This window comes from Spea bombifrons, chromosome 7 (genome assembly GCF_027358695.1).
Source record: "Spea bombifrons isolate aSpeBom1 chromosome 7, aSpeBom1.2.pri, whole genome shotgun sequence".
NCBI lineage: Eukaryota > Metazoa > Chordata > Amphibia > Anura > Pelobatidae > Spea > Spea bombifrons.
Window position 1 is genome coordinate 36,991,758 of NC_071093.1, and position 144,179 is coordinate 37,135,936.

Here is a 144,179-nt window from a genome sequence, read left to right on the forward strand (position 1 = left end):
TCTCTTCACAAGGTCACTTCACCAGAAGAGGAAGACCTCGTGGTAGCTCACCTTGGGAAGGTCTCCGGTATGCTTGATGATGTCAGCTTGTGAAATGCTTTGAAGGATATTTACTTAATGAGGGTTAATGTCAGTGTCTATATCATTTTTTCATATGCAGGATGAAGTATATATAATCGACTACAATCAACTCTGAGTTACACCTTACCAGCTAGCTTGAACGGAAGCCTTGAATTCAACTAAAATTATACTCCATGAATATATACAGAAAAACATACTGTATTTACCTAGGACCTGCCGATGGCTGCCAGGGTCTAACGTGATGCCATGTATCATACAACCCAAATGAATTTGACAACACAGAGCTAGCGGAGCTACATTCTGCAACGTTCAAGAGATAACCGCTAAGTAGTGAATATTAAGAATATTGAAATACCCATCTTTGATTTCTAAATAGTTAAATGTCAAGTAAAATCGTTCAGCTCTCGGTCCTCAGAGGCTTGTAGGATGTTTTCTTGTGTATTTTTTTTTTCTCTCAGTCGGAGAACAAATACTTATCAACCTGTAGCAATGTCAATGCCATGTGCTGAAATTTCCCAGCATCTGCGTGACTCTAACAAAGCCATTAATTCTTACACGGCTTATGAGATCCTGACAGAATGCAGCTGTTGGCATTTACGACGAGCTCTTACAACTAACAAATGAATTCTAACCTCCGGTATCAGCTACAGTGTGGGGATAACTTGCCAACATTTTATATATGACTCATTATCGGAAAATGTGCTGAAAACCCCCCAAAATGCATTATATTTGCCCTTTTGTAGACAAAATATGACATCAACATATAGTGGTTTTATTTCCTATGAGATCTCATAGTCCCCGTCTCAGAATGCTTTGTAATTTATAATTCATTATTACTATTTATCATGGAAATAAAAAAGGGAATAATAAGAATGAATTATTTAAAAGGTGAGCTAGACCCAAATTAAAAGAAAAGTTGAGGGCATCATAAGTTATAATTTATTTATCATTAAATTTAAGTTGTTCCTGTCTTTTGTAGGTCGCTGTATACAGTACTTTATCTGTAAAGAAACCGCTATGAGCTGGTAGACCAGTAGACCAGTAGGCCATTGCGTTTGTCGGTGCCAAAGCCTAATGTGCCTAGAACACAGGGATCTCTGAGATCCGAGCTTGACTTTCAAAGATGATGCATTATTCACCAACATTATAGCTGGAGTTTTTCACCAGATGAGTTGACTTAACAAACACCCCGGTTAGCCTTCTTCCTACATCTTACATACTTCCAGTACAACTTGTGTACATGTCAACAAACCTTGAGGTCAACTCAGAGCTTAATGATTTCAGCCTAGTATTTGTTTTGGCCGCATACACCACACCGCCACTTGAAACAGAACACTCGGTTGAGACTTGTCTCTTTCAGGAGAACCCCCATGATACAAATAACGGTACTTGCATCTGTGCTGGGTGCCAATACCTGCACCCGCAATAATTACTGTAATCGTAATATTATGGAATAGTAAATGGTTTAGACTTCTTCCTATGTGTAATAAAGTACATAGGAAAACAAGATGGATATCCTTGCAAGCCTGCAAACTGTCCTGCTTTGCCTGGGACAGTCCCGATTTCACCACTTTATCCCGCTGTCCTGCCGAGCTCTACCTCTGTCCCACTTTCCAGAGTTTGGTGGGCAATGAGATTTGGGCAGCTGCCTTTTGTCCAAATTTTCCCAGATACCGGAGAATGCGTTACGGGCATGCACACTAGGACTGCCAGTTTGAGTGACACCCTACCTCCGATCATCCCAGTTTGGGGGGGGGTGAGAAGTTGGGAGATATGTCCTTGGGTTCACTTAAAACCCTCTAAGGGTTAATTGTGGAGAGAGACAGACATACATTAAAAATATTACTACTACTACTATTAATAATTATTAATACTACTGCTACTACTAATAATAATTATTAATAATACTACTACTAATAATATTAATTATTAATACTACTACTACTACTAATAATAATAATTATTAATAATACTACTAATACTACTACTATGAAAAACATGTCATTGCAGGAAAAGCATGCGCGTGTGTTTATTTGATTGTAATAGTCTGGTAACATTTTGTCTTTGATGCCTGGCAACCGGATCGCTATCTCTGTAAACAAGCTGTCAGACAACTGACAGTAACATTCTTCAGCCGTGTCTAAGATCCCAGCAATATTAACTATTTTTAGAAGGACACGTTGTCTTCATTATCAGGCTCCAACGTTGGGGAAAGGTAGCATGGTACAAAGACGACACTTGGTTTAAAGGAATGATGTACGACGGAGTGTCCTCTCCTCACACTCAAACATGTAGGAGCCTTGTAGAGTTACGGCCCTCAGGGACATAAATGCTTTAGATGACCAAGCTCTTTCTGCGATGTGTTTTAATGATCTGGAGATATGAATGTGAACCGAATAGCTGAACTCAGTAGGAAATAAAGAACTGCTTTGTCCGGTGGGTAATGTTGGCATTTGCCCAAGGCTCACAACCAAAATAGCTTCTCTGGCATTCTCATCTCAAGGCATTAGTCACTGACTCTTAAACCGGTCCTAAAACGACCCCAACAGATTTAGCAATTTCACAAGTGAGTTTCAACAGCGATACCCATAAATCCTGAAATGTTAATGGTCTTTGAGGTTTCAGAGCCACTGGACTAGGTGGAGGGGAAGTTAAACGGTCTCATCAGGACCTAAGTGCGGCTGATGGCTGGTTATTCGCGACTGCATGCTACGTTTCTCAGCTCATGCAGTGCGCGGCCGGGCAATTCCAGTAAGAGGTCACGTACTGCAGCACTCCATCTGCCAGTGGAGTTTGTAGCTCTTAGGGCGTTTGGCTAGTGTGCCAGATGGCCAGCATTGTCCTCATAGAAATTGGAGGAGTGAGTTCATATCCTGTCACAGCAAATACTATGATGGAAATAAATAAGAAGAGCCTCCCAATGAGACAAACAAAAGCAAATGAAAAAACTTTTAATATTGATTATCCAGTGCCTGCCCATCGCCCTGCTGCTACTGCGCCATCATTTTCTGTACTCTGAGGGATCAATTCATAAAAACGGCAAATTCAAGTCCATACAATGTAACCACGTGTGTCAGTCTGCCAGTGCCTGCCCGTTGCCCTACTGCTGCTACTCCATTGCTTTACTTACTCTGAGGGATCAATTTAAATAATTGGTGTCATTTTTGTTTCAATTCAGTCCCATAACATGTTGCAGGCTGTACCTCCTCATCAAACCACAGAGGAAGAGGGCAGCAACAGCAGGCAAGCTGCAGCTTCTACCTCAGGTCACTGCCTTTTTAGTGCAGAATGTACAGTATTTTAGAGTACTAACAGAGTACTTGAATATGCATTCTTCTTTAGTGGGGCTGTCAGGGACTCTAAACTGTCCCTTTAAAGTTTTACTTCCACCAGAAATGTGAATGTTTTATCCATTATGCAGCCCTGGTGAATATGATGACAGTTGAGGAGCATTAAACTGTAAGATGCGCAACTAAGAGTTAACTATCAAGGAATCTGGAGTGACTCAAGAGCTTCCAACTATGGCTGTGAACTTCTGCACACGGGAATTCCAAGAATGCGCGATTTTCTATACCACTATTTAGTTGGCAGCTTTATTATAATCCAAAGCACCTAGAGAAATATGCATGGAAGTATGTATACATAGGACCCCAGTATTATTAATGTGAATGGCTTTATAGCATACGCGTAATATTTCTTGTTCAAAAGGTATCGCTTGAGATAAAGCTATTCCAACGTTATTCCTTCATCAGGAACATCAGTGAGATATTTCAAGTGCTTTGATGTACATGATACAACTTTACTAATCCCCCAACATAAATAGTAGGCTTTGATGGAATGACTTATCTGCTGAAAAGCAAGTCCAGGATATAACTTTATAAATGTCTTTAAAATAGAATTTTATTTTTAATTTTATTTGAGCATGGACACAGTGTTATAGTAATTTAGTATAGCACAAAGCAGTTCATTTTATACAGTAGTATACAGTGTGATATGTTGGGTGGCATTTCCCTCTTGAAAAAAAATATTTAGTAGATTGTTAAAGGCAAAGGTAATTAAGTCCCTTTTTATCTAAATCTTTATTATTCGTAATCAGAAAGGGATCTTTGACTATTTATCAGAAGGCAGTTTAATACAGGCTTAGCGTGTTTGCCTAGGATTAAGATAACAGAGACAGGAGACGCATGGAAAACATAGACTGCAGATAAGAACCATTCGGCCCCTCTAGTCTGCCCATTCAGCTATAGCTGATTAGAATTGCCATATAAAGCATTTAAAGCCTGAAAACGATGAATTCTACAAGCTACGGACCATTATGGCAAACGCAGTCCAGCGCTACTTCATATCAGGGAGTTCTTCGGGTTTGACTCAGAGTCTCAGGGTGAAGCCTGGATCCCAGGGTTTCTGGGGCAGTTTTCGTCTTTCATCTGGCAGGGGTGTGGTCTGTAGCCACACCCGCCCCCACTTACTTTTCATTGTGCCTTGCCAAGTGCCCTCCCACTAAACAGTGTCTTACATGAAGCTCCTGTGTCTTACATGAAGACGGAGAGCCAGGTAGCACGGGGGGGGGGTTCACTCAAATCAAGCTCCTAATGTTAAGATAACGTGTCACTTAACCATAAGCAACATATAGCCTACCACCCCATAAACCAGTATATAATGGCCTTTTCTGGTGGGACTTCCTGTTTAATATTTTGGGTTGACTACACATCAGAGCTCTCATACCAAAAGAAACACAGAACAGTTATCATGTGGGAAAATTAAAGTTCGTGTTCCTTACAGATCAGTGAATGGTAAATTCCTTTCCAACGCCAAGAAAATACAAACAATGGATATATGTTTTCATGATGTACTGAGCCAAGTTTATGATGTAAGCTGTGAGGAACATGCTGAAACCTGTATATTGTTTTTAATCTGGAAGACAATAGACCCCAGTGTTTCGCTACAAACAAAACTGGAAAAAGGGAAAACAAATGTTTGGTAAGGATATATTCTTGAATAGCAAATCTGACCCGTCTTATTTATTATTATATTAAACTCAGAGGGGTCTTCTGGCATCCTTGAAGGTACCATCCATTGGAGTGCTCGTAAAACGCGTTGTTCATGTATTTGCCAGCCTCAATGGTTTGTCGAAGCTGAATCTCAAAGACTGACATGCAATCTTTTACCTGTACCTGTATTGCAGTGAGATTCCCAAAATGTAGGGCGACTCTTACAACATTTGCCAAAACGTAAGCTAGAGAGCAAGGTAAGTTGCCAAAGATATGCATTTGGAGGGCCACAAGATCCCTCTCACACTATTCTCAGGCCAATGGAAGGATTTTTACGCAGCATACAAATGTCTATGTATTACACACGTAGAATAGCTTGTAAACACTTAAGTGTTTTAAGTATCTTGCTGCCTTCTTATCCCCAGCAGTACATCTATGTGAAATACTATCTCACCCCTCTACTGTTTTCTTGTCCACATTACTCAATGGCTTGGACAGTTGCGGATCGGGTCGATGTTTAATCAGACCTCTAGGGACGCTTCCCACACCTATGCATACTCAAGAAGGGGCCACCTGTACATGAAGCATTTATTACTAAACAGGCTGCTCATTTAACTATAATACAGAGGTGAGTGGAGAAAAATCAGGGTATTATTGCCCCTTTAAGCTAAGATGGCTGTAATTAGCAAGCGATATTAGTGAATTCGAAGAACAATCAAATCAATACAGACATCTTTACAATTTAACAAGTAGTCCCCATGACCCATATTTGGCTTGATGGAATTACCCACCGTCCCCTCGTTGGTGCAATCAAAGAGCCAACCACATGGATACAGGATTCTTATTTAATATTTTGAAAGCAAGGCACGAAGTACAAGCCAAGACACGACTGTCATTAGAATAACAAAAGTCTGGGATAAAAAGAGTTTGGACGTTCGAAGCAGGTTTCGCTGCCATCTAGTGCACATGTTTAAAACTGAACCGGTGCACAATTCTAATCAAAGCTTTTCTTCTGGACATTTAAAGGCAACCAGCTGGATTCATCTAAAGAGCTTCCATTCATAATAGACGGATTACTGCCGTTTAATACTTTCTCCGTGGAACTATTTGTTACACGCGTTCCGACAAATATACCGCTGCTCGGCATCCTACTTGTATAACATTCTTCAGGAGAGAATAGGCTGGAGCCTGTGGAGAAGACAGCAGCATTATACTCGATATATTCTCTGTATATAATCCCTTTGGATTAGCAGTGTTTAATATGTTCAGTGCCTGTGAATTTTAGGTGTATTTAAATCATTTTGTGATTTTGTGATATTGCTTTCCCAAGAGTTGAACTATATATTAGGTATCTAAATTTTCAAACTATGTGAGTTAAAGTACATGCATGGACTAATGGTGCTATTTGAACCTGTTAAGCAACATGTTGCCTGCCCTACAGGAATCATATTCTCAAAACTCATGAGACAAAATGAATCATCTCTGGGCTTTTCTTTGGACACCTCAGCATTTACACAGAATGAAAGCCTCTTCATTTAGAAGTTATGCTCTTACCATCTCGGCGTCGTGTTCTATTCCTATATCATGATGTTCCATCTCCTCATCACGAAATGTCTTTATAGTCTTTAAAGCAAGGACATTGATTATTGGTATTTATACAGTCTGGTACACAGATGAAAGTATCTCCAACTTTGAAAAGAATTGAACTGTAGAATTTTTCTCTACATGAAGCAAGCAACTTTATTTAAATGTTATATATTGTAATCCTGAACCGTTATACTAAGCCCATGTATTTATACCATATTTTATATTATATTGTTTCAAACAAAAGATTACGTAGAATTTTAACTCAATAAACTATACATTAAAAGAGATTCTGTGAGCAGTCTTCTCCACGCATTCATTATGGTGCTATTCTCTGCATTAAAGATGCGTTATATGTTTAAACTTTTCCTACATACTGTCGCAGCCAGCAGTGCCACCGCAAAACGCTCTCAGGATCTATCGCTCACCTATCAAGCTGTAGTAACGTTTAAAATCATCGGAATGATATATTTTTTAAAACAATCTGTTCTATCATACCTCTTGTAAAAATGTAAATGTGTCATCCATACAAAAATACAAACATACCATAAGCTAGACCATATGAAAAAAAAAAATCAGAACAATCAGGTATGATGTAATTAAAACCACGAGCTGGGATAATCCGTATGGTAGTAATCATGGCGAATCACTAGAAGTTTGTGTGCACCTGAAGTAATTCTCTGTGTTTCTCAGGGTCACTCTCCATGAGGGTCCGGATTTGATTGTTATAATGATTAGATATCGTTTCTTCCACGGCGACCGTGCACGCCATGGCACCTTTCTGTCCCAGAAGTGCAGTAGCAGCGCCTGAAATGATCATTCAATGAAAGCCTGTTCACATTGATACATAATAACAAAAAGCAGATTAGACTTACCCAATGCAAATCCAGCCACGTTCCAAAACGGCAGCAACACCGTAGGTCGAACTCTGTGTGCGACCATCAGATCGTTGAACTTTTTCAAATGATCCTTTTCTTGATTCCACATATGCTGTGACAGACAGGAATAGCAGAGGACGCAAATTAAGTATGTGCTATCATTTGTGGGGTTCTTGTTAAATGAATACAGTAGATATTTAATGCCAGAGAGGAGGATCACCAGCAGTGCTGCAGGAGACCTGGATCCTCCTCTCTGGCAGCGGGTGAACGTCTGCACGATGCACGCAGACAACCTCCGTTGCTACCCAACACTTTGCCTGGGCTTCTGTGATGGAAGCCCCAGCAGAAGTCCAGGGTAGCAGCAGAGGTTCTCTGCACGCATCACGCAGACATCCACCGACTGCCCCTACTTGACACCAGGGAGTCTGGAGCACTGGAGACGAGTCAAGAGATGCATCAGTAAGTCGGGGGAGGATAAGGCATATCAGGGGGGCAGAGTGGTAAATAGGGGGGTATAAGGCATATCAGGGAGGTAGAGAGGCATATAGGGGGTATAAGGCATATCAGGGGGGCAGAGTGGTAAATAGGGGGGTAAAAGGCATATCAGGGAGGCAGAGAGGCATAGATTAATATTTACTAGTAAAACTTTTTTCTTATAGGGTCGTCTTACATTCGGGCTTTTTCTTTATTTCTAAATTAATATTCAAATTTTGGCACCGGTATTTATGATCTTAATACTTTTATACAAAACATTCGTTTTAATGAATAAAGTCATGATAAAACCTGTGCTTAATTTATCTCCCCTTTGAAAGAAAAAAACCACACACTTTGAACACAAACAACACACCTGAATGATGGGTCCCACGCTTGATCTGCCCAGCACAGCCATTTGCCCAGCATAGATACGATTAGCTCCATATTCCCCGGCGTGATCTACCCTTATTATCCGATCCAGCATCGCTCTCTCCTCGTTGTCGGTGTAACTGCCAGAACTGGATTGTCTGACTGATGTGTGGGTCACCTGTAAACGGCATTGCGAGCTGCTGCCTGTTCGACGAAGCACAGAAGGCAATTTAAAGAACTGTCATTGTAACCAATTTTCTGGGTAATCTGCCAAGAAATAGCTTTGAATACAAAGGATACTTCATGTTTGTAAACAAATTTAAGGGAGTAAAATCTCCAGCATTTAACTAGCCATGCAGAAGCAGCCAGAAAGTGGCCCAGAAGCAAGATAAGAAAGCCACAGGGAACTGAGTTTAATAAAATGGGGCATCAGGGGATTACATGTGGACAGAAAGCTGTTTAATGTGAAAGGTGGCAAGAGTACAGACCAATGTAGGAGGCGAGAAAAAAACATTTTTTGTCCATTTTTAACTTACAGTTTTATATTTAAAAGGATTACTCCCAGCGATTTCCCGAGTGGATATATGTTTGACACACATGGCACATGATACAGATACTGCCCGTAAGATCCAGCTCTGGCTCGGCAAACTAGTGACCTTTGTGTGCCGTAGATCAGCTACTTCAATCAGTGGCGAGAATTATTAGACCACAGAAGGGAAAGCTGCTGCAGCTTCTACCTAAGGTAAGCCTATTTTAAACAATTGCCTTGAGTCAGAGGCAACAGAATTCCCCCAATCTTTTGCAGTTATTTGCTTGCTGATGTAAAAAATTACAAAATGAATAATCAGGGTTGGCAAAGGGGCAACCCATCAATTAAGATTATCAATCACCTCTTGTGCGGTAGTAAAGCCATGACTGCAACCTTTCTGTGATCCATCCATAGGCATTCCATGGAGTCTCTTATCAATGTGTAATGTCTTGTCTAAATGGCTTTTGGATAGGGTTGCCATATTAGCCAGTTTTTCCATTAAATAAAAGAAATATATGATTCTGACCACCATGTATTAAGTGACTAAACACACTAGAGGGGATTTCTAATCTTGATACAAAAACACGGCCGATATACTAACTCTAGCTTTGAGCCACTTAGCTAAACTTGTCCCCGTGGCTTTGTGTTGCCAGTTTTCCTCTTATGTTTGCATTCAAACCCAACATTATTTCTTGTTGGGATTATGCCAGAAATAAAATAGCAGAAACCTTAGTTTTTTATACCTATATCACCAACATGATCATATCTGGGAACCTTCGCAATGAGCGGGCCCGGATACTCTAGAATATATATTAGCCCTTCTATAACCTATCATGAAGATTCTCTGTAGTGACTTATTATTTAAAGATACACTTGAGTCACCTGCATTCAAGCAGGGATATTAGCCATAACATATTGGTAGTAAGATAACCATTTGTGAGTGCTAGATATGATCACAGCAGTATAGAATAGGAAGGAGTCAGTTTCCAGACTGCGTGATCCTGATAATATGCCCCGAGACTCAGGCGGTCCAGGCATGAACATGAGCTCCAGGTCAATGCAGCTAAAATTAACGACTGTTATTTTTACTATTATTAACAAATTAGCAATTGTTAATAAAATATAATGGATAAAACGAAATCGCTGCGCAATACTGTAATAAAGCAAACTAATATGTGTGGGGGTTTTACATAACCTCCAGCTCCAGGTAGGACACAATGTTGTATAACACGTAGAAGGAGCCGCTACTACATAATACACAATCATTTAGTGCTAATAGTTTGAGAATAGGGTAGAAAGGCTACACCGCCATTTACCTTGGGCCCTAGGGAGCCCCCTGGAGCAGAGCCGCCCGAGCAGGACTCCTGCGGCTCTCTCCATCACAATTACTGAGAACGACCTTCCAGCAGAGCAGACGGGGCCGTCACGCACACCACTCGGCGCATTCCTCTGACATCATTCCTCACCGACATGTTGCTAGGATACCCCTGCCGCGCAGAGCAAACTTCCTGATGGGTGGAACGCATACGTCACCCACTGTTTCTATGGAAATAAACAACATCCCACCAGCAGGGATCTGTCAGCTGCAGGAATGGGCTGCAATATACCCCCGAGTCACGTTATCCCCGCAATAGCTGCCAGGCTGTGAGTACCGCTTTGTAAATAGCCACGGCTGCATTTCGGAAGATGTGGTATTTTATATGCCATAAGCGCGAATTCGCGAGTTGATTGTAAGCGTGCAGTTGCATTTTTTTTTTCAAAGTTCATTGAATTAGCAAATGCAGATTGTTAATATACATTAAATATTGTCAATACCACTACATGGCTTTAACTCAATCAACTTTACACCATAGATTAATTTTACCCCAAAGAATAATATGAGGGGTTTATGTAAGTAATATACTATTTTATTGTCACTGTTTTTGTGAACAGATTTCCCAAATACTACAAGAGAAAACCTGACAATCCATCTAATTGAAAGAATCACTAAATAGCTGAGGCTCTGTCTCTCTCTCATATAACATTCAAAGTTCATTTGTTCCTTTCTATTGCAGGAAATATTACGTTGAAGTGCAGAGAAAAGAAGCCGGCTTTGATCTGTCTGTGAACCAGAGAGATACAATTGAAAATTATAAACTCTATCAAGTAAGTTGGAATCCGAGCAGTTTGAGGTTTGGTTGGTAAACGCAATGGCCGGCGGGAATCTAGGGTAACTACATCAAGCTCTATGGATAAACCTAAAAAGGTGACGTACGCACACAAGATCCAATATTATTTAAAGGTGAATCAGGTTTTTCCCAAGCCCAGCCCCGAATACAAAATATTGAAGGAAAAATATAAATTAATTTAAAAAAAAAACCATGTTAGCCATATATTGGCTAAGTGACATATAATGGATTGCAAGCTTTCGGGACTATATATGTCTCTTCTTCAGGCATAGACCTAGGTAGTGTGGAGAGCTTGCAATCCGTTATACGTCAGTTAGCCAATAAAAGTATCATCATTACCATATTTGCTTTCTGTTATTTGCACACGTAACTTCTAATAAAGCGCTTGCACATTTTAGAGTCCGTATCCTTTTATGTTTCATAGCTAGTTAGTATTTTTGCTTCTGGAATACAGCTTCCAAAGGGCCATGGATTTCATCAAACTCAGAGGATCCGAAAGAACGTTCTCGATAATCAGATGGAGGCAGCATTACGATTATATTCTGAAAAATCAAACGGAGAATGGAACCCAAACATTCAAGTAAACCAGGAGAGGAAACAAGATGTGCAGAGGAAAATCAAAAAGAAAATGACATCATTGACCATTCTGGTATGATTGAGGAATAGTGATTATGATCTAAAAGCCAATGGGTAGTACAGAAAACCACATTCACTAATCATTTCATGATATTTATATTGATCAAAAGCAACTTAAGCTGTTGGTTAGTATAGTAGAAGAATTGAGGACACACACTCCCCAACATCTGCTGTTGCAGTATAGGAAGTCCTATTTTACTAAATCATGTATTATTCATATATGTTTGTACAGCAAAAATGGCCATTATATTGTTTTCATTATTTCTCAACAGGATAGTATCACCAGTAACATTGTTTATCCACGGCGAGCACGCTATAGCCACAGGTATTTCCTCCCTCAACTTGATTTTGTTATTGTTGATTATTCATTTTGAGACTAGTGTGGGACAGATGCGAAGTTCATGGGCATTCCACAAACCTGTCAATATGTTCACTTGGAACATTTGGACCATCATACCTGTTTAGGGGTGAGCCTGTGGCTAGTGGTGCATGTGTGCAGTATTTCTTTTAGCACCTCTGCCTTCTGTACACTAACACATAAACTCGCTCTAACACATAGAAGTACACGCCATCTCCTTCCCACCACAAAGAATGGACTCACCTGTGACACCAAACGCACTCTAACAACACACACTCATACCATAGGTTATGCCCACACATATGCTGTCACATACACATGCTAGCACTATACACTCACTGTAACACCATAAACATACATACCTACACACTCAAATCCATGCACTTGCACATCCATACATACACACAACCTTTCTCCTGCTAACTATTCAGCTTATCTCTTCCCCTTGCCCTTCTCACTGCTCTTACCTCACACTTAACCCTATCCTTACTGCAGCTCACACTCTCCGTGCAAGCTTCTGCACTGCTGCAGCCCTACTGCAGGGTTGCGCAATGTACTTTACGTAACCCTACTGGGCATCTGGGTACTCTGCCCCCACAGCACTACCCTAACATTGTTATAATGTGTGTATAATGGTTTATGTAAAATAATTGTATTTTTGTATAATCTGGTGATCTGTCTAGCGCACCTAGTGACTGGGAAGGAAAATCTTCATATCTCAGTGAAATCTCCCCACCTGACATGCCCCATGAAGAATTCACAAGACTTATCTCATCTGCTGCAAAACTTATAGTGGCCACCGTAAGTAGCTCAACTAAGAACAACCTAGCATTTAGTCCGGCTTTATTAAAGTTACTGAAAGATCTTCTAGAGTTCACTTTTCCACCTCCAGAGACTTATTCAGTGTAGGAAATAATTTCCTAATTGCCATTTCTTTTTTGCAACTTGAGACTTAAAATAGAGGCGTAGTTCTGCCCAAATACGTTGTTTCGGGGACCTGTCCATAGGCTGCCCTGGCTATGCAAAAAGGAACAATACACAAAGTAACATACCTATGCTCCTGATTGAAATGATTAACTCCAAATAAATAGATTTGGAGAAGTGTGGCCTCTAAGTTCTTCATCAGAATGGAAAGCCATTAGCCATAATTTTATCCAGCATGTGTTTAAAAGAAACAGATCCTAAAATCGAAAATGCTTGTTTATAAAGTGTTTCTGTGGTATATAATGGTGTCTTTTATAGACTCCGGGGAAACATGAAAGAAGGACTATTGATTCAAATAGAAAACTGTCTTCTTTAAGGCGGAAAAATGATCAATATATTTTACCCCATCGTCAAAAATTTAGAAGTAAGTACGATCATAGATAATTATAGTTTAATGTTTATTTTTCGTACATATCTGTGCTGGGGCATCTCTGTTAATCAGGCGCTAAATTAGTCCAACAAGGATTATTAAACTATTCCCATTTTTTTTTCTAATGAAAAGGATTTGCTTTATAATTATGATGATAACTCTAAATACCAATGACCATCACCTAATTACAAAATAGTTATTTTAAGGAAAAGGTAAACATGATGGTAGTTATCATAGGATCTCCCCAAAAGGCACATGATCCATACAACCAGCAAAAGATAGGATAGCTATCTGCAATAAGAGCCCAAAAATCGTGACTGTCATGCTAAAACTTGGATTGTTGGGAGGTATGAGATTGAGTCTGGCCAGATTTTCCTGGCTGTCTTTTAAGCCTCAAACATTATTTGGTCCCTTGGCCTTGCCTATTCCACTAATCCACTACCCTCTCCATGTCATAGTGCTTTGTACTAATGCTTTTACATCAGATTTTACGAGTAATGTTTTAGTCAACAGCAGTTTGAAGGCAAAAGAGGATTCGTCTCGTCATTGTGTGTGGTTGAAGATCCCATCCACATTACAAGAGTCTGATTCCAACACAAATTCACCTAATGGAGAACCTGCTTTTACCAGCTGTGAGGGAGATGCAGATGTTGGTGTTAAAAGGAATCAAACGGTACGTTGGGGTTTGTTTTGTATTTTTTAGCTCAATACAACGTAACGCTTAAATTAATGTTTTATGTTGCAGTCATGCCTTCCCATATATATATATATACAGCTGCCTTCGGTAATTGTTAATGGGGAGAAAAGATTAAAGGAGTGTTTAACACAAATGAGAAAAGCTCATTGCAATATATCACCCTAAAATTAAATTATGCAAAACAGGTATAAATATAAACATGAATAACTTGGGTCTTTCAGTGTACGTTTGCCATTCTCTAATGCTAACTTGGGTAAAACCAACTCCATATTAGAGGAGATCTGTGCTGGTAGTAGTCCGCATCTCGTAATCCTTCACATCAGACCAGAGGTAGGCAATCTTCGGCTCTCCTGATGTTGTGGACTACATCTCCCACAATGCTCTTACAGTCATAATGCTGGCAAAGCATCAAGGGAAATGTAGTTCACAACATCTGGAGAGCCGAAGATTGCCTACCCCTGCATTAGACCATCTAAGCAGAATGGAAGATGCCAGAGCAGATTATTATTATTATTTATTGTTTGATATAGTGCCTGCATATTACTCATCATTGTACAATGGGATGAGGTTATTCTTGTATTTTAGCACGCTGCTGTTTAAATGCAGAACCATGGGTACTTTTAATAATCAATCTACTTACTCCTGTCTGTAATTTACAGAGCACAGAAGCCGATGAGACAAAAGTGAAAGATGTAGATTATGAAATTACAGTTCGCACTGGGTCCAGCCCGCCATTGAACACAGAACCAGAACTGATGATCATACTAGTTGGTAAAAATGGTAGAACTAAGAAGCTGCGCCTTCAGAGCTCATCAACTAATTCTGTTCCGTTCCGCACAGGACAGGTAAATATTCATTACCCTAGTGACATTGAATGGTGTCACCGGAAACACGCTAATCTATCTTTTTTGTGTTTAAGGTATTTATTTTTAAAGTGAAAGCCAAAGACACAGGAACACCAACGCATATAATAATAGAAGGAAAAGGCACAGGTGAGCACATTGGTGTTGGTATTTAAAACTATCACAATAAAATGGGCTTGTTAATGACAATTGCATTATCAGAAAATAAAATCAATATAAAATTGTATAAAAACAACACATTTAATTGCAAAATATGGTACAGGCCAGGTAAATGGCGCACGTTTTAACCTATTTATCACCAGCAGTGGTGTAACATTTCTACTTGACTAGATAGCTAAACTCAACTAAATGTGAAGGAAGGATGGGTGTCTAAGTGAAACATAATTCATTCTGGTGTCATTTTTGTTAGACTGCAGGTTCTATTGCAGGGATATAATTGTGAAAAAAAATGAAACGGCAGATGAGGTCCATGTATTTCCATGCAATGGGTGGCTTTCTTCAGCTCAAACTACACTGCATGGACATCCTAAAACACATATGGCTGCAGGCAGCGCAACAAAGGCACCACCACAAGGTAAACAATCTTAAGATTCCAGTGTCAATTATTTGTTTGTCAACAAGCCATTGTACATTTTATTCTATGCCAGATTTCACTATTTTGTACCAAGGTACAGGGCACGTCATTAAGTCTTAAGTAAAGAAGGCTGTACGTCGGAATAACAAGTATTCATTCAATAATTCATTAACAGGCAAAATGTCAGCACCCCAAGAGTTAATACAGAATCCAAAAAGCAAGCGGTAACTCATAGTCCACATACAGCCCAAACCGCTGACAATTAGTGATCACTTCATATTTAATGATGCGATTATGAATCTGTTAAGAAGTATTTTGATAATATTGAAAATAATCTTACTCAGGAATCAACTGTAATATTTCTTGTTTATTCCAGGGCTTCAAAGAAAGGGAGCAATAAAGAAAACTTTAAAATCATCTGCTGATGATAAATCTCAGATGATAATGAGAAAGGCTGAAATGTTATCACACAGAAGAACAGAAACTACAAAGAAAGATGGTATAACGTTAGTGCCCCCTTTAAAGTTTAAATCAAACTTTATTAAGCCAAGTTTCTCACCAGAATTTGTTACACAACCAGAACCTCAAACCATGGAGGTAGACAGATCACACGATACTGGGTCTCGGAAAATACCCTCTTCCACAGAAGAAAATAATATACTTTCAAATGTGAAACGTGGATCAAATGAAACATCATCTAATCAGATCTCCACGGGCATAAACCTACAATATAGTGATCTGACCCGGGGCAAGTATTCATTGGATGAGAACAGCAATCAGGAAAGATCAGAGAAACGCATAGAACAAGATGTTTATTCACAGATCCAAAATAACATAAAAGACAACGTGTTGGAGTACGGAGCAATAAGAAGCCCAGTTGGTTATGTGTATTTCTCCCACGAAAAAAAACAAAACCTTTTCCAATGAAAAAATACCTGAAAACATTTACATGGAAATGAAACCAAAAAACAATGAATTATTGGAGAACCTTACCTTGGTTACACATCCAGTAGGTGACAAGAGCAATGTGGATGGAATAGAGAAACACACAGGACAATATGTGGATCTTCAGATCACGAAGGCCATCAATGAGTTTGGAAAAGCAGACGGGTACGACAAGGTGGTAACGCCGGACATCGATGTTCAAGAAACATCCACCACCAGTATACCAGATGATCATCGGGGTGACAAAGCCTCACAACTTTTATTACTACAACAAATTCTTGTAGACCCATTAAGCTATTCACATAAACCAGATTTGCAGCTTACCGACAACTTTGAAGTTATGGAAAGGGCCGATCGTCAGGTCAATAACTATGATGGATCCCTTGGAGACAATGATATCCAAAGTACTTCTACACGAAATACACACAACATTGAGGAAGATGGATCAAGTTGCCATCAGTCTAGTCGTGCTGCTCACATTTCTGGCATGTATGATGGAGATGAAAGCAGCTACATGTCTGACACAAGTGATGGGGAATTTCTGTTCTCTGATACTTCTCTGGCTATAAGTTTATCAGAAAATGAATCAGATTTTATTGTTTCTCTTTCGAGGTCTGGCAGTGTGAGAAGCCAGTCAGAAGATACAGCTGAAGAAGATGACTTGAGGGTAAGATCCATCTCCGGTTCAGTTATCTCTATTACTTTAGCGCGTCATTGAGAAAGCAGCCATTCCACATTTCGGTTTAATGTTTTACAAGCGATAGTGATGTCTACAAAAACAAGCAAAAATCTATTTATTTTCTTGTTTCTAGAGAAGAATCAGGAATCCCATTCAAAAGAGAAGGAAATCCAGACAAGACGGTTCACGCGTATTTCAGAGAGCTTTAGATATGATAAAAAACCAAGATATGACCAGACTCAGGGATATGTGCCAACACAATTTCTTTCATCTTAGGTGATGTATTTTTAATCATATTCATAACTTTGACAATAATTACGGCAGTCATAGGCATCAGTATAGATGTCATTCTTATTAATGGTCACTCAGGGAATTATCTTATGCCTGTTGTGTCACCTTGCGAGAACCCCCTCCAACTCAAAATCGGTTGTAGATTCTTTATTTAAATCTCCAAGGTGTACATTATTAGATATTATATCAAAAACATACATAATCTATATTTCAAATCTAATTTTCCATTGGCTGAAATTCTTCTATTTCTGTGAAAACTGTAGCTGTACGGATAAAGAAGGGAAGACTCTCTTACACCATGCAGCCACTCACGGGAGTGAACACACCTGCCAGGTATTTTTTTTACTCTCGTCCACTCGTTACATTCCAGTAGCATGACAGTAATTGTCACAAGTTATAATGCTTAAGAAAATGTGTCATTTTCCAGAGCGTTACATAAAAGGCAAGTACTAATATAGTAATTTCTATCATTCCTGCCATCCTATTCACCTATCACAAGTGAATCTTACTCATACCCCTGTGTCCATTTATAACACAATCTGGTGCAAAAGGTAGGAAAGTGGTCGCCATGGCTACCTATTCAATATTCAAAAAACTTGGTACCAGATTCACTTTCTATGCATAACCGCCCATAACACACATCTTTATGGGGTTTAAAGCTCCAAACCATGGTGAGGGGAGAGAGCAATCTGTAGGAATTTCTCCAATCCATATAGTCCAATGACCATGTATGTTTATTTTAATATGTGAATTTTATGTATAACAGTACATAATCTGATTGACTATATAAAAATATATTATATCACTGCAAGGCAGTTGCAGCAATCGCTTGGATCCTGTATTCTAATATGTCAATTCTACCAACACAGGTCCTCCTTGATTCGAACGTAGGGTTGATGAATATAAACAAACAAGATATCTTTGGAAAGACAGCTTTGCATTATGCGATGCAAACTGGTAATAATAAGACAATAAAATTACTGCTGATCAAAGGGGCAAAGTCTGCGTACGAAATCCAGAACAGCTCTGGGCCTTGCACTTTGGAAGATACAGGAAGCATGAGAACAGGTTTGAGTTAAAAATAATAAATAAAAGAAATAGTGCAGGGTTCACTATAAAGAGTACAATCTTTTACCTTATTATGAGCTCCTCTTTATACATCTCTTTCAAATTGGCAACAAAAATTGTGTACGATGTGTGTTTTGTGAGAGCATCAATGTTAATCCTGAATGTTTATGCATATTACACCTGTCAAATAAATGGATACAAGTGTGTTAAATGTACTCGGCCTTTGCATTTAAGGTTTTTTTTTCCATTCCAAAGCATATCAAGATCTCTTGTTATGAGAGTTCCAGGAGGTCAAAAGGAATTGTTTTCCTATCAGCGATTGGCAGAAGATAGATAAGAGGTTAAAGAACGCATATTACATTACAGTACTAACAAGGAACTTTAATACGCATTCCATGTAGATAGGAGACTAAACTGTCCCCTTAACTATGCTGCTGATAACCTTTGACAGTAAAGAAAATACAAATGTGGCTACTGTATGGGGTGGGCCACAGGTCCTCAATGTTTTAGCTTTTACGTACCAAGGCATTGTATGTTTTACAATGAACGTCATGTTTGTTCTATATATGAATATAAAGCTGGGATGAGGACATAGCAGCAAACTTTAAATTTGCCTTCCTGCATCCTTCGGAGATAGTGGTCACACTTTTATAATCAATTCAGTCGGCGTTTATAAAGAAGGCTGAATTCCCCATGCATTTCTTTCTCACTGTAGTGATAATTTTACACAAACACACATATGGTATTATGGATTGTAAGCTCAGCGAACTATATACTTACATTTATCATAGTGTTTGGGATAATACAAAAATCTGGATTTTTAAAATAATACAGGACGCTCCCAGTTTGCTTAGCCAAATCAAGAAGAGTTATACGTTTTTCCCTTGGTAAATATTGCCTTCAATCAGCTCTTGATTCTAAAAAATCCTAATAGGAAAGTTACTTTCAGAAAAAGGAGTATGCAATTCAGAGAGAAAACCAAATCCTCTGTTGCATTGCATGTCTCGTTTAACCAGTTCTGGCATCATTTATTCGTGATATCATGAAAATAGAAGTCTGAATACCTTAGAAAGTGAATTATAAAGATAACATAATAACACTGGATTCAGTTCTGGTATTATCCTCCGTGTGACAGTACCCCTAAAATGAAAGCACTGCTTTAAGTAGCCGGTATAATGTAATGTTGTAATATATAAACACGTGTTGTTCACAAAAGAAAATGAATCATGTAGAGCTTAAAAGATTTTATTGATTTTTTATGATCTTATTTGGCATTCTGTATGAAACAATCTACACACAAGACATAAAATAAATGATACACTTGTGCTGAGATGTATATTGAGAAGGATGATCATTTTCACAAACAAAGCCAACAGTTATATTCGGGCAGAAACACCCCCCATTGTGAAAATGACAACATAGTAAATGTAACTTGTTAGAGAAACAGTGAGAGTCCTGTTCATAAGGTCACAATACACATACACAAGTTTATTAACACACATAATAAATAAATAATCGGTTCCAGTGGTTCAACATTTGTCGCAGTTGTGTATTATATTTTTTAAGTGTTCAATTTCCTTATATTCAGTAGTGGTTTTGTAATTCTTATCTACTTAGCACATTCTCTGCTGGTCTTTCAGTGGGATGTAACATGAAAAAGGTCTTAATCCAGTGCTATTCATTTTTTTGCATCACTACATATAACTTATGACCATTTGCCTGTAGATTGAATCACGTTAAAATATACTATAAAACAATTAAAATCACAAAGTTCTGTAACAGGAAAGGGGCCATGTAACGTCAACTGAGAGCGGAAAGCATCAGCAAGCCTGCCTTACAATTACGTCACCTAAACTGCTACTACTGAAACCGTAAATATCCTGCAACAAGTGACGTCTGCAAAACTTTCACGGCCGGCCCCTCATAATGCACAATACAGTCTCTAAAACTGTTGAAAACATCAACGATGTAAACATACAAGCTTAGTTTAAAAAGGTTCAACCTAGTAGATTGTTACAATAAAAAAAAAATTCATCAATACAGAATGGTGGCATACGAAGTGTCACCATTTGTTAATTAATGAAAGCATTAATATAGTAAACAAAAATCAATTTCAATTAGTATGCACACAATGTCCTGTAGGCACCTGTTAACAGACTGCTTTATACACAGCCCTGAGTCACATGAAATATAAAGTGACTGAAGAGAGTGTACAGGTGGGAGACGTGGGAGCTTATTTGTCTTTTTAAATACAGACCCATAAAAAAATACATAAACATGAATTGTAAGCACATTTCTAAAATGTATTTAAGGTTAGAGTGTAGCTGTCAGCATGCAGTCAGCAAGGTGTTTGACAGAAGAAAAAGGTTACCTCTACGTAGAAGTAAAATGTAAACGTAGCTTTTAAATGTGTGTATCCGTGCAAGTCTCATTACTGGATCACTTTAAAGCAAGTAATAATTAGGTGTATGAACTCGACTAATCTACTTGGGTCCTGGTGACTATTGAGGAATTATTTGCATAAATAGAGTTTTAGGTAACATCTTATATCATGTAAAACGGTTCGTTATAAAGCATCGACTTGACCTTTTTTTTTTGCTGTCGAGCGTGCTTCTGTAAACTGAAATGCACACAGCAGAATGTAAAACAATTCTATCCCAACAGATTCAACTAAATAAGTGGATTTTCAGAGATACTTTTTGACTGTAAAAAAAGACTAATTCAAACTCCTACTATGTGTAATTTTAAAAATTTACTGCATCAACAATACCGCTTTGTCTCTAAACATATAAAATTTTCACGTGTATTTGCACCCAAGAATATTATATTTTGCAGCACATTTATGTGCCCTTCAGTAGTCATCTATAAACATTTAGAATTTTAATGTAGTGTATTACAGAAAAACAAGTGAATAAAATATTAAAAATCTGTATTGTCCCTTATATTTTCCAAACATGTTTAGCATAATTATATACACACACACGGGAGGAACACGCAACCTTTAACCTGTGCTGTAGAACAGACTTCAGTCTTTCAGCTCATGGCAGTGTGAGCTGCCTTGTCTCCAAATCTACTTTTCTTGTGCTTTGCTGCGTTTTGGGTCTTTATGCCCTGATGCTGTGTGCTTCGGTCAGTCTTCTGATAAGAAAAAGCTTATCTCGGCTTTCCTAAGAGGAGATGAAAAAATTTAACAAAACGTCTTTGGTAAGATGTTGCAATGTTGATGCCTGTATTTTGGTGGCATAATGGGACACGTCAACAATAACCAAATCTGGGAAATCTCTAGATCTGTTCCAGAGAATCCAAGTTTGAAAGCTACAACTTTTTGTTCTCATATCAAAGGGCATTGTGTTATAACTCTCTCCTTTTTATATAGTTCTGTTGCTGTGTACGGTAAAAATCAATAAATAAATAGTAGATGGAGTCCCTCCACAAATTTTTCATAATATTTCTTTTAGTTTAGAAATAAATAAGAGACATTAAGTAGACACTAGTTTTATTGATCTGCATGTATGCAAAAAACAGTCATTTCAGTAGAATGTCATTTAATTGTTGCATAAAGTCCATCCCTTGAACTGTGTTAAGTACATATAAAAAGGGACACATTTGTACTGATAACTTGAAAAATAATCAATACGCTGTCTGGAAATGTGAAAGGGAGGTGGCTATTTACTCTTATCATGACCATTATATGAGTCGCACAGACATAAGTCCAAATCATAAAGCTGCTTTATTAGAGAGAATACTGCATACACACTTACCATAGTTAACTGTTCTTGGAGTTGCTGCACCACTTTCTTGTGCGCTCCGGCAAGAGCAATGAAGTAGAACATGACAAGACTGTGAGAGAACAGAACTGTTATGTATTGTATGCGTCATGGGATTCACTGCTCTTGCTGTAGAATATATCGTAAGTAGTCACCAAACCCTCCATTATATATAAACCGTAAGTAAATACTGCACGGTCCCCAAATATCAACTGCTTCTCTGTTAAATCAATACATATTTACTAACAGGAACCTGGGTCACAAACTCACCAAGATAGCAGGAAAAATGGAACGGCAAATGATTCTGAGAAAATGACGTAGATAGTCTTCTGCAGGCCCGCTGGGAATGAGTTTATTGTAACTGGGATAATTTCCCAAGAAGTGTTGAAGTTCATGAACGGCCCACATGCTTTAGATGCTGGTATACTGCAGGTTTAATAACACACAGGTACACAAATGACTATACTGCATATTTTTATTTCACTTTAAAGCTATATTGTTATACACCCTTATACATACAATGTAGTCATTCTGTTCTGTTTGTAGCAATACAGGTTTATTGAGCAAAGAGTGGACCTATTGCCCCAAGTTTACATTGATCACATCTTTAGAAAGACATTGCCTAAGGTATACATTTTCTATAAGTGACTGGCTTTAAAAATCATAAATCATCCTACAAGAAGGCATGGCCTGCCCAGCCTTTATCAAAAATATATTCTGGGCTTCTACTAAAATTCATAATGAAATTATCTTCACTTTTGCATTACATCCAGAAAGACACACTTACTATGCGATTCCGAGTCCCACAGGAATGCATGCCAAGATAAGACCTATCAGCAATATCACCTGGAAGAAGAAGTTGGAGCTGGATGCCCGGAAAGGCCTAGTTGAAGGCCTGCAGTTCTCCATAAGACTAATCTAAAGATGGAAAAAAAGGCAAAGAAAAAGCTTTGGTTGTTTATTTATCGCAGTTTCTCAGTGACCCCACCAGTATTAAAGCTTGTACTGCCATATTTAATAACTTAAATGTTGATTTATACTGGTCCAATTACAAGATACCAACCTGTATTACTCGTTCCAGCACTGCTTATTTTCATATTTAGTTTAAAATTTAAGTTTAAAATCCCCTGAATATGACTAAAGTTTTGGAATGTAGCTAAATCAAAAACACATCACACACCAAACATACCTTTTTGATGTAAAAGATAATGAAATACTTTATAGTTGCTATGGCCGGCAGGAGGGGTGAATAAAATGTTCCTATCCAGCAGATTGTCTGCCCATACACTATTTCCAGCACATTCTGAGGAATCTCAAATTCTTGCTGCCCCCACCACTTAATGGGCTTCCACGAACAGTAGGTGACTAGCAACCTATAGAATGGAAACATATTGTACATTGCTGCGTTCATATAAATCAATAAATTATAATAAAGAAGCAACAGATAAATACACTCACCCCCACTATTTCCAAACAAAGTGCTTTGAGAGGAAGAATCACATTTATACTTTATTTACACACATACACACAATATACGTACTTTCTAGGAAATTCCACAAAAATTGTCACTGCAGCAATTATTAAAAAGTCAAAAATCATCAACTTGTACATTTCCTGCCCAACTCTAGACTCCCAACACTGTTAATACAAAAAAAAGTTCAGTTAATTATAAAACGGTATAAGCGAATATAAATGAATAATAGGGAAAAAAAACATTATTTAGTACAGTCTTAAAAGATAAGCGTAAATAAAACAATAGAATACAGGTTTATCCTATTACGTTTCACAGAACCTCAGACATTTGTATTTGAAGACAAAAATATATCCCATATCTTTGGTTCAGACATGTTCTGGAAACTGAGCCAGGAATAAACGCATTTAATATAAATGGGGTCATATACTCATTACTGTAGTATTTAAGTACATGTTTTCCCTTTGCTTATCCAATACACATCAGCAGTGTATGGTTTCATTCACAATAAATAAATAAAATGCTTGACTTTGTGAATGAGTACGCATATGAAAAGATATTAGGAAAGATCAGTCAGTCTTACAGGGTATAACGTATGGTTATATCCACAAGGGCTGCAGTTCTTGCTTTCGCACGAAGTGATGCGAGTCCAGAGCGAGATTAGCAGTACAGCAATGCTGGCCAACCGGACAAACACACACCTAGAAGAGAGATCAGGCTTTAGATAACAGAAGGATGAAGACTCTGGCAACAGAACAATAATTACAGCTCAGGAAGGCAGCAAGTGGTATTAATTGCATTTCAAATTCTTAGGAAACTGAGAATATCTATTTTGTTGACACGTTGAAACGATGTCATTTGAAATTCGATGGGATTTAAGCACCTCAGTAAGCATGCCCGATATATCAGACCAGTTTTTTTGCATTGTTGAGAGGTTCCAAGGCAGAGATACCCCCACCTTTCCTTCTTCTCTATTGAAGCTGAATCTTGTTTAGTGTCACAGTTAAGCCCTGATAAAGGTTTTGTGTAAACAGTCAAAAATACAGCTGGTCTATATCCTAAGATCACAGGACAACAATTACACATCATAGTTTAACGTTGAATTAAAAAGATTTAGATAGATAGGAAACGTGGACCAGTAATGCATACATACACCTATTTTGCTTTCCATGTCCGTAAATGGCCGTGACTGTGGAAACTTATATTTTCTATCGTTGGAAAAAATGCTTTTTAAGGGCTTTATTCATGAAAAAAGTAACAGTACCTTATGAGCGTAAACCTGATTTCAAAGGCAGGCGCATAATCTTCGTAACCTACAATTGTTTGAAAGATTACAGGCGTTATAAAATTTGCTATGGTGATTACTATTGATGGTAGATACTCCACAAGCAGGTTAATGGTGTCAGTTTTCTGTGAGATAGCCTGAAAAAGAAAAAAAAAGATCCATACTTAAACTAACACCCACTAGACCAGGCATGTCCAAAGTCCGGCCCGCGGGCCAATTGCGGCCCGCGTTCCGGACTGATGCGGCCCCCAAGTGAGCCACGGGACTTGGCGTCATCAGCCGGCGCAGGGAGAAGGAAAGCGCGAGATCTGGGCTTTCCTTCTCCCTGCGCCGGCACACACAGCCACACAGCGGTGGGCGCGGCTTCAGCTGTTGCCGCGCGGATCGCAAGGGAGCAGTATCGGAGGTATTTACCGGACATCCGGCTTAAAATCACTCAAGGGAGCCGGATGTCCGGTAAATACCTCCGATACTGCTCCCTTGCGATCCGCGCGGCAACAGCTGTTGTGCGCCGGGGTTTGTTGTCAGATCCCGGCGCACAACACTGAAGCCGCGCCCACCGCTGTCCGTGCCCTCTGAACCCCGTGCCCTCGGAAGAAGACAGAAGAACTGAAGAAGAAGAGGAGCGAAGAGCAGGAAAAGGAGCTGTAAGGAGAAAAGAGGAAAGGTAGGAAAGCATACAGTGAGAGTGGATTGGTGTATGTGTGTGGATTGGTATGTGTGTGGATATGTGTGTGTGGATTGGTGTATATGTGTGGATTAGTGTATATGTGTGGATTGGTATGTGTGTGGATTGGTATGTGTGTGGATTGGTAGATGTGGATTGGTATATATGTGTGGATTGGTATATATGTGTGGATTAGTGTATGTGTGTGGATTGGTATGTGTGTGTGGATTGGTGTATGTGTGTGTATTTGGTGTATGTGTGGATTGGTATGTGTGGATTGGTGTATGTGTGTGGATTGGTGTATGTGTGTGGATTAGTATATGTGTGGATTGGTATGCGTGTGGATTGGTATGCGTGTGGATTGGTATGCGTGTGGATTGGTGTATGTGTGTGGATTGGTGTATGTGTGTGGATTGGTATGTGTGTGGATTGGTATGTGTGTGTGGATTGGTGTATGTGTGTGGATTGGTGTATGTGTGTGGATTGGTGTATGTGTGTGGATTGGTGTATGTGTGTGGATTGGTGTATGTGTGTGGATTGGTATATGTGTGGATTGGTATATGTGTGGATTGGTATGCGTGTGGATTGGTATGTGTGGATTGGTAAATGTGTGAGAGTGATGGGTGTTATGCTGTACCATTTCCAATGTATTTTTCATTATATAATTATGCTCTAAAGTACATCATAACTCCCATCACTCCATACTGTTCCATACAGTGGCAGAGCTGGGAGACAGAGGCCTTGCACCCCTACCGCAGGACTCCTGAAAGGTAAGTGAACTTCAAAGAGGGAGAGGGTAGATAGTTAGGAGGGGTAGATAGGGAGAAGGGAGTGAGAAGGGGTAGATAGGGCAGAAGGGAGCGAGAAGGGGTAGATAAGGCAATCATACTCCTATCATGCCAAGTCTGCGACTGCCTCCTGGAATCTGGGTATGCCTGGGCATGATAGGAATGTGATTGCTGTTAACAATTATATATATATATTGTTATTTAATTGTTTTGTCCTATTTTGGTGTGTTACTTACTTTAAATAAAAGTGTTAGATTTTTTTTTTATGGTGTGTGTGGGGGGGTCATATTCAGTTTCGGCCAGGTAGTTTTAAAGTGTGTGTGGGGGGGGTGCCACATACAGGATCCGCCCCGGGTGCCAAATACTCTAGGTACGCCCCTGCCCTCCCCTACACAATTTCTTCATCAGATGCCCTTGTGGCTGTGTGTGCCGGCGCAGGGAGAAGGAAAGCCCAAATCTTGCGATCTCGGACGTCGCTACATTTGGGCTTTCCTTCTCCCTGCGCCGGCACACAGCCACAAGGGCATCTGATGAAGAAATTGTAGGCAGTGGCGGAACTACCGGGGTCGCGACTGCGACCAGGCCCTGGAGTTCTGCCAGTCAGTGGGGCCCAAGGGGTGCCGAGCGGTTGCTGAAAAAGGAGAGTGAGAAAGGGATAGATGTGGTATGCCGTTTTCAATAAACTTTGCATAAAATAGTTAATTTGCATTTCATTTTAATGGTTCAGAAAATGTCAGGCAAAATGGTCGGCCCTCGCACATGTTCACTTCATCAAATCTGGCACTCTTCGAAAAAAGTTTGGACATGCCTGCACTAGACTATTCACAATTAATAATCCATCGGCTCTGCGAATTGATACTTACATTATTATTACTGTATTCTTGTGAATAGACAGTAGCCAAGTAGATTGCGTAAAAGCAGCCTCCCAAAACAGCAATGACAATTATATTTAAAAATAAGCGCAACAAATAGATCCTAATGGTTTCTCCCCTTGTTCGTTTCTCTTTTCTCTGGCGTATTCTTTCCTCTGCCAAGTCTGTCTAACAACAGTAAAAAAAGATTTGTTAGGAGGATCATACATAAATACATGGGCAACATGAAGCATAGACCATATATTTTCCGAGTATAGTTGTGGGGTTATTGGTACTCTTTGCCGATGTTTGGTAAGCCAAAACCCGGATTGTGCAGCTGTTTTTTGCCCATCAAAATGGTAATGATCTTTACCAAAGGTGCTCATCCAATAATATATCCAGTATGCCTTTTCTTCCATCCTAACACCACCGTTATCTGTGGCCTTCGCTAAGGTCCCATCACCTAAATAATTGCTACTTGTAATATGTGTGCCCCTAGGGTATGTGGATACCTGCTTCATTTCAGAATAAGTAAATACTACTACTAATCATGATGATGTTGTTTTGTAACCAATATACCGTAATAGTTGGTGGTGAAGAAAATGACAGAGCGCACGTCCCCCCCAACCTTGAGGGACTGGATGTCCAAGGTGGAGGAGGTCAGACGGATTGAGAATATATCCGCCACCTCCATAAGGAGTAGGCAGGCATATACAGCCACTTGGTTTCACTGAATTGCAGTCTCGGGTGTATTCGGGATGCTTGTCGGAAGTGTCTGTGGGGGGCCTATGTTTTTTGCTTATTGAAGTCTTGTCAAGAATGCGCATTATTCTGGATTATGCTGACCAGAGAAATGTATTTCCCATTTGATGATGTTTACATGTGCTGTTGTACATGTATCCTTTATCCCTCCCAATCCTCCCTTTTTTTCTGTACCCCCCCAACAAAAAACAATAAGGAAAAATCAAACATTTGATTTAAAAAAAAAAAAAGCCTGAACAAACCTAGTGTGCTACAAACCAAACTTATAAAGATGGCAAAAGGCTAGGTGCGTCATTGTACATCTTTACTATCTGATTAAAAACCTCACTAATATCCTCATCCCATATATTTATTCAAATGCCTTCTGTTCTTTGTTCTAACCACTTCTGCTAAATTATTTCATTGAAAGTTGTTAACTGCTAGTACAGTGGAAGTACAATGTTACCGATTATTTGTTTGACTAGTATGCTCTGTCACCTAAAAGTGTTTGAAATGCATGTTTGTCCTACTTAAAACTACTTTCTATAACACTCACATCCTAATAGTAAACTTACTTTCAGTTCATGCTGTAGACTGCTGTGTTTTAACCGAGCGTAGTTTTCATCTGTGGTGCAGAAATCCCAGCCTGCAAATATTTTGTTGCAGTAACTTTGAAATCGATCAGAATCATGCACCAAGCTTTGCTTAAAACCAGTCACAGCCCTGAAATAGATTCATTTTTTATTAACATAAAAATGTTGTTATGTACATGGAAAGAACATGGCTAAATAGTTTAGTTTAAACCCAGTAAAACCTAGGCCAAGTATGTTCAATTAACAAAATTATCAAAAATATTTACAATGCATGAGAAGTGTGGATCCAAAGCCTGATCTCCGGAGGGGCATTCACACTAAAACACACACCAACATATTCAGACACTTACCCTGTGAACCCTCAGCATGTTATGCTTCTACCACGGGGTAGACTAAATGTGACCCAGCTTAACCCTGCCTCTTCCTTGAAATTTAGGACATAAAGAAGAAAGCCCAGAACATACTTCTTTAGCCTTATACACAGAGTATAACCCCAGACACACACACACACTCGAATCTGCCCATGTTCACAAAAGTTTACCAGTTACGTCTGTACAGATAAGTAAAAGTGACAATTATAAACACGCTGATGGAGCCAACTCAACAGATCTAATAAACAGATTATCTATTGTAAATCAATAAATGTGCAGCAGTACATAAAAACACTCAGAAAATAGGACTTTTTACCTTTTAACTATCCAGAGGATACTCAAGAGCAGGTAGGTAATAGTCACCAGCACATAGGCCAGTGGCAAACTGTACTTAAAGATGTAAACAGTGACGGAATCGATGGTATAATAACCATAGAATAAATATGTCAGTTCAAGGAAACCCTGGGAGAAAAAAGTTCATATCATTAGCAACAAGTTGTGCTTTATATATTTACTATGAATGATTTGCAACTAGTGTATTGAGAAAAAAATACTAAGCATTTATGTTACCCAGTAATCCCATAACATCAAACCATGAGGGCAATTGCAAAAAAGACTGCATCTTAACCCCCAGCTTAGAAGGCCACACAACCCATCTTCTCTCCAAATATACAGCACACTTTTTCCATGTAATTAATGCAGCCCTTACTGATGTTCACCAGGAAATTAGGTGTATTACACAGTAAATGGGTTGCATGAATAAGGATCCACAAGTTAGACATATGGCTTGAAAATATTTGCCTTTAGTAGAGTAATATCAGTAAGTAACTAAAACATGCCATGTTGTTGCACGTACCGTCCCCGAGAGTAGATCTATTATATTACTGTAGAAATACAGAAGTCCTTGACCAGTCGGTGTATAATATGTACATGCAGAATCTGTATAAACAAAGTATAGTTTAGAATATTAAAAGGGGAGAAATAAAAAATATGGTTTACTTTTATTGTAAGTCTTACCAACGCCAGTGGGAACAACCAGGCTGCTGTTAAGAACTCCTTGCTTGGAAATGGCAACAGGCAGTGTAGTGAAGCAAAACACCAAAAGAAAGATCACAAGATTCAGTAACACCAGAAACCTAAGGAATGAGAAGTAAGACCCAATGCCAGTGCCAAATTTTCCTAGGAAAAAAAGGAAAATAAAAACTAATCATGTACCATCTGATATTTTTGTATACATAAGACAATAACAAAGAAAAAAAACAAAACATTAGTATAGTCAAAACATATTATAATTAGGGCACATCTTTCTCTAAAAGATGCCATTGGAGTTATTCTTCTTTCATACCTGCTGCATCCCTTTGCTCGCTGTTCACTGTAGAGTAGGGAAATAAACTAACAAGGAATTTATCTTAATCCCTTAAGGAACTGTGCAAACGTTATAGGCAATGTTTGTTTAAGAAAAGAGTTAGATATATGTGGGGGGCATTCATTAATCCATATGTTTGCACTACAAAGTGTAACACCAGCGGGCTTCCTTCACAAGAATGGCTGTGCTGACCCTGCAGACATGGTTTCCTGACCAACTATTATTACAAACATGAATTATTTTTATCCTTCGCATATTTACCCTCTATGCTATTGATATTACTTCGCCACAGCATAAGGTAAGAAAATAACTCTGCAAAATCATCCTTGAACTTTCTCACTTGATTCCGACTGCTCTCTTTCCACTGACTCCATCCTGAAATGTACTGGGAACGTGACAATTGAATATTCCTAGATAAAACAATTTATATTAGTAGAGTATGTGAAGATCCATGATACATTTTCCCCTCCAGACTGGTATACAATTAGATAGAAAGTATTGTGTTTCTGGTGCATCACATGAGCTCACAGGAGATCGAATAGAAGAGGCTCAGAAATGGACAACAAAACCGATTAAGTAAAAAGATGATAATATCTACAGGCAACCTGTGACAAGCTTGGCATTATATAATTTAACATGAAAGCTACAGATGTTTATGAACCAAATGTTTGCTAATAGTTTCTTATTACAAAAGAAATGTAATTGTCTGAGCAGGATAGGTTATGTTTTTTTTTCCCTTCCAGAAACAAAAAGTACTTTATGCATTGGCGAATTTGTTGCTCTGATTTTCATGCAGCTGACAAATAATAAAGCAGTAATTCCCCAAACCTGATTTTCCTTTTTTCTTGTATGCTAAGCGCATAGTCACGGAGAGGCATATTATTATATTCTTCATGGATTGAGCCCACGCGACTTGGCTCACGGGACAGTGACGTAGTCATACGTCGGACACTTCTGCGACTCTCCATGGTTCCATAGTTTGAGGGTCTCCTGCGCAGAAGAGACTGGTAACTTGGCAGTTCATGTAAAAACTGATTGGCAGGCACCACACTTCCTTCAGGGAGAAAGACATCTGGAAAAAAAAAAGAAAGCCAGAAAAATATTTCACATCAACACCCACTTCATGTTGCTAAGCAACTTTATCATACAGATCTGGACATTCACACAAAAGACATGGCCCCATACGGTAGCCGAGGATAAGCAGGGACAAGTAAGTACAACAGGAAATAAGAGAACCTCAAGGTGTGAGATGTTACATTAGGTTTTGTATATTTCAAATATGATTCTCACATTTTCTACCAAAATGGGGTAGTATATGAGTATAGGTCTTCTATTCAGAATCTATGGGCCTGTTAGGGCTACTAGGGTGATGATCAGTAGTGTATTACCTGCTCATATTAAAAACATTTGTGAAACATTAAGGTTTTTTATGCTTTTAAGTGTATGTATACCATTTAATTCAAGGTTTATTTTCCTTCAAGGGTTTCATGAACCTATACTGAAAACCTTCTTCTCATTACACAATATTCACATCCAGATGCCATTTGCACACAGCTACTTCAGCCGGGGGGAAGCTGGATTCCTGACACTTGCAGGGGTATACATTGAGAAAATCCTTTTTTTCTTCAAAACACAAAAAGAACTGTTTATGGACTAATATTTACATCAAACAACCCACATGATGAAATAACCGCCTACTTTCTAGCGACAGCGGTCATTCTGCGGGGAAGCTCCCTCACCTGAAGGATGAATACAGTGTCTTCCTGTGCAAACAAAATGAGCCACCAGAACTAAAGCAAAATAAGGAACTTCTCAGCATAATGGCATCATTTTAGCCCAAAAAAAAAGAGACATACTTTCAGATAAGGGGAAGGCAATAAGTGGCTCAACTGCAACTCCCATAACTCTCTGCAAACACGGAAACACACTGATTGTGAGGATGCACATAGTCTGCAGCCGCTGTTGTCAGTACGGTCTCCACGATATGTACCGCTGAACTATACAAATCACAGAATACACACCGTATAGCCTTCTGGCTACTAATTAAAATAACATGCATGGAAATCTGCCCCGACTCGAGTGCACGGCTTCAGCAATTCCCCTACCTGCGGACACAAAGAACTATCTTATACTTTTCAGATTCCCTTCCCTTTTTATATCATACATTTGTAAAGCAAGACGGAACAGGATGAAAATCACAATAAATCTGGACGCAAATTAAGACAAAACTGTTCTGCTGCCTTAAACTTCTTTGTCGATAAAAGTGTTGAGTTGTCGTGTTACCCACAGAAAGGGAGAAGGGAAACTTGGCAAAGATGATACCTTTATTGGCTAACTGATGTGTGATGGATTGCAAGCTCTTGAGAACATCTAGGTCTCTTCTTCAGGCATATTGTACATTTGACGTAGAAGCATTTTTACTGTCTAAATGTATAAGCAATGTCTGAAGAAGAGATCTAGTCTCAAAAGCTTGCAATCCATTACACGTCAGTTAGCCAATAAAAGGTATTATCTTTACCAAAATGACTTAAAAACTTTCCTAAATGACATCCATAGCAACCGTCGTCACCAACTTAACAAGAGCAGCAGAGCAGCTTATTCCAGCATGAAATTCAACACCCTGACATGAGAGATATCCAATTAGTCTCGGAAGTGACTATTTTGAACTTTTGTATGAGTTTCTAACAAAGTGAAAAACAAGACTAGTATTGTTATCCTCAAACTACAGAAGAAGACGAGGAAGGAGGACTGGTATGTTGTGGGGATTTTTTAGCCTCAACATTCTGAAGCCACAGGCATGTTTAGATTTACGCATCATATTACACATCATGTTCACTTTAAAACATACGATATCTCTTTAAGCTTTCGTGTTTCCATTACGCCCCTTCCGTTAGTCAAACATCTCCCTGCGTGTGATATACTCGCTGCCGGTCGGCTCCAGCACTGGCTTGGCGAACGCTGCGGGGAGAGAATTATTCAGCGCAATAATACTGAGAAGCAAGAGTGCTTTCCTGCCAAGCAGGCAATCGTTGGCAAATGTCGGAAGATACGTTTTGGTGACTTTATGATTTGTAAAATTACGCAGAGCCTCTAAATCTCTTCTGTCGACAGTCTGGCATCTGTAACAATGGCACAAACGGGGTGCCAAGTTAAAAAGGAAGCGTGTGTCAGTGTCTTCCAGCGCTCACGCAAGCAGCACTCACTCCTGTCAAAACACGTTCACTCAGTAGATCATCAGGAAGCCGCTAGCAGGGAAGTGAGCGAGTATGTCTCACGCAGATCCCTTAACCGCACGGGGACTGGGAGGCGAACTCAACGGGAAGGACTTTCTCTTTAACGAACATGTAACAATCTTACAGTAACTGCGTTTTTATTTCTGCAAATTACAGAGAACAATACAAGATCCTATAATATCATTCACCATTTTGGGTTCTTTTTTACGCTTGACAAACTATCGGTACATAATAAAAGAGCGCAACAAGAGTTTACCAAGTTTACCCAGCGCATTCCTTCAAACATCACAATCCAACCACACGACGCGTTAGAATAGATGTCCTGTAAAACGATACACGGAAACGCGGCAGGAGAGATGGCGAAACGAGTTCCCTGGCATCAAGTTTGTTCCGGGCAACTAGAAGCTTTGGACATCTTTTAAAAGGTCAAATAATTTAACCATTACAACATAATGTAATGTACTCTGGCTTTCCAAATGAATAACAAAATCTAGGATAAAAAAAATTATCTATATACATGTAAAATTTATAGGGTAAGAAGCCTCAATTCTATGATTTTTTTAAAAAAATAAATTCATTATAACCGTTCATAAACGCCTAACAGATAAGACAACACTCGATAAATAGAACGGATATATAATATTTCGGACACTGTACTGGTAACGATCACAAATAGTTCTTTACTAGACCAAATATTACTAAAATACAAAGAAATATTGTGAAATTGTTACAGATCTATTAAATAATACAGAAAGCACAGTGGACCTGTCACAACATTTAAATTGATTTTGTTTATTTAATATATTTATTATGGTTCACTTTGCAGCAGCTAAACGGAAGTATTCCCTCTGCTACCGTGTTTCCCCGATAGTAAGACACCCCCGATAGTAAGACGTATCGGGAGTTTCAGAGGGGTCGGCTAATATAAGCCGTACCCCGAAAGTAAGACATATGTCTTACTTTCGGGGAAACACGGGGGATTTGCTGGAGCAGCAATAATGTTTTCCGTGGTCCATCAGGACCAGGGCCGGCCTTTGGGGTGTGCGACCTGTGCGACCGCACAGGGCGCCACACTCCAGGGGGCGCCGCCGCGGGGTCCGCCGCAGCGCGGTCCGACGCCACTGCCGTCGCGGGGTCCGCCGCAGCGCGGTCCGACGCCCCTGCCGCCCCTCCAGAGACGGACAGTAATGTCCGCCGCTGGAGGAGCAGGCTCGCAAGGGAGCAGTATCGGAGGTCTTTAACAGACCTCCGATACCGCTCCCTTGTGATCCCCAAGGCAACAGCTGCTGTGCGCCGGGGTTTGCTGCCAGATCCCGGCGCACAGCACTGAAGCCGCGCCCACCGGTCTCCGTGCCCTCTGACCCGGAAGAAGAGAAGACCTAAGAAGAAGAGCGAAGAGGCGGCAAAGAAACTGAAAGAGGAAAGGTAGGAAAGCATAGAGTGACAGTGAGAGTGGATTGGTGTATATGTGGGGATTAGTATATATGTGTGGTTTGGTATATATGTGTGGTTTGGTATATGTGTGGATTAGTATATATGTGTGGATTGGTATATGTGTGTGGTTTGGTGTATATGTGTGGTTTGGTGTATATGTGTGTGGTTTGGTGTATATGTGTGTGGTTTGGTGTATATGTGTGGATTGGTATGCGTGTGGATTGGTATATATGGACAATTTTTTCCCAATATAAGACATACCCCGAAAGTAAGACATAGTGGGGCTTTTAGGGATAAAAAGAAAGTAAGACACTGTCTTACTTTCGGGGAAACACGGTATATATATTGCAATGTATTTGTAATATATTTCTAACATATCCATCATGAATTGTTAGGGGCAGCACAATGTCCTCTAGGTAGCCGCGCACACACAAAACATAATCGTACATTTTTGGAGGCCAAGCGTCTTACACAGGGGAAAGTAAAAATATATACAAAGATATCATTTTATGTACAAAAAACATAGAATCTGACAGCAGGTAAGAATAATTCAGCCCATCTAATCTGATGTAAAGATCCAGACCTTAATCAGTCCTTGGTCTACCCCACTCATATTTAAGATCCCTCACTGTTAAACTTGGCCACTTATTCCGGGTAGCTGTTCCACTTATCCACCACCTTCTCAGTAAAGGTAAAACTTTACTATATTACATATACAAAAAGAAACAAAAAATACTTTAGATAAGGGTGTAAGTTTATCTCTACAATTGTTAAACACATGGCAACCTACATACATTATCTCGAGTTGCATTCTCTATATTTGAACAAGATTATTATGTCAAGTGGCTAGTAGCCTCCTAGACACGGGAAGCGTATTTCACGAAAATACAATAATAAGCATTAGATTTCAGAGCTTGAAACAATATCCTGAAGTAGCCGAGGGAGTGGGTCACGTGGGTGTGGATGTATATAAAGAGAACTGAGGGAAGGCACCGGGAATTCGGGTGTCAGGGACAGCTTTCCTCAGAAAAGAAATAAAAAATACGAAGAGCAAATAAAGTAACATTTGAGAGTATGAGGATATGTCACGACATGTCTCGACCTGCCACAGAACTAGAGTCAGGGGTATACATGTACGCGTTATAACCATCCACTGTTTGCACAGTAAAAGTTTGTTTTGGGCCCATTGTTGTAGCGGGGGGGGGGCAGACCATCGTATAAACCCTATACGCTTTCTTACCGTTATCGCCGTCACTCTCCGGTTGCCGGTGCACACTGGAAACGTGAGGCTCGGCGTTCATGGCTCATAGGTGACCGGTGTAGCCGCACGGAAACTTTCCTCACCAGGCCCGGAGAAGTCCCTTCAGGCAGCTCACCTTACTAGCCCAGTTGCCATGACAGCACAGGGGTAGAGGGGCCTTACTTCCGGGTATGACGCTAAGTCCGAGGGCGCTGATTGGACAGCTGAAGGATGTAGGCGTGTTCTACTGCCAGGTGTTTCATGCGCGGCTGGGTAGATGTGTAGTGAGCCCCGAGGGCGCGTATACAGATGTGTCATTACCGGCCCACTGCAGCCCTGCGAGTCACAATCGTGTTTATAACCAGCAGCAGCAGAAATGTCACCACATAACTAAAGCACTTTATTCTAGTGTAGAAGGCATTGCCACTGGAAGAAAATGATCTAATAGTCATTTAATAATAAAAGCGATCAATATATCACTATGATGTGTGTTTTGTATTGAATACAGAGTTTACATTTTGCACTATATTATTTCACAGTTAGTGTATCCACACAAATGATATATATATATAAAGCACAATAAGGCTTTCTTTCTAGATTATATTCACAAACGTAAGGTATTATTTTGCATGATTAAAATTTTTAAAAATGGAAAAAAATATGTTTTAAACTATTTAGTTCAGTCTTACATGTACATAAATTACAGCTCAAGCCAATGGGGAAAATACAAAAATATATTCATTAATTTGCCCTTATTTGGAAGCCACTCTATAAGCCCAATTTTTTCCATCCGTTTTGTTCCGTTTATTACGTATTCCAAGCCGCTCACCGCTTCCTCCAGGTTTTTTCGTGGTGGGACTCTAACTTTAATAGTGGTCGCAAATATAAAAAAAACCCTCAAAAATGTAAACTTTTTTTCCCGGTTTTCACTATTCTTTGTAATTCTGCTTTTTATTTCTTGCCTAGAAAATGAGCAAAGAACAAAAATAATGTTCATTAATATTCCATGAGTTAGTTAATTCAAATGTGTGAACCCACGGTATTTCTTTTAATATATGTTTTATATTTATATGTTTTTATGATTTTTTAAGGTAACTGGGAAGCTTTGTGGGGGGGGGTTCTTATTACATAGATACAAGGGGATTTTGTATGTTATATATCTATACATACACTTAAAAAAAAAAAAAGTAAACTTTTTTTAACACTGCTCTCGATCATATTTCAGCCCCAGCTGTCCGAGGGTAGACCTGGCTATCATTTTGCCTGATCTCCTGTTCACTGACATGGATTTTAGCCTTGCCGATGCAAAAATGTTAATTTCTGTAGATACAGCCAATCGATATCTGTTTTTGTCTCACATGACAATTAAGCATTCCCTGAAAAAATTGTGAAAGGCAATAATTTACTATGCCATGCTGCCCCCCGTGCAGCAGTAGTAGAAATTAGACCTTTTATAGAAGTGTTCCCTGTAGGCAGAAGAACACGCGTACCGTATACAGCTGGTTACGTTATATGACATGCAGTAGGAGGGCGGATGGAGGCTTCCCGCAGAGCTGGGCCTCCTCATCCACGTGTGTCTTTACACAACCTGAGCCAGGATATTGTGTATCGTTTATGGTATCCTCTCCAGCTTCTTCGTCTGCATGCCTGGCTGATCTAAAAGGCTAATCGGGGTTTCTCTCCCTCACGTTATCCATGCCCTGGAATCTGCATGATTAAAGAGAAGGTGGGTAACCCAAGCTGATCGTAAACGCCAGCTCTACCCTGGGAGTAGAGAGACAGCTTAGAAAGAATGCAGGAGAGACCCCAGGAACAAGTCCCTTTCAGGGGTGAAACTAGAAACCATAGGGGACCTGGTGCAAAAGTTGCCCCGGGGGCCCCAACTTCAACAGTTGGTCTGTGCCATCATTTCCCCCAAACAACTAATCTGTGCCTTCTTTGCCCCTCCTTCCAACATACAACATATGTACACACACTTACTCATACTCACTAACACACACTCCATCTCACCCCGCTTTTATACACAATAACACATCCATGCTCATACACACACACTCAAGTACACATCCATGCTCACACACAAGTACACAGCTATGCATAAATACAAACACATGTACATACATACATGCATACATACATACCCCCACTTACCTCTCACCGCTCCTGCAGCTTGCTGTCTGGCTGATGTGCGGTTCCACACCCGATATGTTCCTGTCTCCTCGTAGTGGTTCAAAATAGTTTAGAAAGAGCCCTTCCAACCTGGATCTGTTACAGTACTGGTCGGAAGGGCCCTTTTTAAACTATTTTGAACCGGTACAAGGAGACAGGAACACGGGGTAACTCGCTACATGAGCGTAGAAACCTGCATCCTGTCCTATCCGGCCGTCGACGCACTCAGGTAATTAAGCAGCCGCTGGCCTTAAAGTGCCAGGACCACCTTGTCCCCCCTAGTCCGTTTTCGCCTGCTTGCATATTTTTGTTCTTTGAAATGTTGACCAATAAGTTCATTTCTATTAGTGTATATTTTTCTACATATATTTACTACATATAGTAGGTCGTTTTACCGTATTTCTCCCACATTCCCAAAATAATGTCTTTGCAATCAAATTACTAAACATTTAGTCATTTTCAATACTGCGTCAAAGAGCCCAAATTCTTCTGTCCATAATATCCAACCCTGGCTCCATATTCATAGATTACCCCATACCCCGGGGGGCGCACACCTGCTGCCCGCTGCTGCCCCCTATGGGCAGGCCAGTCCAATTCATGGACATGGTACACGGTGGGGTCATCCAACGCGACGTAATGCATGGGTGTGTAAGCGTGTGTTAGCGTGTGTGTGCATTTGTATGTTAGTAACAGTGGAGGACACGTTACATGCCCCCCCGGGCGAGACGGTTAGGCTGACTGCTTTTTATCCACAGTTTCAGAGCCATGCGTTAGAAAAACAAACATTATTTAAAGCATTAGAGACAATTTCCAAATTGTGATCCGTATTTGATGTGATTATAAACCGTACCGAATGATTGGACATTAACAGAAAAAAACTATATGTAGCTATAATGATAAAAAAATGTATACATCTAAAAAAATAAGATGTATTAATATCTATTTACAAGTAATGGAAAAAGGCCAGACTGGGGATAAGAGCCTTAGATTTAACGTAATTGAGAAGGTGGTGTATAAGTGGAACAGCCTCACAACAGAAGTGGTAGAGGAAATACAATGAGGGAATTTAAACATACATCGATCTTATCTGTCAGCAAAACAATGCTGAGAACAGTAAATTCCAATTACCGCAGGTCTGACCGTTGTACACAGATACTTTAAATAACCCCTGTGGGGGGTAATAACCCCCCCCACCTTCCCAATCGGGTCAGGCTAAACCTGTCTGTGAAACTAGTCACAATGCTGTAACGTGTCGCACAGCAGCGCTGCACTCCAAGGGTTAAATGGTGCAATGCATTGATTGGCTGGAAGCGGACAGCTCGGGGGTTCCGTGGCTTTGAAGGAGTCATCGGTTTCCAGGGAACGGAGAGTCCTGCAAGATTTCCGCCCGGGAGACGGTGCAGTAACCCGCAAGGAGATCCGCACCGCGTCTCGGCACACACCGGCAGGCACCTGCCGCGCAACGATCCCCGCGGCCAGACACACACACACTGGGGCCGGACTGTACAGTCCTGGAGGTTGTGAGACCACCGTGTCCCGTCTCGGATAGTCTCGCAGGTACGGATACGCGCAATGCACTAACACCGAACTTTTCACTAAGTTGGGAATCCGAGCGAAGCTGCGCTGAAAGAGACGGCGATTCCGAGATCTGCGGGGAAAACAAGTAAACATTCCGTGACTTCAAACATTTACAAACAGAACATGTATAATGGGTCTCACATATATACACTATATATATATATATATATATATATATATATACACACACACTATATATATATATATTTATATACACACACACTATATATACACGAAAGATACACTATACAAGATGAACAGCTCTGTATATCATGTATGCATTGCCCTGCGATGGCACTTTAATATACTTATATATATATATATATATATATATATATATATATATATATATATATATATATATGGTAATATAACTTTTAAACCCATGTTTGTCCATTGAGATCAATGTATATATACTGTATAGTTATACATATATATATATATATATATATATATATATATATATATGTGTGTATATATGTATATGTGTATATTTATATATATATATATATATATATATATATATATATATATATATATATATATATACATTTAAAGTGTTATCTACATGCATAGGTTCTCTCCAGGGGCAGCTCCAGGGGCTGGCACAGAAAAGGTTAAATGCCTATGTAACTGTCATGTTTAGCTAAAAAGCAAAAAAAAGTAGTATTCTTCCTTGACAATAATCAAATGAGGAGAAATGTTAGAATAAGTGGTCAGAATCTAAAACTAGAGGATCAGAGGTTTAGATATGTCATAAAGATGTTTTACTTTACTGTGAGAGTGGTAGATAAGTGGCACAGCTTCCCAGTAGAAGTGGTAGAGACTAATACAGTAAGGGATTAGACATTTTACATTTCTACACCATAGTGATAGTGTTGAAATAATCACATTTATTCTATAAACCCATTAAGAATTAAGGATTTAAAGGCAGAAAAGGTGTAAGTGTAGAATTATGACACCGTTGTCGCTATCTTGGGGCACAGCGGCACTGCCTGCAGTAATCGGTGGGCTGAGCGCCTGCGTTATGCTGATAGAACGGGAGTTTTATCCACACCTGTGTTGTCTCAGCACACGATCCACAGGGAAGCAGAAATAGAAATGCGTTAAGAGGAGTCGCTTGCGCCTTTTCCCTAAATGCTTGACGGAAAGTAAAGAGAAATCATGGCATAAAATCCTGGTATTTTTGAGGAATCCTCAACCCCTGAATTGGACCGGTGGCTGACATTGTGGCTACAGAAAACATTCTGATGGCTATAGCCATGCTGTGGTGGCACGCGTACATACTTATATAAATACAGGCACCTACATATTGCATACTTACATGAAGACACTCATACATACATGTACATCCACTCTCCCTCAGGCATACATACTATCGCTCATATACACACACATATACATACATACATACCTGTACACCCACTCTCCCGCATGCATACATACTATCGCTCGTATACACACACACATACATACATCCACTATCCCTCACGCATACATACTATCGCTCGTATACACACACACATACCTACATACATATATATCCACTCTCCCTCACGCATACATACTATTGCTCGTATACACACACACACATACATACATCCACTATCCCTCACGCATACATACTATCGCTCGTATACACGCACACGCATACATGTACATCCACTATCCCTCACGCATACATACTATCGCTCGTATACACGCACACGCATACATGTACATCCACTATCCCTCACGCATACATACTATCGCTCGTATACACACACACATACCTACATACATATATATCCACTCTCCCTCACACATACATACTATTGCTCGTATACACACACACACATACATACATCCACTATCCCTCACGCATACATACTATCGCTCGTATACACGCACACGCATACATGTACATCCACTATCCCTCACGCATACATACTATCGCTCGTATACACGCACACGCATACATGTACATCCACTATCCCTCACGCATGCATACTATCGCTCGTATACACGCACACGCATACATGTACATCCACTATCCCTCACGCATACATACTATCGCTCGCATACACACCCACATACACACACGCATACATACACACACACAGACATACACGCACACACACGCACACACACACACACACATACACACACACACACACATGGTCCTGGAAGGAGACTTGCTGGCCTATTGGCTGCGCTTGAGAAACCCTGAATTTAGATTACTGATAAGGGATTTGCTGCTGTGCCGATCCTCCCAGGACCTTTGAACTTTCGGGTCAATAAATAAACTGCATGCAGGTAATAAAATCCTTTACTCAGGTTGCTGACACAATGAATTATGGTCTTAAATCAACCCAAAGTCTCCATTGCCTTTCTTCGCCCCTTTGCTGGAGAAATAATCTGATTAATTTTGTTTCACGTTTTGTAACCTTTTATTGGATTCCTGGGAATTGTATTTCTGCGGGAAGGTTTTTCTAGACAGGTTGTGTTACAGGATCCACCAACTGAAAACATTCAGTGTCTGCGGAACGTATCAAACATAAAACAAATAATGTTTAGTGAAATTCTTCTCATTTTGCCATAAATACGTTTTTTTCAGTTCTTTCTAGAACGTTCCGAATTTAGAATGTCGTCCCTCTACTTCATTGGCTCTTGAGCCGTTTCGCATTGCATTTCCCATGATGCTTTGCCAGTTTGTCTGCCATTTTGAATCCTTGATCCACTTTGTGGATAGAAGGACTGTAGAACTATATATATATATATATATATATATAGTGGGCATGGGCATTATATGGTATTTAAGGAAAAAACATAAAAGACAGAGATACCTATTAATGTTTACTTAGGTCACAATGAGTTACCTTAGAAATGTGTTTATTCCATAAAAATGATAAAACAAATACAATAAATTAGTATAAATAAGTAACAATTATATATTTCCATAAAGGATTTTTTATATTTATTCCTATACTATATCAGTGCATTTTTAAATACCCATAATATAGAATTATTGCATGAAATTAATACAATTATTGCGTTAAGTTGAGAGAATCCATTACCTTTCAATGAAATTCCATACATGATTCTCATCTTGTTCTTTCTCAATATCGATGCAGAGAGAGGAAAATAATCATCTTTATTGTACTACCCATGATATAACTAAATGATATAAGTAAAATCATATATCATACTACACATATCCCATGACTAGGGATGAAAACATACGCAATGTCCCTAGTTACTCAGTCCTTGCGTGTATCGTGATACCTGACGGGGAAAACGTTCTTTCACTTGGTAGGAGTAATCAGTGAAGGGGTTAAAGCGATGACCTACCTAATAACTTTCCCAAAGAGACTGCAATCAATCCCTGGTAATGGTTGTCGTGGACACTGCTCTCCAAGGGCGCGTATCATTTACACATCCTATTCATTTGCAATCGTAGAATACAGTTGGTGAAATAGATACGGCTCATTAAACTTTAATATCCCATAATAAAATGGCATCAGATCAGTTTGCATATTATGCAAAATCATATTGTGTGGTTTTTCAAAGTCAGCTGTATTACCAATCTTTTTGGGGCGACGTATAAGAGATTCTGATGCAAAGCGGTAAACATGGTTTTATCACCATAGCAACCAGTGGAATATTTGTTTCGGACAATGGTCTTTGAAGTGAGACGCCAACCACCATATGCACTTTAAAGGGGTCTACGGAGTCCCCCATATCCCTTTGCCCTTTCCTTCATCCACCATCCCCCCAGTTCCACCAGCTATTTTCCACGAAGGAGCTGTGTTTGGCCGACACACGATTTGCTTACCGCCAGTCAGCTCCAGGACCAGCTCAGCGAACACCATGGAAATCTGTTTGGAGTTGACTGGTGGGGTCAAGGAACCGCCAACCCCAGAGATAGAAGAGTAGAAAGAACACAACAATAATAAGAGGAAATATAGAGACACTCGACTATACAAGGAGGGTCTCCTAGAGGCATATTGTGAGCTCCCTTGGGATACAAAGGAGAGAGAGAGAGGCCACATGAGTGTCGTCCGACCCAACCAAATTCATATCCGTATTTGGACCATGATTCCGATTGGGTGTATATAAAAGTATAATAGTTTCCTTTGTCCCCGAGCAGTTCACCCTATACCACTAGTGATGGTAAGATCTGGGATGTATGGGATCTACGATAGCTCCTAAAATGCTATTGAATTAATAAATACGTTGCAAGTGTCCCCCTTCAAAAAAATATTGGGATCGTTGGGTGAAAAAAGTTTTTGGAATATTTCACCTTTGTTTTATGTGATTTTAAAGGAAACAATAAAAGGTGTATGTGTTAAACTTTACTTATTATATTATTGTATTATATATGAATATACTAGAGTACAAATAATGTGTTGTCTAAGGGTGACAGCACCTTTAATTGCTGGTTTGGGTTGATGTGAGTTATCTCACTAAGTACTTGAGACCCAAAAAATTTAAGCATTGAATAGTGGCATGCGGAGAACACAGAAGGCATTATAGGTTACAAAGAGTTAACTTGCAGGGAACGATAAGAAGAATTTGGAATATAGAAGTAATTTTTATCAAGACTTCAACAATCATTTTAATAATGTATTTTGTTTCCTGTTAGTACCCGGTGCGTTCATATGGCGTATCTGACATTTCTTGGTATGGTATTTTTAGCAAAAGTCATATTATGACATATACATTTTAAAATTCTTTGTCTAGAACGGGTTTCCCATGCTTGTATTCTATACCGTAATTCAGTACCAATGAAGCGAGAGACAGAAGAAATAATGCTTGGCCAAACCAGTTACTGGCAATCTTTAGCCTCTACAACTAACTATATATATATATATATATATATATATATATATATATATATATATACACATATGTTTTTTTTAATGTTTAGTTATTGCAGTTTATTTTTATTTAGAACAATTTTAAGGAAATGCATTTCCCGTTCTACTATTTTATTGGCCTTTACAATATTCAAATTACGTAAACTAATATTAATAGTAGCGTCAGTGTATTCAAATGAAATATTTGCAATTCCGTATAGTGGCACAGAGTTTATGAATACAAGAAAAAACATGTTAATATTGAAATAAGACATTTTTACAAACTTTCATCCAATACTTAGTTTTTAAGTTATTTTCATCTAGGGTTGTTGGTTCCCTTATGCGCAGGAGATTTGCATCACATTTTGGTCCTGGACTGTCCGTGTGGGCACGATCAGACTGATATGTCAATTTTTCTTCTATAATGGCACAGGTGCACTAAAACGTGACATATTCTTAATACTTAATTTTTAAGTTATTTTAGGAAACTTTTCCTAAATTTTCTATGACAGTATCGACCAAAATCATGTTGGAAGTTGTAACACAATCCTTAGGATCTCCTTATGTTATTTGAGCTGGAATTTCCGTCCACGAGACTCTCGCATTAGAGAACGTACATAAACAGGTAGTTCCTCAGTAACGTTTTGGGGAATATAACATACAAAGGTTGTTGCCATGGTACGGCACAGAAGAATCTCAGGGGAAAAACCTTAGTAGACCAGAATAATTCAAGGTCATTTCCTTGTTTAAGGCTTCTGTTGGAGCACCTTCATTTGTACACAAACGACATTGTCCTATTTAAGGTTTGCCTTTCTGGCATCGTTATACATCGGAACTCCAGAAAAAAGCCCACACACATATCCGGTTTCCTTTAATGTTCCTAATTAACTATAGAGGAGTCACATACAAAAAAAGTTTGCGAACAACTCAACTAAAGACACTTAATCGCTTACCCCATGGCACATCCCTGCTCAAGAATGTCTCATGTTTTAGGTCTTCTGTGCCATTATAGAAGAAAAATCCCCATTGACAAATCAATCTGAACCTACCCACCAGAATGGAATGGAACCTTTTAACCAAAAATGGCTTAGCAGGTTGGAGCATGTGTTGCTAAGCTGCAAAATATGTCCGATTTTAGTGTCATAGCGTGTCGAAATGCCAATTTTTGTCACTTTGACAGAAATTCCGGCTTACAACTCCATTACAAATCTCTCCCTGCGTTATTGTTCTAATACTTGGTTTAAGTAAAACCCTTTGTAAATCGAGGCTCTATTCTTAGTTAAGCACACAAAAAACTAAATTACGCCCCAAATTCAAACATAAAATGGTATTCTGAATAACACACGACCAACCAGCTACATTTGTTAACAGTGCATATCTCTGCCAATAATGCCATGGAGTTTGAGCAAATATTGGCATGCATATCTGAGTATGAACTCACTAAATAATCTAGATTGTATGCATAGTATGTGTTCAAATAAAACAGATTTTCCTTCAGACTTCCTGGTCTTAGTAGATATGTGCCCTGGGGTTTATATATAGGGAGTTGCGTAGGATTGTTCTAAAAATAATTAGGCATAAGTCATACCAGACACCTTAGGAACTTATTAACTAAACAAAAAGTGTGCAGTTGGACCTACTAAACAATATTTTATTGAGAGCCAACTTAAGTGACCAACTCCTACCCCCAAATTTTTTTCGTTAAAAAAACATTAATCAGTTTTGATTGAAGATTCCATTTTCCTTCTATCGTGAAAGAGTCTATCTCTAATAAACGTAACAAACTACCGGTAAGTAGAAAAACTATATACAAAACGAAAAATGTATAAAAAAAATAAACAAAGTAGACTAATAATGGATAATAGTAGGTAGGTTAGTTAACCACAATTGTACTTTATCACTAGAAATATTTTTTGGTTTTAATTGTCTTTTTGTTTTCTTTTTGTTACAACCATTAGTGGCCCAGTCGCTTAATTTCAAAGCAGACCAATAAAACATGTTTTCTATTTATTTTTTGTAGGATTACCGTATTTATATTACATTTCAGGCTCATAAAAAAATGAGGTAATCATTTATCTTAAAAAAAATATTTCATAATAACTAATATACTACACTTAGATTTTATATTATTTTTATTTTTCTGAAGGAGACATTTCCCTTGATGAGAGTTACTTTCAATAGATTATATATTATAAGTAAAATGATATTTTCCTTTTGTTATTTCTGTATTTCTAACATATTTTCTAATTGTTAGTAACATTAAATCAGACACCTAAATCCCTTCTCCTCAAAACATGGTGTGTGGTAATCTATTTGGGGAATTCTACACTTAATAAGTGTAGTGAAAGTTTGTACAGCTTTGAGTCCAGACAGGGCCCTACTTGCTCGCTTGTGGCCAAATGAATACCAACAACACTCATGAAGTTTATGTGCGCTGTGACATTTGTCTTAAATCTTGGTTTTCTTGTACCAAAAAAAGTTGGATTGCGATCTGGTTCTGGTCTGCTCCTGTCAGACTAATATGGTTATTGTATGCTAGGTGATCTAATCAGTATTACGCTCTGGTTATGAACTTATTGAAAGCTAAGCAGAACAGACAAGATCTTGCTAGACAATGCATTTCTGCTCAGGTGAGCCCGCATATTAAGTTACTTGAGGGAAAAGTCCCTATTAGCACAAGATAACATTATTCAGCCTTTGTAGGCATCATCAGTGGGGAGTGGTTGATAAACATTGTGGTACACATGGGCAAAGGGGTCCGCATCTGGAGTCATCGCTATACTAAGAGAACCCAAAGAGCTTCTCAAAGGGGGAAATGGAGACAAGAAGACTGCCCTTTGTAATGGCCGTGACAAACAGTAGCCTCCTAACACATGTTCTGTTCACAGTTGAGCTAGCCACATGCATCTTCTCCTTTTGGGAATCTCTTGGGGTTCACCCGAAGTGTAATGGTGAGTTCAGATGTGGACCTCCTTGCTCAGCTGCGGGGAGTTACCAACTGTCCTCTGTTGGTGAGGCTCATAAAGGTTGGAGCATCTTGAGTTTTTGATTCTTTTGTGTAAAGGAAGTTCACCTTGTATTTTGGTTTTGGGGCTATTCTTGTCACTAAGATTAGACGGATATCCTAAGTTTGTCGTCTTGTAATAACACAAGCAAGCTGAAACCTGACATTCTCACTAAAACTCACAGAATGGGGAAACATTTGTAAAGTTTAGGAAGGGCTTCACCAGTCATGCACTAGTTATATGCAAATTGCCTAAGGAATATAATCTGTCATTTGTTTGCATGATTTGTTATAATATCATTATAGCATGAAGAAGGATCTTCTGAAGCAGTGAAGTTCCGAGGACAGTACAGAGAAATAGGCTCTCTCATCATGGCTTCCATTTACAATGACGGTATTAGTAATGCTGCCTACCATGACTCTGAGACGCTGGAACTGGACAGAGGGTATGTCCGTACCATTACCTTAATATATGTCAGTATTAAGTATTCTAGCACAAAAACATGTCACACAACCATTATAACATACGGAAAGTTTAAAATGCAAATTCTGCTTAATAATGCATGAGCTGTATGTCCTGAGGAAGATACGTGGTATGCGTACCTGGGAACTCTCCGGGAGGGAGGAAGTTGGGTCCTGCTTCCTGTAAGAAAAGGTGAAAGGATGGCAGTTGACTGATCAGGGCCCCGGGTGGCCCTCACACTGCCTGAGAGAGATGTAGCATATTACCATTAATGTGCGCCACACCCCTCTACCTCTGAAGGGGTTAAATTTAAAATTTAACAGAACATTAGTGCACTTGAAGCAGGCAAATCTGTGTGCCCCTAAAGTGCCCCACTGTGCAATTTACCCTCGGAGCTTGGCTCCATCACTCATCTGCATAGTGCTGCTTTGAGGCCTCACAAGCTTATTTCCATGTTTTGTACACAACGTAGCAGACCATCTTTCAGAAAACACTCATCATTCCATCATAACCCATATGGTGATCATGAAGATGATGAAGATGAAGATCATGTTGGTTATCCAGGCAGAGCACAGGAAAGGCCACGGGCTCAACGATTCCTGCCAATGAACTCGGTGCAGCCAGAGTTTGATTATAACCAACAATTACCGAGATACTCCAATCCAATAAGTGATGACTACGGTGGACATAGTAAGTAAACTAATACCTTTTCTTATAACATTTGGTATTGTCTCATCATGGACAGGGTAATAGATGGCTAAAAGATTTTTCAATGAACACGGCCATTTCATGTCTTTTATTACATTTAGAGTGCCAGTGTAGACGTAGACCTCTTATGTGTTGCGGATGCTTCAGTCGTGCCCAGGCCAGGTGCCAGTCCCACTTCCATACATTAAGGGTATATTTGGTGGTCATTGCAACTCTCGTCTAGGTTCAAGATTTGACCTGCTGGCAACAGCATTTGTACCATTTCTTGCATAGTAGGAACTCACAAGGTTTAAATTCTGTTGTCTTGCGATGTGGATAACAGTGAATGGGGTGGTGGGGTAGTTATATAAAGTTTACAGTTCTTACATCATCACTATGGTAAATGGCTTATCTTTAGTGACCAGAGCATAGAAAGCCATCTATGGACAGTTGTGGCCTTTGGTTCCTATGAATCCCCAGTATGTACGGGTCAAATGAGGGAGGTTTTATTCAGTGCAAGATGTTTCCATTGCTGAGACTAAATGTTATACCTTTTAAACACTAGTTCAAGTATGAACAGTGCCATTATGTACTTAAAATATCTATTCTCAATCACAATTTTGTTCTAGTTAATCCTGCCTTTCAACATGAATCAGAACCATATTACCCGGACCAAACCTTCCAGGGAAGGTTCCCGTACATGGACACAGCAAGTGATATATCAGAAGCAGGTACATGTTTTTATGAATAATCTAGCAATATTGCATAACACCTCATGTATATTATATGTCTGCTATTATTTTTCAACATAGCCTTAAATTATGAATTGTAGTTACATAGTTACATAGCTTATTTGAAGACAAAGCATATAGTAATGCATTCTAGTTTCCCTTTTGTTCCTAAAGTATTGCTTTATAGATGATTTAAAGGTAAAAATAATGCACAATAATTTATTGTGTTGAGGGGATGTAAGATTGAATTTGATCACAAGACCTATCAAGCATTCAACAAAAAGATTTACAAAAAATATGTATAAATTGAGTTTGTAACCTTTTGTTGTTATAGAAAATAATTACTACTACTAGACATATAGATAATCATATTTGTTTTTCTTAGACACTAATGTACGAAGACGATCCAAGAGGCAATCATCCGTTCCAATGCAAATACTGACACCGTCTCTTATTGCCAGGCCTGAAACTTCCCTTGGAAACCAAACAGCGTCTAACTACATGCAAGGTGAGCTATAACTACAGGGGAACTGAGGCCCGATCTTCCATGTATCAGTGAACATCTATTATAAAAAAAAGCATGTAAATGTATGCCCTGCATATAATCCATTGACGTCAGTACTTTAGTTTTATCTAAAACAACATGTACTAAATAAACCCAGTTTAAAAGGTCTGAATCATTTGGAGTGCACCTAGAACACCAGTAAGTGTGTGTATGAATGAGTGTGCGTGTGAGTGAATGTGTGTTTAAGGAAGAGCAGCTAAAATTCTATGCTACCCACTTCCATTTATGTTGCACTTTGTGATCATACCTTGCTCAGTTTTCTGCATATGCTTTAACCATTTTCCATATATGAGTTACCTCCAAAGAGTTTTATATGGGGAGCTCCAGTGTTAATTTAAAGGAAATATACCAAGTTTGCATTACATTTCAACGGTTTCTCAAAATCCTCAGTCTTATGTCATTTTTGTTGGTAACACTTAATTTGTTTTGATTCTACTCAAACAGAGAATGAAAAGCTAGTTGGAAAACTTTCAGAAATGTCTGAGGCTGATATTTCCAAAGAAATTCAGAAGCTTCCGAAGTCTCTAAATGAAAAAAGAGGCCTCAGGTACAGTTAAGAAAATATATTACATGCTTTGAAATACATTGTGTTAGTGTAGCTGGCCGCATTGCATGTCTATAAATTAATCAGGAACAAATTGATATTATTATTACATTTTATTCATAGAGCCCCATATTCAGTAGAGTGAAGAAGAAAATGTAACAGCATTGAACCTGGCAATATATGAAGCGAACAGTAACATGAAAACACATGACATAAACACCATTTGGAAATGTGACATATAATCGATCATAGTTTATTTATTTCAAGTTGTACTATCAGATACAAAAAGCTGTAGTGTAACCCAAATGACATATGCCTGCTTGGAGTTGGTGTCAAGTTAAAATATATTTCAGACCTTCAGGTACAATGTATTGTGTAAAACATCTAACAAAAGACATTGTTAGTAGGTACTTTGGTATGACTATGTCATAGGCAGATCTTATTTTCATTTATTCACCCTTGGTCTAATACAGGAATAATGTAATCAAGATGAAACAGAAATCTTTTAAATCATCCCAAAACTGCTGTGCTGGATGTACTTATAGTATTAAGAAGGTAAGTATTTTATCATCTTGTGAGGAATTGGTTAAATAATTGAAACAGGGGAGCCCAGAAATAGCAAGGCCACAAAAAATCCTTTTTTCTAATCAGACTATAACAAGAAGGTTAGTGTCTATGGGCAACGTATTCCCAGTGCATGGGGCCACCCAGCAAATGCAGCTGCATCGAAGGCCATGGGAGGGCCACAGAAAGTGGTTGGTAGTGGATAGACCTCCTAGGGTCATACTTAAAACTGAAGCACAAAGAAGAGGAAATGTCAGTGTGATTATCGCCCAAATACTTTCCAGCTAAACAGGTTTTTTGGATCAATAGCTCCCCTGGCCTGTGTTACACCATGTTATTGTTAAGAGTTAATGAATACATACCTGTACATACCTGTACACCTGTACATGCCTTCGTCAATAACTCTCCTAGACAAGCACGAGATCAAGTTCAACTTTTGTAAAGGGTACAGCTGCAACTAGCCTTTAGTCCAAGGTGGTCCAATTTTTTACTCACCATGTGATCCCTGTTCCTAAAGGTCTTGTTTAAATCCGCGCCTTCCTTTTCCTGGTCTTTAGAAGTACTTATGTGTGGAGGCAATGTCCTCCCCAAACCTTTCCTAACATGTTGACTCCTAGGGAGAAGCGATGGAGGGATCTGCTCATGGAGCCTAGGACCCATGTTCAGAGGGTATTTAAATGGATGAAAGGGGGTGTTTTTTATGAGCATCATGTATTTCACAGCAGAAGTAAATGTCTGCAATAACATAAATGTTCAATAATACAAACCTCTTACATTGTTCTAAACGTATTTTCTTTACTTTTTGACTCTAGTCCTTCCGAAGACTGAAGCAGTTTGTGTCAGATGTTAGCACTGCATTCAAACTTTGGCACAGCACCCTTAAAGTCATAGAGGGGAAGTTTGGAACAAGTATCCTCTCCTATTTCATCTTCCTCAGGTGGCTGTTGGCTTTTAACATCTTCTCATTTGTAGTCAACTTCAGTTTCATAACAATTCCTCAATTCTTTGATATGAGTCCGAACAACTTAACCTTTTCCGGGCTGGAGCTGCTTACAGGAGCTGTAAGTAAAACTATATATTTACAAGGTTAACTAATTACCCAAACCCATTTGTCCAGCCTTTCATCATCTGTGGATATTGATAGCTTTTATACCTTTGGTTAGTAATGCTGCCATGGATACAAATGTAATTATAACTTTTTTATAACTTTTATCAAGAGCCAGTTAGAAATATCAGTAAAAAAAAAAAAAAACTCGGTACATTTCATGAACGCAATTTGTATCTGCAATAAAGACTACTATAGGAAAACATTTTCCCGCCCATCATGGTACCCTAGTATATCCTTGATTAAAAACAAAATACATTGTTAGTTTGGATGGTTAGAGAAAAGTCCTTAATTACTATGAATAAATATAATTTACACATCCTCATAAATCTATTACTGTTATATTTGATAATATACTGTATATTATTAAGATACAAGATATATGGGCCTATAATATACAGTGCAGGTACTGAATATGCTGAGTTAGATAAAGTGCACACGTTTTATTTAGCATAAAATTAGATTTGTTTTACAAACGTACCTCTAAATAATTTCCATTTTGGCCATTTGATCATCATACAACAAATAATGTAAATGTGATTGTGTAGATTATAATCTGTATGTATGGATTCAGTATACAAGGGCAAGACAGATAATGAAATGCATCATTTTCCTTTCCAGGGCTATTTTGAAGATACAGTTTTGTACTATGGATATTATACAAACCAGACCATCAGAAAACATGAAAACCTTGCTCCATATAATATGCAACTGGCATATATATTTACCATTGGATTATATCTGGCAACCTGCTTTTTTATCTTGCTTTACAGGTAATGTAGCTTTGGAAGAGGAAAATGCATGCTATGTCTCCAAAGTCTTACTATTGGTGAATAACTGCTCTTATGAATTCCAAGATATTTAAAGCTCTGAAATCTCTAAAAGTATTTTTGAAATGTGCATTAAGCATTGATAAACAAGCATTTTATTATTATTATTATAATTATTATTATTATTACAAATGCCAGGCCACACACTGTTTAATTTGAAGCACATAGAAGGCTTGCAATGGGTATACATTAATAGGTATGTTAAAATTAACCAATATAAAATATGTAATTTATTACATTTATTTATTTATTGAAGGTGTTTATGACATCATTTGTTATATTCTCCTTTTTTTAGTATGGCAAAGTCGTTTCGAGATAACTTTATTAATCCCGCTTCCTTCTCTGGAAACGCAGCCAAACTTCTTTGTAGTTGGGATTTCAGCATTACAAATGAAAAGGCAGTGAAGCTTAAGAGAAGGCACCTTAGCACACAAATAAAGGTAAAGTAAATATAAAGTGAACTTCCTGGTACATGTTGACTTTGTGAAACCTTTAATATTATCATACTTGAATCTAGCGCCGTACTGTATTTATATATATACTGGCCTTATACAACACAAATATGACAATGGTTTCAACACCTTATCTACTCCAGTAAGAAAGACGTGATATATGATAAGTGCCTCGAACAATTTAGAAACCAGTCTTTCTGCCTGACAGTCTTTCAGCATTTAACTTCAGTGGAGGCTTCTAGGTAACAGCCTGTTACTAAGACTTTCTAAACTTACACATGTTTACTTCATCTCCAGATTAACAGAAACCCCTTTGTTTTCTTTCCTGGAGCATGGTTCATATTATATGACCTTATACATAACACGGAGTGTACCGAAATAATATTCATAGCTATTGTGGTTAACCAGTGGCGGTTACTGGAGTTCCAGTAAAGTAGATTTGGAAAACAATTCTTGTGTACGTGAATGATTTTATATGGAGGGTCTGGCCACGACATGAGGATGTGCAATGGGGATCTGGTTGGTGCTCTAATGAAATACCCCAATACATTTGACATTTAAGGGGGTTGCTTAGGGGTGTTGTTTTGGGGCAAGGCTTTATCAAGACTATTTTACATACGCATGCAGATGGCGTGCCACTGGGCAACATCACTCCATACTCCCATTCACAGATTATGTGCCCCAGTGTGTGTCCACTGCATGAGCATAAAATAGCATTGTGCAGCCCCTCATATCCAGCCGTTAGCCGCACTTACGTCATTGGCAGCCTCTTGCCATCCAGTATCAGGGTGGCTTTGTTGATGGCCGTTTATAGGGTATTTCAGTACTTCCATTAAATAATGTTTGTTTTGGGTGCTAGTGGTAAAGCGAAAGCTACTCCATGGTGACTTTATGACCTGATGATAGATTATTACAGTAATATAAGGATTAGGTATGAAGGCCAAACTATTCATAAAAACATATTTCCTGCAGTTCAAGAACACAGTGTTGGTAATTACATCACTGCGGAGCTCTGTGATCTACTGATACACACCTTCCAAACAAGCGCACTTTGTGACCTGCACCAAGATATAGAAAAATAATAGAGATCTCATTCTGTAGTAATTGTATTATTTCCACTGTTCCTTTTTGCCCAACATTGTCCTTCTAGTTTTGTCATATAATTATAAAAATTCCATGAAATTGATGGCTTATTGATCATTAGCAACGGTATTTATTGGATGTGTACGGTACTTTAAGCCACATGAATGGAATGTGTGAGTTAAGACTTGCGTATAATACCTCATTAGCAGATAAGGATTTTCCCCACTGCAGGAAGCTGAGTAATCATTAACCACTAAAAAGTAAAACATTTCAAAATCTATCTCCCAGTTGTCTTTCTGTAAGAGGGAATGTTGACACCTTTTGGCCTAAGGGACAAGCAAAGCCAAGTGCCCCTCCAGTGTTCATTGCCCACACACGCACTCACACTTGCTCCTAGCGCTCACATAATGCTGTTGCTGAGGGGCCGCATAAGGCCACATAGCCCTCACTTTGAAATTAAGTGAAAAAAAAGTGATTTTGGGTTTCCTAAGTAAGAGTTTGCTTAGGCATTTGTTTGTGATTACAGGAAACAGTATCAGAAAAATTAATGGGTAAACTTGAGCTTACTCTGAAAGAGAAGATGCGTCGCATTGGTATCCACGTGGCGGCTTGGTTCCTGTCCACCGGAATTACGGCTGGCTGCTGCGCAGGTGTATATTACCTCTGCATCAAACTGGATTCCTTGCAGGTATTCTCCCAGTAATACTGCATTTCACCCAGTGAAGGTATTCTCTGTGTATACTTATTATTTTCCCAAGGGTGAAGTTCTTCTTATAAAATAGTAGGCCGGAGGTAACCCTAACATACGGAAACATAAGCAGCACTATAGCTAGATCGCACATTCCCACCTGTTTAGAATACATCATTTAATTAGAGCTGTTATTGGCCTATGTAATATATTTGCTTATCCTCTGTGAATTTGAGCTAAATTTAAATTTGTTGCCCAAGCTTAGATTTGCTGCATGGACTGTTTTCTGCCAGATGTATTTCAGTTTTACATGTTGCTGAATGGTTTGCATAAAAAGTGCCGTCTGGCAGCAAGTAGCATCCATGTCTTTAAGAAATGTCTGATGTCATCACATGAGCATTTTACAAATATGGTGTATATCCCTTTAAACAGCCATTATAGGGCTTTGGGTGCCAGTTTTCCCAACATGAGAAACAAACACATCTGAAAGATGATACGGAACCACATTGAAAATAGCCAGCAGTTGAGAGATTTCTCTCCGCAGGCTTAAGTTTCAGTCGTCTTAGAATGATTGTTTAGAGCTGTTCAACTGGTATTCCTTGTCAACCAATACTCGGCGAATAAAGAGGTCAGGGGAAATGTGATGATTTATAGTCTTAAAAAGGAGGTTGGATCATGGGATAGCGACTTATTTATGCGAAGGTCAAGCTCTACGAGGACTTCATCTGAACAGTTCAGGATTTGAGATTATTGGGTTAACGCTTCAAGTGCTCTAGGAACGCAATTATGTAGCAGTGGTCTTATCACCATAACAGACCCATTGTAGTTTTTAAGCTTCACACATTATTGGTCAACATAATCATTTACCCCACACTTTAATCCGCTCTACCGTGGAAAGCGGTGCAATTTGTTCTATCATCACTGGATTTTTTGGTATCTGTCAGATAAATCTAATGTTTCTTTTAGTTTTTATGTTCTATTGCAATTTCTTCTACAGTCTAAGAATGTGGGGGATTTGACGAAGCAAGCAGCAACGTTACTGGTTCCGGTGATAGTGGCCCTTATCAACGTCGTAGTGCCTCTCATATATGCAGTGTTTGACCTGGTAGAAAAATTTAAATACCCCCGGCATCACATCTACACGGTGATCATAAGGTAATATAACTCACCCAAACCCTACCTTAATTTAATGATGTTCTGTTGACAGACCTTGCCACTGGTGTCCTTGTACTTTGCCTATCCGTGTTTCGAGCTGAAATGCGCTTGGTAGTGAAAATCAGTCCTCATGAGACCTTTGTAGTCCATCTTTCCATCCATATTCTCCATCTTCCCATCTTTCTTCTAAATGGCTGGTTATTGTTTTACCGTACATTTTACTGTTATACATATATATATATTCACCAACAAGTCACTGGAAATGAACAGACACCATATTTGTTTTCTAGGAATGTATTCCTCAAAATTTCAATTATTGGGATTCTGTGCTATTACTGGCTCGAGTCTGTTGCAATGTCAAATAGAAAGGTAAGCTTTCCATAAGCAAGGTTTAACCATACCCACCAACATTTCCTTAATGCATCCCGGGACAAAGGGTAGGGGGCACACACTCTTTGTGACCCTGCAGCATTGAGCGCTAGGATTCCCAGTACAGATACTGGGTGGTTTGGAACGTTTTAGACGTAAAACGCAATGCTGCCTGTGCATGGTGTAATGCACATAGGCAGTATTTTTATGCTCATAAATTTGAGACTGTTGGCAGGTATGGGTATAATACACCCCATTGACATTGGCTTTAATAGCTAATGGTTAAAGTGCCCGATCGTTTTACTTCTACAAGGGAGCTCATAAGATGAAACAAGTACCATACCAGTTACATACAATCTGGGTTCTGCATGACTATCATATCTTGAGATTGGAGTCCACCTATTTCTGGTTGTCGAAACGCAAACGTCTAGATCCAATCCCGCTCTGCAAGTTTGGTGATAGACAAAAAACCCATCTGACTGCAAGTGCCACAAGATTGTCACGCTACGGCCTTTTGTTTTTCGGGGACTTTGTGACATACTATAAGGACACGGCAAGCTGCACTTCCTTTATGGCCTTTCCTTGCGTGTCCCTGTATTATTCAAAACAAAGCATGCATGCCCTCTGAGAAAAAGTCAGGGTGTCCTTTTTGTCTATGCATGCCGAAACATCTGAAAGAACATTTCTTTTGAAATTACAGCTGGGTTTTTAACTCCTAGAATGACGCCTTTTAACGCGACCAAGGAATCCCTTTCTCAATATCCTCATTGTCAGGCACAAAAAAGAGGAAATAACACAGTTGTTTGCAAGATCTTTATTGTAGACAGGGGTCATCAAAGTGTAGCTGAGGCTGTATTCTCAAAAAGGAACATGTCTTTATGCTCCTTGACTTCACTATGAATTAGGAAGAGCCAACACACGTTGAATTATACATTATGTAGGTCCCTTCAGCCCTTCACACTGGAGAAATTGGTTAGCCATGTCCATTGATAATGAATAGTGAAGGGAAAGTGTTCTTCAAAGTGTCACTTTGGTGAGCAAACCCCTATGCCAGGAGTGTCCAACCTGCGGCCCTCCAGCTGCTGCAGGACAGCTGCTGCAGGACTACATCTCCCATACTCTTCTGCCAGGCCCTGAGCTGAAAGAGCATTGTGGGGGCAGCAGCTGGAGGGCCGCAGGTTGGATACCCGTACCCTATGCCTTGGGAGGCACAAACAAGACTTTAGGATATCTTAAGTAGCTATGTATAAATGGTTTAAATGAAAATAACATGCGTGTTTAAACTACGTTATACTACAGTCCTGATTTCTTTGTGTCCTTCCACGCCCAGACTTTGTCAATTCTTGTTTAGATAACAAGCAAGATTATTTTTGTTCCCTGTTAATGTCTTGAAATCTGTTGTATGTTCTTAGATGTGATTCTGAGTTCTGAACAATGATCTAGTTTAGAATTCATTTCTGATCTTCTGATAGAAGCATAGCGATTATAGGATCCCCCGGACCCACACGTAGCTTGGTAAACCTGCAGTGGATCAGCAACAACACGGATCACAATATAGGCATAAATATACATTAGTAATGTTATTTTTTCCCTTATACTTTAAATCCTAGTGCTGGGAATCATACGTGGGACAAGATATTTATCGTCTGGTGGTGATCGATTTCATATTTGCTTTGATAGGCTCATTCTTTGGAGAATTTGTGAGAAGGTAAGCATCGTCGGTGTAATTGCTAAGGACTAATACAGAAGAAGCCAGAATTATTGGGATGTGGATAAAACTATCCAGAAGGCAAAGAATTAAAATAAGTTTGGGGTTTCAGTGTGGCGTGAATATGTGTTTTTATTTTATTAGGTACCTTTTTAGGCACCTCTTATGTAATGCCCTTAAATGTTTACTCACAATTTTTTTTACTTGCATTTGTTTTTCGTTGTTCAGAATAATTGGAACTCGGTGTTGCAAAAAACTGGGGACACCAGAATTTGATATAGCGAGGAATGTCTTGGATTTGATATACGCTCAGACACTTGCATGGTGAGTAAAGGGAGGTGAACCCAATGCCGTTGATTTGAATAAATAGTGCCTTAAGTGCCCCTGTTTAGAAAAAACAACCACATTTTCCTTTCCCTCTTTCCTCTCCTATTGTTGCCCTTTGCTAAGAGCTCAGAATAGTTGCTAGATACAAGTGGATCCCATATCTAGCCACAATAATATGTGTAGAAGCATTCTGCTTTGAAACATCCTACATAATTTCAGCAATATCTATCAATGGATCACAAGGACCCATAGCCACAATCCTGTCTTTTTGGTCATTTGAAATCTTGGGTGGTATGTATTATAATTTAGGGCGTATTTATTATGATTTAGGGTTGGAGAGAATTAGTTGCACTTTGCCTTATAAATCATTTAATTGGATCAGTACAAGATATTATCTCTGTTATTTATTCTAAAAAAGTACCCAAAAAATTAACAACTGTTTTGGATGATCAAATAGTGTGACCACATAAGCTGTTTTCTTCTGGCCAATGTTCACACGTTTGTCCATTTGTTGATGTTGATACAACTTCTGCAGCATTTTGCTTCTAGGATTCAGAACAATCCTAGAGGAGGTGGTTAGGAGAGCTAATGTTGACCTTTTATGAGGAACACAGTTGGAAAATGTATGTTGCAAGAACTAATATTAGTTGAAAGTAGCACTTCACTTATATTTTGGACCACCAGTATACATTTGGATTATTGCCATCACAAGCATTGTATCAAATGTGACCACTTGTCGGAGTGGAATATGCATTTCGGGCTGGCCTATACAAATTAAAGGTGTTAGTGTTCCAAACAGTTGAGACCTTCTGCCCTTATAAATCTATTTGGCAGATAGAGGTATGTTGAGGTGTTACGGGGTATCATCTAGACATCATCACAAACTAGTTAACTCATACAATTCAGTTTAATTTTTTTACCTCTATAAAAGACCATCCTGAGATGTTCCTGTGTACTTTAATGTTTTGTAAGGAATAGAAATAGCAACCATAAAAATACATTTAGACAGACGGTCAGGTAGTTCTTTGGCTTATCTTGTAATACACCATCCTTGATATACACAGTAGAGGGCAGTAAAGTTCAGCATTTGCATTTGGTTGTAGCCTTCAATTCCAATATTTGGAGGAAGTTTAATCCATAAAAATGAAACAAATAAATGTTTTCTCTGTTTTTTTTGTTTTGTTTTTTAAATATAGGATTGGAATTTTCTTCTCTCCGTTACTTCCGATAATCCAGATTTTAAAGCTATTCATAATATTTTACGTGAAAAGGGTAAGAATGTTTTATTTAATGAAGAAGCATAACGATCATCCTCCGGTTGGCAGTTACCCCCTTTTTTCTGTCACAATAGTACAAACAATACATGAAATTAGGTGTCTCTCCATTGTTAGATTGGTGCATTCATTCATTGAAATTTGCCAATTCATTTGTACGAATCCCCACTGCTCCCCTTTATGCCTTGCCTCTTCTTGTTCTTCTCTCTTCTCTTTCTGCTTTGTTAACCTGGCCTCCTGGTAAACTTCTGCAGCAGAATGGAGCCTTGGCGCACACTACAGGGACAACCTCATCCCCACATTGAGAGAGAGTGTGAGAGACTGAGTAGGAATGGGAGTGAGATAGTGAATGAGAGTCAATGAAAACAAATTTTGTTTCTAAATGAGAAAAGCCAATTTTATCTGAACTGATAGGACTGGAATTGAAATTTGGTTTTGGTCCATTTGTTTTTGGACAACAAAACATTTTTTCCGAATTGTTTTCGGTCCATGTGCACAAGTCTACTGTTTGTATACATTAGCCAGTGGCGAGGTCGTGCCTGTTGTCTGGTAGTAATGATCTGTGTTGTACAACACCCGTACATTCCTTCATGCTACGCTGTCACTATGGCCCACATCTCGCTAAGCTGGGGTGCATGCCATGGGGCCTGTTCCCCTTAAAGCCATAGACATGACAAGCAAGAAAAAGTGATGACAGTGCTAAACTGCCGGAGAGGTTGTCATGAGTCAGGGAGTCTTCCTACCTGCATAACTAAAATATTGTTCTTGGTCTGTAGGTGAGCTTAATGATGAACTGCATCCCACCTCGCAGAGCCTGGAGAGCTTCTCAGATGACCACCGTGTTTATTTTTCTCCTTTTCTTCCCGTCTTTTGCCGGAGCTCTGTGTGTTATTGGCGTCACTGTCTGGAGGTATAGAAATGGTCACAAGCAGAGTTCAAGCCAGTTTGGCTAACTCTATGCATACATTATTCTGAGTGCATACTGTTTTTTTTAGATTTTAAAGAAAAATGTGCAATCATGTCAAACCACATGTTTTTCTCCGAAACCCCCCCCCAAAAAACTAAAATGCTCAGGTAGGCTAAGAAACAATACCTCTATTTTAAGTTGGTCCACGATACCCAAAGACTACTAATCTATTAGATTCAAATTACTTGAAATCAATATATATTTTATATAATGCTAATCAAAATGAACATTTACTGTATGTAAAGATTGAAATGTTGTGTATCTTTTTTATTTTGTAGACGCCAGCCTTCAAAAACCTGTGGACCTTTCCAAACATTGGACGAGCCTTATAACGCTATCTCTAATTGGGTGGCTGACATAACAGTCTTTGAAAATTCAAAATGGGTGGTGTGGATTTATCACAACCTAGTTGAAAGTGTTCTGTTTTTCTACATTCTTACTCTAATTGTTTTGTAAGTATACAGATTTTATACCGGTGCATGTATGTTTAAAGAATATCCAAGGAAAGCCATGCTAAATAATTAGTTGAATGAGGATACCATTATAAAATATGTAGTGTTAGTGATTTCATGAGTTTGAAGGTTGACCAAACCTTGGTTGAGGGAACAGCCATCTTGGCTTTCTACCAAACTTTGGGTAAATATAATTTTCTATACATAGAATTACATTTTGTAAGCGTTTTCTCAAACAAAAATAAACGCAGTTGACTCTAAAATGTAACACAGAAGCCACTACAACATTTGTGCTGATCTGTATTTACAAATCACATGCAATATGCAGTAGAGGTAGAACTTTGTGGCCCCCACCACAAAGCACAGTTATCTACATATTCTAGAAGGAAGGGGAAGGAAAGAATTTATAATTTGTACAGTACAGTAGGATGACTCCTCTGTACTGGGAGGCATCACACAACATTATTATAAGATTTCACATAAACTATGTATATCAAAATTTCTGTATTTAATAACAACCTGCTGCTTTATTTCAGGATTATCTCCTATCTCTACTGGCAGATCGTTCGAGGTCGGAAGACAATGGTGAAACTCTTGCTAGAACAGATTGGTAATGTGAGTCCCTTATGGCAGTCAACATACTATCTTAATCAGTGTTACTATCCCTTGGGTACCATATTCAATTTGTGCCAAATAACCTATAAACAATACTGTGGACGACTCACATCTAGCTGTACACATTATGATGACAAACATATGGAGCACAGTATAGATTGGAAAGCGGTGTCAGTCAGTTAATACAAAGTGCTGGTGTGTATATGTTGTAAGAATTATTTTATCCTCAAATATTTATCACATCATTACTTTTTTTCCAGGAAGGGAAAGATAAAACATTTTTACTGCAAGAGCTACGTAGAACACATAATTCTTATGAAGCACCTGTCATTGTTCCATACCAGAGATCTCCAAAACAGGTAGGTGGGCATCTTGCTCAAGAACGAATCGTGTTCCTTAAGCTACTGCCTCAAACCATTACAATTCTTTACTTAAATTTGTATGTTTTAGTATTGTACCTACGGGGGTGACACCATAGAATACCCATTTCCCATAGTTTCTCAACCCAGTTTAAAAGAGAGTATTACGTTCTCAAATTTGGAATACAGATTTCCATCTCTTCTCATACGCTATAAAGAACAGGTGTTAATTAAGCATACAGAATTTTACATTTGCCCTTGTCGGTATAGGATAAGTTAACAAACAACATGGTTAACCCTAAACCTGCATGATGACATTTGGGTAGGGAATTAACTGATGGTGTGCCAACGGTTAGCTTAGTTAGTTGAGAGCTTCTGGCCACTGACTTCTTCGCATCACCCTAGCAGTCCTTCTGCTAAATAAAAGATAATAATAATAACAATTGTAATAGCGATACAGAATGTATTGCTCTATAAATAAATGTAATGTTAGGTAATGTTAAAACTTTAATTGGTCAACAAATCTGTTGATCCAACTACAGCACTCGTACAATCTTCAACTTGCCCTGAAGCTTCAACTCTATCGTTAATTATTTGATACACAGAAAATTATCCCTCTCGTGGAAGATGTTTTCATGAACATACCAAGAAGTGACAGCTATACACGAAATACATCAATCAATTTGGTTCACTTTAACAAGCTATTTATTACATTAGAGAACTCCAAGAATAAAATAGATTCTATTCATCCGGTGTGAAACTTAAAACATCTCCATGGTGCTCCTATTACACTCTATTACACTCTTAGCGGAGCTGGACCAAATGTAGCAACTTCCATTTATTGATCAGACTCTTTTCTTTGGCTGTGAGAAGGTGGAATGATTTCTGAATGTGAGAAACTGGAACTATATTGTAAATAGCCTTATTATTTTGACACAGTGCTTCAGATTGTAGTAAAATGTAAATTGTTCTGCTGTGTGTGACGTATACATTTGAAGAATTTATTTTTATTTATTAAACCTTTTTTTATGTATTCCAGCTCTCACCTTCTCTAGTAAATCAGGAGAGTCACAGTGTCCATGGTGAGTTTGGATAATATATCTGAAAATATATTGTGATATTTTGATTTATTATTAAGTGTGTACAAATAATATCTGGCCTAGCATTAATACAATTATCAGTTTTTTGTATGAATTGTGTTTAGCAGGCTAAGATTTTGAGTGTCCTGAACAGAACATACGCTGAATAACTTTTATATGGGGTAGATGCAGGTATTCCTGAAAGGCAATCAAGCCCCAAAACTCAAGGTTTGGTACAGGGCCAGGCAGAGGATCAGAATATCTTAAACTTAGAGAAAGGCTTGACATATAAGTACTTGAAGAAGCAGAAGTCCGTCTTTCGTCTAATGCTAATTCTCTGCTATCTTTCAGGATCCAAAGCACCATTTTCCAGAAGTGAAAGCATTGGTGGGACAAATGCACTGGAACTTACTATGATGGCAAAACATCAGGCCGATCTGGAAGAAACCTCTTTAGAAAATAGGACAGCTGGGGAGGGCTATCATCAGGGTTCAGATGCAATAGCCTTGATTATGAGGGCAAGACAACAAGCTGAACTGTTGAGAGATCAGTCGATGGACCGTACACCTCCCTCAGATGCAATGGCTATGATTATGAGGGCAAGACAACAAGCTGAATTAGAGAGAGAACAATCCAGAAGTCAAATTGACACTTCAGAAGCTTTGGCAATGGCTATGAGAGCAAGACAACAAGCTGAAATGGACAGGTAGCCACATGGCTTATGTACTACTGACAGCCTCAATGAGTTAAACTTCCAATCAGAGATATGAACTCAAAAACATGATGTCCATAATATGTCAAAAGCCAACGTACTCCAGTAGCAAAGTAATTGTTTTAAGTTCCGTAAAAGGGAATAAAAAAAAAACCCAGTTTTGATCCAATATAGTTTACAGGTAAACAATGTTAAGTTCAAATGTTAAAAGTTTAGATTAATATATATATATTTATTAAAGCATATTCCTTGATCCCTTTCATTTAATGCCTTTATTGGTAAAATCATCTGTGTATGTTATATTTTAAATTCAACACAACACATTACTATAGCCGAGTTGTAAACTTGTATTACATCAGTCACCTATAGGTAATAGCAACATAACTTCAACCCTATCAGTGCCATATGTGAAAGATAAATAACGGGGTAACAAAAATGTGAATAATAGTAAAGACCAGTCCAGCTCACAGAACCACATGCAAACTCGTATAGCCCCAGGACAACCAGAAAACCCATGAATGTTGGTGAAGCCTAAAAGACCTCTAGTGCATTGCCCTTAGTGTACAATTAACTGCATTTGTAAAATAAAATGGGTCTTAGGGTTGAAGCACAAAAAGAGCTTAGAGTTTCAATATTATTAATAGTTTTTTACTGTTACTTGTTATTTACTTGATCAGCAGCATTAAACATCTTTTAATTACATTCTAGTATTAATTACAATAGTCTGGTGTTTTCTTGTGGTTTTTATGGTAATGGAACTGTTAGACAGTATTACAGAATTGCTGTATTTGTGGATTTTAGAACGTTATTGGCAGTTGGTGGAAACTATTAAAATATCCACCAACTTCCAATTTCAGCATCTTACCAACTGTAACCTTCCTCCAACTACAGAGGGATTTCATTTCGTTTCATGAATGGATGGATAGAAAAAGAAATACTTTGCTATTATAGGTTAGGTGTAGTTGTTGTAGTTACAGTACTGAATACACTCAAAGTTGCATTTGAGGAAAGGGTCCATCCAAAAAAGCGACATAGAAACAGATAATTAAAATATAATTGCTAATACTGAATGGCTTTTTGTAGTGTGCAATGAATAAACAGTTTATATTTTGTTCAGATAGTAAGACTCTTCTCCATGGAGCAAGGTAATGTTGCAGGCCAAAGCAGTTGTAGTTAAAAGTGACTTGCCAACAAGAAGAACGCAAGCATTAGACGCAGATTCTCTAGTCTAGTCCCATGTCATCTCAGGGCAAAAATTCCTTAATGTGAATAATAATAATATGAATAATATCTAGAACGCAAAGGATGTTGCAAGGACACAAGGTAAGAAGACACATAAAAACTGACATATGAACATTCATGTATTCTGATTCTTATAGGTGTCAACACATAGGTCAGCAAGTACCATACAGCTGGAATTGAAATCATGGCCACTGGCCAGAAACAGACTGCAATAAAACAGCAGCAGCCTTATCAGCTCATCAGACATTTTTCATAATATTGTACGTTTACATTAGTGGTTGGTACCCATGTTCTACATGAACATAATTTCAAGACAGTTAAAAACATTTGCAGCCTAAACAGAGAAAGCAAAACAATACTAGTAAAAAGGAAACCCACTTTCAAGCTAAGGAAAAAAACTGGCTAGATGGATGTAACTGTATTAGCTCAATAGAGTCCTTTGTCTTTGGTTGAGCCAATCTTGAAAAAGATGGAAAATCAAATAGGCCTTCCTCCTTTACAACATTTTCTATGATGAGCCAAGTACCACCAGCAGACATGGGACAGCAATAGTAATGGTGGGTACTGGAAGAATGTTGGAAGGCTCCACTTACTTCTTCTGAGAAGTAGACAAGTGTAGGCGAGCTGCCCCATCCAAGGGACCGCCTTATAATTACAGTACAAATTCCCAATTGTGTGGTTTGTGAAAAGCTAGAGAGACGGAGTAAAATTCAGTACTGGAAATATCAATACACTAGTAAGTGTCAGCCTTTGACACACATCTCAACTAACATCAGCAAAACTATTATGTAATCGGATAAACAAAAACAACAAGCTGTAGCTCGTTTTTACCCCTTAAGGACAATGGGCGGTCCCTAAACCCATTGAAAACAATGGATTTTGAGCCCGTACATGTACGGGCTTTGTCATTAAGGGGTTAATAAATAAAGCGTGTTGCATGGGTGACAGTTCCTCTTTAAGACTTGATCAAATTCAGCAAGATCTGTGGAGTAAGGATGTGGAACACCTGAAGATTACAAAGTAGTTTTCTGCACCTTTATAAAAAAAAAAAAAAGCCTGTATCTTAGCTGCCTCAATAGTAAATTGGTGCTCCAGATCACACATTTTATTTAAATACACAATGTAAAGAAACGAATAACTATATGTAATGTTTCTCTACAAGCTCTGTTAAGTGGTGGCATATCCACAGCCAACAGAGTTCCAGATCGTTAATTATTGATACAATTTGTGCTTGTAGGAGCCAACTCCACATCTATTTGGTCTGCGAGCAATACGTTTCAGAGGTCAGTAAATTATAATGTGGATTCTTAAAAAATCAACATTAGGAGAGTGAAATATATTAGCTCTTATTAAAACCAGAAATAAACTTAAGTACTTAGAAGGTATACAAAAAATATTAATTTAAGGTCCCAAGGTGTTCCTTGAGATCTAGAGGCAGACACAGGATTATTTCCCGATGCATATAATTTATTTCCCTTTATTCACCTAAAACTAGTAACAAGTTAGCACCTGTTCTGACAAGAATGTCGATAATCTATAGAACAATGTATAATCGAACCCCGATTTGATGTTTTGCTCCCTTGTTCAAAACAACAGAATAGTCCATAGTTATTTTTACGGACGATGAAAACAACTGAGATGGTCATTCGACCTGAGTATCTCTCTAAACAAGGAACAGTAAGGCAATCAGGGCCATTATTATCCGTTTTGTAATGGAGAGTGCTTCAAGTTTTGCAGGTCAGTAGTGGGGGTCGCAGTCTTCCACCAAGCTGTCAGTGATGTAATTGCTATTCAAGACAGTTTGATAAAAAGATTTTTCGGAAGCGCTGTTAACTGTCCACGCTACAACTTCGATACCTCTGAGGTTCCAATGGTCCACATACGCTCTGTAACGTAAGACAGAATAAAGTAATATAAAGTACTATTTACTTCTTTGAGTAGAGGGCACCAAACATTATATACCCCTAGGCCACTGGTAGGTTTGTCTTGTATACACACACATCATATTGTGTATTTTTAAGCAGTAGGGCATGAGAGACACAAGAAATCCAAGTACTCTGGTTGGAAGAAAAAAAGATTGCTTGAAGATGCATTTTGATTTGATATTCTCAATAATATCCTTTCATCTGTCCTAGGATCGGACATGCTTTACATTTCACATAGAAGATCGTAAAGGAATTCAGGAACGCTTGGGATGTGCACAAAGCTATCCTAAAGAATTAAGTAAAAACATGACTGAACAGTCTATGCCAAGAAATATTTGCAGAGAGCTGCAATATACGTGTATAGAGGAGCGCCTTTACTATTGCTTCCATACTGTAAAGTAAAAGTATTTCGTAGCACACAAGCTTGGTTTATTCAGTTTGACCTTCTTAAAAAAATAAAACCATTGAAGACTTACTTAGCTTTTAACCAAAGGCTTTGCTTGTTTGAACATCATCTTAATAAGAATTGTAAGTTACTCACTGTGAGATGTAATTCTTCTGCATAAGGAAAGCCGATACTCCACAGAGATCCCATAGTATGTTGTGTAGCCCCCAGTCCAGCAAAACATCCAGAAACATGTACCAGTGATGTTTTAATAAAGAATCAAATTTCTTTTTACCATCTCCGAAGTGACTAAGGCTCCACGGTCTGTGTGTGAGAGCGGTGACAACGTGTTGGTCTGCTTGTCTCATCTGAAAGCCAAGGAAATAGTAATAGCTTGTGCACGGTGCTCTCCCAACACACAAGAAGGTAGTCCAAAAACCCCAACTCGATGAAAATATCATGATTGAATTCCCAGATCCTTAGCTCACTGGCAGTATCATTCTAGACCCGAATGGTATAATTAATCCTCCCCAGTTTTTTCCACCCATCAAGAAAAGGGAGCAGCAGCTGGTAGGTAGAATCCCAATATGTTTATGGCCCCGCACTGCCTTATAGGAAATTCAGTCTTGTACATTGAACTCTAAATGAGTTGCCATAAAACAAACTCTGTGTTGCACACGTAAATATATTAAAGCTGCATACAGTCCTGGTATTGCTTGGGAATGTTTTACAGAACAGATTTCCAGGAGACCGCTGATTAAAGGCCCGGGAAACTTCTACTGAGGCTCCTTAGAATTCAGCTTGGAATGTGTGGCCATGTACTAGGTCGATCATGACTACGGATTCAATCTGTCTACTGAAAGACACAGATCTGTTGGGAGAAGTAAAACTCTAAATAAAAAATCTCACTTACTTTATAAATAACACTTGGTTCGAATGAACACACAATGCTGTTGTTATACAGATGAGGGTAATCCTTATACAATTTCCCGAGAGTTTTAGCAGCCTAATTAAAAAAAAAAAAGAGAGAGAATTTACGGTTTATAATTGTTAGCTCCTACTGGGAGCAGTTAGAAAAATAAGTAAAAACAGACAAATCATCTTCACCACTTATTTGAAAGCACAAAGCATGGCTGTACTAATCCCATAGTGGAGGGACCTACAGCACCTACTTTGTTGAGGCTAACTTTTCAATTCCAATTTTATACTCTTCACCATTGATGTCCAGTCTTTTGTATACTTAAAGATAACAAAATAGCACCAGAATGTGGCACATGAAAAAAAATAAAGGCGTGAGAAGGCTGAGATGTAGGTATCTGAGACAAAGAGGTGATCATTTTCGAAGGTCTTTGATGTACTTGAGTAAGCATAAAAAAAAATGATGTGCAAAATTTTAAATATAGATGCTTACCTACCTAATACTCTCCAAATCATATAACACATGGCCTCCTCTGATTGGCTAGTAGCTGATGTATTTTATAAAAAAAAAAAAGTCTTTAGTTTGAAGGGCAAAAAAATGCTACTTTCAAGAGGATCAACCTCACTTTAGTTGATAGAGGGAGGATAATACCCTTGACAACTCTTACAACGTTCTTTTCCCCTTTATAATGCTGGGCGAACATGGCTATCCTAAACAAGACAGAAGGTGTAATTTATAACACACATTTTAACTGGAGATTTAGTAAGACACATGCCGTGCGTATCATGGGATTTAAATATTCCCTGCGTGTGGACTATGCATCATAGCAGCCAGGGACGGTTATTTAATGTGACCATCTGGTAAATAGCGAGCACAGTGCACAAGCAAGAATGAAGGCAGACTCCAAGTAGGGAAGATACACAGGTGTATGAGTGTATTGAGTGAGACTGGTGTGGGGGCACTTGGCATTAATTGCCTCTGGCATGAAGATGGCAGCACTCCCTGTAAGCAGCAGAGGCACTTGAATAAACAGGAAAGAAATGTTAACCAAACAGTCTGCATTTCATTTACAAATACTTCAGATAAAGAATAACATTTTATCTCCGTTGTGGTTGAGGAATTGCTAGCACATGAACAGATGAAGTTTAAGTTCCACACTATGGTGCCATCGTTGCCATCGTTACTGCCCTCAACCGCCAACTTAATTGCACCTTCTAGTATAATAATAATAATAATAATAATAATAATAATATTATATATATATATATATATATATATATATATATATATATATATATCAAACAGTAATAGATTGGTTTACTTTACAAAGTGCATTCATATTTATTGTTTGATGAAAAGTACACTCTAAATCTGTGGTCACAGGTCTTTGATGCATAGTAAATGCACTTTAAAAAGCCAAGAAAAATCCACACTGAGAAGAGATATTTTTCAGAAATACATACGGGGTGGGTGAATTCAGCCACAGATCTAGAAAGGTAAAAGTGCCAGCAGGAGGTATACCTGATCAGCATGGCCTTTGACATCAAAGTAAATAATCAGATTGTAATGTATGCACTCTCTAACTGCCTCTTCCAATGTAGGAACCCTTTCTCCATGGAACTTGTCCCTGTGAAGAACAAAAAAAATAATAATTGAGATTTCCAGCATCTTTTGCTGGATAACCATTGAAGTAAATTATATAAACCATTAAAGCATGTGACATTATGGAGAAGCAGAGGCCACAGCCCACCCGCTACACAAACAGATTCCATTTCAGTAACTAAAAAATATTTATGCCATACCTATTGAAAAACAAAACTGGTAAGGGTCACAAACCATAAGAAGGATACAAAGAGGTCAAAGAAGCATGAGTAGATATAAATGACTATAAATGTAGAGAATGGGAGTAACGAGCGGCTGCTCCTTTACACAGTAGTATTTTACGCTCATTTTCAGTTCGCACTCACTGCAAGTGATGCTTAGCTGCGGCATTAAGCGTTTTGATGTGAGCGTAAGTGAGGTCATTCAACTTGCCAAATCCATCTGTTGTTCTTTCAACCGTGTCATCGTGCATGAGAATGGGAACTCCATCACTCGTAAACCCAAGATCCAATTCCACGCCAGTAGCGCCGTTCTTTGCAGCCTGCAACAAAATTGGGATAATTTTTACATAAACGGCCAAAATATTCGGCAGAACTGCACAAACCCACAATTGTGTCCAGGGTGGCCTACGAAAATCCCTCTCGTAGGCTTCGCAAGAAGAGGACATCATATCATTCAAATCATAATTAGCTGTTGAGTTTTGCATATCAATAGTGAAGGCTACGGCAAGAAATAAAATTCACTCCCATCTTCTCTGTCCATTACACTATGTTAAGCACTCCGTATGGATATCAAGATATGCGTTTCACATCATACACCGCTATAAAGGGCCAACCCCAATGAACGTCTGCTGCAGGAAGCATCAGGGTCTCCCTGTATAACGTATAGTTCAATCACACAGTTCTTCGCACATAGAATTATGCATCATACAGGGTTAACTCCGTTTTTCTTGCTGGAGAAAGAAGTCAGTGTTAATCCTTCATAATGAACAGTTGCGCAATAGAGTTAAATCCACAATCCTTCCCCCGAACCCCCCCTTTAGTGTATAAACACCGCACTCTACTGTTCTTGGGGTAGACCGGCTGCATGCTACGTGAACACAAAAACTGGCATCTCCAGCTGGTGTCCACAGTTACGTTAGTAGGCGGCCACTGGCCATAAAGTGCTAGAGCCACTTTGTCAACCCGGGTCAGGCCCTGATTAGAGCAGAAGACTTTTGCATTGCAGGTTGTCGTTAGGCAGCACTGGACGACTAATGGGATAATGAGTGCATTTCAGAGCTGTATTAGTTAAAGACCATTCCAGTGCCAGAAACCTGCTCTGGTGTATTAAAAGGGTTAATGCACAAGCGTATTAAACTAGTGGAAAGGTTAATGTGGTTTCTACAGGCTAACGAAAGGGTTAACGCCTGTGTACTCACCGTCCTGATCGCAGCCAGGGTGTTTTCAGGGGCATCGTGCCCCCCGCCTCGGTGAGCTATAGAAGAAACCTCACCCCGGGGCTTCAGCACCTGCAAGGCCCTGGTCCTCGGGATAGGCTGGAACCTGACGCAGAGCAGCAGGGAGAAAAGGCCGCAGATAAGGCATGAGGAGAGCAGCGGGCTGCGGGTGAGGAGCAGCAAGAACAGGAAGAGGGCGGTGTAACAGGCCAGCAGACTCTCGCCCCACAGCATGGTCAGTGGCTTGTAAGGCCCGATATAATGGCCCTGCGCAGCCCGAACCGGCTTCTCCTGCCTATTCGGCAGGCAGCACCAGAGCATCTGCAGCGGCGAGGCGGAACTGGCCGACGAGCGCTGATGTCACTATGCTATAGGCGGGTGACTCAGTACCAGCCAAGTACCGTCTTTAGGACCCAGGGATACCTGCCTGCCTGCCCGCCCTTTCCAGTAAACTACACTTTGTGGTCTATATGAGTGCATAGCAATACAATACAAAGTCATTACACTGCATCTGTACGGACAACGATGACGTCACATCTGTGCTACCCCCCTAAGTGCACTCACATTGGGGGTCCTCAGGCTCCCCTACACACACAAACATACTAACACAAGAGTAACACACCTATAACTACACATACTAACACAAACACATACTAATACACACTATTACATACTAACACACCTATAAATACACACACTAACATACTAAGACATACACTAATATACTAACACGTACACTCACATACTAATACTTACAGAGTAACACACCAATAAATACACATACTAACAGACTAACACTCAAACATACATACCAATACAACACAAACGTACTAACATTAACACACACATACTAAAAGGTAAAGGACAGCTGATTAACCCTAATTGCAATTATTAAACCAAAACAGAAGTTAAAGAAGATATCCTGGGAATCATAATTATGACATTTAACCCTGTGATATGTAATCACTTCTTGGTGACAAAATATGGGGGGGGGAGCAGTTTTTTGGGGGGTTAGCATGGTTGCATTTGTATGCTTATGTTACGTGATATATTATAAATATTATATACACACTCATTTCCATTCGTTGGGATAAGACCTGCATACCTAGTCTTTTTATGTCTTTTTTTGTGTACATCAAATATATAGGTTTTCAGCAGCCGGATCAGCTTTTAGCTTTTCGTTTTTCGTTTGTGCCTTTGTTTTTGCGTTAGCCAGATAACCCCGCCCACTCGATCGTGAATGGCTGATTCCATGCATATCTTAACTCCCGTTTGACTTGACTGTGAAACTGAGCAAATACTTTACAAGAATAGCTAAGATAAACATCATAATAATGCAAAGTAATCATGTTATTTTATAAATTACCCATAGAACATTGTAATACATTAATTAACAAAAAAAAGTTTAATTACTCGCCATAACCTAAAATCGGCAGTGTTTCATGGGACATAAATACCAGTGCGGTGTAGAGTATATCTGTTGGCTAAAATTTAAACAGTGCGCGATGGATTGTTCCCCTTGATAAAAGGACGGAGGTGTCTCCTTAGCAAAGTGATTGATATCCTCCTGTGAACTCCGTCTGCCAGCACGGGTCCGAGCCAACGGTGTCATGTCGCATCTCTGAGGGCCCTCTTTTGTATTAACCTAAATTATGTTATGAAATCATATATTATTTACATTATATTACAAAAAGCTCAGATTACGCTCATACTAAGGACCAGAGAAAACTCATGCCGATGTGTGTTTGACCCTGTGCTTACAGAATAGTGCAGCTCACGTTTGGTTTGGAGGCAGGAACTTCAATGTAGACGATCACAATGCTTGCATGAACACTTCTTTCACCCATATAACTCCTCATAGAGTCATAGGATACATGGAAAATGCTTGTTAAATTGATGACAGTGGGGCTGGGGGGATGTATATATAGACACACATTCTCAATGTGGGACACGCTTCTTAAACTAACCCTTGGGTTAAATGGTTAAAGAAAGAATCAGAAAGAATGGTGAAGTGCACAGGACGGAGGGAAAGGTTAAGGAGATAAGGGATGGACCCACATTTATATAAAACACAATAATGATAGGATGGTGAGTCACATTTTCATGGTTTTTATATTTTATCGAATATAAGATGAGGGTTTTTTTTTTAATATCCTTCGTCTTATAATTCAACCTCAAATAGAGGTCCGATTAATAACACTAAGATACAGATCCCCTGCAGTGCTGCAGGGGAACTGGACCCTCCTCCTCTCTGACAGCCAGCAGGCGTTTGTGCGATGCGCACAGACATCCAGGGCCGGCCCTACTATGGAGCAGAGTGGGGCAATCGCCCCAGGTGGCATTTTTGAAGAGGCGGCACTTTGCCTCCCCAAGAAATGCTTTAGGACCACCAGCAAGCTATTATTAGTTTGTCTGCGGTCTGCGGACCTAATGCACACTGCGCAGAGCGTCTTCTCCTCCGTGATTGGAGGTCAAATCTCGCGTGGCAGCATTAGTTTCCCGGAGAGCGCGGGATGACGTCAGGCATCACATCAGGGCTCACGGTGGTGGTGGGGGGTGTCATGTCATTTCACACTTCGTCCCACGAAAGCACAATGTCTTGGGCCGAATGCTGCAGACATCCTAAGCTTATCTGGAGTATAAGGCATATCAGAGGGCAGAGGGCGTCTAGGTGGTATAAGGCATATCTGGGGGGGCAGAGGGGTATATATAGGGGTATAAGGCATATCTGGGTAGGGAAGAGTGGCATATCTGGGGTATAAGGCATATCTGGGAGCCAGTGTGGCAAGCCTGGGCTCAGATGTGCATAACTGAAATGCATTTTTCTCAAAGTTTTTTTTATTCAGCTGTTTGTTTTAACAAACAGTTGTTTAAAATAAACGAAAAATGTACATTCATTTTTTTTAAGCCGATTAATCGAAAAAAAGAATCGGCCAACTAATCGACACATACTAATACAAACTAGCATATTAATTCTCATACACACATACTAATACACACACTAACATACTAACACTCACAGAGTAACACACCTATACACACACACACACTAACATTAACACACATACTAACATACTAACACACACACATAGTAAAACACACTAACATACTAACAGTTACACACATGCTAATACACACACTAACATGCTAACACACACACACACATACTAATACACCCACTCTAACAATACTAACACTTGAACACACACATACTAATACAGCCACTAACACACTATCACTTATATACAGACACACAAACTAACACACACATACTAATACCTACAGACTAACACACCTACTAACACACAATAACATACTAACATACACATACTAATTGGCACATGGTTATACACATACTAATACATACATACTAACACACATACCAATACCCACAGACTCACACACACATCCTAACACACATACTTATACACACACTAATAAACTTATACACACAAACACACATGTGCTAATACACACCGAAACATGCTTACACACATATATGCTGACACATACTAATATACACACTGTAACATACAAAGACACACACTCACTTGCACACAATTACATATTCACACACAATTTTATCTCACAGACTCCTCACACTCTGCTTGCATCGGAGTCCCAAGAAATGACATCATATCCCATGTGCTCACCCCTGTTATCTCTATTTTGTACCAGCTCTGGATGTTTCCTGGGTATGAGGGTATCACAGGGTTATACAGCCCCAATAATGTGTGTGGAAAAACTGCCCAAAATAATTACTGTCCCTGACACCCCACCAAAGTAGAATGTACAATACCCATTCTTCAAAATGAATAAATAGAGAAATAAAGCGGCCCTCTTTCTCCATGGCCTGATGATTCTTTTCCATGGCCACTAAGTTAAGCAGCCAATCAGAGGCAAGAAAGCGATTACATTTAAATAAATTGGAGCATATTGAACGCAAAGACACAGGGGTCTAAACTGCCGTGACAGAGGCCCCTGCATTGCTGGCAGTACAATGTCTAGAGGGGGCCCCCAGCAACTCTCACCCTGCCCCCTACCCAGGTGGGCCGAGACTGGCCTACCTCCTTCTGAGCTGACAAAGGTAAGGAGGTAGGTGTATATGTGTGTGTGTAAAAATCAATATGTTTATATCCAAAAGTATGTTACTGTGTGTGTATTTAAGTAAGGATGTTTCTATGTGTGTGTGGGTAAGTATGGTAGATTGTGTAAGCGTGTTTGTGTGTGTATCTGTGTTAATGGCTTTAATATGGATTCTGGGTAAAATTACAGTTGTCGTTGTCGCTGTCTTTGTGGTCAAAAAATGCAAACGTTGACGGAATAAAGATTATCAACTCAAGGTTTATTTTTGTAATTTGCCAGTGATTTGTAGATGAAATATTTAATACCTGTAATGTTTTAACCGCAGAATGTGTTTGTTCATTAGTTGTATAAAATAACCCATGTTGCCCAAAAAATAAAATAACTGCATCTCTATCTTTGGTTCCTGTGTTTCTCCATGGCCATTTCAAAGGTTTGATGGTGCGTAGATGCTCTATGTACATTCTTTCTCCCACCTTTCTCTTGTTTAAAATACACTGTGTAAATAAAACATATTTCCATCTATTCACTAAAGTGTCTGTGCTTATGAGTTGAGAACAAAAAAAAAAATTCACTGCAAAAAATACTTGAATGCGTTAGACTTCATTTCAACTTTTACATTTGCTAATTCATAATTAGAACTTCAAAGAAATTACTCGCAGGGAGAACTGCAAGAATGTGAGTTAAGAAAAATGCAGTAAATACACCCCGCTGTGTGATAATATTGGAAGAAGAGCGACAGACACCTACTAGTCTCCTTCAGATCTAGTTCAAAATGGAAACCTTTCTGCACTCAGAGAAGGAACAGAAAGTGAAAAACACACATTCAGGTAATTTGGAAATCAGTTTCTTATATATTTGTCTCTCTTCTCAACAACGTATTCAGGTTGACTCAGTAAAAAGCAAGTGCATGTGAGCTGTGAGAATATGTCAGCGCAACTTACTAGGTCACTATTGTCTACTTGCATTTACACTCACATAAAATAACATCTCACTCATCACTCCAGTGCGACAGAGTCAAGTTGTTTTTCAAATCAATTCATCAACCCAAGAGTTGCTTGAACGTTCCGATCTCAACATAACAAAGTGACGCAGCGCAGATACATGTACTCTGTGGGGTGCAGAAAGCCAAAAGAAATGAATGGTCTATCTGTGTAACATTGTAAAGGAGACACTTTATTCCTGAGTAAAGATACAGTTCCAGGTCACACCAGCTGTCATCCATCCCGTATGATTGAGGTCTTTCAGATCACAGTTTGTCTTTTGTCATCATTGCTGTATTTCTACTTAAAAAAAAATCAATACATACTTACAATTCCAATAATATAAAAGGAAAAATATGTAATAAATTCAGTTATGAATTATAAAAAGAGGAAGAAGATTTAAAATGAAGACACCGTTAGATCAGATGTCATTGAATTTATATGTTACATGAATCATTATGTCGCCTTCATGGGTCATCGTGAAACATCCTCAGGGACAAACATATGGAACATAATATGACATTGGGAAAATATAAAGCTTAGTCGATCTATAATGATTCATCCCTTTGCCAGGGATCACTGACCAACTGGTTGCATGAAAAGTGTCTAAATGCTCCTAGTGAAATACCCTCGGTGGTCTCCTCTCCAAAAATATGTACTTTTGTTTGGGTATTTTCAGCTGGTGGACCACTAAAGCAGGCGTAGGCGTCACAAAATATAGTTAAAAAAGTTCAAGTTTGGAAAAGGTAATGGCCATGTTGTGCCTCGTAACTTCCCAAACCTATAAAAATGTGTGCATGTGGGATATTTCTGTCATCTAGAGATGCAGCTGAATACATTTTGGTGAATTTATCTGCAGTTACATGAAAGATTGGTCACCAAATAATTGGATGATAACTGTCCAAATGCTCCACGTGAAATACCCTGGGCGGTGTTCTCCCTTAAATTAATTTCTTTTGGTGGGGGGGGGGGTTGAGTCGGTGGGCTGCTAATCAGTGCAAAACGAGACATAGGCCTCAGAAAATAACATTTTACATTAAAAAACCTTTATATGTTTATTTCAAATTCAGATCACTTACATTAATATATTTTGTGATATTTTGGTCAACTGGATTAGTTTGGGGCCATTTTCATAATAAAATATTGGGAAATTGTTTTTATTATTTCAATGTATTATTTATACTAAATATTGGACTATACAACTAAAGATGGTATTAAAAGCAAATTCTATCTATCCTTAAGAAAAAATATATAATTTCTGTGGATGCACAAAAAAAATAAAAAAAAGTTGAAATCAATACTATATCAAGTATATTCTTCACAGATTGATGGAAGTAATGCTCCTTTGAAGTCATTTATAAAATCTAAAGAAATCTAAAACCATAGAGCAATATGAAGCATTGTTTGCATTCAAAAATGTAAGCCAGACCAGGTTTAACATTTTCCTCCTCTTGGCAGATGATAGAATTCGCTTGCATCATAATGCTGTATGATGTCACAATGCTCTATTGAAGACATAAAAGAGGAAAACCACCTGAAGGAGGTCACTTGTTACAAATAGCCTGAAAGGTGAACAGTAACATAAGCTGTGGATTGTGTTTTATACACCTTGCGCTTCTGATTATTATTTGTGTGAGTATACCACTGTTTGCCAGCCAAGAGTTAAGAGTCCATTTTATTTAAGCCGTTTGAAATTAGTTTTCAAATAGTTTTTTTTGGGGGGGAGGGGTCTGGACAGCTACATCATGTGTTCATCTTGCTTTAACACCTAGAATTTGTCACCTATCATAAACACATATATATTGGTAAAAGAAAAGGTCAATATAGGTGAATCTACATAGACTCCCAAAAAATGTCATTTAATTTATTTGAAAAAAATGTATGAGTAATATGGTTGAAAAATGAACATAATTGTATTAATAAGATTTGTACATGTTGCCTTCACACAATACAAGCATCCCCATGAAACTGTTCATGCTGAGTTGTATCCTGTTGTATGTAGGATTTTTTTTTCTAAATCTAATTCTCTAAGTGGAGAAACATACTTTATTTAATGCATCATTTACCACAAATGAACAAGAGACCTTTTCCATATGATGTAAAAATTTGTATTTGTCTTCAAGATAGTAAATGTCTGCACTATTTTTTTTTTAGATTCCAAAGAAATATGGGACAAATTGTCTGTTTGGGAGAGTGTTTGGGATGCATCTATGAGGCTTTGGAAACCTCTTTCAAGCTGAAATTTACACCGGTTAGTTCATGAGCTATTTTCCAGTTTTCCATAGATCTGTGTGATTTGCTCTCCAAAGAGTCTGCACCATGCGGAACACCAGAATGGAATGTTCTGGCATTCTACATTACGCAGTCACTAAAGGAAGCAAATTGTAGAATTCTTTATCACAAAGATGGAAACCTAACAATTTTCTGTATTTTCAGAGTCAAGTATCTGTGACCACATGGGCACCATCTAAAGAAGCCATCTTTGTTAAGAAGGAAGAGAATGAGGATATTGGCCTGGAGCTCATTCAGAATGGCAATTTTGTGCAGATACTGAGTGTAAAGAAAAATGGTGTTGCAGACAGGAGTGGAAAGTTCTGCCCAGGTAAGAGAGACTAAAACCTTGTTCGATCCATTGAAAGGAGATCTGCTTCTTAATTGTATAGACAAATATTTTATGCTGCAACAATAGATGTATATTGAAAAATATTCAGGTTTTCATATTGGTGTTATATTTTGTTTTTCCATAGGTGACATTCTGGCAAGGTTCAGCAAAACTCTTGTTATGGATGAAACTGTAGAAAAGGTGCATGAGCTGTGGGGAAAGTGGCCAGTTGGGAAAAAAGTACCTGTGCTGGTCTTTACAGACTTTCTTCCGTTGCCGGAAATACACCCTGAAGGCAATGAAGCATTTCCGAAAGCAGAGTGAGTATATTTAAAGGTTTACACATTTTGCTTATCATATCAAAAATGTTGAAACAGCCCTGATCATGACAGGTACAAGAATAATAAAAAAAACAGCCCATCCTTAAGGTTTAATGGGATATATACCTTCTCTGTGCCAACGCTAAAAATCAGGATGATGTTAATGTATTTGATAGATAAACACTGTATGCCAGTATTTAAAGTTTTTTCTTTTCTTTTCTCCTAGTGAAACCTCCCAGGATGATACATTAAAACATCTTGTTGTCCTCAGTGTTGGAAACAGAATGTGCTGTGACGTCGTGATACATCCAGTACGTGAGGAAGACTTTCCATCTTTCACAGAAGAAGAGGAACAATATCTGGGAGATGCTCTTACTTCTTCGGACGGTACAGAGCGTTTTGACCCGAATCATCTTGTCCTGAGCGTTGGCACGAGTGTTTATTGCTCTGTGACATTACACCCTGTACCTGAAGCGGAAGAAGCACAAGTACAATACGGACCCCAGCCCAAACAATTATCTCCCCAGCAGAACACACCAACACCAGCTTGTTCTGAGGAGACTAAAGATAATCGGTCAAAACTTTTCAGACTTATTAAAAGATGTCGCAATTTTTTTCCCTGTAAAAAAAAATGAAGATACATCTACTTCACTGAAATATGCGGACGTCTGTAAAGTTAAAGGAATTGTCAGCCCTGGTGCTTGTAGGCATACCTGGCAACCTCTCGGCTACGGCTACCAGGAGCCTTCCCTTGCGGGACGCGGCCAGGACTGCACGCTGACATCGGCGGGCGGTCCCGCTGACGGCAGCAGGTAACACCCCCATTTCAAGGAAAAAAATGGGCGGGGAGCGGGGCGTGTCAAGACTTGTGCATTAAGACTTAAGCATTTAAATTACTGCAAAAGTTAATGTCAACAACTTTTGCTCAATTTGTGAGGGACCCCAATAAAAACGAATGAAAACCCTCCAAATTTTTGATAGCTTCTTTCGTCTGCTATAGCTGAGTATTCATTCTCCCTCCTGTTTGGATTTACTGGGAGTTGCCAGCGTTCAATTAGCAGCTGTAACATTTCAAAGCTTCACAGAACGAAATCCCACTTTGGGCAAAGTTCCCAGAAAATCTGGGCAAACGTTCAAGTTGTTCTGCCTGTTCAGCTTCTACGACTGAAAAGGATCTAACAGCTGCCAGTGGGGAGGGGGCACCAGAGGTTATACACAGGGTACCAAAAAAGGCTGTAGCTAACAACTGCAATACCAGAGATACTTATACTAAAAAAAATTATATTATTTTATTTATTATAACAAATTATATGTATTTCTTTTTCTTTCATGCATATCCAACTCTTTAAAGGCTGACTGCATTAGCAATATAATATTTAAAGGTCATTATTTTTCAAAGGAAAAAAAGGTGATTTGTGTGCTTAATGTAATTCTCCTAAAAAAAAGCATAATGACCTTAGATGTATATAAATGACACAACCAAGTTCAGAAATATAGATAAATATGAAAACGTATTGATAAACAGTCCCAAAGTTATATATATATATATATTTTTTTTTTTTAATTCGGGAAGGGTTATGGGGATGTTCCATTGTTTGCTCTGTAACTTCCAAAGCTCAGAAAAACAACCTATGCATGTGGGGTATTTCTGGAAACTATATTTCTATATATTTTGATGAGTATTTAGTTCTGCAGTTGCATCTAATTTGTGTCAAACAATCCAAAACGATATGGAATGGTTGGTGAAAAAAACAAAAAAACAACCATTTTTTTTTATTTTTAAATGTATTATTCAACATAAATGTTCGACTATACACCTGGAAATGGAATCATGAGAAGGCTCTGTCTATCCTTGAAAAAAAATATATCATTTTTGCGTGTGCACAAAAAATCCGAATCAGGGTTAAAGCAATATATGAAAAAGTGTCTGTTTTTTCGGCACAAAACACCCACAGTAACTTTGTTAAGGTATTTATGTTACTGTTTGTATGTGTGTTAGTGTGTGCAAATATGTTGCTGTATGTGTGTTAATGTTTGTATGTTACTGTGTGTGTTAAACTCAAGGTTTTGTTTTTTTATGTGCCAGGAATTTGTAGATATAATATTTTACTGCAGAATGTGTTTTTTTCATTACTTTGATTACATAAGCTATTTTGTCCTAAATAATTGAATAGCTGTGTCTTTGGTTCCCACAAATGTGTTTGTTCTGTGAGTATGAATGTATCGTTGTGTCCTAAAGCCCAAAAAATCTCAATTACCGTATTTGCTCGATTATAAGAAGACCCCCCCCAAATCTGAATATTAATTTAGGAAAAAAAGAAAAAGCCAGAATATAAGAAGACCGGTAAATGTTAATTTATGTAAACAATTTAAACTATTTTTTTAATAAAAGCTATGATTGAGAAAAATGTTTTGGTTTTTTTCCCTTTTATTTTCCAACCTGCCATCCCCAGTTATGCACATCTGCCCCCAGGCTTGCCCCCAGAAATGCCTTATACACCATATATGCTACTGTGCCCCATGATATGCCTTTTAACCCTCTAAATGCCACTGTGCCCCATGATATGCCTTTTAACCCTCTATATGCCACTGTGCCCCATGATATGCCTTTTGACCCCCTATGTGCCACTCTGCCTCCAGAAATGCCTTATACCCCTTATATGACACTCTGGCATTTAGGGGGTTAAAAGGCATATTATGGGGCAGAGTGGCATATAGGGAGGTATAAAGCATTTCAGGAGGCAGATGGCTTATAGAGGGTTAAAAGGCATTTCTGGAGGCAGAGTGGCATTAAGGGGGTTAAAAGGCATTTCATAGAGCACTCTGCCTACAGAAATGCCTTATGTCCCCCATTTAACACCCTCCCCCCCAAAAAAAACAACCTTACCGGTGCTTCTGACTCCCAGTGTGTTGTCCGGGCAGCAGGTAGACGTCTACGCGATTCGCGTAGGCAACTTCTGCTGCAGCCTATTCTGCAGGCAGCACCAGAGCATCTGCAGCGGCGAGGCGGAACTGGCCGACGAGCGCTGATGTCACTATGTTATAGGCGGGTGACTCAGTACCAGCCAAGTACCGTCTTTAGGACCCAGGGATACCTGCCTGCCCTTTCCAGTGAACTACCCTTTGTGGTCTATATGAGTGCATAGCAATACAATACAGAGTAATTACACTGCATCTGTACGGACAACGATGACGTCACATCTGTGCTACCCCCCCCCAAGTGCACTCACATTGGGGGTCCTCAGGCTCCCCCTACACACACAAACATACTAACACAAGAGTAACACACCTATAACTACACATACTAACACACCCACACATACTAATACACACTATAACATACTAACACACCTATAAATACACACACTAACATACTAAGACATACACTAATATACTAACACGTACACTCACATACTAATACTTACAGAGTAACACACCAATAAATACACATACTAACAGACTAACACTCAAACATACATACCAATACAACACAAACGTACTAACATTAACACACACATACTAAAAGGTAAAGGACAGCTGATTAACCCTAATTGCAATTATTAAACCAAAACAGAAGTTAAAGAAGATATCCTGGGAATCATAATTATGACATTTAACCCTGTGATATGTAATCACTTCTTGGTGACAAAATATGGGGGGGGGGGCAGTTTTTTGGGGGGTTAGCATGGTTGCATTTGTATGCTTATGTTACGTGATATATTATAAATATTATATACACACTCATTTCCATTCGTTGGGATAAGACCTGCATACCTAGTCTTTTTATGTCTTTTTTTGTGTACATCAAATATATAGGTTTTCAGCAGCCGGATCAGCTTTTAGCTTTTCGTTTGTGCCTTTGTTTTTGCGTTAGCCAGATAACCCCGCCCACTCGATCGTGAATGGCTGATTCCATGCATATCTTAACTCCCGTTTGACTTGACTGTGAAGCTGAGCAAATACTTTACAAGAATAGCTAAGCTAAACATCATAATAATGCAAAGTAATCATGTTATTTTATAAATTACCCATAGAACATTGTAATACATTAATTAACAAAAAAAAGTTTAATTACTCGCCATAACCTAAAATCGGCAGTGTTTCATGGGACATAAATACCAGTGCGGTGTATAGTATACCTGTTGGCTAAAATTTAAAAAGTGCGCGATGGATTGTTCCCCTTGATAAAAGGACGGAGGTGTCTCCTTGGCAAAGTGATTGATATCCTCCTGTGAACTCCGTCTGCCAGCACGGGTCCGAGCCAACGGTGTCATGTCGCATCTCTGAGGGCCCTCTTTTGTATTAACCTAAGTTATGTTATGAAATCATATATTATTTACATTATATTACAAAAAGCTCAGATTACGCTCATACTAAGGACCAGAGAAAACTCATGCACGTGTGTTTGACCCTGTGCTTACAGAATAGTGCAGCTCACGTTTGGTTTGGAGGCAGGAACTTCAATGTAGACGATCACAATGCTTGCATGAACACTTCTTTCACCCATATAACTCCTCATAGAGTCATAGGATACATGGAAATGCTTGTTAAATTGATGACAGTGGGGCTGGGGGGATGTATATATATATAGACACACATTCTCAATGTGGGACACACTTCTTAAACTAACCCTTGGGTTAAATGGTTAAAGAAAGAATCAGAAAGAATGGTGAAGTGCACAGGACGGAGGGAAAGGTTAAGGAGATAAGGGATGGACCCACATTTATATAAAACACAATAATGATAGGATGGTGAGTCACATTTTTATGGTTTTTATATTTTATCGAATATAAGATGAGGGTTTTTTTTAATATCCTTCGTCTTATAATTCAACCTCAAATAGAGGTCCGATTAATAACACTAAGATACAGATCCCCTGCAGTGCTGCAGGGGAACTGGACCCTCCTCCTCTCTGACAGCCAGCAGGCGTTTGTGCGATGCGCACAGACATCCAGGGCCGGCCCTACTATGGAGCAGAGTGGGGCAATCGCCCCAGGTGGCACTTTTGAAGAGGCGGCACTTTGCCTCCCCAAGAAATGCTTTAGGACCACCAGCAAGCTATTATTAGTTTGTCTGCGGTCTGCGGACCTAATGCACACTGCGCAGAGCGTCTTCTCCTCCGTGATTGGAGGTCAGATCTCGCGTGGCAGCATTAGTTTCCCGGAGAGCGCGGGATGACGTCAGGCATCACGTCAGGGCTCACGGTGGTGGTGGGGGGTGTCATGTCATTTCACACTTCGCCCCACGCAGCACAATGTCTTGGGCCGAATGCTGCAGACATCCTACGCTTATCTGGGGTATAAGGCATATCAGAGGGCAGAGGGCGTCTAGGTGGTATAAGGCATATCTGGGGGGGCAGAGGGGGATATATAGGGGTATAAGGCATATCTGGGTAGGGAAAAGTGGCATATCTGGGGTATAAGGCATATCTGGGAGGCAGTGTGGCAAGCCTGGGCTCAGATGTGCATAACTGAAATGCATTTTTCTCAAAGTTTTTTTCATTCTGCTGTTTGTTTTAACAAACAGTTGTTTAAAATAAACGAAAAATGTACATTCATTTTTTTAATCCGATTAATCGAAAAAAGAATCGGCCAACTAATCGACACATACTAATACAAACTAGCATATTAATTCTCATACACACATACTAATACACACACTAACATACTAACACTCACAGAGTAACACACCTATACACACATACACACACACACTAACATTAACACACATACTAACATACTAACACACACACATAGTAATACACACTAACATACTAACAGTTACACACATGCTAATACACACACTAACATGCTAACACACACACACACATACTAATACACCCACTCTAACAATACTAACACTTGAACACACACATACTAATACAGCCACTAACACACTATCACTTATATACAGACACACAAACTAACACACACATCCTAATACCTACAGACTAACACACCTACTAACACACAATAACATACTAACATACACATACTATTTGGCACATGGTTATACACATACTAATACATACATACTAACACACATACCAATACCCACAGACTCACACACACATCCTAACACACATACTTATACACACACTAATAAACTTATACACACAAACACACATGTGCTAATACACACCGAAACATGCTTACACACATATATGCTGACACATACTAATATACACACTGTAACATAGAAAGACACACACTCACTTGCACACAATTACATATTCACACACAATTTTATCTCACAGACTCCTCACACTCTGCTTGCATCGGAGTCCCAAGAAATGACATCATATCCCATGTGCTCACCCCTGTTATCTCTATTTTGTACCAGCTCTGGATGTTTCCTGGGTATGAGGGTATCACAGGGTTATACAGCCCCAATAATGTGTGTGGAAAAAATGCCCAAAATAATTACTGTCCCTGACACCCCACCAAAGTAGAATGTACAATACCCATTCTTTAAAATGAATAAATAGAGAAATAAAGCGGCCCTCTTTCTCCATGGCCTGATGATTCTTGCCACTAAGTTAAGCAGCCAATCAGAGGCAAGAAAGCGATTACATTTAAATAAATTGGAGCATATTGAACGCAAAGACACAGGGGTCTAAACTGCCGTGACAGAGGCCCCTGCATTGCTGGCAGTACAATGTCTAGAGGGGGCCCCCAGCACCTCTCAGCCTGCCCCCTACCCAGGTGGGCCGAGACTGGCCTACCTCCTTCTGAGCTTACAAAGGTAAGGAGGTAGGTGTATATGTGTGTGTGTAACAATATATATGTTTATATCCAAAAGTATGTTACTGTGTGTGTATTTAAGTAAGGATGTTTCTATGTGTGTGTGGGTAAGTATGGTAGATTGTGTAAGCGTGTTTGTGTGTGTATCTGTGTTAATGGCTTTAATATGGATTCTGGGTAAAATTACAGTTGTCGTTGTCTCTGTCTTTGTGGTCAAAAAATGCAAACGTTGACGGAATAAAGATTATCAACTCAAGGTTTATTTTTTTAATTTGCCAGTGATTTGTAGATAAAATATTTAATACCTGTAATGTTTTAACTGCAGAATGTGTTTGTTCATTAGTTGTATAAAATAACCCATGTTGGCCAAAAAATAAAATAACTGCATCTCTATCTTTGGTTCCTGTGTTTCTCCATGGCCATTTCAAAGGTTTGATGGTGCGTAGATGCTCTATGTACATTCTTTCTCCCACCTTTCTCTTGTTTAAAATACACTGTGTAAATAAAACATATTTCCATCTATTCACTAAAGTGTCTGTGCTTATGAGTTGGGAAAAAAAAAAAAATCACTGCAAAAAAAACTTGAATGCGTTAGACTTCATTTCAACTTTTACATTTGCTAATTCATAATTAGAACTTCAAAGAAATTACTCGCAGGGAGAACTGCAAGAATGTGAGTTAAGAAAAATGCAGTAAATACACCCCGCTGTGTGATAATATTGGAAGAAGAGTAACAGACACCTACTAGTCTCCTTCAGATCTAGTTCAAAATGGAAACCTTTCTGCACTCAGAGAAGGAACAGAAAGTGAAAAACACACATTCAAGTAATTTGGAAATCAGTTTCTTATATATTTGTCTCTCTTCTCAACAACGTATTCAGGTTGACTCAGTAAAAAGCAAGTGCATGTGAGCTGTGAGAATATGTCAGCGCAACTTACTAGGTCACTATTGTCTACTTGCATTTACACTCACATAAAATAACATCTCACTCATCACTCCAGTGCGACAGAGTCAAGTTGTTTTTCAAATCAATTCATCAACCCAAAAGTTGCTTGAACGTTCCGATCTCAACATAACAAAGTGACGCAGCGCAGATACATGTACTCTGTGGGGTGCAGAAAGCCAAAAGAAATGAATGGTCTATCTGTGTTACATTGTAAAGGAGACACTTTATTCCTGAGTAAAGATACAGTTCCAGGTCACACCAGCTGTCATCCATCCCGTATGATTGAGGTCTTTCTGCCTCAACGAATATTTCTGTTCAGTTTTTACAGATGAGAATGATGGAATGGGACCTCAGTTGGGAAAAAAGACTGAATCATTTGAAATATGTGAGTTTATCGAGGCGGAGGTTTTACTTCAGTTGTCTAAGGTAAAGACAAATAAGTCGATGGGGCCTGATGGGATACACCCCAAGTTATTAAAAGAGCTTGGGGGTGTACTAGCAAAACCGTTAACTGATATATTTAACGAATCATTGGTAACGGGAGTTGTCCCTGGGGATTGGAAAGTAGCGAATGTTGTGCCCATTCACAAAAAAGGCAGTAGGGAGGAGTCGGGCAACTACAGGCCAGTTAGTCTTACATCTGTAGTGGGAAAATTAATGGAAAAAATGTTAAAGGAAAGGATTGTTGAACATCTGAAGTCACATGGCTTTCAAGATCAAAAACAACATGGGTTTTCCTCAGGAAGATCTTGCCAAACAAATCTTATTGATTTTTTTGATTGGGTGACTAAAGTCATTGATCAGGGTGGTGCAGTAGACATTGCGTATCTGGATTTCAGTAAGGCCTTTGACACTGTCCCACATAGAAGACTTATAAATAAACTGCAATCTCTGGGTTTAGATCCCAATGTTGTTGAATGGATTAAGGAGTGGCTGAGTGACAGAAAACAGAGGGTTGTAGTCAATGGCGTATATTCAGAACAAGGTCTTGTTACCAGTGGGATACCTCAGGGATCTGTACTTGGACCCATTCTCTTTAATATTTTCATTAGTGATATTGCAGATGGTGTTGATGGAAAGGTATGTTTATTTGCCGACGACACAAAAATTTGCAACAGGGTTGATGTTCCTGGAGGAAGAAGCCAAATGGCAAACGATCTAGGTAAGCTGGAAAAATGGTCAGAGCTGTGGCAATTGGCATTTAACGTGGATAAATGCAAAGTAATGCACCTGGGGCATAAAAACCCAAGGGCAGAGTATAGACTATTTGGTACTGTCCTAACCTCAACGTGTGAGGAAAGGGATTTAGGGGTAATTATTTCTGAGGATTTAAAGGTAGGTAGACAATGCAGTAGAGCAGCAGGTAATGCTAGCAGAATGCTTGGTTGTATAGCGAGAGGTATTAGCAGTAGGAAGAGGGAAGAGCTCATGCCGCTGTACAGATCACTGGTGAGACCTCACTTGGAGTATTGTGTACAGTACTGGAGACCATATCTCCAGAAGGATATAGATATGTTGGAGAAAGTGCAGAGAAGGGCTACTAAAATGGTTTATGGATTACAAAATAAACCTTACCAGGACAGGTTAAAGGATCTTAACCTATATAGCCTGGAAGAAAGACGTGACAGGGGGGATATGATAGAAACATTTAAATACTTAAAGGGAATCAACAAAGTAAAGGAAGAAAGTTTATTTAAAAGAAGAAATAAAACCACAACAAGAGGACACAAGCATAAACTAGAGGGGCAAAGGTTTAATGGTAACATCAGAAAATATTACTTTACGGAAAGGGTAGTGGACGCATGGAATAGCCTCCCAGTGGAAGTGGTAGATGTTAATACAGTAAAGTCATTTAAGCAAGCATGGGATAGGCATAATGCCAAGCTAGATATAGGATAAGGGCAAGTACTAAAGGAGAGTACTCAGAGGTTGGGCAGACTGGATGGGCCTTCTGGCTCTTATCTGCCGTCACTTTCTATGTTTCTATGTTTCAGATCACAGTTTGTCTTTTGTCATCATTGCTGTATTTCTACTTTAAAAAAAATCAATACATACGTACAATTCCAATAATATAAAAGGAAAAATATGTAATAAATTCAGTTATGAATTATAAAAAGAGGAAGAAGATTTAAAATGAAGACACCGTTAGATCAGATGTCATTGAATTTATATGTTACATGAATCATTATGTCGCCTTCATGGGTCATCGTGAAACATCCTCAGGGACAAACATATGGAACATAATATGACATTGGGAAAATATAAAGCTTAGTCGATCTATAATGATTCATCCCTTTGCCAGGGATCACTGACCAACTGGTTGCATGAAAAGTGTCTAAATGCTCCTAGTGAAATACCCTCGGTGGTCTCCTCTCCAAAAATATGTACTTTTGTTTGGGTATTTTCAGCTGGTGGACCACTAAAGCAGGCGTAGGCGTCACAAAATATAGTTAAAAAAGTTCATGTTTGGAAAAGGTAATGGCCATGTTGTGCCTCGTAACTTCCCAAACCTATAAAAATGTGTGCATGTGGGATATTTCTGTCATCTAGAGATGCAGCTGAATACATTTTGGTGAATTTATCTGCAGTTACATGAAAGATTGGTCACCAAATAATTGGATGATAACTGCCCAAATGCTCCACGTGAAATACCCTGGGCGGTGTTCTCCCTTAAATTAATTTCTTTTGGTGGGGGGGGGTTTGAGTCGGTGGGCTGCTAATCAGTGCAAAACGAGACATAGGCCTCAGAAAATAACATTTTACATTAAAAAACCTTTATATGTTTATTTCAAATTCAGATCACTTACATTAATATATTTTGTGATATTTTGGTCAACTGGATTAGTTTGGGGCCATTTTCATAATAAAATATTGGGAAATTGTTTTTATTATTTCAATGTATTATTTATACTAAATATTGGACTATACAACTAAAGATGGTATTAAGAGCAAATTCTATCTATCCTTAAGAAAAAATATATAATTTCTGTGGATGCACAAAAAAACTAATCAATACTATATCAAGTATATTCTTCACAGATTGATGGAAGTAATGCTCCTTTGAAGTCATTTATAAAATCTAAAGAAATCTAAAACCATAGAGCAATATGAAGCATTGTTTGCATTCAAAAATGTAAGCCAGACCAGGTTTCACATTTTCCTGCTCTTGGCAGATGATAGAATTCGCTTGCATCATAATGCTGTATGATGTCACAATGCTCTATTGAAGACATAAAAGAGGAAAACCACCTGAAGGAGGTCACTTGTTACAAATAGCCTGAAAGGTGAACAGTAACATAAGCTGTGGATTGTGTTTTATACACCTTGCGCTTCTGATTATTATTTGTGTGAGTATACCACTGTTTGCCAGCCAAGAGTTAAGAGTCCATTTTATTTAAGCCGTTTGAAATTAGTTTTCAAATAGTTTTTTTTGGGGGGGAGGGGTCTGGACAGCTACATCATGTGTTCATCTTGCTTTAACACCTAGAATTTGTCACCTATCATAAACACATATATATTGGTAAAAGAAAAGGTCAATATAGGTGAATCTACATAGACTCCCAAAAAATGTCATTTAATTTATTTGAAAAAAATGTATGAGTAATATGGTTGAAAAATGAACATAATTGTATTAATAAGATTTGTACATGTTGCCTTCACACAATACAAGCATCCCCATGAAACTGTTCATGCTGAGTTGTATCCTGTTGTATGTAGGATTTTTTTTTCTAAATCTAATTCTCTAAGTGGAAAACCATACTTTATTTAATGCATCATTTACCACGAATGAACAAGAGACCTTTTCCATATGATGTAAAAATTTGTATTTGTCTTCAAGATAGTAAATGTCTGCACTATTTTTTTTTTTAGATTCCAAAGAAATATGGGACAAATTGTCTGTTTGGGAGAGTGTTTGGGATGCATCTATGAGGCTTTGGAAACCTCTTTCAAGCTGAAATTTACACCGGTTAGTTCATGAGCTATTTTCCAGTTTTCCATAGATCTGTGTGATTTGCTCTCCAAAGAGTCTGCACCATGCGGAACACCAGAATGGAATGTTCTGGCATTCTACATTACGCAGTCACTAAAGGAAGCAAATTGTAGAATTCTTTATCACAAAGATGGAAACCTAACAATTTTCTGTATTTTCAGAGTCAAGTATCTGTGACCACATGGGCACCATCTAAAGAAGCCATCTTTGTTAAGAAGGAAGAGAATGAGGATATTGGCCTGGAGCTCATTCAGAATGGCAATTTTGTGCAGATACTGAGTGTAAAGAAAAATGGTGTTGCAGACAGGAGTGGAAAGTTCTGCCCAGGTAAGAGAGACTAAAACCTTGTTCGATCCATTGAAAGGAGATCTGCTTCTTAATTGTATAGACAAATATTTTATGCTGCAACAATAGATGTATAAAGAAAAATATTCAGGTTTTCATATTGATGTTATATTTTGTTTTTCCATAGGTGACATTCTGGCAAGGTTCAGCAAAACTCTTGTTATGGATGAAACTGTAGAAAAGGTGCATGAGCTGTGGGGAAAGTGGCCAGTTGGGAAAAAAGTACCTGTGCTGGTCTTTACAGACTTTCTTCCCTTGCCGGAAATACACCCTGAAGGCAATGAAGCATTTCCGAAAGCAGAGTGAGTATATTTAAAGGTTTACACATTTTGCTTATCATATCAAAAATGTTGAAACAGCCCTGATCATGACAGGTACAAGAATAATAAAAAAACAGCCCATCCTTAAGGTTTAATGGGATATATACCTTCTCTGTGCCAACGCTAAAAATCAGGATGATGTTAATGTATTTGATAGATAAACACTGTATGCAAGTATATAAAGTTTTTTCTTTTCTTTTCTCCTAGTGAAACCTCCCAGGATGATACATTAAAACATCTTGTTGTCCTCAGTGTTGGAAACAGAATGTGCTGTGACGTCGAAATACATCCAGTACGTGAGGAAGACTTTCCATCTTTCACAGAAGAGGAACAATATCTGGGAGATGCTCTTACTTCTTCGGACGGTACAGAGCGTTTTGACCCAAATCAACTTGTCCTGAGCGTTGGCACGAGTGTTTATTGCTCTGTGACATTACACCCTGTACCTGAAGCGGAAGAAGCACAAGCTCAATACGGACCCCAGCCACACTGCCCAGGTGACAATAAAATCCCCAAACAATTATCTCCCCAGCTGAACACACCAACACCAGCTTGTTCTGAGGAGACTAAAGATAATCGGTCAAAACTTTTCAGACTTATTAAAAGATGTCGCAATTTTTTTCCCTGTAAAAAAAAATGAAGATACATCTACTTCACTGAAATATGTGGACGTCTGTAAAGTTAAAGGAATTGTCATCCCTGGTGCTTGTAGGCATACCTGGGAACTTCTCTGCTACGGCTACACCTTGCGCTTCTGATTATTATTTGTGTGAGTATACCACTGTTTGCAAGCCAAGAGTTAAGAGTCCATTTTATTTAAGCCGTTTGAAATTAGTTTTCAAATAGTTTTTTTTTGGGGGGGAGGGGTCTGGACAGCTACATCATGTGTTCATCTTGCTTTAACACCTAGAATTTGTCACCTATCATAAACACATATATATTGGTAAAAGAAAAGGTCAATATAGGTGAATCTACATAGACTCCCAAAAAATGTCATTTAATTTATTTGAAAAAAATGTATGAGTAATATGGTTGAAAAATGAACATAATTGTATTAATATGATTTGTACATGTTGCCTTCACACAATACAAGCATCCCCATGAAACTGTTCATGCTGAGTTGTATCCTGTTGTATGTAGGATTTTTTTTTCTAAATCTAATTCTCTAAGTGGAGAAACATACTTTATTTAATGCATCATTTACCACGAATGAACAAGAGACCTTTTCCATATGATGTAAAAATTTGTATTTGTCTTCAAGATAGTAAATGTCTGCACTTCTTTTTTTTTTAGATTCCAAAGAAATATGGGACAAATTGTCTGTTTGGGAGAGTGTTTGGGATGCATCTATGAGGCTTTGGAAACCTCTTTCAAGCTGAAATTTACACCGGTTAGTTCATGAGCTATTTTCCAGTTTTCCATAGATCTGTGTGATTTGCTCTCCAAAGAGTCTGCACCATGCGGAACACCAGAATGGAATGTTCTGGCATTCTACATTACGCAGTCACTAAAGGAAGCAAATTGTAGAATTCTTTATCACAAAGATGGAAACCTAACAATTTTCTGTATTTTCAGAGTCAAGTATCTGTGACCACATGGGCACCATCTAAAGAAGCCATCTTTGTTAAGAAGGAAGAGAATGAGGATATTGGCCTGGAGCTCATTCAGAATGGCAATTTTGTGCAGATACTGAGTGTAAAGAAAAATGGTGTTGCAGACAGGAGTGGAAAGTTCTGCCCAGGTAAGAGAGACTAAAACCTTGTTCGATCCATTGAAAGGAGATCTGCTTCTTAATTGTATAGACAAATATTTTATGCTGCAACAATAGATGTATAAAGAAAAATATTCAGGTTTTCATATTGGTGTTATATTTTGTTTTTCCATAGGTGACATTCTGGCAAGGTTCAGCAAAACTCTTGTTATGGATGAAACTGTAGAAAAGGTGCATGAGCTGTGGGGAAAGTGGCCAGTTGGGAAAAAAGTACCTGTGCTGGTCTTTACAGACTTTCTTCCCTTGCCGGAAATACACCCTGAAGGCAATGAAGCATTTCCAAAAGGAGAGTGAGTATATTTAAAGGTTTACACATTTTGCTTATCATATCAAAAATGTTGAAACAGCCCTGATCATGACAGGTACAAGAATAATAAAAAAACAGCCCATCCTTAAGGTTTAATGGGATATATACCTTCTCTGTGCCAACGCTAAAAATCAGGATGATGTTAATGTATTTGATAGATAAACACTGTATGCAAGTATTTAAAGTTTTTTCTTTTCTTTTCTCCTAGTGAAACCTCCCAGGATGATACATTAAAACATCTTGTTGTCCTCAGTGTTGGAAACAGAATGTGCTGTGACGTCGTGATACATCCAGTACGTGAGGAAGACTTTCCATCTTTCACAGAAGAAGAGGAACAATATCTGGGAGATGCTCTTACTTCTTCGGACGGTACAGAGCGTTTTGACCCGAATCATCTTGTCCTGAGCGTTGGCACGAGTGTTTATTGCTCTGTGACATTACACCCTGTACCTGAAGCGGAAGAAGCACAAGTACAATACGGACCCCAGCCCAACACACCAACACCAGATTGTTCTGAGGAGACTGAAGATAATCGTTCAAAACTTTTCAGACTTATTAAAAGATGCCGCAATTTTTTTCCCTGTAAAAAAAAATGAAGATACATCTACTTCACTGAAATATGCGGACGTCTGTAAAGTTAAAGGAATTGTCAGCCCCTGGTGGTTGTAGGCATACCTGGGAACTTCTCTGCTACGGCTACCCGGAGCTTTCCCTTGCGGGACGCGGCCAGGACCGCCCGCCGACGGCAGCAGGTAACACCCCCATTTCAAGGAAAAAAATAGGCGGGGAGCGGGGCGTGTCAAGACTTGTGCATTAAGACTTAAGCATTTAAATTACTGCAAAAGTTAATGTCAACAACTTTTGCTCAATGTGTGAGGGACCCCAATAAAAACGAATGAAAACCCTCCAAATTTTTGATAGCTTCTTTCTTCTGCTATAGCTCAGTATTCATTCTCCCTCCTGTTTGGATTTACTGGGAGTTGTCAGCGTTCAATTAGCAGCTGTAACATTTCAAAGCTTCACAGAACGTAATCCCCCTTTGGGCAAAGTTCCCAGAAAATCTGGGCAAACGTTCAAGTTGTTCTGCCTGTTCAGCTTCTATGACTGAAAAGGATCTAACAGCTGCCAGTGGGGAGGGGGCACCAGAGGTTATACACAACTGCAATACCAGAGATACTTATACTAAACAAAAAATTATATTATTTTATTTATTATAACAAATTATATGTATTTCTTCTTCTTTCATGCATATCCAACTCTTTAAAGGCTGACTGCATTAGTAATATAATATTTAAAGATCATTATTTTTCAAAGGAAAATAAAGTGATTTGTGTGCTTAATGTAATTCTCCTCAAAAAAGCATAATGACCTTAGATGTATTTAAATGACACAACCAAGTTCAGAAATATAGATAAATATGAAAACGTATTGATAAACAGTCCCAAATAAGTTATATATATATATATTTTTTTTTTTCATTTTTATTTTAAATTTGGGAAGGGTTATGGGGATGTTCCATTGTTTGCCCTGTAACTTCCAAAGCTCAGAAAAACAACCTATGCATGTGGGATATTTCTGAAAACTATATTTCTATATATTTTGGCGAGTATTTATTTCTGCAGTTGCATGTAATTTGTGTCAAACAATCCAAAATGATATGGAATGGTTGGTGAAAAAAAGAACAATTTTTTTTATTTTTAAATGTATTATTCAACATAAATGTTCGACTATACACCTGGAAATGGAATCATAAGAAGGCTCTGTCTATCCTTGAAAAAAAAAAATATAATTTTTGCGTGTGCACAAAAAATCAGAATCAGGGTTAAAGCAATATATGAAAAAGTGTCTGTTTTTTCGGCACAAAACACCCACAGTAACTTTAAGGTATTTATGTTACTGTTTGTATGTGTGTTAGTGTGTGCAAATATGTTGCTGTATGTGTGTTAATGTTTGTATGTTACTGTGTTTGTTAAACTCAAGGATTTGTTTTTTATGTGCCAGGAATTGGTAGATATAATATATATATAATTTTGTCCTAAATAATTGAATAGCTGTGTCTTTGTTCCCACAAATGTGTTCAGTGAGTATGAATGTATCATTGTGTCCTAAAGCTCAAAAAATCTCAATTACCGTATTTGCTCGATTATAAGATGACCCCCCCAAATCTGAATATTAATTTAGGTAAAAAAAGAAAAAGCCTGAATATAATACGACTAGTAAATGTTAATTTATGTAAACAATTGAAACTATTTTTTTAATAAAAGCTATGATTGAGTAAAATGTTTTGGTTTTTTTTTTCCCTTTTATTTTCCAACCTGCCATCCCCAGTTATGCACATCTGCCCCCAGAAATTCCTTATACACCATATATGCCACTGTGCCCCATGATATGCCTTTTAACCCTCTAAATGCCACTGTGCCCCATGATATGCCTTTTAACCCTCTATATGCCACTGTGCCCCATGATATGCCTTTTGACCCCCTATGTGCCACTCTGCCTCCAGAAATGCCTTATATCCCTTATATGCCACTCTGGCATTTAGGGGGTTAAAAGGCATATTATGGGGCAGAGTGGCATATAGGGAGGTATAAAGCATTTCAGGAGGCAGATGGCGTATAGAGGGTTAAAAGGCATTTCTGGAGGCAGAGTGGCATTAATGGGGTTAAAAGGCATTTCATAGAGCACTCTGCCTACAGAAATGCCTTATGTCCCCCATTTAACACCCCCCCCCCAAAAAAAAAACAACCTTACCGGTGCTTCTGACTCCCAGTGTGTTGTCCGGGCAGCAGGTAGACGTCTACGCGATTCGCGTAGGCAACTTCCGCTGCAGCCAGGAGGAGGTGCGGTTAGCAGCGGGGGTTGTCTGCGTCCATCGCGCATACACACCCGACCCCCGACTGTCAGAGAGATTTTCATCGTCAAGTATATATGACCATATGGGCACCATCTGAAAAAACTCTTCCTTGTTAAGATGATAATGATGATATTAGCCTGGAACAGATATTTATTGCTGACAGAGGTGGAAAGTTCCATCCGGTTATAAGAAAGTAACACTTTGTTCAATCCATTGAACAGTGATCTGCTTCTTAGTTGTAGAGACAAGTATTTTATCTTGCCACAATAGATGTGTTGCATGAGGAAACCCATACAAAGCTGCCTCTGCCAAAGGGTCATGGAAGATGTTTAAAAAGCACAGTTGATAACAAATGTTCCCCTTTTCTGGTTTAAAAACATTAAAAGATCGATACATTTTGACCAATCTGAATACTGAACTTGAGTCCACAAAGAGTTCACACGGGGAGTGAGATCCACCTGTTCAGGTGGTGTCCATCTAAACGAAAGTATTGCAGATTTGCGTTCTTTCCCTGTATCCATTGCACACACATCATAGTCGAATGTTTCTATGTGAAAAATATATATTGTTTGATTAGTTTTACTTTTGACCTTTGTTAACAAATCGGCTGTTGGGAACTTATGATGTGCAAAAGTACACAATGCTGCTTGTCTCATGGGCCTTATGATTCTTTGAAATGAATTGGTGGACTTGCAGCAGCATGGCCAGAAAAAATTCTAGGTGATAAATATTGGGAATTTCCAGCTCACTAAAAGTAATATTTGTCTCTCAACTTATCCAGCTAAGGGTTTACGTTTTCCACATCCATACATAACAGATTTTACTAGACACCTTGTTGTTGACCATTGCAGAATATACAGTGGGGGGAAGATGGATGTATTTTACCTACACTTAAAAGACCTCAGCGTCCTCATAACGTGATTGTGAACGGGTATTAGCGGATTGGGAAAAAAAACAAAAAAAACAATGGGAGATGTCTGAGCCAGCGTAAATAGTGATGACTGGAGAAGGGTAGAAATACATTGCAGTCAACTGTCTTAATACATGTTTCTAAATCTAAAAAGTCCAAATTAGTGTTCGAACTTTTATGTGTAAAACTTAGGTTATAAGGATTAAAATTCAATTACTGTATAAACCGACATAAATCAGCAAGGGTACCATGCAGTTTTGGAGATGCTCTGACCCAGTCATCTAGCCATCACAATTTGGCCCTAGTCGAAGCTGCCCAGATTCTTACGCATTTTTCTTGCTTCTAACACATCAAATTTGGGGACCAAAGGTCCCCCATGAATTTGCAAAGGGGCAATTCACAAAAAATTAAAGGGAGCTCTCACATGTATTAAAGTGCATATGATGGCTTTTATCATAAAAAGATCTTGCAACAAAAGGAACATTTTCATCAAATAGGAATAGATTTCTTGTCTGTAAAACGCAACGTTTAGTCATTTTATGCGTGTTTACAATTTTGGTGAGACGCTGAAAATAGCTTGTACATAGTCCATACAAAACATGGATTCTCTTTATTTCATTTTTTTTTTTGCAACTTCAGTGTTGGCATATATGAAATAGAAATAATTTATCCAGATGCTTCTTTTATACCCATCAGACCGAAGCCTGGAAGTAATCCATCAGCACTACAAGACAAGAAAAACAATTAAATGTTAGAGCTCAGTAGGAAATAGAGTAGGTTCAAAAACATCAGCGCAATTCTTTTTCTTAAAGCAGTTAAGAAGCTACTGCTGTTTTATATTAGGCACTAACACATATTATGCATAATCATTTTAGAATGTTATAGTCTTGTTACGTAGTTAATTGTAAAAAGAGGGAGGTAGATCTGCCACTTTAGGTGTGATCTGAATGGAAATCTGTAAAGTAATGTGCACAGATCTGGAGATCCCATCACCAGTAGGGTCTTGATGTGCTAAGGGGGAGTTCAGATGAGAGCTGCTAAAGAAAGACAAAGGAATCTCTATCTGCATCGCTTGGAGCAGAGAGAAAGGAAAGGCTAGATGTATTGGAAACATTTAAATACATAAAAAGATAGAATAGGAGTAGGAGGGAAAATTATTTCAAAGGACAAAAAATGTTAGAAGAAGAGGTTGTAATCTAAAACTAGAAGGTCAGATGCTTAGATGTAGGGGAGTTTCCTCTTATCCATAAATGCTACACAGTTGACAATCGCATTGTCCGCACTGCAAAATAATCCGAAGGTATACAGTAGAGCGTAAGGAACTTGGGAAGTGAGAAACGGATGAGTACCAGAAGTATGTGTATCCTTTATAACCTGCACTCTGAGTCAGTAGAGGGTGTGCTGGGGTAAAATATCTTGGCACAGTTTCAAAAAAGCCTTTTGCTTAAGATTAATGTACATAGATAAAGACTGCCATTACGTTCAGTATCTTACAGTAACAGGGGTCAATGGCAAGAGGATATGACTTTGTTAAGTAACTAGTTGTAATTAAGTTGATTACCTGTTTTTACCAGGGAAAAGAATGGAGGCACATTGTATTTCTTTCAAGGCATTCATAAAGTTGATTCATTTTCCTGTCCACCCCTCTAATGGCAGCCGTCAGATCTCTGAGATCATGTTCCTGTAAAATACAATAAGGTGTTTTTCCCCCCAGTGGTTATTGGTCACCAAGAGAAGTACATACTAAATATTGAATGTTGAGCTGGTGGGTTCCCTTCATATGTCTTTTTTTCTGTCTCCACTTCTGGATTTGTTCTAGCTCTTTCCTTATACAAATCGGTAATTCTGGTATACAGAGCTAAAAATAGAGCAACCACCATATAAATAAAATGACTGTTCCTACTGATCATTCTACTTCTTCCAGTAAATTTCAAAAGGCAGGTAAAAAAGAAAAAAGTACTGCACTGCCATCAAAATCAAAATAAATTGCACTTAATCTAACACAACCCATTACCTAAAGTTAGAGTATGAGAAACAATCTGTGTTAATGCTTTTACTGAACAATCCCTCCTGATCACCCACATGAAACCTGGTCCACACTGGATCACAATGAGGTTTCTCCAACCAGTATAGCACACTATTAACTGGATGTTTCAACCAGTCACAAGCTAAATGATGTAGGGCTGCAACTAACGATTATTTTCATAATCGATTAGTTGGCCGATTATTTTTTCGATTAATCGATTAATCGATTAATCGGGTAAAAAAAAACAATATGCAAATTCTTCGTTTATTTAAAATAAAAACTCATAATTTACAATGGCATTTCACGATTCGCCTTCTTATTTTACTGACATAATAATTAAAGCTATATTTTAACAAGAACCCCAAAAATACCAAAAAAAGCTGTACTAGTAAATATTCATGTAAACTATTTTTGCCCAGTTATGCACATCTCACCCCCAGCTTGCCTCTCTGTCCCAGAAATGCCTTATACCCCTATATGCTACTCTGCCCCTATATATATGCCTTATACTCTCCTATAAGTCAGAAATGCCACTGTGGCATATAGGGGGCTATAATGCATATCAGGATGGGTATAAGGCATATCAGGGGACAGAGTGGCATACAGGAGGTATAAGGGGATACCTCCTATATGCCACTCTGTCTCCTGATATGCCTTATACCCCTCCTGATATGCCTTATAGCCCCCAATATGCCACTGATATGCCACTCTGTCCCCTAATATGCCACTGTGTCCGCTGATATGCCTTATAGCCCCATATATGCCACAGTGCCCTCCTGATATGCCTTATAGCCCCCTATTTGCCTTTTACCCTTGATATGCCACCATGCCCCGATATGCCTTTTACCCCTATATGCCACTGAGATGCCACTGTGCCCCCTGATATGCCCTATAGCGCCTTCATGCCACTGTGCCCCCTGCTATGCCTTATAGCACCTTTATGCCACTGTCCCCCCTGATACACCTTATAGCCCCTTTATGCCACTGTCCCCCCTGATACACCTTATAGCCCCTTTATGCCACTGTGCCCCCTGATATGTCTTATAGCCCCTTTATGCCACTGTGCCCCCTGATATGTCTTATACCCCCCCGATATAAAAAAAACTGACATCACTAAAATTGATTTTTTATATTTATTAAATATAGACAAACAAAATACACAATACAATATAAATATATATAAATATATGGACAATAAATCAAATATTATAGACATAAAAAAACAACAAAAAAACCACAAATACACATAATTAATAGATCCCGCAAAAATTCTACCTTCCCCACCAGGGGTTAATATATCAACAGAAGAAACACAGGGCAAAGTAGCATAAAAATAAAGATAATACTTACCCAGTGGTGCTTACTTGCTCCGTTTTTCTTCTGCTGCTATATTAACCCCTGGTGGGGAAGGTAGAAGTGAAGGGAAGTAGGGAGGTTGCGCACATCGCGCACTAAAATCCAAATCCCCTGCAGCGCTGCACGGGACCTGGATCCTCTCCGGCAGCCGGTAGGGGTCTGTGTGATGCGCGAAGACAGCCGCTTCTCCCCTCCGCTTCCGTTGGGGCTTCCATGATGGAAGCCGCACCGGAAGGTCACGTGACGCCGGGTTCAGTAATAGAAGCCCCGGCGGAAGTGGAGGGGAGAAGAAGAAGGGGAGAAGCGGAGGATGTCTGCGCTTTTTGCACAGACCCTCACCGGGTGGCAGAGAGGATCCAGGTCTCCTGCAGCTTTGCGGGGGGTCTGGATTCTACAGTTATAATCCGATCTCTATTTGAGATCGGATTATAGAAGGACGGGAGTTTTTCAGAGCGTTTGCTCTGAAAAACATAATTTTATAAATCGATAAAAATCGATTCAACTAATCGATTATGAAAATCGATGACAACGATTTTCATAATCGATTATTATCGATTTTATCGATTCGTTGTTGCAGCCCTAAAATGATGTCAGGTTTTCAATGCTTTGTATGTAATACGGTTTGTGGGAAGGCTAAACAGTATATTTAAAACTTGTCTAATAACTGGTTTTAGGCTAAATGAGTACTACATCAGGACATGGAAATGCATTATTGGGGATTAAAATTCAAAGCTTGAAAAGTAAATATATGCAGCTTCAGGGAATTGTTCCACTTTGAGACATCAATAAGTAGCTCTGCAACATGTGAAATTCCACCTTACTTCTAGCTACTATGATCTCTATATTGTAAGGTTGACCCAAGTCATGTGGATAGGGTCACCTCCTCACTAGTAATAAAGAACCCTAGGTCAGTTAATTTACATAAAAGTAAAATAAGGGTTACCTACTTAAATAACAGTATCGAGCATGTTTCCGGTTGCTGCGATTTCTTGGTAGTAAAATAGATTTTATGTCTTTAAGATGACTGAACTTCTGCTGAAGGAACCCTTCACTCAAGGTTTTTTGAATCCAGACACATAGATGACATCTTTATTTTCCAGATCATCTTCCATTGCCTTTAACAAGTCCTCACAAGAGTCTTCCGTGTGACCGGTCTCTGGACCTATTTAACGCAGCAATTTAGGTTAACTCTTTATAAATTGCATTTCACCAATTCAACCAACTACACTCACCCAAATCTTTTTTAGTGTCAAACAAATGACAAGCTGTCCCTTTATAGGGGTCAAACTTTCTTTGTGCTGCCCAGTTTGTTAGCTGTGTTTGGTTAAATGTTGTTAGACTGAAATATTTCTGGTGCTGATGGCAGAAACTAAGTTATTTTGAGGCCACAGAATGGTATGAACATCAGAAAAATAAAGTTACAGATAAGTGTAACAAACAGAGAGAAGATATTGACATATTGATGGCACAATCGATTTACTATATGAAAGTAAATATTTACACATATATAGTATATGTGGTGGACCTTGTCAGCCACACATTTATGATTTGATTTAAGTAAAAAAGAACCCCTGTTAGATTTGGCAAGCAGATTTGTTTCCCACAGGCATAGCACTGGATGGAGCAACAACTCCTGTTTCCCAGGCTGCTAAAGCTCAGTAATTATATCCAGGCCTTTAAATGATTTCCAATGAATGACCTACCTTGATAAAGCAGCCATCAACATAAGTTTCATTGAAACCTTCCAGCGCCAACCGGGCTGCCTCCAGGACAGAGAACTTTATGCAGACAAAGGGCTGTACAGAACAACATACATCGAAATAAATACGTACACTACTAGTAATAAATATATATATTATGTTACTTGAGGCAATGCTGTCTTGATGCATTACCTTTACTAATTTACAATATAGTGCATCTCTGCACACTAAGCAAATACAAATGATTAATAAGAAGGTAGTGATGTCATAGAATCATTTACAATTGTGTCCACTACATGTAAATATGACCTGCATAATACACCCGTTTGTTTCCAAAGTCACTAAAACATATATGCAAAAAACTATAGTTATCTGAAGTCTGTGGCTGCCTGTCAGACATTAAAAAAATACTGCATGTGCTTTTTATAGCCATTATGTACCTCTATTCCATCCAGCATTCTAGGACAATAGAGATAATTCTGTGCATGCAGCCTTCCAGCGATACATTTTAAATGTAAAATCTATTTATACCATTGTACATATGCATATTGAAGTCTTATGCTCTGTGTCTTTAGGGAGACCATACCAGCAAGGACATACATACATTTCATATTGCTGACCAGCACATGCAAGATGAATTTATACATCCTTGAAAAATGGTTGTTGTGGTCACTTATTTATGCTTACTACAATAGAAATAAACGGGAAAATAAGAATTCAGAAATTCTAAAAGGTCAATTTGCTAGCGGACAGCGAGGTTCTTGAGAACTTTTGAACATGTATTTTTTTTAGTCCCAGGAAGATACTCACCTGATAAGTCTCTGATAAAATCCTAAGGGAAAGGATGGGCCCACAGGTCTGGAATGCCCTCTTTACAGATTTTAAGAAACCGTCTTTCTTAAATAGGCCAGCAAACACAGTCATCATCTCCTCAAACTTACATTTTACCTTGAAACATAGAAACAAAAAAAGGTTTTCGGCAAAACATGCACATATTGTTTGATCAGATATCACATACCGTATTTGCTCGATTATAAGACGAGGTTTTTTTCAGAGCAAATGTGAAATGCCTTTTAACCCCCTTAACGCCACTCTGCCTCCTGAAATGCCTTATACCTCCCTATATGCCACTCCGCCCCATAACATGCCTTTTAACCCCCTAAATCCCAGAGTGGCACATAGGGGGTTAAAAGGCATATCATGGGGCACAGTGGCATATAGAGGGTTAAAAGGCATATCATGGGCCACAGTGCCATATTGGAGTGGCAAGCCTGGGGGCAGATGTGCGTAACTGGGGGGCAGGTTGGAAAATACAAGGAAATAAAAACAAAAAAATATTTCTCTCAATCATAGCTTTTATTAAAAAATGTAATAGTTTACATGAATTAACATTTACTGGTAAAACTTTTTTCCTATAGGGTCATCTTATATTCAGGCTTTTTCTTTTTTTCCTAACTTAATATTCACATTTTGGGGGGGTCGTCTTATAATCAGGGTCATCTTATAATCGAGCAAATACGGTATATGCTGCTTCAAAACTACATATACTTTACGGACAAAAGTATTGGGACACCTGACCATTATACCGACAGGGACTTTTATGACATTGCATTCTAAATACATAGACATTAATATGTAGTTGGTCCCCCCTTTGCTGCTGGTGGCCGGATATGTGTGACCTACCCTTGGCGTGCCGCTGCTTGTATCCAGCTAGAAGCAATTGCCAGATTTCCCAAATGACCAGTCTGGGTGTCCTACAGAGTGAAGCATCCAGAAGTGCCCCATGGGCTACCAGAAGTGCCCCGTGGGCTACCAGAAGTGCCCTGTGGGCTACCAGAAGTTCACAGCTTTCATAGTGCTGCTCGTCTAGTAAATAGAACACAGTCTTCTGCAACAGGCTTATTAGCATGACTGCCGACACTACAAATCTCAGTTACCTTTGCGATCATATCATTTGCTGTACAGTTGCTGTATATGTCCTTGGGACAGAACTCTATTACACTGATTGGAGACACAGGGGCCAATTTACAAGCTTTCTTAAGTACCTGGAATGCACAAAAGCAGTAAAGTATTCACAGCTTAAAACAACACTAAAAACTCATAACATCTGTTAATACACATTGGTGTGTATATCTACTAATAACACTAAATTCATGTCTGGTCCCGACTCCCAAAATGCTTCCCACATTACTCTTGGAAATGAACTTTCCAGCACTTTGCTACATTTAATAAATGTGTGGTTTCTTCAAGTTATCCATTTTACATTTGCACTGGGTGGTTCTCCAGATTTTTTTCCATAATGCTCTGAAAAACAATCAGGATCAGACAAGGCTTCACCGGAACAATCTACAGTTGAGAACTAGCAATGAGTGTCTATGATTAAGCTCTAGGTGTAGCGAACCATGCGAGGTGATACACTCAGCTCCCTCCAGCTACAGAGCTGTCTAACCAACAGTAGGTTCCTCCTGAATTATTTCCTGAGTTTCAATGGAGAAAACCATAGTCCATCTCACCTCTTTATCTGAAGTACATGTAATATACTCCAATTGTTTTGAATGGTCACGTTTCTCCAGGTTATTCATTCTGGTGACATAGGTGATCATCGGGCCAGTCACACGTGACGATGGTACTAATCTTAAAAAAAATAAACGATTATTCTTAGCATTATGGTTGTACAATGGAACATGAAATATTTGAATGTATGAAAAATGTCCATGGGAAGAAAAAAAACATGACTACCGTCTAGAAGAGAAAGGAGCTTCAACACAAAAAGTTACAAATTTACATATGTCTTACTACAATTTGGGTTGTAGTAGTAGGTGATAAACACGTGTGCTGCCTCGCCATTCCCATGTATTATGTTACCAGCTGTTCTCTGCTAAATGTTCTGTTTGTTTTATGTCCGTGTTCAGTGGATAGGTGACCCCCATTTTGGTACAAAACAGGTTTATTCACTTGTGCTTTAAAAGGAGCCATTGGCATTATTCACATTTCAAAAAATGTCATCTAGACTAAGTTGGTCAACCTAGAATGTCACAAAAACACTATAAGAAAGGGGGAGAGGTGGCCCTATATGTGAAAAATAACATAAAATCTAACTTAATACAAGTTGGTGAGGAGAACATAGAGTCAGCCTGGGTTACAGTATAATTTGGCAAAAGTAAAGTAACTCGCGTAGGTGTGATTTATAAACCCCCAGGACAAGTAGAAGAACTAGATAATCTACTAGTGGAGGAAATAGCTAAAAAATAGGCTGGTCTGTAAGAGTAAAAAATTAAAGAAACCGCTGTGGTACTCTGCAGAAGTGGCCAAAATCGGAAGAGACAAGAAGTTAGCCTTTAGTAGATACAAAAATACCCAAAGTGAGGAAGATAGACAGATCTATAAAATTAGGCAGAAAGAAGCAAAGGAAGTTATAAGATCTGCCAAATCACATGCAGAAGAGCGAATTGCCCTCTCAGTAAAAAATTGAGATAAAACATGTTTTAGATATATAAATGAGAAAAGGAAAGTAAAACAAGGATTAGTTAGAGTAAAAACAAAAGGGATGTATGTAGAAGAGGATTTAGCTGACTGCTATATTTGACTGAGTATTTCTGTACAGTTTTTACAAATGAAAATGAGGGAATGGGACCTCAGTTGGGAAAAAAGACTGAATCATTTGAAATATGTGAGTTTATCGAGGCGGAGGTTCTACTTCGGTTGTCTAAGGCAGGGCTTGACAAATTTGTTGTGACTCTAGGCGCCAGGTAAAAAAGTTAGGAGCCAGGATTTTTTTAAACTAACAGTTGGTCAGGAGTGATCTGATCATCATCAGCCCACTTACTAAACTCACAGCGTTTGACCTGGAAGCACCCTGGACTTTCAGGTCAGTGCTGTTTTTTTGTTTGTTTTTTTTTATTAATTTTTTAATATTTTTTTAACTCTTTCGATGCTGATGTTCCATTGGAGCACAGTATTGACAGATATTTAGTCCCCACAAGCTTGTGGGGACAAATATTAACCCCTGCAAAGCCACGAATGTGTCATACACAATTGTGGCATTGAAGGGGTTAACGCTGCACTGTCGCTCCCATGGAGCGATCAGGCAGCTGGAGAGTGTTGGGTCAGGTCCCCACACTTGTGTGGGGACCCAATCAACACACAACCCCCTTCCCTGAAGCTGCCTGTGGCAGCTGAAAACACGATTGCTGCTTTTCCAGCAACCGCGTTTTCAGCCTACAGGATCACTGCGTGGGAGTGATCTCAGGCTTGGGGGCGGGTTCTGAGTGGCTGTGCTGTCTGCCCAGACTCCTGGGCAGACAGCAGCGCCCCCGTGTGGTGACTCAGCCTCTTACATCCACAATTTTTTCTGGATGTAAGAAGCTGACAAAACCTAGGCGCCAAAATTCTCTGTCGCCATGGCCGCCTGGCGCCTGGGATTTGTCGAGCCCTGCTCTAAGGTAAAGACAAATAAGTCGATGGGGCCTGACTCTTTTAGCTCTTTTAATAACTTGGGGGTGTACTAGCAAAACCGTTAACTGATACATTTAACAAATCATTGGTAACGGCGTATCTGGATTTCAGTAAGGCCTTTGACACTGTGCCACATAGAAGACTCTGAGTTTAGATCCCGATGTTGTTGAATGGATTAAGGAGCGGATGAATGACAGACAACAGAGTTGTAGTCAATGCCGTATATTCAGAACAAGGTCTTGTTACCAGTGGGATACCTCAGGGATCTGTACTTGGACCCATTCTCTTTAATATTTTTATTAGTGATATTGCAGATGGTCTTGATGGAAAGGTATGTCTATTTGCTGATGACACAAAAATTAACAACAGGGTTTATGTTCCTGGAGGAAGAAGCCAAATGGCAAGTGATTCCGGCAAACTGGAAAAATGGTCAGAGCTGTGGCAACTAGCATTTAATGCGGATAAATGCAAAGTAATGCACCTGGGGCATAAAAACCCAAGGGCAGAGTATAGAATATTTGATACTGTCATAACCTCAATGTGTGAGGAAAGGGATTTAGGGGTAATTATTTCTGAGGATTTAAAGGTAGGCAGACAATGCAGTAGAGCAGCAGGTAATGCTAGCAGAATGCTTGGTTGTATAGAAGGAGGTATTAGCAGTAGATAGAGGGAAGTGCTCATGCCGTTGTACAGATCACAGACCGTATCTCCAGAAGGATATAGAAATGTTGGAGAAAGTTCAGAGAAGGGCTACTAAAATGGTTTATGAATTACAGGATAAACCTTACCAGGACAGGTTAAAGGATCTTAACCTATATAGCCTGGAAGAAAGACGTGACAGGGGGGATATGATAGAAACATTTAAACACTTAAAGGGAATCAACAAGATAAAGGAAGAGAGTTTATTTAAAAGGAGAAATACTACCTCAACAAGAGGACATAGTCATAAGCTAGAGGGGCACAGGTTTAATGGTAATATTACTTTACGGAAAGGGTAGCCTTCCAGCAGAAGTGGTAGATGTTAATACAGTAGGGGCATTTAAGCAAGCATGGGATAGGCATAAGACCAAGCTAGATATAGGATAAGGGCAGGTACTAAAGGAAAGTACTCAGAGGTTGGGCAGACTGGATGGGCCTACTGTTCTTATCTGCCGTCACTTTCTATGTTTCTATATAAGAAACCAAACACCCGACCTTCAGGCTCACTACAATAAAAAAGCAACACACTAATTATGTATTTATCAACCATATCATAACCATAACCATTTATCTGTTCAGATTAACAGCATTTTGCGCACACACCGAACATGGACTTGGTCCTCCCAAAAGTTGCAAACCTTTTAACTAGCTTTTAAATGGTGTTTATTTTTATTTCAGTTTTATAGCAATTATTATAATGATAGCAGTTTACGATAACATGGAATTACAACAGTACTAGTGCCCTCATCCACACCTTTTCCCTTCCTACGCAGTGTTATGGAAGCTGTCGGTAGTTAAGAACAGATGATAACACTAACCTTCTTCGGCCCATGCAGAATAAAATATTGAGCCAAATCCAACGCAGCCTTCGTATCTTCACATGGATTGTGACCAATGGCATCTTCACGCTGAATCTCTCTCCTACAACATAAAGATAATGTCAATGATTACATAGGAGGGTCATTTACAGTATCAAGCAAACCATTTCAATCTATGTTTCAATATAAAAGCATTACAAACCCATTTGTATCTAGTGATATATTAATCTACACATACTACATACACATTTATACACTGTCCTCACCACACACCCCTGCACATAATATATATATATATATATATATATATATATATATATATATATAATGTCTGTGTGTAAGGGCAGTGTATGTATGTATATGTCTGTATAACAACCAGCCAATCACCGGTAAGGTACATCGCTTGCCGTGATTGGCTGGTTGTTGTATACTGGGTAGAGGGGTAGTCTTGTACGGCGAGTATAGCCCAAACTCTATATTTTAACTGGGAAAGTTGGAGGTCGTCTTATATGCCGGAATATACGGTATTTCAGTATTTAAATGTTTCTATCAAGTCTCTCCTTTCCTCCAAGCTGTATATGAAGTGTAAAGGATCTCATAATATACACACACACACACACATATACACATGATATAGTTTAAAACTAGAGGTTTAAATGTAAGGAAGTTTGACTGACAGAGAGGGTGGTTGATAAATGGAACAGCGTCCCAGCAGAAGTGGCAGAGGCTAAGCCAGTGGGTTAATTTGGGCATAAAGCAATCATGAATCTAAGACAAGACCAAGGACTGATTACGGTCTTAGTTTTTACATTAGCAAAATGGGCAGACAAGATGGGCCAAATGGTTCTTATCCGCCATCACACTCTATGAGTTCTACTCATGCAAATGCCTAAGCCAAACAATACCGCAGCCATGGGTGGACAATGCTTAGTACTCAAAAGACTGCATTAAATCTACAGAACGTGAATACACATCACATAAAAGACAACTAACCCCAAGATTTTTTCTAATCCATGTCATAGCTGCTGTTATACTGTGAATGATTATGAAAATGTGAGCCATGAAGTCATCAGTCCCTCCACAGCAATCCCTTAAGTTGATCTAAATTATTAGCCAACATATGTATTTCAGAGAGAGGAATGGACAAGTACTGAAAACTTTATGATCCAGGGTTAAGAATTAGAAAAATAAAAATGCTTCTGTGTATTTCAAAAAAGTAAAATGGCTATCAAGGCGCAATTACAGTCCATGCTCTGCCTATACACATTCAGATTCCCTGGTTCCTGCTAGAATAATAATGGCCAGAAAATACACGAAATAAAAACTCAGTGCATACCCAGGGAATACTATGTAAAAACACCTGAGGCATCATATGGGGGTTCCGTCACACTATATGGCCATATGCGGCTTAGCCAGCACTACATCAAAGTGCCAAAGTTAGATAGGACTCGCTAAACTTGCAGTACTTTGACCTAGTGGTGGGCTAAGCCATATAATGCGACAGAATCTCCAATATTTAGGCCTCAGACGGACCCAACAATAGAGTTGAGAGAGAGAAAGAGAGAGAGAGAGAGAGACACTCACCGGCACAGAGAGAGAGAGAGAGAGAGACACACACACACACACACTCACCGGCACAGACAGAGAGAGACACACACACACACACTCACCGGCCCAGCAGAGAGAGACACACACTCACCGGCACAGTCAGAGAGAGACACACACTCTCACCAGTACAGACAGAGAGAGACACACACTCACTGGCACAGACAGAGAGAGAGACACACTCACTGGCACAGAGACAAACTCCCCACCCCCTTTGTACTTACATACTCACTGGCACAGAGAGAGAGAGAGAGAGAGACTCACTGGCAGAGAGAGAGAGACACTCACTGGCCCAGAGAGAAAGAGATAGAGAGAGAGACTCACTGGCACAGACAGAGAGAGACACACACACACTCACCGGCACAGACAGAGAGAGACACACACACACTCACTGGCACAGACAGAGAGAGACACACACACTCACCGGTACAGACAGAGACACACACACTCAATGGCACAGACAGAGAGAGACACACACACTCACTGGCACAGACAGACACACTCACTGGCACAGAGACACACTCACTGGCACAGAGACACACTCACTGGCACAGAGACACACTCACTGGCACAGAGACAGAGAGAGTCACTCACTGGCACAGAGACAGAGATAGTCACTCACTGGCACAAAGAGAGAGAGAGCCACTCACTGGCACAAAGAGAAAGAGATAGAGAGAGAGACTCACTGGCACAGACAGAGAGAGACACACACACACTCACCGGCACAGACAGAGAGAGACACACACACACTCACTGGCACAGACAGAGAGAGACACACACACTCACCGGTACAGACAGAGACACACACACACTCACTGGCACAGACAGAGACACACACACACTCACTGGCACAGACAGACACACTCACTGGCACAGAGACACACTCACTGGCACAGAGACACACTCACTGGCACAGAGACACACTCACTGGCACAGAGACACACTCACTGGCACAGAGACAGAGAGAGTCACTCACTGGCACACAGAGAGAGACACAATCACTGACACAGAAAGGGAGACAGAGAGAGACACTCACTGGCACAGAAAGGGAGACAGAGAGAGACACTCACTGGCACTGAGAGAGACACTCACTGGCACTGAGAGAGACACTCACTGGCACAGAGAGACAGAGACACTCACTGGCACAGAGAGACAGAGAGAGAGACAATCACTGGCACAGAGAGAGAGACACTCACTGGCACAGAGAGACAGACACTCACTGGCACAGAGAGACACTCGCTGGCACAGAGAGACACTCGCTGGCACAGAGAGACACTCGCTGGCACAGAGAGACACTCACTGGCACAGAGAGACACTCACTGGCACAGAGAGACATAGAGAGAGGCACTCACTGGCACAGAGAGACAGAGAGAGAGAGAGCCACTCACTGGCACAGAGAGGGAGACAGAGAGAGACACTCACTGACACAGAGAGAGACACAGAGAGAGACACAATCACTGGCACAGAGAGAGACACTCACTGGCACAGAGAGAGACACTCACTGGCACAGAGAGAGACACTCACTGGCACTGAGAGAGACACTCACTGGCACTGAGAGAGACACTCACTGGCACAGAGAGAGACACTCACTGGCACAGAGAGACAGTTAGAGAAACACTCACTAGCACAGAGAGACAGAAAGAGAGACACTCACTGGCACAGAGAGACAGAGAGAGAGACACTCACTGGCACAGAGAGACAGAGAGAGAGACACTCACTGGCACAGAGAGACAGAGAGAGAGACACTCACTGGCACAGAGAGACAGAGAGAGACACTCACTGGCACAGAGAGGGAGACAGAGAGAGACACTCACTGGCACAGAGGGAGAGACAGAGAGAGATCCATGATATTCTGTATTTTTAGTAGTTCTGTTAAAACTTCATCCTCACATCCCACGTTATTGAAAAAGAAACAGCAACGCAGCACAGCCCGTTTGTAGTCATGTGCACTTCCCCCCGCTGCTGCATCGTCTGTATCGTCTTCTTCTTCTTCTTCTTCTTGTAGCTCTTTGTACTGTTGACATCTCCAGAGTCCTTCTACTTTTTTGTGTGTTTTTTTTTAACTTTATTTAAAAACCTTCATGTTAAATAAAGTTAAAACAAAATTTTAAATAAAGTTAAGAAAAAGCACAAAAAAAAAAACGTTTTGATTTAAGTCCCACGCAGGCGCCCCTGTTGCCATGGTGCTCCGTGTGCACAGGTCGCACACCCATAGGGCCGGCCCTTCTCCTTGAACATTGTTATATAATAAATAAATAATCACCAGCAAATGATTGCAAAATGCAGAGGCTTAACACTTGCCGTATTCATTTTATAGAGCATTTATAGCTATATATTTTTTAAAGAAAACAATATATTTATAAATATTTATGGGGTTTTGTGTGACGTTTTTAACTCATTCGGGAACAAGAAACGTTCATACTCCAATGATGATATTTGCTATAGCGTGATTTCACTTTTATATATTTGATGTACCCATAAAAAAAGACATAAAATAAAAGGACTAGGAATGCAGGTCTTATCCCAACGAATGGAAATGCTAAAACCAGCAATGGAAAGTGTCATGCCAGTAGACAGTTATTTTGAATATAAACGGTATCAGATGCAGATGCCTCCCATTACATTTCAGACAATTTTCTGCTTTTCAATGCACAGCAATGTTATTGTTAAAGTTGCTGTTCCACTTAGACAAAACATTACCGTAATTGTACCCTTCAGTACATTCAGCAAAAACATTTTTCTTTTATTGTAATTACAAGAAAACAACAGACATTTAAGGTACTTTTTTGCAACAACCTATCAGTGCCTGCTTTTGCTCTGATAAGTCATTATCCATGAATAAAGAGTTATTTCTGGCAAAGATTTGGTACTAGTAGCACAAATTACATTTTAATGCTTTATTTAAACAGATCCGTGCATCCTTTCCCAGAGGAAGTACAAAATAAACAATCCTTGTTACCCACACCCCACAAATAGCTTAAAAATATAGCGCGAGACCTCCGAAACATTAAAAAACTACGCATGTGAGATACTGCTGTTTTCGGGGATGTTGAGGAACATAAACTAGGGGTTTATTATTATTATCAGCTGCGTCACCTACCCTGCGATAGAAATCCTATGTGAAATTAAGATATAAGCATGTTAAAAAAAAAATCTTCACCAACCTTTTCATATATGAATGCGTACAAATATTAATATGGTGTCAAATTGAAGCCTTGATTAAATAATTATATATATATATATATATATATATATATATAATATGCATGGATACTCTAAACAAGTGAGATATAAAACAGCCGTTTACAGCTACAATAGTCATTTATAGCATTCACAACTTCCACACTGTGTTTCTGATCCATTTCATGTTATTTTAATAGACGTAATGTGATTTTCTTTAAAAAACAACATTTCTAAGTGACTTTTGAATGGTATTATGAGTGTGTATATAATATATATATATATAATATATATATATAGTGTAACATATTACTAGCTATATTCATTCGAAGTTTAGTTTAAGGCATTTGTGCATCACATAACATAAGGATACAAATGCAACCATGCTAACCCCCCAAAAAACTACTTTTTTCCCCATATTTTGTTACCAAGAAGTGACAACATATCACAGGGTATAGGGAGGGGTTAAATGGCATAATTATGATTCCCAGGATATCTACTTCTGCGGACCAGTGAGGGTGTAAAATGTAGGTTATAACACTAATTAAGACTTTTTAGATTGAGACATTTATATTGATCAGTATATGATCAAAACTGAAACATGAATTAAGACAGTTGACTGCAAAGGATTTCTAGCCTTCTCCAGTCATCACTATTTGCGCTGGCTCAGAAATATCCCATTGGTTTTTTTCCCAATCATATAATACCCGTTCACAATCACATTATGAGGAAGCTGAGGTCTTTTAAGTGTAGGTTAAATACATCCATCTTCCCCACTGTATATTCTGCAATGGTCAACAACAACGTGTCTAGTAAAATCTGTTATGTATGGATGTGGAAAACGTAAACCCTTAGCTGGATAAGTTGAGAGACAAATATTACTTTTAGTGAGCTGGAAATTCCCAATATTTATCACCTATATTTTTTTCTGGCCATGCTGCTGCAAGTCCACCGATTCATTTCAAAGAATCATAAGGCCCATGAGACAAGCAGCATTGTGTACTTTTGCACATCATAAGTTCCCAACAGCCGATTTGTTAACAAAAGGTCAAAAGTAAAACTAATCAAACAATATATATTTTTCCGATAGAAATATTCGACTATGATGTGTGTGCAATGGATACAGGGAAAGAACGCAAATCTGGAATAATTTCATTTAGATGGACACCATCTGAACAGGTTGATCTCACTCCCCGTGTGAACTCTTTGTGGACTCAAGTTCAGTATTCAGATTGGTCAAGATGTGTCGAACTTTTAATGTTTTTAAACCAGAAAAGGGGAACATTTGTTATCAACTGTGCTTTTTAAACGTCTTCCATGACCCTTTGGCAGAGGCAGCTTTGTATGGGTTTCCTCATGCAACACATCTATTGTGGCAAGATAAAATACTTGTCTCTACAACTAAGAAGCAGATCACTGTTCAATGGATTGAACAAAGTGTTACTTTCTTATAACCGGATGGAATTTTCCACCTCTGTCAGCAATAAATATCTGTGTAAGGCTAATATCATCATTATCATCTTTCTTAACAAGGAACATTTTTTTTAGATGGTGCCCATATGGTCATATATACTTGACGATGAAAATACAGAAAATTGATAGGTTTGCCTCTTGTGATCAAGAAAAATTAATTGAATGTTTTTGGGCTTTAGGACACAACGATACATACTCACAGAACTCCGAGCACAAAGAAGGGAAAGGTGGGAGAATGAATGTACAAAAAACATTTTCAATTATTTAGGACAAAATAGCTTATGTAATTAAAGTAAAAAAATTCTGCAGTAAAATACTATATCTACAAATTCCCGGCAAATAAAAAAAACCTTGAGTGTAACACACACAGTAACATACAAACATTTACACACATACAGCAACATATTTGCACACACTAACATATACATACAAACCAAAGTAACATAAATACCTTAACAAAGTCACTGTGGTGTTTTGTGCTGAAAAACAGACACTTTTTCATATACTGCTTTAACTCTGATTCTGATTTTTTGGCCACGCACAAAAATGATATATATTTTTTCAAGGATAGACAGAGCCTTCTTATGATTCCATTTCCAGGTGTATAGTCGAACATTTATGTTGAATAATACATTTAAAAATAAAATAAAATGGTTGCTTTTCTCACCAACCATTCCATATCATTTAGGATTGTTTGACACAAATTACATGCAACTGCAGAAATACTCGCCAAAATATATAGAAATATAGTTTTCAGAAATACCCCACATGCATAGGTTTTTTTCTGAGCTTTGGAAGTTACAGAGCAAACAATGGAACATCCCCATAACCTTTCCCAAATTAAAAAAAAAAATATATGTTTATATAACTTATTTGGGACTGTTTATCAATACGTTTTCATATTTATATATATTTCTGAACTTGGTTGTGTCATTTATATACATCTAAGGTCATTATGCTTTTTTGGGGAGAATTACATTAAGCAAACACATCACTTTTATATTAATAATGCAGACAGAGTTGGATATGCATGAAAGAAGAAGAAATACATATAATTTGTTATAATAAATAAAATAATATAATTTTGTTTTAGTATAAGTATCTCTGGTATTGCAGTTGTTAGCTACAGCCTTGTTTGGTACCCTGTGTATAACCTCTGTGTATAACCCCACTGGCAGCTGTTAGATCCTTTTCAGTCATAGAAGCTGAACAGGCAGAACAACTTGAACGTTTGCCCAGATTTTCTGGGAACTTTGCCCAAAGGGGGATTACGTTCTGTGAAGCTTTGAAATGTTACAGCTGCTAATTGAATGCTGGCAACTCCCAGTAAATGCAAACGGGAGGGAGAATGAATACTGAGCTATAGCAGATGAAAGAAGCTATCAAAAATTTTGGAGGGTTTTAATTCGTTTTTATTGGGGTCCCTCATGTTTTGACAAATTGAGCAAACGTTGTTGACATTAACTTTTTTAGTAATTTAAATGCACAAGTCTTAATGCACAAGTCTTAATGTCTTAATGAACAAGTCTTAAGTTTGACCCGGAGATTGCCGGGTGAGCGCTACTCCTCTGGTTCTCCGGGACAAGACCTGAATCCTCGGGGTCACGGGAGCGGGGTTTTGTCACGCCCCGCTCCCCACCAATTTTTTTCTTGAAATGGGGGTGTTTCCCGCTGACGTCGGTGGGCAGTACTGGCCGCGTCCCGCAAGGGAAGGCTCCGGGTAGCCGTAGCCGAGAGGTTGCCAGGTATGCCTACAAGCACCAGGGCTGACGATTCCTTTAACTTTGCAGACGTCCACATATTTCAGTGAAGTAGATGTATCTTCATTTTTCTTTACTGGGAAAAAAATTGTGGCATCTTTTAACATGTCTGAAAAGTTTTGACCGATTATCTTTAGTCTCCTCAGAAGCTGGTGTTGGTGTGTTTAGCTGGAGAGATAATTGCTCGGGGATTTCATTGTCACCTGGGCAGTGTGGCTGGGGTCCGTATTGTACTTGTGCTTCTTCCTCTTCAGGTACAGGGTGTAATGTCACAGAGCAATAAACACTCGTTCCAACGCTCAGGACAAGATTATTCGTGTCAGAACGCTCTGTACCGTCCGAAGAGGTAAGAACAAGTCTGAAAGGTTTTGACCAATTATCTTCAGTCTCCTCAGAACAAGCTGGTGTTGGTGTGTTCAGCTGGAGAGATAATTGCTCAGGGATTTCGAACAATGTTTTAGTCTCTCTTACCTGGCCAGAACTTTCTACTCCTGTCTGCAACACCATTTTTCTTTACACTTAGTATCTGCACAAAATTGCCATTCTGAATGAGTTCCAGGCCAATATCCTTATTCTCTTCTTTCTTAACAAAGATGGCTTCTTTAGATGGTGCCCATTTGTCACAGATACTTTACTCTGAAAATACAGAAAATTGTTATTCCATTTCATTCCATTCTGGTGTTCCGCATGGTGCAGACTCTTTGGAGAGCAAATCACACAGATCTATTGAAAATTGGAAATAGCCCATGAACTAACCGGTGTAAATTTCAGCTTGTAAGAGGTTTCAAAAGCCTCATAGATGTATCCCACACAGATAATTTGTCCATATATGTCCAATGCAGACATTTACTATCTTGAAGACAAAAAATTTTTTCACATCATATGGAAAAGGTCTCATGTTCATTTGTGGTAAATGATGCATTAAATAAAGTATGTTTGTCCACTTAGAGCATTAGATTTAGAAACAAATTCTACATACAACAGGATACAACTCAGTATGAACATGGTGAACAAGCTGGTGTTGGTGTGTTCAGCTGGAGAGATAATTGCTCGGGGATTTCATTGTAACCTGGGCAGTGTGGCTGGGGTCCGTATTGTACTTGTGCTTCTTCCTCTTTGAGTACAGGGTGTAATGTCACAGAGCAATAAACACTCGTGCCAACGCTCAGGACAAGATGATTCGGGTCAGAACGCTCTGTACCGTCCGAAGAAGTAAGATCATCTCCCAGATATTGTTCCTCTTCTTCTGTGGAAGATGGACAGTCTTCCTCACATACCGGATGTATCGCAACGTCACAGAACGACGTCGGCATTAAGGCTGGTGCCGATATCGCCACTCGCATCTGCCTCCCTCGTCTCCTTCGTTGCCTTCTCCACCTCCCCTGCTCTCGGCTCCCTCCTCCTGATACACCAACACAGACGCAAGATGCTACGTGCTAGGTATCTGCATCATCATGCCCAAAGGGGGATTACGTTCTGTGAAGCTTTGAAATGTTATAGCTACTAATTGAACGCTGGCAACTCTCAGTAAATGCAAAAGGGAGCGAGAATGAATACTCAGCTATGGCAGACGAAAGAAGCTATCAAAATTTGGAGGGTTTTAATTCGTTTTTATTGGGGTCCCTCATGTTTTCAGAAATTGAGCAAAAGTTGTTGACATTAACTTTTGTAGTAATTTAAATGCTTAAGTCTTAATGCACAAGTCTTGACACACCCCACTCCCCGCCCATTTTTTTCCTTGAAATGGGGGTGTTACCTGTTGCCGTCAGCGGGACCGCCCACCGACATCAGTGTGCGGCCCTGGCCGCGTCCCGCAAGGGAAGGCTCCGGGTAGCCATAGCTGGGAAGTTCCCAGGTATGCCTACAAGCACCAGGGCTGACAATTCCTTTAACTTTACAGACTTCCACATATTTCAGTGATGTAGATGTATCTTCATTTTTCTTTACTAGGAAAAAAATTGCAACATCTTTTAATAAGTCTGAAAAGTTTTGACCGATTATCTTTAGTCTCCTCAGAACAAGCTGGTGTTGGTGTGTTCAGCTGGAGAGATAATTGCTCGGGGATTTCATTGTAACCTGGGCAGTGTGGCTGGGGTCCGTATTGTACTTGTGCTTCTTCCTCTTCAGGTACAGGGTATAATGTCACAGAGCAACAAACACTCGTGCCAACGCTCAGGACAAGATTATTCGTGTCAGAACGCTCTGTACCGTCCGAAGAGGTAAGATCATCTCCCAGATATTGTTCCTCTTCTTCTGTGAAAGATGGACAGTCTTCCTCACATACTGGATGTATCGCAACGTCACAGAACGACGTCGGCATTAAGGCTGGTGCCGATATCGCCACTCGCATCTGCCTCCCTCGTCTCCTTCGTTGCCTTCTCCACCTCCCGTGCTCTCGGCTCCCTCCTCCTGATACACCAACACAGACGCAAGACGTTACGTGCTACGTATCTGCATCATCATGCCCAAAGGGGGATTACGTTCTGTGAAGCTTTGAAATGTTACAGCTGCTAATTGAACGCTGGCAACTCTCAGTAAATGCAAAAGGAAGCGAGAATGAATACTCAGCTATGGCAGACGAAAGAAGCTATCAAAAATTTGGAGGGTTTTAATTCGTTTTTATTGGGGTCCCTCATGTTTTCAGAAATTGAGCAAAAGTTGTTGACATTAACTTTTGTAGTAATTTAAATGCTTAAGTCTTAATGCACAAGTCTTGACACGCCCCGCCCCCCGCCTATTTTTTTCCTTGAAATGGGGGTGTTACCTGCTGCCGTCAGCGGGACCGCCCACCGACGTCAGCGTGCAGTCCTGGCCGCGTCCCGCAAGGGAAGGCTCCGGGTAGCCGTAGCAGAGAAGTTCCCAGGTATGCCTACAAGCACCAGGGCTGACAATTCCTTTAACTTTACAGACGTCCACATATTTCAGTGAAGTAGATGTATCTTCATTTTTCTTTACAGGGAAAAAAATTGCGGCATCTTTTAATAAGTCTGAAAAGTTTTGACCGATTATCTTTAGTCTCCTCAGAACAAGCTGGTGTTGGTGTGTTCAGCTGGAGAGATAATTGCTCGGGGATTTCATTGTCACCTGGGCAGTGTGGCTGGGGTTCGTATTGTACTTGTGCTTCTTCCTCTTCGGGTACAGGGTGTAATGTCACAGAGCAATAAACACTCGTGCCAACGCTCAGGACAAGATGATTCGGGTCAGAACGCTCTGTACAGTCCGAAAAAGTAAGATCAGTCTTCCTCACATACTGGATGTATCACGACGTCACAGCACATTCTGTTTCCAACACTGACTTTACTAATAAGTAAAGTCTTTCTCCTTAGGGTTCTGAACTCTCCATATGTAGTATTGTCGTATAAATCATTCTCGGACAGAAATCTTGTAAAGGTAGCGGCAGATAATTTGACTTTAGGATCTAATGTAGCTCCAGTGTCTATGTTTTTCTCCAAATTATGGTCTTGTATGCAATTCATATCACCACCCATAATTAAGTGCCCCTTCTGAATATTCAGAATTTTAGGCCATACTTTCCTTAGGAACTTAATAGGTGTGTTGTTTGGTAGGTAAAAGTTCACTAAAGTATGTACTACATCATTAATTTTGCCTATAACCACAAGGTATCTACCCTCTGAAGCTTCTTCATGATGTAAGTATTCAAACTTTAGCCCCTCATTCATTAAGACTGCAACCCCTCTTTTCTTATTGTTTTCTAACGAAGAAGAGAAGCTCACTGGATATTTCTTATATTTCCAAAATTTAACAAGTCTTTTAACAAGTCTGAAAGGTTTTGACCGATTATCTTCAGTCTCCTCAGAACAAGCTGGTGTTGGTGTGTTCAGCTGGAGAGATAATTGCTCAGGGATTTCGAACAATGTTTTAGTCTCTCTTACCTGGCCAGAACTTTCTACTCCTGTCTGTAACACCATTTTTCTTTACTCTTAGTATCTGCAGAAAATTGCCATTCTGAATGAGTTCCAGGCCAATATCCTTATTCTCTTCTTTCTTAACAAAGATGGCTTCTTTAGATGGTGCCCATTTGGTCACAGATGCTTTACTCTGGAAATACAGAAAATTGTTAGGTTTCCGTCTTTGTGATAAAGAATTCTACAATTTCATTCCATTCTGGTGTTCCGCATGGTGCAGACTCTTTGGAGAGCATATCACACAGATCTATGGAAAACTGGAAATAGCCCATGAACTAACCGGTGTAAATTTCAGCTTGTAATAGGTTTCAAAAGCCTCATAGATATATCCCAAACAGATAATTTGACAAAGCAAGATAAACACATGATGTAGCTGTCAACAACAAACAAAAAACGTATTTGAAAACTAATTTAAAACAGCTTAAATAAAATTGAGTCTTGGCAAACAGTGGTATCTTCACACAAATAATAATGAGAAGCACAATGTGTATGAAACACTTTCCACAGCTTATGTTACCGTTCACCTTTCTGGGTATTTGTAACAAGTGATCTCCTTGAGGTGGTTTTCTTCTTCTATATCTTTAATAGAGCATTGTGACATCATACAGCATTATAATGCAAGCAAATTATATCATCTGCCAAGAGGAGGAAAATGTTAAACCAGGTCTGGCTTACATTTTTGAATGCAAACAATGCTTCCTATTGTTCCATGGTTTTAGATTTCTTTAGATTTTATAAATGACTTCAAAGGAGCATTACTTCCATCAATCTGTGAAGAATATATTTGATATAGTATTGATTTCAACTGTTTTGCACCCACAGAAATTATATATTTTTTCTTAAGAAAGATAAACTGTGATCTGAAAGACCTCAATCATACGGGATGGATGACAGCTGTTATGAGCTGGAACTGTATCTTTACTCAGGAATAAAGTGTCTCCTTTACAATGTTACACAGATAGACCATTCATTTCTTTTGGCTTTCTGCACCCCACAGAGTACATGTATCTGCGCTGCGTCACTTTGTTATGTTGAGATCGGAACGTTCAAGCAACTCTTGGGTTGATGAATTGATTTAAAAAACAACTTGACTCTGTCGCACTGGAGTGATGAGTGAGATGTTATTTTATGTGAGTGTAAATGCAAGTAGACAATAGTGACCTAGTAAGTTGCGCTGACATATTCTCACAGCTCACATGCATTTGCTTTTTACTGAGTCAACCTGAATACGTTGTTGAGAAGAGACAAATATATAAGAAACTGATTTCCAAATTACTTGAGTGTGTGTTTTTTTACTTTCTGTTCCTTCTCAGAGTGCAGAAAGGTTTCCAATATTCCAATATTATCACACAGCGGGGTGTATTTACTGCATTTTTCTTAACTCACATTCTTGCAGTTCTCCCTGCGAGTAATTTCTTTGAAGTTCTAATTATGAATTAGCAACTTTAAAAGTTGAAATGAAGTCCAACTCATTCAAGTTTTTTTTGCTTGGAAATTTTATTTTTTTCCAACTTAAAAGCACAGACACTTTAGTGAATAGATGGAAATATGTTTTATTTACACAGTGTATTTTTTTCAAGTCTCATTTATTCATAATAATACAATGAGGCAGGGTCACGATGGTACAGCAAAATACATTCAGAGGTGGATCAAAGATACTTCCAGAGAAAACATTCCAAGATACATCTGTGGAAAATCTCTGGAGCGTATGTTGTACATTGCCAGATCGTGAATACATAGTGACAATAATTGCAGTGTAAATGAGAATCGCAAAGGGAAATGAACATATATAGGTAACATCAGTACATGGTAACAGAACAGTACCCTATGGCCTTAAAATGGTCGAGGTGAGGTGATGTCTCCCATACAGATGCGTAGATCACTGTGGACCCTACACAGTGTATTTTAAACAAGAGAATGGTGGGAGAAAGAATGTACATAGAGCATCTACGCACCATCAATCCTTTGAAATTGCCATGGAGAAACACAGGAACCAAAGATAGAGATGCAGTTATTTTATTTTTTGGGCAACATGGGTTATTTTAAACAACTAATGAACAAACACATTCTGCAGTTAAAACATTACAGGTATTAAATATTTTATCTACAAATCACTGGCAAATTAAAAAAAAAAACTTGCGTCTCTGCGCAGTCACTTGATTCCGTCAACGTTTGCATGTTTTGACCACGAAGACAGCGACGACAACTGTAATTTTACCCAGAATCCATATTAAAGCCATCAACATAGATACACACACAAACATCATGGATGAGCACCTGGGATACATATAATGGTAGTCACAAGAGATAATACAAGGTTTTTTTCCTCTCTTCAAGGTGTTTTGTTGGTATAAAATTCCAAAAAGATTTTTGCAAAGAAAGTGTATTGATGCATGCAGCCACAATATCTAACATTTTTTGGGACATAGTTTCTGGAGAGCATTGTACCCAGTTTGATATACATTTCTAAGCTGCTTGTTAAGCAAAAAACAGATATATTATCTTAAGTATTTTAAAATATTCTAACAATATGAAATAAATAAATGTATTTGAATTTGTAGTGATCCTGTGCCTGCACAGGTGTGTGTATCCTTCCCTTAAAGCAATTTGATGAATTTTCTGCGCTCAAGCTGACATGTCGGTCTTCAGAGGTCTGTTTTTGAGCGCAATTCCAGCAGCATCTCCCTGATCACATCCATTTAAATTGGGGTGTATACAGCTATGGTTGGTGAGGGTGCAGTGACGATAGAATGCCTCCGCTTAGCCTCCTTCTTGCTGCTTAGTTGCACCAGTGTCAGCTTCCTTATATTTTTTGTTGCTAATTGCTAAGTGTTTTTGTTTCTTATTCAGACCTGTTCGGTGCTATTTGTTTTATTCTTCTTATTTGCACCACATGGTTCTCCGGTATTACAGAGAAGCTCCCAGTGAAAACTAAACTCAAAGATGTCCAGTAGAAGTTGAAAACATAACCCCCCCCCCGATGCTGTTTTAGTGGGTCGTTCATTAAACAATGACCTCAAAGCTCTGCAGGTTAGCCATTTTAATTTAATGAACAAACTGCGTGTTAGAAACAAACAGAATAAAAAAACTTAAGATTTACATTAACATGTGTCATTGTATTTTATCACAATGGCATTTCTCTTATCATCATCTTATTTTACTGACATAATAAAAAAGCTATATTTTAAAGAATGCCGCTGGTCGGTGCATCATGGATGAGCTGGTGAAGCCAGACAATGTAATCAGGAATTACGTGACCAGGTAATTCATGTTCCTTTCCACACTCTGTTTTCAAAGCTCAGTGCACCTGGGATACATATAATGGTAGCCAGAAGAGACTTGTGATAATACAATGGTTTTTTCCTCTCTTCAAGGTGTTCTATTGGTATAAAATTCTAAAAAGATTTTTTCAAAGAAAGTGTAATGATGCATGCAGCCACAATATCTAACATTTATTGGGACGTAATTTCTGGAGAGCATTGTGCCCAGTTGGATATATATTTCTAAGCTGCTTGTTAAGAAAAAAACAGAGTAGGTATATTAGCTTAAGTCTTTCAAAATATTCTAACAATATAAAATAAATACATGTATTTGAATCTGTAGTGTTCCTGAGCCTGCACACTTAGGTGACATGGTTGCAAACACAATTGGGGGGTGTTAAAATTTGACCTAACCCTCTACAACGACTGTTCCAGTGGTGCTCGATTCAAGGCAGGGAATTGTATGTATCCTTCCCTTAAAGCAATTTGATGAATTTTCTGCACTCAAGCTGACATATCGGTCTTCAGAGGTCTGTTTTTGATCGCAATTCCAGCAGCATCTCCGGTTGGTGAAGGTGCAGTGACGATAGAATGACTCCGCTTAGCCTCCTTCTTGCTGCTTAGTTGCACCAGTGTCAGCTTCCTTATATTTTTGTTGCTAATTCTTAGTGTTTTTTGTTTCCTATTCAGAGCATGCCCTGTTCTGTGTTGTTTTTTTTATTCTTGTTATTTGCACCACAAGGTACTCCGGTATTACAGAGAAGCTTCTTCTCCCAGTGAAAACTAAACTCAAAGATGTCCAGTACAAGCTGAAAACCTTTCTTCCCCCCGATGCTGTTTTAGTGGGTCATTCATTAAACAATGAGCTCAAAGCTCTGCAGGTTAGTCATTTTAATATGTAAAATAATTTAATGAACAAACTGGGTGTTAAAAACAGACAGAATACAAAACTTAAAATTTACATTAACATGTGTCATTGTGCACACACTTTTATTCCTTTATCACAATGGCATTTTTCTAATCGCCTTTTTATTTTACTGACATAATGAAAAAGCTATGTTTTAGGTACAAGAACCCAAACACAATATTTCTCAAACTAGGTTTTAATACCCCATAAAGTTTTACTAGTAAATATTAATTCACATTTAAAGTGTTTTTTCATATTTATAAAAAAAACTATCCCCGGGCTTGCCACTCTGCCACCCAGATATGTCTTATATTCCCTATTTGCAACTCTGCCCCCCCCCAGTCTTACCAGTGCATCCCCAGACTTGCCCACCATGCTCCAGACTCCCCGGTGTCTAGTGGGAGCAGCCAGTAGACGTCTGATGGGGCTTCTATGACGGAGCACCAGAAGGTCATGTTGCGCCAGCGCTCCATCATAGAATCCGTCATAGCATCGCACAGACTTCCACTGGCTGCCAGAGAGGAGGATCCTGGTCCCCTGCAGCGCTGCGGGGATCTGGATCTTGGTCTTTTAGTAAGACTAATTCAACAAATTTTTGACTTTTCATTATCTATTGTTATCGGTTTTTTGTTTATTTATTTATTTATTTTTTAAATCGATTAGTTGTTGGAGCCCTAAAAGCAAACATGGATTTCCATTACTGTTGTCACAGTTGACTGCTACAAATCTGAATAACTTTAACTCCTTATGCTGTGCCTTGCTTTCAGGTGACCCATGACTGATCTTCAAGACCTAAAACAATAAAAATGTCTTCTTAGAATTCTTATATATGTAAGATGCAATATAAGAATAGTTTACATAACGGGAGATTAAACCCAGAAAACACACACTTGAAAATAGAGTTAAAAATACAGAGAAAAGGCAATGTTCGCTTTGATAGTCTTATTTCACTTGAACAAGAACTGTGGCTGCTGGACATCGTCTGGCAGTATGCTGAGTCTGCTGTGCATGTGGACCTGCATACTTGTGTGTGATGTGTTTGTGTGTTCCAAGTGCTCCATTTTCTGGTCATTATTATTCTAGCAGGAACCAGGGAATCTGAATGAGTATAGGCAAAGCATGGACTGTAATTGCGCATTGATAGCCATTTTAATTTTTTTAAATACACAGAAGCATTTTTATTTTTCTAATTCTTAACCCTGGATCATAAAGTTTTCAATACTTGTGCATTCCTCTCTCTGAAATACACATGTTGGCTAATAATTTAGATCAACTTAAGGGCTTGCTGTGGAGGGACTGCTGACTTTTTTTTTAATGCGGAGGAGAGCGCTCCTCAGTCCTTCGCGAGGCCTCTAACTCATTGTGCCGGCATGTCATGATGAGCGCCGGAATATGACGTCATATTTCGGCGCTCAGCAGTGAAGCAACGGCAGAGCAGGAAGCAGCGGCAGAGCAGGAAGAAGTAGCAGAGCAGGAAGCAGCGGCAGAGCAGGACTTCTGGATGGTAAGTCTAAAACCTTTAACTACAAAGGGGGAGAGGGTAGATAGTGAGAAGGGAGGGAGGGGGGTAATTAGTTAGAGGTGGGTAGATAGTGTGAAGGGAGGGAGGGGGTAGATAGAGGAGGGGGTAGATAGTGAGAAGGGAGGGGGTAGATAGTGAGAAGGGAGGGGAAAGAGGGTAGATAGTGAGATGGGAGGGGGTAGATAGTGAGAAGGGATGGGGTAGATAGTGAGAAGGAAGGGGGAGGGGGTAGATAGTGAGAAGGGGATAGAAAAGGGGGAAAGGTAGATAGTGAGAATGAGTGGGAGAATGAATGAATGTGTTGATGAATTGTCTGAATGAGGGAGATAATTAATTTGTTTGTGAGAATGCATTAATGAATGTGTAAATTTGTGTGAATGAGAATAAACGATTGTGTGAATTAATTATATGAATGAAAGCGTGAATTAGTGAGTGACTGTAAAAGTGTGTGTGTGTATGATAGATGTATAATTGATTTTTGGAAAGGCAAAGATGGCACAAACAGGATGTTTGAGCCTTGGGGACCAAGATGACACAGGCAGGGTGTTTATGGGACAAAGATGGCACAGGCCGGGCTATTTGGGGACAAAGATGGTAAATCCTATGTGTGTAATCTGGGTGCTGGTCAGGTTCTATGTGGGCAGTGTGGACGCCAGGGCCGGCTTTGGTTGTGCAACCTATCATCTGTGCCTGTAGTTTTATCTCTCATGTGATGTGTTTGTGTGTTCCCTGTGCTCCATTTTCTGGTCATTATTATTCTAGCAGGAACCAGGGAATCTGAATGCGTATAGGCAGAGCATGGACTGTAATTGCGCATTGATAGCTATTTTAATTTTTTTAAATACACAGAAGCATTTTTATTTTTCTAATTCTTAACCCTGGATCATAAAGTTTTCAATACTTGTGCATCCCTCTCTCTGAAATACATATGTTGGCTAATAATTTAGATCAACTTAAGGGCTTGCTGTGGAGGGACTGCTGACTTTTTTTTTTATGCGGAGGAGAGCGCTCCTCAGTCCTTCGCGAGGCCTCTAACGCATTGTGCCAGCATGTCATGATGAGCGCCGGAATATGACATCATATTTCGGCGCTCAGCAGTGAAGCAGCGGCAGAGCAGGAAGCAGCGGCAGAGCAGGAAGAAGTGGCAGAGCAGGAAGCAGCGGCAGAGCAGGACTTCTGGATGGTAAGTCTAAAACCTTTAACTACAAAGGGGGAGAGGGTAGATAGTGAGAAGGGAGGGAGGGGGTAATTAGTTAGAGGTGGGTAGATAGTGTGAAGGGAGGTAGGTGGTAGATAGAGGAGGGGGTAGATAGTGAGAAGGGAGGGGGGGGGTAGATAGTGAGAAAGGAGGGGGTAGATAGTGAGAAGGGAGGGGGAAGGGGGTAGATAGTGAGATGGGAGGGGGAAGATAGTGAGAAGGAAGGGGGAGGGGGTAGATAGTGAGAAGGGGGTAAAAAAGGGGGAAAGGTAGATAGTGAGAATGAGTGGGAGAATGAATGAATGGGTGGATGAATTGTCTGAATGAGGGAGATAATTAATTTGTTTGTGAGAATGAATTAATGAATGTGTAAATTTGTGTGAATGAGAATGATTGTGTGAATTAATTATATGAATGAAAGTGTGAATTAGTGAGTGACTGTAAAAGTGTGTGTGTGTATGATAGATGTATAATTGATTTTTGGAAAGGCAAAGATGGCACAAACAGGATGTTTGAGCCTTGGGGACCAAGATGACACAGCCAGGGTGTTTATGGGACAAAGATGGCACAGGCCGGGCTATTTGGGGACAAAGATGGTAAATCCTATGTGTGTAATCTGGGTGCTGGTCAGGTTCTATGTGGGCAGTGTGGACGCCAGGGCTGGCTTTGGTTGTGCAACCTATCATCTGTGCCTGTAGTTTTATCTCTCATGTGATGTGTTTGTGTGTTCCCAGTGCTCCAGTTTCTGGTCATTATTATTCTAGTAGTAACCAGGGAAACTGAATGCGTATAGGCAGAGCATGGACTGTAATTGCGCATTGATAGCCATTTTAATTTTTTTAAATACACAGAAGCATTTTTATTTTTCTAATTCTTAACCCTGGATCATAAAGTTTTCAATACTTGTGCATCCCTCTCTCTGAAATACATATGTTGGATAATAATTTAGATCAACTTAAGGGCTTGCTGTGGAGGGACTGCTGACTTTTTTTTTTATGTGGAGGAGAGCGTTCCTCAGTCCTTCGCGAGGCCTCTAACTCATTGTGTCGGCATGTCATGATGAGCGCAGGAATATGACGTCATATTTCGGCGCTCAGCAGTGAAGCAGCGGCAGAGCAGGAAGCAGCGGCATAGCAGGAAGAAGTGGCAGAACAGGAAGCAGCGGCAGAGCAGGACTTCTGGATGGTAAGTCTAAAACCTTTAACTACAAAGGGGGAGAGGGTAGATAGTGAGAAGGGAGGGAGGGGGTAATTAGTTAGAGGTGGGTAGATACTGTGAAGGGAGGGAGGGGGTAAATAGAGGAGGGAGTAGATAGTGAGAAGGGAGGGGGAAGGGGTAGATAGTGAGATGGGAGGGGGTAGATAGTGAGAAGGAAGGGGGAAGGGCTAGATAGTGAGAAGGGGGTAGAAAAGGGGGAAAGGTAGATAGTGAGAATGAGTGGGAGAATGAATGAATGGGTGGATGAATTGTCTGAATAAGGGAGATAATTTGTTTGTGAGAATGAATTAATGAATGTGTAAATTTGTGTGAATGAGAATAAATGATTGTGTGAATTAGTTATATGAATGAAAGTGTGAATTAGTGACAAAGATGTGTAAAAGTCAAAGATGGCACAAACAGGATGTTTGAGCCTTGGGGACCAAGATGACACAGCCAGGGTGTTTATGGGACAAAGATGGCACAGGCCGGGACAAAGATGGTAAATCCTATGTGTGTAATCTGTGTGCTGGTCAGGTTCTATGTGGGCAGTGTGGACGCAGTGTGTAGTTTTATCTCTTGCTATGTTTCCATACATTATTATTGTATACCTGCTAATACGGGATTTGTATGTCTGATTCTATGCCTCCAGTGCTGAGTTCACATGTGAACAATAATAATAACAATATTTATATATATATATATATATATATAATTGCTAACAGCAATCACACTCCTATCATGCCAAGTCAGCTAGTACATGCTGGAATCCTGGTATGACTGGACATGATAGGAGTGTGATTGCTGTTAACAATTATATATATATATATATATATATATATTAATATTGTTATTGAATTTTTTTGTCCTTTTTTGTTGTGTTACTTATTTAAATAAAAGTGTGAGATTTTGTTTTTATGGTGGAGGGTCGTATTCGGTTTCGGACAGGTAAATGCTGCATTTTCAGTTTCAGTCCAGAATTTTCGTTTCGGTGCATCCCTAAGCCAGACAATGAAGTGGTAGGCCTACACCACATCAATGTTTGGCTTAGTATATATAGGAGGTATGCTGCACTATTATCAATGTCTGGCTCAATGTATAGTCACCAGAATTAGGAATCTGCACTCACTCCCCACAGGAACTCAGGTGCTTAGCTGTGCCAGGAAGGGCCAGCTCCCCAGTAAATCAAAAATAGAAGAAGGCTCCAGGCACGCAGGGGTTCCATCAGACAGATTTATTGTAGGAAACAGACAACAACCTTTCGACCTCACAATGAGGTCTTTATCAACTTGATAAAGACCTCATTGTGAGGTCGAAAGGTTGTTGTCTGTTTCCTACAATAAATCTGTCTGATGGAACCCCTGCGTGCCTGGAGCCTTCTTCTATTTTTGGCTCAATGTATAGTGATAGGGATTATGCTGTACCCCTGTCAATGTCTGCCTCAGTATATAGTGATAGGTGTAATGCTGTACCACCATCAATGTCTGCTTCAGTATATAATGATAACAGTAATGCTGTACCACCTTCAATGTCAGTATATAACGACAGAAGCAATGCAGTTTTAAAGTCTTTGTCGGGGTGGTCAGGGCTGGCCCAAGACAAAATGCCGCCTGGGGCGAATTTTAACCTCGCCCATTATCCACCCTTCCTCTCCCTCCATCCCTGCCGCCCCCCCCATTATCTACCCTTCCTCTTCCTCCGTCCCTGCCCCTCATTATCTACCCTTCCTCTCCCTCCGTCCCCGCCCCCCATTTATCTACCCTTCCTCTCCCTATCTCCCTATTATCTACCCTATCCCCCCCTTTGTATTTACCTTTCAGCAGTCCTGCGGCGAAGCTCCCTGTTCGGTCTCGGTGCCGGCTTGTAATGCTGAGCGCCGGAAATGATGTCATCTTCCGGCACTCAGCATTACAAGCCGGCACCGAGACCGAACAGGGGGACTCGCCGCAGAGGAGAGTAGGTACTGACAGCTTGGTAAGCGAAAACCACTCGGGGCCCCTTTCTCTCTCTTCCGCTTTAAAAAAAAAGGGCTTGGGGTGGCAAAGTGCTCATCTTATTTATTTTGATGTATGTTGTTCTGTACAGCCCTTTGTCTGCATAAAGTTCTCTGTCCTGGAGACGGCCCAGTTGGCACTGGAATGTTTCAATTAAACTTATGTTCTTGGCTGCTTTATCAAGGTAGGTCATTAATGGGAAATCATTTAAAGGAATGGAAATAATCACTGAGCTTTAGCAGCCTGGGAAACAGGAGTTGCTCCATCCAGTGCTATGCCTGTGGGAAACAAATCTGTTTGCCAAATCTAACAGGGGTTCTTTTTTACTTAAATCAAATCATAAATGTGTGGCTGACAAGGTCCACCACAAATCTTCTATCTGTTTGTTACACTTATCTGAAGCTTTATTGTTCAGATGTTGAGGTGCACATACACTCCCAGTCCTCTGTGTTCTACCACAGAATGTTATGAACTCATCAGAATAACTTAGTTTCTGCCATCAGCACCAGAAATATTTCAGTCAAGTTTTTGACACTAAGTGTAGTTGGTTGAGTTGGTGAAATGCAACTTATAAAGAGTTAACCTCAATTGCTGCGTTAAATAGGTCCAGAGACTGGTAACAAGGAAGACTATTGATTGTGAGGACTTGTTAAAGGCGATGGAAGATGATCTGGAAAATAAAGATGTCATTTATGTGTCTGGATTCAAAAAAACCTTGAGTGAAGGGTTCCTTCAGCAAAAGTTCAGTCATCTTAAAGACATAAAATCTATTTTTCTACCAAGAAATAGCAGCAACCAAAAAACATAGGTAAAATAGGTAACCCTTATTTTACTTGTATGTTAATTAACTGACCTAGGGTTCTTTATTACTAGTGAGGAGGTGACCCTATCCACATGACTTGGGTCACCCCTACAATATAGAGATCATAGTAGCTAGAAGTAAGGTGGAATTTCACATGTTGCAGAACTGCTTATTGATGGGTCTTAAAGCTAAAGTAGAACAATTCCTGGAAGCTGTATATATTTACTTTGCCAAGCTTTGAATTTTAATCCCCAATAATGCATTTCCATGTCCTGATGTAGTACTCATTTAGCCTAAAACCATTTATTAGAGAAGTTTTAAATATACTGTATAGCCTTCCACCATCAGCCTTTCCACAAACCGTATTACATACAAAGCATGTATTTCTTGGGGTAATTAATTTGGATCCAGGGGGTACTTTGATGGGAAACAGTTATAATATGTGCTACTTTCTAAAAGTCAATAGTAGGAGTACTTTGTTGAAGAAATGTGGACGACCACTTCTGATATCTAAATCTCTGCCAAGATTGGAAAAAGTACACTTACGCGTACACCTGTTTTTGTCATAAATCTATCAAGAATTCCAGAGCTTTCCGAGTGCCCTTCTTGCGGCTAAACATAACCGAGCACAAAGTCAATTAAGAACCTGTAAAGCAGTGACCGCCAGTCATTTGCATCGATGGTTAAAGTCATCTATAAATTCTGTTCCACCAAAACAGCCTTTGAATGAAGCAGTGGTGCCACAGGTAATAAATATAAATCTTGAATATTGCAATACATTGAAAACCTGACATCATTTAGCTTGTGACTGGTTGAAACATCCAGTTAATAGTGTGCTATACTGGTTGGAGAAACCTCATTGTGATCCAGTGTGGACCAGGTTTCATGTGGGTGGTCAGGAGGGATTGTTAACTAAAAGCATTAACACAGATTGTTTCTCATACTTTAACTAACGTAACTTTAGTTAATGGGTTACAGTACTTTTTTTTAATTAACTTTATGAATGCATTGAAAGAAATACAACGTGCCTCATTCTTTTCTCTGGTAAAAACAGGTAAGCAACTTAATTACAACTAGTTACTTAACAAAGTCATATCCTCTTGCAGTTGACCCCTGTTACTGTAAGATACTGAACATAGTGGGAGTCTATGTACAAGATATTTTACCCCAGCACACCCTCTATACCCTGCACTCTGAGTCAGTAAAGGATACACATACTTCTGGTACTCATCTGTTCCTCATTTTCCAAGTTCCTTACGCTCTACTGTATACCTTTGGATTATTTTAAATGCTTTTATGAACTGTGTAGCGTTTATGGATAAGAGGAAACTCCTCTACATCTAAGCATCTGACCTTCTAGATTACAACCTCTTCTTCTAGCATTTTTTGTCCTTTGGAGTAAACTTCCCTCCTACTCCTATGATATATTTTTATGTATTTAAATGTTTCCAATACATCTACCGTATATTCCGGCGTATAAGACGACTTTTTAACCCCAAAAAATCTTCTTAAAAGTGGGGGGTCGTCTTATACGCCGGGTTCTTACCAAGCCGGAGGTTCCCACGAGGCCACCAATCTCTCTAATCACTACGCGCCGGCTATTGATGCCGAGCGCAGGGATGCCGTCATGTCCCGGCGCCCGGCATCAATTGCCGGCGCGTAGTGATGAGGGAGCAGGGAAGCCCGAGGTCTGGCACTTGAGACCTCGGCTTCCCTGCTCTCTAATCACTAGGCGCCGGCTATTGATGCCGAGCGCAGGGATGACGTCATGTCCCGGCGCCCGGCATCAATAGCCGGCGCGTAGTGATTAGAGAGCAGGGAAGCCGAGGTCTGAAGTGCCAGACCTCGGGCTCCCACAACTGGATGGAAGAAAGAAGACAGAAGATAAGGTAAGAGATGGGGAGAAAGGGACAAAGGGGGGAGAAATATATATATATATATATATATATATATATATATATATATATATATATACTGGTGTGTGTATATATGTATATGTATATATATATATATATATATATATGTATGTATGTATATATATATATATGTATACATATATATACACACACACACACACACACACGTGTGTGTGTGTATATATATATATACATATACATGTGTGTGGTGAGGGCAGTGTATAAATGTGTATGTATGGACAGGCATATGTGTAGATATATATATATAGATATATATATTATATATGTGTGTGTGTGTGTGTAAGAGCAGTGCATGAATGTATATGTCAGCAAATCAACCAGCAAATCACCGGTAAGGTACATCGCTTGCTGTGATTGGCTGGTTGTTGTACGCTGGGTAGAGGGGTAGTCTTATACGGCGAGTATAGTTCAAACTCTATATTTGGACTGTAAAAGTTGGGGGTCGTCTTATACGCCCAGTCGTCTTATACGCCGGAATATACGGTAGTCTTTCTGTTCTCTCTGCTCCAAGCGATGCAGATAGAGATTCCTTTGTCTTTCTTTAGCGGCTCTCATCTGAACTCCTCCCCCCCCCGTAGCACATCAAGACCCTACTGGTGATGGGATCTCCAGATCTGTGCACATTACAGATTTCCAATCAGATAACACCTAAAGTCTAAAATGATTATGCATAATATGTGTCAGTGCCTCACAGGGCCGGCCGAAGACTTAACGCCGCCTGGGGCGAAGTTTAAAACGCCGCCCCCCCCCGCCGACGCCGGGGGGGGGTCGGCATTTTAAACTTCGCCGACGCCATTATCTACCCCCGCCCCCCCGGTACTTACCTTTAAACAGTCCTGCGGCGAATCTCCCTGCTCTGCCACGGTGCCGGCTTGTCATGCTGAGCGCCGGAAATTGACGTCACTTCCGGCGCTCTGCATTACAAGCCGGCACCGGGACCGAACAGGGAGACTCGCCGCAGAGGAGAGAGAGAGAGGGGCGCCGAGCGGGTAAGCGAAAACCACTCGGTGCCCCTCTCTCTCTCCTCCGCTTCAAAAAAAAAAAACAAAAAAAAAGCGCTTGGGGCGGCAAAGTGCCGCCCCTTCTAAAGTGCCGCCTGGGGCAATTGCCCCAGTCTACCCCATTATAGGGCCGGCCCTGGTGCCTCATATAAAACAACAGTATCTTCTTAACTGCCTTAAGAAAAAGAATTAGTGTATGGCCACAATTAGTAAGCATCCATGCCTTATTGCGATAAACCTGAGATTAAAAAAAAGCAAATTAACATGATTCTAGTTCTACAAGAATTGTGCAAGGCTGGGATTATGTTTATGGTTTTACTATCGTTTTATTTACATGACAACTTTCTCTTCTCTACCTAGTAAAGGGCCAAATTGATGGCTAGATGACTGGGTCAGAGCATCTCCAAAACTGCAGCTCTTGAGCGGTGTTCCCAGTCTGCAGTCAAAAGTGGTCCAAGGAACAAAAAGTGATAAACCGTCAACAGGGTCAATGGCGGCCAGGGCTCAATGATGCACGTGTGGGTGGGGTCAAAAGCTACCCCGTGTTGTCAACTCCAACAGCCGAGCTACTGTAGCTCAAACTGCTGAAAAAAGTAAAAGGTGTCAGAACATTGCGGGATGTTGCACACTACCACATATGGCTAATATATGTTCGGACAGAATGCTGCCCTCTGTTGGTTAGATACATTGGGTAGCATTGTTCAATATGCTTGAAATCCAAAGTTATTATGCTACTCCCTAAAAATGAATTCTTTTGATGGGGGGATATTTTGAGTCGATGGGCTGCTAATCAGTGCAAAATGAGACATAGGCCTCAGAAAATAACATTTTAGATTTCATGCTTTGAAAAGATACGGGGATGTTCCATTTGGCATCCCTTTACTTCCAAAAAAACATTAAAAAACCTTTATATGTTTATTTCAAATTCAGATCACTTACATTAATATATTTTGTGAAATTTTGGTCAACTGGATTAGTTTGGGGCCATTTTCATAATAAAATATTAGGAAAATTTTTTTATTATGTCAATGTATTATTTCTACTAAATGTTGGACTATACAACTAAAAATGGTATTAAAAGTATATAAGAAAACATAATTTCTGTGGGTGCACAAAAAACAAAAATGTTGAAATCAATAGTATATCAAATATATTCTTCACAGATTGATGGAAGTAATGAATTTAGAGAAATCAAAAACCATGGAGCAATATGAAGCATTGTTTGCATTGAAAAATGTAAGACAGACCAGGTTTAACATTTAACTCCTTTTCGCAGATGATAGAATTTGCTTGCATCATAATGCTGTATGATGTCACAATGCTCTATTAAAGATATAGAAGAGGAAAACCACCTGAAGGAGGGGAAAGGTGAACGGTAACATAAGCTATGGATTGTGTTTTATACACACTGTGCTTCTCATTATTACTTGTGTGAGTATACCACTGTTTGCCAGCCAAAAGTTAATTTTATTTAAGCCGTTTTAAATTAGTTTTCAAATACTTTTTTTTTTGTTTTGGTCTAGACAGCTACATCATGTGTTCATCTTGCTTTAACACCTAGAATTTGTCACCCACCATGAACACATAGATATTGGTAAAATAAAAGGTCAATATAGGTGACTCTACATAGACATAAAAAATGCCATTTAAATTGTTTAAGTGGACAAACATGCTTTAATGCATCATTTACCGCCAACGAACCTTTTCCATATGATGTGAAATTTTTATTTGTCTTCAAGATAGTAAATGTCTGCACTTTCTATTTTTTTTTTTAGATTCCAAAGAAATATGGGATACACCTATGAGGCTTTTGAAACCTGTTACAAGCTGAAATTTACACCGGTTCATGAGCTATTTTCCAGTTTTCCATAGATCTGTGTGATTTGCTCTCCAAAGAGTCTGCACCATGTGGAACACCAGAATGGAATGTTCTGGCATTCTACATTATGCAGTCACTAAAGGAAGCAAATTGTAGAATTCTTTATCACAAAGACGGAAACCTAACAAGTTTCTGTATTTTCAGAGTAAAGTATCCGTGACCAAATGGGCACCATCTAAAGAAGCCATCTTTGTTAAGAAAGAAGAGAATGAGGATATTGGCCTGGAGCTCATTCAGAACGGCAATTTTGTGCAGATACTAAGTGTAAAGAATAATGGTGTTGCAGACAGGAGTGGAAAGTTCTGCCCAGGTAAGAGAGATTAAAACCTTGTTCGATCCATTGAAAGGTGATCTGCTTCTTAATTGTATAGACAAATATTTTATGCTGCAACAATAGATGTATAAAGAAACCTATACAACACTAGTAGTATCATGGAAGACCTTTATAGTCAGTGGCGGAACTACCGGGTTCGCAGGGGTCGTGACTGCGACCGGGCCCTGGAGTGTGAGGCGTCTGTCTCGGGTGCTGGTGCTTCACGCTGAAGCCGTGTGCACCGCGGCAGAGCAGCGAGACAGAGGCCTCACGCCCCCACCACAGGACTGCATGTTAAGTGACTTACAAAGGGGGGTAGAGAGAGGGTAGATGGTGAGAAGGGGGGGTAGGGAGAGGGTAGACAGTGAGGAGAGGGGTAGGAAGAGGGTAAATAGTGAGAAGGGGGTAGGGAGAGGGTAGATAGTGAGAAGGGAGGGAGAGGGGGTAGATAGTGTGAGAAGGGGGTAGGTTGGGGGTGGGGGGCCCTTAACAGATTTTCGCACAGGGGCCCTGAGGCTTCTAGTTACGCCCCTGTTTATAATGTACAGTTAACAAATATCCCCTTTTAATCCATCTGTTGCTTCTTGTGTCTTTTCTGGCCCTCAGTTTACGTGAAGTCAAAATTACAGCGCTTGGAGTAACAACCTTTCCTCCATTTGCAGAATTGGGGAGATGACATCATTGCAGCACTGCCATATTGCCCTCAGTGACCTGACGGTACTTGCAGTGACATCTTGTCGCCCGTTTTGATTGAGGAGGATGTCCCAGCACTGCCGCCATTTTGGCGGTAATTGCCAAGTTCTTTCTGCGGAGGTGCATATGAAAAAAGATTAAGAAGAAAGGAGATTGAGGATTGAAGATAAAATAGAGAAGAGAATGGAGACGATAGAAGAGGAAGAAGCTAATGCAGAAAAAATATGAAAAAAGAAGATGCAGAAAAAGAAGTGGTCAAGTAGAGAACCATTTAGAGAGAGTGAAAGAGAGACTGAATGATAGTGAAACTTTTGACCTTTGTTAGCAAATAGACTATTCATTTGGGAAATTTTGATAGTTCTTGTGTGCACATCATAATATATTGCTTGTCGCTCTACACATGATGCCTTAAATAACTTTATTGGTGTTATATTTTGTCTTTCCATAGGTGACATTCTGGCAAGGTTTAGAAAAACTCTTGTTATGGATGAAACTGTAGAAAAGGTGCATGAGCTGTGGAGAAAGTGGCCAGTTGGGAAAAAAAAGTACCTGTTCTGGTCTTTACAGACTTTCTTCCGTTGCCGGAAATACACCCTGAAGGCAATGAAGCATTTCCGAAAGCAGTAAAAAAGTGAGTATATTTAAAGGTTTACACATTTTGCTTTATCAAAAATGTTGAAACACCGCTGAATAACAGCCCATCCTTAAGTGTTTTATGGGATACATACCTTTTCTGTGCCAACCATAAAAATCAGGATGATGTTAATGTATTTGATACATAAACACTGTATGCAATTATATAAAGTTTTTTCTTTTCTCCTAGTGAAACTCCCAGGATGATACATTAAAACATCTTGTTGTCCTCAGTGTTGGAAACCAAATGTGCTGTGACGTCGTGATACTTCCAGTACGTGAGGAAGACTTTCCATCTTTCACAGAAGAAGAGGAACAATATCTGGGAGATAATCTTACTTCTGAAGACTGAAGATAAAACTTTTCAGACTTGGTAAAAGATGCCGCAATGTTTTTCCCAGTAAAAAAAGAAGATACATCTACTGAAATATGTGGACATCTACATGGTGCTTGTAGGCATACCTGGCTACAGCTACCCGAAGCCTTCCCTTGCAGGACGCCACCAGGACTGCACACTGATGTCGGTGGCGTCCCTGCTGATGTAAAATACCGCTGATGGGCGGGGAGCGGGGGAGCGGGGCATGTCAAGACCCCGCTCCCGTGACCTGGAGGATTCGGGTCTTGTCCCGGAGAACCGGAGGAGCAGCGCTCACCCGGTAACCTCCGGGTCAAACATAAGACTTGTGAATTTAAATTTCTACAAAAGGTAATGTCAACAACTTTTGGTCAATTTGTGAAAAAATGAGGGACCCAAATAAAATGAATGAGAACCCTCCAAATATTCGTCTGCTATAGCTGAGTATTCATTCTCACTCTCGTTTGCATTTACTGGGAGCTGCCAGCATTAAATTAGCAGCTGTAACATTTCAAAGCTTTTTGTCCTAAATAATTGAATAGCTGCGTCTTTGGTTCCCACAAATGTGTTTGTTCTTGACAATTTCAAAGGTTTGATGCTGTGTAAATGCTTTATGTACATTCATTCTCCCACCTTTCTCTTCTGTGAGTATCAATGTATCATTTTGTCCTAAAGCCCCAAAAAATCTCAATGAATCTTTTTTTTTTTTTTAAATCAGGAACTGCGTCTATAAAATAAACTGTGTAAATAAAATGCATTATTTATCACTTGCTTCACTATGTTTGTATCACTCTTTTTCAGAGGGGTATCTACTGAAAATAGCGCCTATGGCAAGCACTGAAATTGCGCCCCTGTCCAAATATCTAAAACCCATTTATTAGCCACTGCTGCCCATATATATAATATTAGAGCCTGCTGCCGATAGCAGGTATAGATCAACACACAAACCCAGATCAATTGATATTTACTTGTGATCTCAGCACTGAAGGTATATCTCAAATAAACAGAATCAGACTTACAATTCCTGTATTTGCAGGTATACAATAATAATATATGAAACGTAGCATCGCAGGTACCGTATTGGCTCGAATATAGGCCACACTTTTCCCCCCCACTTTAAGTCTTTAAAGGGGCAGAGGGGTATATATAGGGGTATAAGGCATATCTGGGTAGGGAAGAGTGGCATATCTGGGGTATAAGGCATATCTGGGAGGCCTGGGCTCAGATGTGCATAACTGAAATGCATTTTTCTCAAAGTTTTTTTATTCTGCTGTTTGTTTTAACAAACAGTTGTTTAAAATAAACGAAAAATGTACATTCATTTTTTTTTATCCGATTAATCGAAAAAAATCGGCCAACTAATCGACACATACTAATACAAACTATTATATTAATTCTCATACACACATACTAATACACACACTAACATACTAACACTCACAGAGTAACACACCTATACACACATACACACACACTAACATTAACACACATACTAACATACTAACACACACATAGTAATGCACACTAACATACTAACAGTTACACACATGCTAATACACACACTAACATGCTGACACACACACACACACTAATACACCCACTCTAACAATAGTAACACTTGAACACATACATACTAATACAGCCACTAACACACTATCACTTATATACAGACACACAAACTAACACACACATACTAATACCTACAGACTAACACACCTACTAACACACAATAACATACTAACATGCACATACTAATTAGCACATGGTTATACACATACTAATACATACATACTAACACACATACCAATACCCACAGACTCACACACGCATCCTAACACACATACTTATACACACACTAATAAAATTATACACAAAAACACACATGTGCTAATACACACCGAAACATGCTTACACACATATATGCTGACACATACTAATATACACACTGTAACATAGAAAGACACACACTCACTTGCACACAATTACATATTCACACACAATTTTATCTCACAGACTCCTCACACTCTGCTTGCATCAGAGTCCCAAGAAATGACATCATATCCCATGTGCTCACCCCTGTTATCTCTATTTTGTACCAGCTCTGGATGTTTCCTGGGTATGAGGGTATCACAGTGTTATACAGCCCCAATAATGTGTGTGGAAAAACTGCCCAAAATAATTACTGTCCCTGACACCCCACCAAAGTAGAATGTACAATACCCATTCTTCAAAAGGAATAAATAGAGAAATAAAGCGGCCCTCTTTCACCATGGCCTGATGATTCTTGCCACTAAGTTAAGCAGCCAATCAGAGGCAAGAAAGCGATTACATTTAAATAAATTGGAGCATATTGAACGCAAAGACACAGGGGTCTAAACTGCCGTGACAGAGGCCCCTGCATTGCTGGCAGCACAATGTCTAGAGGGGGCCCCCAGCACCTCTCACCCTGCCCCCTACCCAGGTGGGCCGAGACTGGCCTACCTCCTTCTGAGCTTACAAAGGTAAGGAGGTAGGTGTATATGTGTGTGTAAAAATGTGTGTGTGGGTAAGTATGGTAGATTGTGTTAGCGTGTGTCACGTTTCACCATGCGCTAGCTGGACTTGTTCAAACTTTGTCGTTCATTTTCATTTGCCGACCACTAGTGGCCGCCCTTGCCACTCAAACCTCTCAGACTAATTATCAGGTCCAGCTGCAGTGGCTTACCTGATCAAGTCAGCCTTTATAAACCTGCCCTGCCCTGCAGTCTGGGCCTTGACATTAATGTTGGAGGACTACCTGTTTGGTTCCTGCCGTGTTCCAGTACCTTGCCGTGTTCCAGTACCTTGCCGTGTTCCAGTACCTTGCCGTGTTCCAGTACCTTGCCGTGTTCCAGTACCTTGCCGTGTTCCAGTACCTTGCCGTGTTCCAGTACCTTGCCGTGTTCCAGTACCTTGCCGTGTTCCAGTACCTTGCCTTGTTCCAGTACCTTGCCTTGCTCCAGTACCTTGCCTTGCTCCAGTACCTTGCCTTGCTCCAGTACCTTGCCTTGCTCCAGTACCTTGCCTTGCTCCAGTACCTTGCCTTGCTCCAGTACCTTGCCTTGCTCCAGTACCTTGCCTTGCTCCAGTACCTTGCCTTGCTCCAGTACCTTGCCTTGCTCCAGTACCTTGCCTTGCTCCAGTACCTTGCCTTGCTCCAGTACCTTGCCTTGCTCCAGTACCTTGCCTTGCTCCAGTACCTTGCCTTGCTCCAGTACCTTGCCTTGCTCCAGTACCTTGCCTTGCTCCAGTACCTTGCCTTGCTCCAGTACATTGCCTTGCTCCAGTACCTGCCTTGTCCCTGAGTTGCGGCCTGCGCCCCACTAAGTGGACTCCCAAGAGGAGTGTACTGCATCGCGACTCCCAGGATGACTGCCAACTAGCGGACTACCCTGGTTGAGTGCCCTGCGAGTGGGCAACCTGCCGTGTGCCCCGCAAGTGGGCTTATCTGCCGTGTGCCCCGCAAGTGGGTTTATCTGCCGTGTGCCCCGCAAGTGGGCTTATCTGCCGTGTGCCCCGCAAGTGGGCTTATCTGCCGTGTGCCCCGCAAGTGGGCTTATCTGCCGTGTGCCCCGCAAGTGGGCTTATCTGCCGTGTGCCCCGCAAGTGGGCTTATCTGCCGTGTGCCCCGCAAGTGGGCTTATCTGCCGTGTGCCCCGCAAGTGGGCTTATCTGCCGTGTGCCCCGCAAGTGGGCTTATCTGCCGTGTGCCCCGCAAGTGGGCTTATCTGCCGTGTGCCCCGCAAGTGGGCTTATCTGCCGTGTGCCCCGCAAGTGGGCTTATCTGCCGTGTGCCCCGCAAGTGGGCTTATCTGCCGTGTGCCCCGCAAGTGGGCTTATCTGCCGTGTGCCCCGCAAGTGGGCTTATCTGCCGTGTGCCCCGCAAGAGGGCTTATCTGCCGTGTGCCCCGCAAGAGGGCTTATCTGCCGTGTGCCCCGCAAGAGGGCTTATCTGCCGTGTGCCCCGCAAGAGGGCTTATCTGCCGTGTGCCCCGCAAGTGGGCTTCCTGCCAAGTAACTTCCATTGCATATATATTGTTGTATCATCGCATTCAATACAACTCTTAATCCTGATCTGTTGTCTGTGGTTTATTCCTGCGCCTGTCTGTAACAACCCCAGACCATAATGCATCGTGGGGTACAGACAGAGCCCCTCGTATCCCCTGCACCTGGGCTCCTTATCAACCTGTGTTCTCAGCTCGTGACAGAATGTCAAGGCCAATACAAGGAGTCCGCAGGGATGCCTGCAGTACTGGAATTAGTGGTGAACACGAAGACCCAGACACAAAGAGACCACAGGTCCGTAAGCATCCGGAGGCTGCTCCTTGCGGTGGGGGTATGTCACGTTTCACCATGCGCTAGCTGGACTTGTTCAAACTTTGTCGTTCATTTTCATTTGCCGACCACTAGTGGCCGCCCTTGCCACTCAAACCTCTCAGACTAATTATCAGGTCCAGCTGCAGTGGCTTACCTGATCAAGTCAGCCTTTATAAACCTGCCCTGCCCTGCCCTGCAGTCTGGGCCTTGACATTAATGTTGGAGGACTACCTGTTTGGTTCCTGCCGTGTTCCAGTACCTTGCCTTGTTCCAGTACCTTGCCTTGTCCCTGAGTTGCGGCCTGCGCCCCACTAAGTGGACTCCCAAGAGGAGTGCCCTGCATCGCGACTCCCAGGATGACTGCCAACTAGCGGACTACCCTGGTTGAGTGCCCTGCGAGTGGGCAACCTGCCGTGTGCCCTGCAAGTGGGCAATCTGCCGTGTTCCTGAGTTGCGGCCAGCGCCCCACTAGTGGACTCCCAAGAGGAGTGCCCTGCATCGCGACTCCCAGGATGACTGCCACTAGCGGACTACCCTGGTTGAGTGCCCCGCAAGTGGGCTTATCTGCCGTGTGCCCCGCAAGTGGGCTTATCTGCCGTGTGCCCCGCAAGTGGGCTTATCTGCCGTGTGCCCCGCAAGTGGGCTTATCTGCCGTGTGCCCCGCAAGTGGGCTTATCTGCCGTGTGCCCCGCAAGTGGGCTTATCTGCCGTGTGCCCCGCAAGTGGGCTTATCTGCCGTGTGCCCCGCAAGTGGGCTTATCTGCCGTGTGCCCCGCAAGTGGGCTTATCTGCCGTGTGCCCCGC

At 39.6% G+C, this 144,179-nt stretch overlaps 7 protein-coding genes and 1 long non-coding RNA gene across 11 annotated transcripts; 3 read left to right on the plus strand and 5 right to left on the minus strand.

Annotated features, from left to right (window-relative positions):
• Positions 1-5,903: 5,903 nt before the first annotated feature.
• COQ7 (coenzyme Q7, hydroxylase) lies at positions 5,904-10,377 on the minus strand. Its single transcript, XM_053470755.1, has 6 exons — positions 10,223-10,377; positions 8,382-8,581; positions 7,532-7,646; positions 7,324-7,463; positions 6,627-6,695; positions 5,904-6,260 (listed from the first exon to the last, which is right to left on the minus strand). The coding sequence occupies exons 1-6, from the start codon at positions 10,284-10,286 to the stop codon at positions 6,183-6,185; spliced, it is 666 nt and encodes a 221-aa protein (XP_053326730.1). The 5' UTR covers positions 10,287-10,377; the 3' UTR covers positions 5,904-6,182.
• A 104-nt stretch (positions 10,378-10,481) lies between these two features.
• On the plus strand, positions 10,482-15,137 carry LOC128502236 (uncharacterized). The gene is made up of 9 exons (XM_053471993.1): positions 10,482-10,550; positions 10,961-11,051; positions 11,529-11,723; positions 11,983-12,035; positions 12,752-12,869; positions 13,311-13,416; positions 13,929-14,095; positions 14,779-14,964; positions 15,039-15,137. Exons 1-9 carry the CDS (start codon positions 10,498-10,500, stop codon positions 15,135-15,137), a joined length of 1,068 nt encoding a protein of 355 aa, XP_053327968.1. The 5' UTR covers positions 10,482-10,497.
• A 1,672-nt stretch (positions 15,138-16,809) lies between these two features.
• Positions 16,810-18,748, plus strand: LOC128501912 (uncharacterized). The gene is made up of 4 exons (XM_053471559.1): positions 16,810-17,168; positions 17,314-17,456; positions 17,735-17,804; positions 18,341-18,748. Exons 1-4 carry the CDS (start codon positions 16,842-16,844, stop codon positions 18,548-18,550), a joined length of 750 nt encoding a protein of 249 aa, XP_053327534.1. The 5' UTR covers positions 16,810-16,841; the 3' UTR covers positions 18,551-18,748.
• Positions 18,749-21,624: 2,876 nt separating this feature from the next.
• On the minus strand, positions 21,625-36,508 carry TMC7 (transmembrane channel like 7). 2 transcript variants are annotated; one of them, XM_053471572.1, is made up of 16 exons: positions 36,347-36,508; positions 31,268-31,511; positions 30,701-30,849; positions 30,091-30,252; positions 29,930-30,012; positions 29,390-29,535; positions 28,685-28,832; positions 27,381-27,557; positions 25,042-25,199; positions 24,361-24,478; positions 23,847-23,944; positions 23,496-23,679; positions 23,094-23,224; positions 22,577-22,732; positions 22,301-22,379; positions 21,625-21,706 (listed from the first exon to the last, which is right to left on the minus strand). In XM_053471572.1, the coding sequence occupies exons 1-16, from the start codon at positions 36,405-36,407 to the stop codon at positions 21,644-21,646; spliced, it is 2,157 nt and encodes a 718-aa protein (XP_053327547.1). In that variant the 5' UTR covers positions 36,408-36,508; the 3' UTR covers positions 21,625-21,643. The 2 variants fall into 2 exon arrangements, with proteins under 2 accessions (XP_053327547.1, XP_053327548.1); XM_053471573.1 differs by lacking the exon at positions 36,347-36,508 and having other exon boundaries at positions 30,780-30,849; positions 31,268-31,397.
• Positions 36,509-39,772: 3,264 nt separating this feature from the next.
• TMC5 (transmembrane channel like 5) lies at positions 39,773-64,832 on the plus strand. 2 transcript variants are annotated; one of them, XM_053471672.1, is made up of 22 exons: positions 39,773-40,072; positions 48,242-48,381; positions 48,871-49,088; positions 49,715-49,816; positions 50,202-50,324; positions 50,826-50,928; positions 51,399-51,480; positions 52,302-52,550; positions 53,216-53,367; positions 53,720-53,864; positions 55,486-55,647; positions 56,645-56,802; positions 57,093-57,171; positions 58,782-58,879; positions 59,108-59,203; positions 60,403-60,478; positions 61,257-61,390; positions 61,726-61,899; positions 62,436-62,514; positions 62,775-62,873; positions 63,913-63,955; positions 64,304-64,832. In XM_053471672.1, the coding sequence occupies exons 2-22, from the start codon at positions 48,308-48,310 to the stop codon at positions 64,660-64,662; spliced, it is 2,805 nt and encodes a 934-aa protein (XP_053327647.1). In that variant the 5' UTR covers positions 39,773-40,072; positions 48,242-48,307; the 3' UTR covers positions 64,663-64,832. The 2 variants fall into 2 exon arrangements, with proteins under 2 accessions (XP_053327647.1, XP_053327648.1); XM_053471673.1 differs by having other exon boundaries at positions 48,874-49,088.
• Positions 64,833-67,352: 2,520 nt separating this feature from the next.
• GDE1 (glycerophosphodiester phosphodiesterase 1) lies at positions 67,353-72,490 on the minus strand. Its single transcript, XM_053471313.1, has 6 exons — positions 72,158-72,490; positions 71,103-71,278; positions 70,657-70,762; positions 69,130-69,222; positions 68,373-68,584; positions 67,353-67,792 (listed from the first exon to the last, which is right to left on the minus strand). The coding sequence occupies exons 1-6, from the start codon at positions 72,407-72,409 to the stop codon at positions 67,645-67,647; spliced, it is 987 nt and encodes a 328-aa protein (XP_053327288.1). The 5' UTR covers positions 72,410-72,490; the 3' UTR covers positions 67,353-67,644.
• A 17,351-nt stretch (positions 72,491-89,841) lies between these two features.
• Positions 89,842-112,972, minus strand: LOC128501350 (uncharacterized). Of its 2 annotated transcripts, XR_008355035.1 has the most exons (3): positions 112,901-112,972; positions 109,406-109,508; positions 89,842-89,882 (listed from the first exon to the last, which is right to left on the minus strand). It is a non-coding gene; the product is annotated as an uncharacterized LOC128501350 (long non-coding RNA). The 2 variants fall into 2 exon arrangements; XR_008355034.1 differs by lacking the exon at positions 89,842-89,882 and having other exon boundaries at positions 109,266-109,508.
• On the minus strand, positions 102,696-104,375 carry LOC128501349 (RNA exonuclease 5-like). The gene is made up of 3 exons (XM_053470787.1): positions 104,244-104,375; positions 103,437-103,529; positions 102,696-102,895 (listed from the first exon to the last, which is right to left on the minus strand). The coding sequence occupies exons 1-3, from the start codon at positions 104,358-104,360 to the stop codon at positions 102,851-102,853; spliced, it is 255 nt and encodes an 84-aa protein (XP_053326762.1). The 5' UTR covers positions 104,361-104,375; the 3' UTR covers positions 102,696-102,850.
• Positions 112,973-144,179: the final 31,207 nt, after the last annotated feature.

Coding starts and splice junctions, on each gene's coding strand:
- TMC7 (XM_053471572.1), bottom strand. CDS start 36,407: ATGAACGCCGAGCCTCACGTTTCCAGTGTGCACCGGCAACCGGAGAGT. Junction 23,945..24,360: donor ATAACCATACGTTATACCCT/GTAAGACTGACT, acceptor TTGTATTAACAG/TGTTGGGAGTCTAGAGTTGG. Junction 22,380..22,576: donor CCATTTTTCCTGCTATCTTG/GTGAGTTTGTGA, acceptor GTTCTCTCACAG/TCTTGTCATGTTCTACTTCA.
- COQ7 (XM_053470755.1), bottom strand. CDS start 10,286: ATGGAGAGAGCCGCAGGAGTCCTGCTCGGGCGGCTCTGCTCCAGGGGG. Junction 7,647..8,381: donor GCGTGGGACCCATCATTCAG/GTGTGTTGTTTG, acceptor TGTCTGTCACAG/CATATGTGGAATCAAGAAAA. Junction 7,464..7,531: donor CGTGGCTGGATTTGCATTGG/GTAAGTCTAATC, acceptor TGATCATTTCAG/GCGCTGCTACTGCACTTCTG.
- LOC128502236 (XM_053471993.1), top strand. CDS start 10,498: ATGGGCTGCAATATACCCCCGAGTCACGTTATCCCCGCAATAGCTGCC. Junction 10,551..10,960: donor CCCGCAATAGCTGCCAGGCT/GTGAGTACCGCT, acceptor TTTCTATTGCAG/GAAATATTACGTTGAAGTGC. Junction 12,870..13,310: donor CAAAACTTATAGTGGCCACC/GTAAGTAGCTCA, acceptor TGTCTTTTATAG/ACTCCGGGGAAACATGAAAG.
- LOC128501349 (XM_053470787.1), bottom strand. CDS start 104,360: ATGATGACTGTGTTTGCTGGCCTATTTAAGAAAGACGGTTTCTTAAAA. Junction 103,530..104,243: donor TTTTATCAGAGACTTATCAG/GTGAGTATCTTC, acceptor TGTTCTGTACAG/CCCTTTGTCTGCATAAAGTT. Junction 102,896..103,436: donor TTGATGGCTGCTTTATCAAG/GTAGGTCATTCA, acceptor TGCGTTAAATAG/GTCCAGAGACCGGTCACACG.
- LOC128501912 (XM_053471559.1), top strand. CDS start 16,842: ATGGAAAGGGCCGATCGTCAGGTCAATAACTATGATGGATCCCTTGGA. Junction 17,457..17,734: donor CACAATTTCTTTCATCTTAG/GTGATGTATTTT, acceptor TGAAAACTGTAG/CTGTACGGATAAAGAAGGGA. Junction 17,805..18,340: donor GGAGTGAACACACCTGCCAG/GTATTTTTTTTA, acceptor CTACCAACACAG/GTCCTCCTTGATTCGAACGT.
- GDE1 (XM_053471313.1), bottom strand. CDS start 72,409: ATGCTGTGGGGCGAGAGTCTGCTGGCCTGTTACACCGCCCTCTTCCTG. Junction 71,279..72,157: donor CCCTGGCTGCGATCAGGACG/GTGAGTACACAG, acceptor ATTTTGTTGCAG/GCTGCAAAGAACGGCGCTAC. Junction 70,763..71,102: donor GCAGCTAAGCATCACTTGCA/GTGAGTGCGAAC, acceptor TGTTCTTCACAG/GGACAAGTTCCATGGAGAAA.
- TMC5 (XM_053471672.1), top strand. CDS start 48,308: ATGGCTTCCATTTACAATGACGGTATTAGTAATGCTGCCTACCATGAC. Junction 59,204..60,402: donor TACGCTCAGACACTTGCATG/GTGAGTAAAGGG, acceptor TTTTAAATATAG/GATTGGAATTTTCTTCTCTC. Junction 60,479..61,256: donor TAATATTTTACGTGAAAAGG/GTAAGAATGTTT, acceptor CTTGGTCTGTAG/GTGAGCTTAATGATGAACTG.